Source organism: Ranitomeya variabilis, chromosome 1 (genome assembly GCF_051348905.1).
Source record: "Ranitomeya variabilis isolate aRanVar5 chromosome 1, aRanVar5.hap1, whole genome shotgun sequence".
Taxonomy (NCBI): domain Eukaryota; kingdom Metazoa; phylum Chordata; class Amphibia; order Anura; family Dendrobatidae; genus Ranitomeya; species Ranitomeya variabilis.
This window is the reverse complement of record NC_135232.1, coordinates 721,495,019-721,633,273: the sequence shown is the minus strand read 5'-3', so window position 1 is coordinate 721,633,273 and position 138,255 is coordinate 721,495,019. Positions and strand designations below refer to the sequence as shown.

Here is a 138,255-nt window from a genome sequence, read left to right as displayed (position 1 = left end):
GTTCCTGCTGCTAGACAACTCCCAGCTAAGTTGGACTTTTGTCCTTGTTTGTTTTTGCATTTTGTTCCAGTTCACAGCTGTAGTTTCGTTTCTGTGTCTGGAAAGCTCTTGTGATCTGAAATTGCCACTCTGATGTTATGAGTTAATACTAGAGTCTTAAAGTAATTTCAGGATGGAGTTTTGATAGGGTTTTCAGCTGACCATGAAAGTGCCCTTTCTGTCTTTCTGCTATCTAGTAAGCGGACCTCAATTTTGCTAAACCTATTTTCATACTACGTTTGTCATTTCATCTAAAATCACCGCCAATATTTGTGGGGGCCTCTGTCTGCCTTTCGGGGAAATTTCTCTAGAGGTGAGCCAGGACTATATTTTCCTCTGCCAGGATTAGTTAGTCCTCCGGCCGGCGCTGGGCGTCTAGGGATAAAACGCAGGCTACGCTACCCGGCTACTGTTAGTTGAGCGGCAGGTTTAGTTCATGGTCAGTTTAGTTTCCATCCTTCCAAGAGCTAGTTCTTATGTTTGCTGGGCTATGTTCTCTTGCCATTGAGAACCATAACAGTTTGACCGGCCCTAAAGGGTTAAATTAATTGACAGAGAAAGGAGAGTAAAGAGAAGTCTGCTGAAGATTTTTTTTTTTTTTTTTCCCTTCAGTTCTGAGTGTGCTAGTAATTGAATCTCTTGCAGGTCTGCCTATATTGCAGCCTTTCTCTCTCTCTCTCCTTCTAATCCTGGAATGGCTCTGTGTTCACCTGTTTAAAATGGATATTCAGAGTTTAGCTGCAGGTTTGAATAATCTCACCACGAAAGTTCAAAATTTACAAGATTTTGTTGTTCATGTTCCTATATCTGAACCTAGAATTCCTTTGCCTGAATTTTTCTCGGGGAATAGATCTTGCTTTCAAAATTTCAAAAATAATTGCAAGTTGTTTTTGTCCCTGAAATCTCGCTCTGCTGGAGATCCTGCTCAGCAGGTCAGGATTGTGATTTCCTTGCTCCGGGGCGACCCTCAGGATTGGGCTTTTGCATTGGCTCCAGGGGATCCTGCGTTGCTCAATGTGGATGCGTTTTTTCTGGCCTTGGGGTTGCTTTATGAGGAACCTCAGTTAGAACTTCAGGCGGAAAAGGCCTTGATGTCCCTATCTCAGGGGCAAGACGAAGCTGAAATATACTGCCAGAAATTCCGTAAAAGGGCTGTGCTTACTCAGTGGAATGAGTGCGCCCTGGCGGCGAATTTCAGAGAGGGTCTCTCTGATGCCATTAAGGATGTTATGGTGGGGTTCCCTGTGCCTGCGGGTCTGAATGAGTCCATGACAATGGCTATCCAGATCGATAGGCGTCTGCGGGAGCGCAAACCTGTGCACCATTTGGCGGTGTCTACTGAGAAGACGCCAGAGAATATGCAATGTGATAGAATTCTGTCCAGAAGTGAACGGCAGAATTTTAGACGAAAAAATGGGTTGTGCTTCTATTGTGGTGATTCAACTCATGTTATATCAGCATGCTCTAAGCGTACTAAGAAGCTTGATAAGTCTGTTTCAATTGGCACTTTACAGTCTAAGTTTATTCTATCTGTGACCCTGATTTGTTCTTTATCATCTATTACCGCGGATGCCTATGTCGACTCTGGCGCCGCTTTGAGTCTTATGGATTGGTCCTTTGCCAAACGCTGTGGGTATGATTTGGAGCCTCTTGAAACTCCTATACCCCTGAAGGGGATTGACTCCACCCCATTGGCTAGCAATAAACCACAATACTGGACACAAGTAACTATGCGGATTAATCCGGATCACCAGGAGATTATTCGCTTTCTTGTGCTGTATAACCTACATGATGTGTTGGTGCTTGGATTGCCATGGCTGCAATCTCATAACCCAGTCCTTGACTGGAAAGCTATGTCTGTGTTAAGCTGGGGATGTAAGGGGACGCATGGGGACGTACCTGTGGTTTCCATTTCATCATCTATTCCCACTGAGATTCCTGAATTCTTGACTGAATATCGTGACGTTTTTGAAGAACCTAAGCTTGGTTCATTACCTCCGCACCGGGAGTGCGATTGTGCCATAGATTTGATTCCGGGTAGTAAATACCCTAAGGGTCGTTTATTTAATCTGTCTGTGCCTGAACATGCTGCTATGCGAGAATATATAAAGGAGTCCTTGGAAAAGGGACATATTCGTCCTTCGTCATCTCCCTTAGGAGCCGGTTTTTTCTTTGTGGCTAAGAAAGATGGCTCTTTGAGGCCGTGCATTGATTATCGGCTTTTGAATAAAATCACGGTTAAATATCAATATCCGTTGCCACTGCTGACTGATTTGTTTGCTCGCATAAAGGGGGCCAAGTGGTTCTCTAAGATAGATCTCCGTGGGGCGTATAATTTGGTGCGAATTAAGCAGGGGGATGAGTGGAAAACCGCATTTAATACGCCCGAGGGCCACTTTGAGTATTTGGTGATGCCTTTTGGTCTTTCAAATGCCCCTTCAGTCTTTCAGTCCTTTATGCATGACATTTTCCGTGATTATTTGGATAAATTTATGATTGTGTATCTGGATGATATTTTGATTTTTTCGGATGACTGGGACTCTCATGTCCAGCAGGTCAGGAGGGTTTTTCAGGTTTTGCGGTCTAATTCCTTGTGTGTGAAGGGTTCTAAGTGCGTTTTTGGGGTTCAAAAGATTTCCTTTTTGGGATATATTTTTTCCCCCTCTTCCATCGAGATGGATCCTGTCAAGGTTCAGGCTATTTGTGATTGGACGCAACCCTCTTCTCTTAAGAGTCTTCAGAAATTTTTGGGCTTTGCTAACTTTTATCGTCGATTTATTGCTGGTTTTTCTGATGTTGTTAAACCATTGACTGATTTGACTAAGAAGGGTGCTGATGTTGCTGATTGGTCCCCTGCTGCTGTGGAGGCCTTTCGGGAGCTTAAGCGCCGCTTTTCTTCCGCCCCTGTGTTGCGTCAGCCTGATGTTGCTCTTCCTTTTCAGGTTGAGGTCGACGCTTCTGAAATCGGAGCTGGGGCGGTTTTGTCGCAGAGAAGTTCCGATTGCTCCGTGATGAGACCTTGTGCTTTTTTCTCGCGTAAATTTTCGCCCGCCGAGCGGAATTATGATGTTGGGAATCGGGAGCTTTTGGCCATGAAGTGGGCTTTTGAGGAGTGGCGTCATTGGCTTGAGGGGGCTAGACATCAGGTGGTGGTATTGACTGACCACAAAAATCTAATTTATCTTGAGTCCACCAGACGCCTGAATCCTAGACAGGCGCGCTGGTCGTTGTTTTTCTCTCGGTTTAATTTTGTGGTGTCCTACCTGCCGGGTTCTAAGAATGTTAAGGCGGATGCCCTTTCTAGGAGTTTTGAGCCTGACTCCCCTGGTAATTCTGAACCTACAGGTATCCTTAAGGATGGAGTGATATTGTCGGCCGTTTCTCCAGACCTGCGGCGGGCCTTGCAGGAGTTTCAGGCGGATAGACCTGATCGTTGCCCACCTGGTAGACTGTTTGTTCCTGATGATTGGACCAGTAAAGTCATTTCTGAGGTTCATTCTTCTGCGTTGGCAGGTCATCCTGGAATCTTTGGTACCAGGGATTTGGTGGCAAGGTCCTTCTGGTGGCCTTCCCTGTCTCGAGATGTGCGAGGCTTTGTGCAGTCTTGTGACGTTTGTGCTCGGGCCAAGCCTTGTTGTTCTCGGGCTAGTGGATTGTTGTTGCCCTTGCCTATCCCGAAGAGGCCCTGGACGCACATCTCGATGGATTTTATTTCGGATCTTCCTGTTTCTCAGAAGATGTCTGTCATCTGGGTGGTGTGTGATCGTTTCTCTAAGATGGTCCATTTGGTTCCCCTGCCTAAGTTGCCTTCTTCTTCCGAGTTGGTTCCTCTGTTTTTTCAAAATGTGGTCCGTTTGCATGGTATTCCGGAGAATATCGTTTCTGACAGAGGTACCCAATTCGTGTCTAGATTTTGGCGAGCATTCTGTGCTAGGATGGGCATAGATTTGTCTTTCTCGTCTGCTTTCCATCCTCAGACTAATGGCCAGACCGAGCGGACGAATCAGACCTTGGAGACATATTTGAGGTGTTTTGTGTCTGCAGATCAGGATGATTGGGTTGCTTTTTTGCCTTTAGCGGAGTTTGCCCTCAATAATCGGGCCAGCTCTGCCACCTTGGTGTCTCCCTTTTTCTGTAATTCGGGGTTTCATCCTCGATTTTCTTCTGGTCAGGTGGAATCTTCGGATTGTCCTGGAGTGGATGCTGTGGTGGAGAGGTTGCATCAGATTTGGGGGCAGGTAGTGGACAATTTGAAGTTGTCCCAGGAGAAGACTCAGCTTTTTGCCAACCGCCGGCGTCGGGTTGGTCCTCGGCTTTGTGTTGGGGACTTGGTGTGGTTGTCTTCTCGTTTTGTCCCTATGAGGGTTTCTTCTCCCAAGTTTAAGCCTCGGTTCATCGGCCCGTACAAGATATTGGAGATTCTTAACCCTGTGTCCTTCCGTTTGGACCTCCCTGCATCTTTTTCTATTCATAATGTTTTTCATCGGTCATTATTGCGCAGGTATGAGGTACCGGTTGTGCCTTCCGTTGAGCCTCCTGCTCCGGTGTTGGTTGAGGGCGAGTTGGAGTACGTTGTGGAAAAAATCTTGGACTCCCGTGTTTCCAGACGGAAACTCCAGTATCTGGTCAAATGGAAGGGATACGGTCAGGAGGATAATTCTTGGGTGACTGCCTCTGATGTTCATGCCTCCGATTTGGTCCGTGCCTTTCATAGGGCTCATCCTGATCGCCCTGGTGGTTCTGGTGAGGGTTCGGTGCCCCCTCCTTGAGGGGGGGGTACTGTTGTGAAATTGGATTTTGGGCTCCCCCGGTGGCCACTGGTGGAATTGAACTGGTGTGCATCATCCTCTCTGTTCACCTGTTTCCATCAGGATGTGGGAGTCGCTATTTAGCCTTGCTCCTCTGTCACTTCCATGCCGGTCAACATTGTAATCAGAAGCCTTTCTGTGCATGTTCCTGCTGCTAGACAACTCCCAGCTAAGTTGGACTTTTGTCCTTGTTTGTTTTTGCATTTTGTTCCAGTTCACAGCTGTAGTTTCGTTTCTGTGTCTGGAAAGCTCTTGTGATCTGAAATTGCCACTCTGATGTTATGAGTTAATACTAGAGTCTTAAAGTAATTTCAGGATGGAGTTTTGATAGGGTTTTCAGCTGACCATGAAAGTGCCCTTTCTGTCTTTCTGCTATCTAGTAAGCGGACCTCAATTTTGCTAAACCTATTTTCATACTACGTTTGTCATTTCATCTAAAATCACCGCCAATATTTGTGGGGGCCTCTGTCTGCCTTTCGGGGAAATTTCTCTAGAGGTGAGCCAGGACTATATTTTCCTCTGCCAGGATTAGTTAGTCCTCCGGCCGGCGCTGGGCGTCTAGGGATAAAACGCAGGCTACGCTACCCGGCTACTGTTAGTTGAGCGGCAGGTTTAGTTCATGGTCAGTTTAGTTTCCATCCTTCCAAGAGCTAGTTCTTATGTTTGCTGGGCTATGTTCTCTTGCCATTGAGAACCATAACACCACCCCCATGATTGCCCTCTTAACCATCTCCATCATTGCTTTCTCCCCAACACCCCATTATTGCCCATTCCAACATCTCCATCATTGCCTCCTCCCCACCACCCTCATCATTGTCCTTTCCACTGCCACCATCATTGCCTTCTCCCCACCACCCCATGATTACTCATTCCGCGACCTCCATAATTTCTTCCTACCCCACCATCCCCATGATTGCCCTTTCCACCACCACCATCGTCTTTTCCCCCACCGCCCCCATCATTACCCATTCCACCACCTCTGTAATTTCCTCCTCCCCCACCACCCCATCATTGTCATTTCCACATCCATCATCATTGTCTTCTCCCCATCACCCCATTACTCATTCCAAGACCTCCATCATTTCTTCCTACCCCACCATCCCCATGATTACCCTTTCCACCACCACCATCATTCTTTTCTCCCACCACCCAATCATTACCCATTCCACCACCTCCAGCATTGCCTCCTCCCCACCACCCCATCATTGTCCTTTCCACTGCCATCATCATTGTCTTTTCCCCAGCACCCCCATCATTACCCATTCTACGACCTCCATCATTTTCTCCTCCCCACCATCCCCATTATTGCCCATTCACCACCTCCATCATTTCCTCCTCCCCCACGACCCCCTTATTGCCCTTTCCACCACCCCCTCATTGCTTTCTCCCCACAACCCCTATCATTGCCCTCTCCGTCAATCCAATCATTGCCTTCTGCCCGTCATCCCCATCACTGCCCTCTCCTTCACCTACAAACACACAGACACACAGCACCATTCCCTCTCTGCATACACACACACCTCACCTCTGCACATGGTATCCTGAAGCCGCACCATCACCGGCAGCTTCCTGTCTCGCACAGCCACGGCGCTGAATGATGATGTCAAGATTCAGCCACTGCTGTGTGAGACAGGAAGCACGGGCAGGAAGCCGTTCTGATCCATTCCCTGCAGCTCTGCTCCACTGCCATTTATTCTTGCAGGCAGCGGAGCTGCAGGGATTGCTCCCTGCCAGCCGCACATGAGGGCAATCTGGCAAGGGGCCCCCTGCAGCTTCGGGGCCAGATAAACTGGCCAGATTGTCCTCATTATTAGCCGCACTGCAGGGGCCCCCATAGCCTCCTGGCCTCGATGCAGCCGCACCAGTTGAACAGGCGGTATGTCCGCCCATGCGCATGTCCCTGCGTACCCAATGTTAAGGATAGGTACACAGGACGCATGCGCAGCTGTGCGGATATGAAGGGAAAAAGTACGTGCAGCGCCCCAGAGTTCTGGTCGTTGCAGTACTGTGGATCCGCCACTATGGGGAGCCATGGTGCGTTCGATGGCACTGAAGGAGTTCATCTGACCAGGTATCACAGACACCAATATGTTTCACAGCAGGGCCTCCGGGGGGAGCTAAGGGTGCTATTCATTAGGCCACTCCCCACCATAGTGGGTAAACTGGGGGTCAGGCAGGAAGTTAGAGGAGAAAGCTGACTGGATTGAACGAAGCAACACCTTGTGGCAGAGGGTGTTGTGGAGGAAGAGACAGTAGGGTCTCTGTCAGGGGTGGGATCCTGACAGAGGCTTGGCATTGGAAAGAACGTAACGGGACCGTGCCTGCTCAGCATAGCGGCGGTGCCCAAGAAAGGACTAGAAGCGAGATAGATTGTGCTGAGTGAGAAACGAGATCAAGCAAAAAGGAGAATACCAGTAGGGGTCATGCTGTAGGACCGGAGCAACATCCTACTGAGGCGCATTACCGGTGGCCGGAACGCCGAGGGAGTGGAATAGCATACAGCTTCAAGCCATACTCCAAACAGCGGCAGGGCAGTCAGTTTAAGGCGGGCTGTCTACCACATATCACCTATGAAGTCTTGGGGGGCAATTGCGGGAGAGGGGCGTCTCTAGGGTCCCGGAAGAACTCCAGGCCTACCTGACAAACGGGTGCCGTTCCAACCTGAATAACAGGGAGGGATGGAATATGAGAAGAACATCAGTGAATCGAGTTGTGAGGGAACTTAAGAAACAGACACGACAGTTGTGGGGTACTTTCCGTGAGCACAGCAGGGAAGGACTACAACACATAGCGCTAAGAAGGAGGGCACTGATTTCCACCTGTGAGGAGAACTCTGGAGGTGCCATCGGACCGACCGGACTTGCGCAGCCTGGTGAACCGTATTCTGGACTGCGGACTGAGAGATCTCCAGTAAAGAGGTAAAGAGACTGCAACCTGGTGTCCTCGTTATTTACCGCGACCTGCACCCCACAACTGCACCGCTACACCACCGTTACTGCACCATCATCATCACTTATTGCACCGGACGTCCCCCACTGACGGACAGGGCCACGGACCGGGTCCAGCCACCATGACAACCCCAGGACTGAGACCCAGAGGCCCGGCTCCGGGTACCCCTAGGCCCTGCGGCGGTGTGGGGGCGCTCCAATTTGGCGTCACGAACAGGATCTACTTAAGCCTGAAGAATCAGGTCATGTGTGCCTAGAGACTGTGATTTATTGTGTTTGAACTGTACTTTATTGCAAAGACTGTGCTGTGCCAGTTGCCGCCAAAATCCGCCGCCATTGTAGCGCTGAGGAGAGCGCAGGAAGAGAAGAGGGGCGTGAAGTGGGCGTAGGCAAGCTGGAGAGCGCGAACAGCAATGGCCGCCCAGTCTAAGTATTTATGTGCCCTGAGGACGTGCCCGTCAACAGCCGAGGTCCTCCTCCTGATCCTGGTTGGAGGGTGGAGGCCATGGGGACGGGGCCGCCCACGAAAGAGACCGCGAAAAGAGGACATTGGAGGACAAATAAAGATGGCGACACCCGGAGCACCATGCGGAGCTGACCCGGTTCGGTCTGAAGCTGCACAGCCTGAAATAGCCCCAGAGACGCCAACACTGCGGGGTCTGACCCTCACAGGGCCGCCGATGGGTCGACCCCCTTTGCCGCTGTCCGAAGAGGGTGTGGCCGCAGCTGAGGCCCGACAGCTGGCCCGCCGGCTGAAGGCCAATGCCCGAGTGCTCACCCGGCTAGGTCAGCCCACGGAGATCCGTCTGACTCCAGTGTCTCCTGTTCCCTCCCAACTGGCCGTGGCTGGGAGCACGCTATCAACACCGGATCTAGAGATCATGCCGGACGCCGAGCATTTACGGTGTCTGATGACAGCATGGCGGAGCCGGCCCCAGCCTGCAGAGCAACTTGATCTGGTCAGTGTTCCGGAGATTCCGTCCTCACACTGGGGTGTAGTGGTGGCCTTTAACCCCCGGTATGGAAGAGGGGTGATTCAGGAAATTGGAGAGCCGCTGCAGGTCCGCGTGGATCGGGAGGAGGTGGAGCCTTGCAGCGGGAGGCTCGATCGTGACCTGGAGCCGGGAGATGCCGTCACCTACACGAGGTGGAGGAGGGACACTGGCGAGACGGGCTGGTTCGCCCGAGGTGTCCAACGATGCATTGCCCTCCAGGCTGCTGGAACACCAGAAGGGGATGATCCCGTTGGGAAGGCAGCGGGACCCAGCCTCGCGGAATCACGAGAAGCTCAGCCTCGCCGCGCCCCGGAGGGACGGGTGCACCTGCCGACAAGGAGGACCTCCCGGCGAGGGATTTTATCATTACTGGGACCGGAACGGCGTCCTGGCTCACCGGTGCGATCTGTTGGCCTGGTAAGGCCAGGAAAGAGGTCGCCTTCTGCAGAACCCCAGTAAGATTTTATTGTTTCTCAAGAATGTAAATAGTTTTCTAGTTAACTGTTTGAGTACTGTTTGCTGCTAAACCCGTCCAGGGTTAACTCTTTATGGATCCCTTAGTTGACCCGGGATCCCTATTGTTTGCTTTTCCTACCAGTTTTGCACAAGTTTTACAAACTGAGAAATCATGAACAGTGCATGATCCAAACTTTCTTGTAAATAGTTTGCACCTTATTAAAGGCGCTTCCTACTGGTTTTATTTAAAGACTCTTTGCGAAGATACCGTTCTGGAACCTTTGCTGAGCAAAGACTGGTAGGCTGAGAAGACGAGCTACCTCAGAAAGACTTGATTCTCTTTTAAAGGGGATGTCCAACAGCGTACTTATGAGAAGATACTGTTTTAGAACAGTAATGCAATGATAATGTTTGAACGAGAAAAGTTGTATGTGTTTTAACTAGTTACATGTGAAGAAATACTGATGATGCTCTGGAAAGAAATGTAACTGTTTTGCATGAAGAAAAGTTATGTGTGTTTAATTTGTTTAAAGTGAGAAATCTAGATAATGTTCTTTAAAAGGAAAGATGCAGAAAGCCCGTAGGGGTAGATTTAGAGTTCTGCTTAGTTGAAAGTAAAGAAAGTAGTAATGAAGGTGAGGATAGAAGGTAAACCCTGAGTCCCCATAGAAAGTTCGTTCGTTACTAAGGACAGAGAGTGAACCCGTAGGGGTTAGAAAGTGAGTCCTAATAGGAGCCAAATAGAGCTGGCTCAATGTTCTCTAATTGAAAGGAATGTTATGTCTATACCATGTATAGTAGCGAAAGGCAGTAGGCCCTGGCTGAACGGGGCGGTCCTGTAATAGAAAGGAGAGGCAGTAGGTCTGGTGCCGTTAGGACAGGCGGTCCTGCAGGTTCAAAGTAGGAGAATGCAAAGTTAAAATACCTTATAATGTGATTATAGGAAGGTCTTTAGCGGATTAAGAGTGTATATCCTTAAAGGCAAAGTTAAATTATTGGTCAATAATGTTTGCACCTAGTAGAATACCCGGTTGGGTAATGAGAGTTAATTGTAGCCTGTTGCTATGATATTTAATTATGTTTGTAACGTTAAAGTGTCCTCACCTCCCATAAAGGGAAGCTTGTTCAAGTATGCTTATTGTTTTGCACTCAACAAAATTGTATGTCTTTTTGCTAACCTGTATTGTTGTTTTCTTCCCAGTCCCGGAGTACTGTGTTTAACCAGGGGGGAGTGCAGCGCCCCAGAGTTCTGGTCGTTGCAGTACTGTGCATCCGCCACTATGGGGAGCCATGGTGCGTTCGATGGCACTGAAGGAGTTCATCTGACCAGGTATCACAGACACCAATATGTTTCACAGCAGGGCCTCCGGGGGGAGCTAAGGGTGCTATTCATTAGGCCACTCCCCACCATAGTGGGTAAACTGGGGGTCAGGCAGGAAGTTAGAGGAGAAAGCTGACTGGATTGAACGAAGCAACACCTTGTGGCAGAGGGTGTTGTGGAGGAAGAGACAGTAGGGTCTCTGTCAGGGGTGGGATCCTGACAGAGGCTTGGCATTGGAAAGAACGTAACGGGACCGTGCCTGCTCAGCATAGCGGCGGTGCCCAAGAAAGGACTAGAAGCGAGATAGATTGTGCTGAGTGAGAAACGAGATCAAGCAAAAAGGAGAATACCAGTAGGGGTCATGCTGTAGGACCGGAGCAACATCCTACTGAGGCGCATTACCGGTGGCCGGAACGCCGAGGGAGTGGAATAGCATACAGCTTCAAGCCATACTCCAAACAGCGGCAGGGCAGTCAGTTTAAGGCGGGCTGTCTACCACATATCACCTATGAAGTCTTGGGGGGCAATTGCGGGAGAGGGGCGTCTCTAGGGTCCCGGAAGAACTCCAGGCCTACCTGACAAACGGGTGCCGTTCCAACCTGAATAACAGGGAGGGATGGAATACGAGAAGAACATCAGTGAATCGAGTTGTGAGGGAACTTAAGAAACAGACACGACAGTTGTGGGGTACTTTCCGTGAGCACAGCAGGGAAGGACTACAACACATAGCGCTAAGAAGGAGGGCACTGATTTCCACCTGTGAGGAGAACTCTGGAGGTGCCATCGGACCGACCGGACTTGCGCAGCCTGGTGAACCGTATTCTGGACTGCGGACTGAGAGATCTCCAGTAAAGAGGTAAAGAGACTGCAACCTGGTGTCCTCGTTATTTACCGCGACCTGCACCCCACAACTGCACCGCTACACCACCGTTACTGCACCATCATCATCACTTATTGCACCGGACGTCCCCCACTGACGGACAGGGCCACGGACCGGGTCCAGCCACCGTGACAACCCCAGGACTGAGACCCAGAGGCCCGGCTCCGGGTACCCCTAGGCCCTGCGGCGGTGTGGGGGCGCTCCATACGCAGGGCTGCCGAACACAAATGTGAACTTAGCCTAAGAGACTCGCTTCATACAGGCGTCTTCTACCTGTCCCAGTCCTCACAGGTAACCTGAGACGGTCTGTGATCATCCTGGAGCCGATCATTGGCTGAGCCTTTGCCATTCTGGCTATTCTTCCATCCATTAGAATGGTTGTCTTCCATTTTCTTCCACGTCTCTCTGGTTTGGATTTCCATTGTAAAGTATTGGTGATGACTTTAGCTGAACAGCCGATCATTGTCTGCACTTCTTTACAAGTTTTACCCTTTCCAATCAACTTTTTAACCAAAGTACGCTGTTCTTTTGTACAATGTCTGGAACGACCCATATTTCTCAGGCTTTCAAGGAGAAATGCATGTACAACATGTCCTGGCTTCACCCTATGATAAGGGCCACCTGATTCACACCTGGTTCCTCACAGAATGATTGACCACACTAATTGATCTCACTGCTATTATTGTGAACACTTTCCCCTTCAATTCATTATTCTAATACACAAACTCAGAAACCTGCAGATCACCAACTGGTAAATTGTGTGACATGTGGTGATAAAATGTATACCAAAAACAGGGATTAACCTCGTTCATCATATTGGACGGCTAGTATTTTGAACACTACAGTAGTCTTTCCTGGGTTATCATGGTCTTGTGTATGGATAACGGGTTGTCAACTCCAATGGCCGCCCATATAGAGCCCATAGACTACTGTAATCTGTAATGCAGAGCTACATATTGGTTCTTGTAACCCCACCACTCCCCTCCCTGTAAAGCAGAACAAGCAGAATGCAATCACAGCACCTGCCGCTGGCGGAGACACAGCTTTTCCCCATTCTTGCCTTACATCTGCGCCTGCAGATTTATTGACCATTTTAAGGGGAGATGAATGCACATTTTACAGAACGGTATTGATTCCACACTATAAAGAGTTGTGCACAGCGCTGTCATAATGCACATTCTGTGTCCTTCACTGACACCATGCACCAGCCATTCCTCCAGATCCCCAGGGAGGGAGCGCAGAATCACGTTATAACATCACATTTACGGTTTATATCATGAGACAAGCTGATTTATTTCCAGACTGTCAGAAGGTCGCAGATTCTGCGTTGCAGTCTCGTCTCCAGAGCGCTGCTCACTCTGCACAGCTACAATGGCCGTGGACCGTGACCGAGCGGCCGCTAATCGCAGACATTCACTCTAAAAGCAAAAATTACTTTTTGCCCTTAAAATGCTGTAACACAAAAGCAAAATTTCATGTAAATTATGCAAAATAGATTCCCTAGTAAAAATGTAAATCTGCAACTTCACTGATACTCACAGGCTGATAACCCACTCTGGTCCGATGCAACTGAAGCAGAATCACAGCTGTGAGAGGTATCAGATCCAGAAACAATCCAGTGGTCTAAGATAATCAGGACTCCCAGACTGATACATTGTACAGTGCCTTGTGAAAGTATTCGCCCCCCTGGAACTTTTTAACCTTTTCCCACATATCATGCTTCAAACGTAAAGATACTAAATGTAAATTTTTGGTGAAGAATCAACAAGAAGTGGAACACAATTGTGAAGTTGAACAAAATGAATTGGTTATTTAAAATTTTTGTGGAAATTCAAAAACTGAAAAGTGGAGCGTGCAATATTATTCGGCCCCTTTACTTTCAGTGCAGCAAACTCACTCTGTAAGTTCATTGTGGATCTCTGAATGATCCAATGTTGTCCTAAATGCCTAATGATGATAAATATAATCCACCTGTGTGTAATCAAGTCTCCGTATAAATGCACCTGCTCTGTGATAGTCTCAGGGTTCTGTTTGAAGCACAGAGAGCATCATGAAGACCAAGGAACACATCAGCCAGGTCCGTGATACTGTTGTGGAGAAGTTTAAAGCCGGATTCGGATACAAAATGATTTCCAAAACTTTAAACATCCCAAGGAGCACTGTGCAAGCGATTATATTGAAATGGAAGGAGTATCGTACCACTGCAAATCTATCAAGACCCGGCCGTCCCTCTAAACTTTCATCTCAAACAAGGAGAAGACTGATCCGAGATGCAGCCAAGAAGCCCATGATCACTCTGGATGAACTGCAGAGATCTACAGCTGAGGTGGGACAGTCTGTCCATAGGACAACAATCAGTCGTACACTGCACAAATATTGCCTTTATGGAAGAGTGGCAAGAAGAAAGCCATTTCTCAAAGATATCCATAAAAAGTGTTGCTTAAAGTTTGAAACAAGCCACCCGGGAGACACACCAAACATGTGGAAGAAGGTGCTCTGGTCAGACGAAACCAAAATCGAACTTTTTGGCAACAATGCCAAACGATATGTCAAACATGGTGGTGACAGCATCATGGTTTGGACCTGCTTTTCTTCAGTAGGGACAGGGAAGATGGTTAAAATTGATGGGAAGATGGATGGAGCCAAATACAGGACCATTCTTGAAGAAAACCTGTTGGAGTCTGCAAAAGACCTGAGACTGGGAGGGAAATTTGTCTTCCAACAAGACAATGATCCCAAACATAAAGCAAAATCTACAATGGAATGGTTCACAAATAAACGTATCCAGGTGTTAGAATGGCCAAGTCAAAGTCCAGACCTCAATCCAATCGAGAATCTGTGGAAAGAGCTGAAAACTGCTGTTCACAAACGATCTCCATGAAACCTCACTGAGCTCGAGCTGCTTGTCAAGGAAGAATGGGTAAGGATTTCAGTCTCTCGATGTACAAAACTGATACATACCCCAAGCGACTTGCAGCTGTAATTGCAGCAAGAGGTGGCGCAACAAAGTATTAAGTTAAAGGGGCCGAATAATATTGCACGCCCCACTTTTCAGTTTTTTAATTTCCACAAAAAAATGGAAAATAACCAATAATTTTCGTTCAACTTCACAATTGTGTTCCACTTGTTGATTATTCACCAAAAATTTACATTTGGTATCTTTATGTTTGAAGCATGATATGTGGGAAAAGGTTGAAAAGTTCCAGGGGGCCGAATATATTCGCAAGGAACTGTAGCAAAGCAGCAGACAGGGGAGAGATTTGTGCCGTTTGTTTAGTTTTACACGGCTACGTTGAACCGAAATCCTTCACCTATAAGTAGACGGGAGATCTCGAATATGAACAACTAAAATATCAAAAGCACATTTTTTTACAATATATAGTTGTGTAAAAACACAAAATTTGGAGTTTTTCACAAGCTGCACCATTTTTCTTCATAAATGATTGGGGCTTGGTGGAAGGACGAGAGGTCTTACGCCAGCCAACAAGTGCACTCGAATTTATGCCACAGAAGGGCCTGCAGCACATTGTCGGTTGCTGGCACAGGCAGCTGAGAGATGTGCTCGCCTCTTAATGAATTTGGTGCATCTTACTCTGTGGATTAAGAGTGGTGTATAGACCACCAGTCCCTCAATGGTGCGTGTCACGGATCCCTTCTCCGTGGCATAACTAATTCGTCATGTGCCTGCTCTCAGCACGTGACTTGGGTTGTGCTTGCAAGGGTTAATCTGTCTCCCCACTCTCAGTCCAGCATTCAACCTCTGTCCTATGAGGACATAATGGGAGCATAAATCACACACCGACCCAGGCCACACACCCGCTCATACACGCTGCCACCACTCATCGAACACACGGGCGATGAGTCCCGGAAATATTAATACTAATAATGTCTACCACTCATAAGGCTCACACACCTTAGGCTATGGATTCTTTTAGAACATTCAGGCTGTGTGCACACGTTGTGTTTTTTCCGCGTTTTTTCGCTATAAAAACGAATAAAAAACACCTACATTATGCAGCCCATCATTTAGAATGCATTCCGCAATTTTTGTGCACATGAAAAACGCGGAAAAAAACGCATCACAGTAAAAATGCAGCATGGTCATTACTTTTGCAGATTTTTCGCGTTTTTCCCGCTATTTAGGCCATGTGCACACGTTCAGGATTTTTCGCGTTTTTTTCGCGTTTTTTCACTATAAAAACGTGATAAAAACGCGAAAAAAACGCTAACATATGCCTCCTATTATTTACCGTGTATTCCGCATTTTTTGTGCAAATGTTGCGATTTTTTCCGCGAAAAAATCGCATCGCGGAAAAAAAAGCAACATGTTCATTAAAAATGCGGAATTGCGGGGATTCCGCACACCTAGGAGTCCATTGATCTGCTTACTTCCCGCACGGGGCTGTGCCCACCATGCGGGAAGTAAGCAGATTATGTGCGGTTGGTACCCAGGGTGGAGGAGAGGAGACTCTCCTCCACGGACTGGGCACCATATAATTGGCCAAAAATAAAAGAATTAAAATAAAAAATAGTCCTATACTCACCTTCGATGTCCCCGGAGTGTTCCCGCCTCACCGCTGCATGCTGCCGCTTCGGTTCTCATAGCTGGTGTGCGGTGAAGGACCTGTGATGACGTCACTGTCTTGTGACCGCTCACGTGACCGCTCACATGACCACGACGTCATGGAAGGTCCTGCGCGCACACACCAGCTATAGGAAGAGGAACGGACGCCGCTGAAGAGATCGTCTGGGTGAGTATAAGCATTTTTTTTATTATTTTTAAACATTCTATCTTTTACTATTAATGCTGCATAGGCTGCATCTATAGTAAAAAGTTGGTCACACTTGTCAAACAGTATGTTTGACAAGTGTGACCAACCTGTCAGTCAGTTTTCCAAGCGATGCTACAGATCGCTTGGAAAACTTTAGCATTCTGCAAGCTAATTACGCTTGCAGAATGCTAAAAAAAATGCGGGTTTCTTGCAGAAAATTTCCGGTTTTCGTCAGGAAATTTCTGCAAGAAATCCGGACGTGTGCACATACCCTTAATGTATTGGGAAGCTCCGGGAAAAAAAGTGTAAAAAATGCATCAAAAGCGCAAAAAAAAAACGCATGCGGATTTCTTGCAGAAAATGTCCGGTTTTGCTCAGGAAATTTCTGCAAGAAATCCTGAACGTCTGCACATAGCCTCAAGGTTCAACTTGTTAAAGTTTTATACTTTAATACAAAAGGGTTCAGTGCTTACAGTAAGAAAAGTTATAAAATATGATAATAAAAAGACATACAACTTATGCAAAACAGTATAAAAATAAACAGGAGAAACTTACAGAAATCATCTAACTGGTAGTTTGCTTTCTGCTCCCTGAGGGTAGGATGAATGTAGATTTGATCACGCCAGCTCGGCCGCCCCCATTATGTGAACATGTTTTTTAGGTATCAGGTCTACTTTATAGCTTTGGTCTGGAGGTCAGGTTTCTAGACCAGCCCCTCAGGTTAATATCATAATTGCTTGTTTTTTGATTGGACCACGGCCGTGCCCCCCAATGAATATATTATTTTCTCTTGAGGTCCTTTGTGTAAAAGTTCTTACAGAGATCCTATCAGGCCGTAATTAACATCTCTCTTGCAAGAGCTAGGAGGTGTCAAATGTTACCTTTCTTCTTGGCTTCTAGCAGGACCCCTTGGTGAGATTGGAGACAGAATTCTACTTGTCCCAGGAAAACACATATTAACACCTGGTTGCGAACCTGCAGCCTTCAGGACAGATGTTACATTATTGCCAGTGACACAATAAATATATACATAGTCCACTGCACACACAAACACACATATATATATATATATATACACACATATTTCACCACAGTGCGTTTTACCGTTTTCTTATACAGTGATTAAACAAGTTCGGTAACTCCCTTTAAATTATTCAAATGGCAATGAAGTGCACGGATTGTGCAGCGGGTCCTCATCCAGGCGCATTCGCTTTCCCTGCACAATTGGACCTGCCATACAGCACACTTGCTGTCGCAGGACAGATAGTTTATGTAGCACTACCTGGTGTAAATCACCAGATTTTCCCTCTACTGCATGAATATAATCAAGGTTAAACAAATGCCATAAAACTAAAGACACCCCTGTATTGCACAATGCACCACCTCAGTGCTAAATTTCAAGAGGGCGGTGCTCAGGGTAATTATGCAGAGCAGACCTCAGAATATCCTGGGAACCACACCCCATTTATAAACAAAAATCTGTATTAGAAAAGGGCATTTTCTCTGGTACTATATGGCAAAAGAAAAACAAACACTGGAATACTCGGGAGCAGAGAGAATAAAAAGTGTGAAAACTGGACACTTAAGCAATTCAGGAGTAGTGGGTAACCTGCGCTACTGGAATTGTATCCAATAAAGGAGACCAAGCCAAGAGCGATCTCAACGCGTTTTGCAGTATTCTTCTCTGTGGTTCTCCTTAAGTAGTAATGAGTACTTTGAAATGCGTTGAATAAACTGCACGGATGTCCAGTTCAGGAGAGATCAGTGTGGTTTATTCTCGGTGTGTTTCTAAGCATCTTACTTCTTCAGGAAGACCACAGAGAAGAAGAGGTAAGAATACATCCAAACGCGTCGAGAATAGACCGCACTGATCTCTCTTGAATTGGACTCCAGTGTGGTTTAATTGATGTGTTTCCAAGTATTCTTATTTCTTCTTTGCGGTTCTTCTGAAGACTTAAGAATACTTCAAAACGCGTAGAGAAAATACATTTGCTGGGATCTCTCTTGAATTGGACTCATTTATTGGCTACTATACCTGCAGCGCCGATAACCTGCCGCTTCTGTATTGCTTCCATACATTGCTGGATCCACCAAGCTGTGGGATCCTCGTATGAAACCTTTTCAGTGTTGAGTGTCACTCAGCCGCATTAGGTGAGCGGTGCTGCCGTTAGTTTAACGCTATAACACCATATAGTGCGTTATTGTTCCCCCAGTCATTTCTTAACACTGAGCACGACATTCACTCATCATCCTAGAGAGCGCCATCTCATATGGGTGTATGGAGAGGTGTCGTCCATAGGGGAAAGCCTGTAAAGTCCCTCCTGTCCCCGAATGATGGAGGACTAGTATAGGGAGCACTCACTATGGGGCCCCTACAGAGGGCAGAGACGGACCAACGCGTTCTATTTACTATAGAAGTGGTGGAGACTGGTCTATGGATTACTACACATCGTGACATCATCACTGACGGAGCAGTAATACATCCATGTGCAGGATCCTGGGGGGCAGAACACATTTTAGCGGATGAGACGCCATCAGAAAAAAACGCCACTTTCCTTCCTTTTGGATTTTAAGTCTTTAGAAGTGACTTTTTCCAGGATCAGCATTGGGATTGCTGTCGGGCAGCCACTTATCTGCCTTCAATCTTATTGTACAGCTTTATGGAGGAGTCAGAGCTGATAACTCCCAGCTATGGCTGGTCTATGGGAAGAAGAGGGAGAGAAAGATAAAGAATGGTGAAAACAGGCAATGAGGAGGCTGGGGAGTGAATGAGAAGGCACTGCCATCCTCTGCAGAGGAGCCAGTGAGGAGCAGCTGAGCATTTTCTGGGTGGAGGGGCTCCGATTCCTCTCCTCTCCCCTCCTTTGTGCATTGGAGCCAGAGGAGCTGATGTCAGCCGGTAATCTGGAGCCCTGCTCCCCTGACAGGGGCATCACACCATCCTTCCCTGGTTACCTGGCAGGGGCGGGCTCCTCCACCTGCTCTGGGAATGCCCAGCTCTCACCCTTCTGCAGCCTCCTCCCTGGCACCTGGGGCATATAAACCGGCAGCAGCTGGTGCAGGGATGATGGGGCAGAGCGAGCTGTCAGCTGTGCAGGCTTTGTGCTGCCAGGGAAGCCCATGTGCAGCAGGCTGAGGGCTCTGCCATTGTCTGCTGCTTTGTGCTCTGCATCTGAATATGTATTGTGAGGAGCCAGCCTCTGCTGCAGGGAGTGCCCATGTATCTGCCATGTGCTGCTGACCATCCAAGCATAGCCCCAGCCAGGAAGGCCAGCCAGGAACACTGCGCTCCCCTCTCCCGGCCAGTAAGTACCAGTGGCATCACCATCACCATCATCCTCACCATCACCCCACTCTGCACTGCCATACAGTGTGTCATAAGGGAGGGGACCTCGTGTGTCCTCATCTTCTGGCCTCACCAGGAGGCAACTTCTCATCCTGACAAGGGGGGAGGGATGATGGGGGTCCTTCCCAGATCACACACTGCAGTCTTCTCCACCAACCATGACGTTATTTCAGATGCTCCTCATCCTCACCCTGCCTGGGTGTCTGTCAGCAGAGGTGGCCACCAGCGGCAACAACAGAAGCAGCAGCAGCATGTGTAATGCTGCAGTCACCGCTCCATCAGGCTATGCCAGGCTGCTCCAATCCAGAAGAGGGTCAGCCTCCAGCCTGGAGCTGATGTGATCGGAGGAAGGAAGGACCAGCTCACCCCTCTCCAGGACTGTCTCACCCCTCTCCAGGACTGTCTCACCCCTCTCCAGGACTGTCTCACCCCCTCTCCAGGACTGTCTCACCCCTCTCCAGGACTGTCTCACCCCCTCTCCAGGACTGTCTCACCCCCCTCCAGGACTGTCTCACCCCCCTCCAGGACTGTCTCACCCCTCTCCAGGACTGTCTCACCCCCTCTCCAGGACTGTCTCACCCCTCTCCAGGACTGTCTCACCCCTCTCCAGGACTGTCTCACCCCTCTCCAGGACTGTCTCACCCCCTCTCTAGGACTGTCTCACCCCTCTCCAGGACTGTCTCACCCCCTCTCTAGGACTGTCTCACCCCTCTCCAGGACTGTCTCACCTCTCCAGGACTGTCTCACCCCTCTCCAGGACTGTCTCACCCCTCTCTAGGACTGTCTCACCCCTCTCTAGGACTGTCTCACCCCTCTCTAGTACTGTCTCACCCCCTCTCCAGGACTGTCTCACCCCCTCTCCAGGACTGTCTCACCCCTCTCCAGGGCTGTCTCACCCCCCCTCCAGGACTGTGTCACCCCCTCTCCAGGACTGTCTCACCCCCTCTCCAGGACTGTCTCACCCCCTCTCCAGGACTGTCTCACCCTCTCCAGGACTGTCTCACCCCCTCTCCAGGACTGTCTCACCCCTCTCCAGGGCTGTCTCACCCCCTCTCCAGGGCTGTCTCACCCACCCTCCAGGACTGTCTCACCCCTCTCCAGGACTGTCTCACCCCCTCTCCAGGACTGTCTCACCCCCCTCCAGGACTGTCTCACCCCTCTCCAGGACTGTCTCACCCCCTCTCCAGGACTGTCTCACCCCTCTCCAGGACTGTCTCACCCCTCTCCAGGACTGTCTCACCCCTCTCCAGGACTGTCTCACCCCTCTCCAGGACTGTCTCACCCCCTCTCTAGGACTGTCTCACCCCTCTCCAGGACTGTCTCACCCCCTCTCTAGGACTGTCTCACCCCTCTCCGGGACTGTCTCACCTCTCCAGGACTGTCTCACCCCTCTCCAGGACTGTCTCACCCCTCTCTAGGACTGTCTCACCCCTCTCTAGTACTGTCTCACCCCCTCTCCAGGACTGTCTCACCCCCTCTCCAGGACTGTCTCACCCCTCTCCAGGGCTGTCTCACCCCCCCTCCAGGACTGTGTCACCCCCTCTCCAGGACTGTCTCACCCCCTCTCCAGGACTGTCTCACCCCCTCTCCAGGACTGTCTCACCCTCTCCAGGACTGTCTCACCCCCTCTCCAGGACTGTCTCACCCCTCTCCAGGGCTGTCTCACCCCCTCTCCAGGGCTGTCTCACCCACCCTCCAGGACTGTCTCACCCCTCTCCAGGACTGTCTCATCTGTAGGACTACCCATCCCTCCACATTCGTGGTGCAGTGACCGGACTAGCTGGGATTTGTGTCTGTCTTGGTTACTACTCATTTACAGGAGCCATGAAATTCCCCATAGAGAACCCGAGGAAGCAGGTGATCTGGGATCCCCAAGGTGGGTGCACACCGTCTTCGCACATGGGTGCAGGCTCTGCCGCAGAGCACAATGCCCTCTGCTTGCTAAACTGGTATCTGCACCAGGGCTGCTGTGGGTGGGTGGGTGCTGTTTGTCTCCTGCCCTTGTGCCACAAGCTGAGCCCCAGCTCTAGAAAGCTGCTCAAGGGCTGCTCCATCCTCGACTCAGACCCATTGATTCCAGAGTTGTGTGTGGTCCCCCCCAGCATGTGCACAACAATAAGACCCCACTGACTGCTGCAAACTTCCCTCCTGCCCATAGAAGTTATTGCTAGTGTCTGTGTGTATAGGCAGGTGTGGGGGCTGTTTTATAGGTCTGTATTCACACATCTGGGTGCAGTCACAAAATAGAGGCTTGGTGTTTGTACTTCATACTAATGTAGTTGTACTGGGGCTCATCCACATAATGAAGGTTCTTCATCAGTTTACCATCGTAAAGGGTTAAATTGGACATCAGCTGAGAATTGCATTGTTACTTTGTAGCTGTTAATGTTTGGATTGTATAAATATTAGTGATGATATTGATAAACATTATATATTGCACATCACGTACCATCTCTGAGACGCAATGTACCTACCTCCATCAGTATACATACATTGTGTCTCGGAGATGGTAAATGCACCAAACAATAGTGGCTCTCGGCTACACAGGGTGACCATATACCGAGGTCTCGTGTCCCTAAGACGCTGGATTTTTAAAAACTAATCAACATTAAATTACTGACAAAAAGTTGTGAAGATAAGTCCCCAATCATATACTCACTGATGTGCTGAGCATCTAGTATGTGGGGATCAGTATCAGTATTGGGGCTCCAGACTTCAGTCCCACTTATAAGAGACTCCCCATATAACCTATGTGAGCCCCGTGATTGCAGCGGCCACATACATGATGTGACCTCTGGAGACCCAGGCACTGGGCTGACTGCTTTGGTTTAGAGGCATCCCAATATTCGGGGTGGTGATTGCTCCCACCCTGTTTACTATGCTGCTGGACCATCCGCATGACGTCATTGTTTTTGTTCTTTGGGTCTGGCTGGTGTTTGGTGGAGAGATGGGAAAGGTGCCCACACTGCCCAGACATCACGTAATGCAGATTTCTACCTGCATGAAATAAACAGTGCAGTTGGGACATCGGGAAACTTCCTTACAAGATGGGGTGGGGTGGGGGGTCATACATCATGTATTGCTGCAACATGCAGTAAGGCAATTCACAAGGTGCCGCAGCACGTCGGGGATCACCAACTTGACTCAATACTTCATTATATTTCAATTAACATTGATCAGTTATAAATTAGCTGGTTGAAAAATGCAGCCAAGAGATGATGGTCACAGCTGAGCACAGAGTGCAGCCACAGCTGAGCCGCCACACTGGCACCATTGTGCTTTCTGCACATACAGTATGTGGCCAATGATCAAGGCCAGGATGGAGCTTGGAGTTTGTGACATGAGAAGGCTACGAGACAAGGCAGACATGAGAGATACTGCAGATGTGACTTGTATGGAGTACATGAGAACCCTTGTGAACAGGTCTGGTTCATGGGGTCACACTGGGTGTGGTCTGGACCCCGCATTCAGTTTTTGGCTTGTCAGTGACCATGTTAGAAAGATTATGTAAAGTTCAACAAGAAGGTGAGGGGCTCTACTGGTAAGGAAAAAGGGATAGTAAATGTCAGATCAAGGCCATAGAGACAATTACCCTAGGTGCAATGATGACCATGACTCTAGAGACCACACCTATAAAGACATTTACAGAGAACATGGCATTAAAACTGAGAGCACAGGTGAAGTGGTGAGGACCATACCATCAATGTAGAATCTATTATGGCAATTAGAACCATAACTGAAGGCTTTTTTCTTGTTTAGTCCAGGAGTACAGATTACCTAACCCATAGAAAAATCGAGGTTTTTAACTCAAAAGGCCATGAATTACTTCCTGTGTGTGGAATTTTTATCTTTCTTTCCCCATTGTCATGCACATTCCCTAGCATAAAGAAGAAGTTGTAGAAGGTTCTGCCACCGAATGCACTTGGACAAATAATCATGATCCGTTGCCGGCAGCTCCTTCGTGATCTCCGTTCAGTGACGTCCCTGATGTGCTCGATGGGAGACAAGTCTGGAGAAGCTGCAGCCACAGGAACAGGTTTAAGCCACACAGTCTGTTCACAATCGATCTGGCAACATGCAACCTGGAGTTGTGTAGGAACACTGGAGATGTGGTCTTACCACAATGTCACACTGAGTTGTTAATGCACCTGGGATGAAGGCTAGAGAGGTCCGGCTACTGTACATTATGCCATAGCGCACCAGAATCTTGAGAGTAGCGACATTCCATCCTCAAGGCCTCTTCATGGCGTTGCCCATGTGGTCTACAGACCAATCTCCAAGACAAAAACAGGACAGATCTCGATTGAAGCCCCCATCTAGAGACCATGTGTGTAATGCCACAAAGAGGCCTTGAGGATGAAACATCACACTGGTCTTACTCCAGGAGTATGGTGTGGGGGACATAATGTATGTGTCACAATCAGCTGCAGCCGCTGGTGCGGCCCAACCCATAGACGCCCCCACGCCGACCGACCACGAGGGCGTGGGGCACGAGTCCCCCAGGGACGCAATACAGACCCTTTATACCGCAGAGTGGGACCCGGGCCTACCCGAACTAGGGGAGGGCAGAGACCGGGGCTCTGTGGCAGCTGAGCATGTGGACAAGGAACTGAGGCTCAGGGCACCAGGCTGCAACTGCACGCACTGACACACGTGGAAAGTCATTCACCAGCTGCAAATGACCTCACAACCCGTGGACAGCTTCCACAGCAGCAACCAGGGACCGCACATGCGGATGGTCATGCAATAGAAAAGACCTAACCACCCATGTACGGCTGCGCAGTAGGGCAGGGAACTGAGAAGGCTCCATCCAGGTAACAGCCAACAGTATCCCAGCTCAAATTAGGGGGAAAAGAGTAAAGGGTTTAAGCAAACATATGCATTGTCACGCCGAAAACCAGATACAGACAGAACGGCGTGACAGTATGGTAGCCGGACCCCTCTGGCCTTCACTCCAGGTCACCAACAGCTCTACGTTGCATTGATCTGGTGGTAGAACCAGTGGTTTGGACATTTATCCAGTGTTCCAGGAGCAGTTTTTCATCCCGAAAATATCAGGCTGCATGTTCCTCTAACTATTGCAAATAGTCTGTGTGGCTTAAATGTGCTCTAATGGCTGCAGGGTCTCAGGACTTGTCTCCATTGAGCACATCGGGGATGTCATTGGTTGCTGCCGGAAGCCGATCATCAAGATTTGCCCAAGTGCAATTGGAGCAGAACCTTCCTTAGACGACCGTTAATAACCTCAGTGATGGCGGACGAGGTTGCAGGTGCCGGGATTTCTGCATTTGATTCTTATACGCAAGACAGAGAATTCATAAGGCTGCTTTTCACACATCAGGTTTGTGCCATCAGGCTCAATCAGGCGATTTTTGAAGAAAACGGATGATACCACCGGATCCGTTTTTTTCTCAGCAAAAATTGTTTGTCCGGCGTCTGGAAAAAACATACAAAGTTACGTTTTCTGTCTCCGGCGAAAAACCACACAGCGCCAGATCTGGCGCTTCCGGCTTTTTGCTAGAATGGAAGCCTATGGGCGCCGGAAGGCACCGGATCCGGCAAATGACGGATTCCGGCGCTGGATTCCTTTTTTTTTTTACTGAGCATGCTCCGATTTTTTTAGGATCTAATTAGCTGTATCAGCTAGTCAGATCCTTCAAAAAAAACGGATCCCTCGCATCAGTTTTTCACAGCCTGCCAATAACCTCCAGACATTACACGATATGTAACTGATATCATCCCCTCTTATAACGCTCCAGTACTAATATAACCCCCAGACATTACACCATATGTGACTGATATCAGCCCCTCTTATAACGCTCCAGTACTAATATAACCCCCAGACATTACACCATATGTGACTGATATCAGCACATCTTATAACGCTCCAGTACTGATATAACCTCCAGACATTACACCACATGTGACTGATATCAGCCCCTCTTATAACGCTCCAGTACTGATATAACCCCCAGACATTACACCATATGTGACTGATATCAGCTCCTCTTATAACGCTCCAGTACTGATATAACCCCCAGACATTACACCATATGTGACTGATATCAGCCCCTCTTATAACGCTCCAGTACTGATATAACCCCCAGACATTACACCATATGTGACTGATATCAGCCCCTCTTTATAACGCTCCAGTACTGATATAAACTCCAGACATTACAACATATGTGACTGATATCAGCCCCTCTTATAACGCTCCAGTACTGATATAACCTCCAGACATTACACCATATGTGACTGATATCAGCCCCTCTTATAACGCTCCAGTACTGATATAACCCCCAGACATTACACTATATGTGACTGATATCAGCCCCTCTTATAGCGCTCCAGTACTGATATAACCCCCAGACATTACACTATATGTGACTGATATCAGCCCCTCTTATAACGCTCCAGTACTAATATAACCTCCAGACATTACACCATATGTGACTGATATCAGCCCCTCTTATAACGCTCCAGTACTGATATAACCTCCAGACATTACACCATATGTGACTAATATCAGCTCCTCTTATAATGCTCCAGTACTGATATAAACCCCAGACGTTACATCATATGTGACTGATATCAGCCCCTCTTATAATGCTCCAGTACTGATATAACCCCCAGACATTACACCATATGTGACTGATATTAGCCTCTTATAACGCTCCAGTACTGATATATCCTCCAGACATTGAACCATATGTGACTGATATCAGCCCCTCTTATAACGCTCCAGTACTGATATAACCCCCAGACATTACACCATATGTGACTGCTATCAGCCCCTCTTATAATGCTCCAGTGCTGATATAACATTCAAACCGCAGAATATCTTCTTATGCAAATGATATGAAACAATTTACACAATAAAGGCTCCAACTCTATAATCTGGAGTTTGGTACTCTGCTTGCTTTTATTATTGGCTGCACAATTGTACAAAAACCTCTGGTGCATTTGTGGTAAATGTTTACAATTTGTCTCCTAAATTAAGAGCTATTGTAATTACACCCAGTCCAGAAATTAAATGTTTGTTCTACTTTCTGGGTAATTATCTGTTGTCTTCTAAATGAAAGCAGAAAATGTAGAGTTATGTGAGGCTTCTGCATAATGTGGTTTGAGGACATCAATCATAATGACATACTGCGTGATAACAGTGATACACAAGTATGATGGATTAACACTGCCCCTATATACAAGAAAATAACTACTATAATACTGCCCCTATGTACAAGAATAGAACTACTATAATACTGCCCCTATGTACAAGAATAGAACTACTATAATACTGCCCCTATACACAAGAATATAACTACTATAACACTGCCCCCTATGTACAAGAATATAACTACCGTACTATAATACTGCCCCTATGTACAAGAATATAACCACTATAATACTGCCCCCTATGTACAAGAATATAGCTACTATAATACTGCTCCTATGTACAAGAATATAACTACTATAATACGACCCCCTATGCACAAAAATATAACTACTATAATACTGCTCCTATGTACAAGAATATAATACTATAATACTGCCCCCTATGTACAAGAATATAACTACTATAATACTGCCTCTATGTACAAGAATATAACTACTATAATACTGCCCCTATGTACAAGAATATAACTACTATAATACTGCCCCTATGTACAAGAATATAACTACTATAATACTGCTCCTATGTACAAAAATATAACTACTATAATACTGCTCCTATGTACAAGAATATAACTACTATAATACTGCTCCTATGTATAATAATATAACTACTATAATACTGCTCCTACGTACAAGAATATAACTAATATAATACTGCTCCAATGGACCTGAATATAACTACTATAATACTGCCCCTATGTACAAGAATATAACGACTGTAATACTGCTCCTATGTGCAAGAACATACAGTAAATTCTATAATACTGACCCCTATGTACAAGAATATAACCACTATAATACTGTCCCCTATGTACAAGAATATAACTACTATAATACTGCCCCTATGTACAAGAATATAACTACTATAATACTGCTCCTATGTATAATAATATAACTACTATAATACTGCTCCTACGTACAAGAATATAACTAATATAATACTGCTCCAATGGACCTGAATATAACTACTATAATACTGCCCCCTATGTACAAGAATATAACGACTGTAATACTGCTCCTATGTGCAAGAACATACAGTAAATTCTATAATACTGACCCCTATGTACAAGAATATAACTACTATAATACTGGCTCTATGTACAAGAATATAACTACTATAATACTGGCTCTATGTACAAGAATATAATTACTATAATACTGCTCCTATGTATAATAATATAACTACTATAATACTGCTCCTACATACAAGAATATAACTACTATAATACCGCTCCAATGGACAAGAATATAACTACTATAATACTGTTCCTACGTACAAGAATATAACTACTATAATACTGCTCCAATGGACCTGAATATAACTACTATAATACTGCCCCCTATGTACAAGAATATAACGACTGTAATACTGCTCCTATGTACAAGAACATATTGTAACTTCTATAATACTGACCCCTATGTACAAGAATGTAACTACTATAATACTGGACCTATGTACAAGAATATAAATACTATAATACTGCCCCCTATGTGCAAGAATATAACTACTATAATACTGTCCCTATGTACAAGAATATAGCTACTATAATACTGCCCCTATGTACAAGAATATAACTACTATAATACTGCCCCTATGTACAAGAATATAACTACTATAATAATGCTCCTATGTACAAGAATTTAATTACTATAATACTGCTCCTATGTATAATAATATAACTACTATAATACTGCTCCTACGTACAAGAATATAACTACTATAATACTGCTCCAATGGACAAGAATATAACTACTATAATACTGCGCCAATGGATCTGAATATAACTACTATAATACTGCCCCCTATGTACAAGAATATAACGAATGTAATACTGCTCCTATGTACAAGAACATACAGTAACTTCTATAATACTGACCCCTATGTACAAGAATATAACTACTATAATACTGGCCCTATGTACAAGAATATAACTACTCCAGTACCACCTATATGTGGACGGCACTCAGATCTACCTCTCTGGCTCAGATGTCGCCTCTCTTCTGTCCAGAATCCCGGAGTGTCTATCAGCCATATCCTCCTTCTTCAACTCTCGCTTCCTAAAACTCAATGTAGACAAAACCGAACTCATCATCTTTCCCCCATCTCGCGTATCCCCCCTACCTGATCTATCTATTATGGTAAACGGCATCACGCTCTCTCTTGCACCTGAAATCCGCTGCCTCGGGGTAACTCTCGATTCTGCCCTGTCCTTCAAACCGCACGTCCAAACTCTTACCACCTCCAACTCAAAAATATTGCCAGAATCCGTCCCTTACTCAGCCCACAATTTACTAAAACTCTTGTGCATGCCCTCATCATCTCCCGCCTCGATTACTGCAACATCCTCCTCTGTGGCCTCCCCACTAACTCCCTTGCACCACTCCAGTCTGTCCTCAACTCTGCTGCTCGGCTAATCCACTTCTCTCCTCGCTACTCCCCTGCTTCTCCCCTCTGCAAATCCCTCCACTGGCTCCCAATTCCCCAACGAATCCAGTTCAAACTACTAACACTGATCTACAAAGCCATCCACAACCTGTCCCCTCCCTATATCTCTTGAGCTAATCTCCCACTATCTTCCCTCACGTAATCTTCGATCCTCCCAAGACCTCCTACTCTCCTCCACACTTATTCGTTCCTCATACAACCGCCTCCAAGATTTCTCCCGAATATCCCCCATCCTCTGGAATTCCACACCTCAACACGTACGATTATCCACCACCCTCGGAGTCTTCAGACAGAACCTGAAAACCCATCTCTTCAAGGAAAGCCTACAGCCTGCAATAACCATTCTGCCGCCTCACAAACCACCCGAGCTGCTGCCTCACCAACCACCCGAGCTGCCGCCTCACTAACCACCCGAGCTGCCGCCTCACCAACCACCTGAGCTGCCGTCTCATCACCACCAGAGCTGCCGCCTCACCACCACCAGTGCTGCTGCACACCGACCTCCTGTCTCTTCCCCATTATCCCGAAGAATGTAAGTCCGCAAGGACAGGGTCCTCTCACCTCTGTACCAGTCTGTCATCGTAAATTTGTTTACTGTTAACGATATCTATAACCCTGTATGTAACCCCTTTTCACATGTACAGCACCATGGAATTAATGGTGCTATATAAATAATAATAATAAATAATAATACTATAATACTGCCCCTATGTACAAGAATATAACTACTATAATACTGCTCCTATGTACAAGAATATAACTACTATAATACTGCTCCTATGTACAAGAATATAACTACTATAATACTGCTCCAATGGACAAGAATATAACTACTATAATACTGCTCCTACGTACAAGAATATAACTACTATAACACTGCTCCTACGTACAGGAATATAACTACTATAATACTGCTCCTATGTACAAGAATATAACTACTATAATACTGCCCCCTATGTTCAAGAATAAAACGACTGTAATACTGCTCCTATGTACAAGAACATACACTAACTTGTATAATACTGACCCCTATGTACAAGAATATAACTACTATAATACTGGCTCTATGTACAAGAATATAACTACTATAATACTGGCCCAATGTACAAGAATATAACTACTATAATACTGCCCCTATGTACAAGAATATAACTACCATAATACTGCTCCCTATGTACAAGAATATAACTACCATAATACTGCTCCTACATACAAGAATATAACTACTATAATACTGCTCCATATGTACAAGAATATATCTACTATAATACTGCCCCCTATGTACAAAAATATAACTACTATAATACTGCCCTTATGTACAAGAATATAACTACTATAATACTGCTCCTATGTACAAGAGTATCTACTGGTAAATGTGAGACAAAATACTTATGATTTTTTTTGTAAATACAAGTCTGCTCTTTATACGTGAGGATGTTATTGGTACAATGCATCAGTGGGTCAGATATTGTAGTGAATGCAGGGCCAGTGCTAGGGGCTGGCACGCCCCATTCTACTGTATCGACATTGTAGATGCCGATACAGTTGAAAGCAATGATGGAGGAGAGTCAGATGACACTACCTCTCCAATCATTTCCCCTCTGTGTCTGACGCAGTGGCCGCGATGACATCCCTTCATCGTGTGCAAACACTACTGAGGAAACGCGCTGAAGAGATCGGTGCAGCAGGGGAATGGCAAGAGGAGAGAATTTTTTTTTTTTTAATCAGCGATTACGTGGTAAACAGAATACAGGAGTAATATAGGGAGTGCAGTATACTGTATCTACTATATGGGGGCTGCATTATACTATGTGGAGTGCATTATACTGCAGGGAGGACTATGGGGTGCATTAAACTATGGGGAGTGCATTATACTATATGGAGGAGTATGGTTTGTGTATTATACAATATGGGGGACTATGGGAGCAATATACTATATGGAGGACTATGGGAGGTGTATTATGCTATATGGAGGACTGATGTGCACATTATAATATATGGAGGACTATGGGGTGTATTATGCTAAACAAGCAAAATGCTGCCTATTCATTGAGTGATTGGATTGTTTATGCCGGAACAGAAATCCTTGTTCTCAGCAGCACATCGCCGGTGTAAACTGTAGATGTGCTGCTGATAACGTGATACTGTATGGGGACAGATTGACCTAATAGTGATTGTTCTGTGCCATCATTCTTCCTCAGCCAGTGAAAAGAGGCCGGGAAACAATCACTGAAGGACTTAAATATTGTCGATTACGATCGTTTATCGACCTGAACTGACCTGAGCGCATGGAAATACAACCATATTTGTTTGTGATCTGGAAAATGAAGATTTGGGGCCCCACTTTGTCTAATATCATCCCCGAGCGGATGGTGAGGACTGATCAGGAGCGTCACTGACTGATGCTGGACTCCTTCTACCCTTTTTTTTAATTAGTCTTGTTTTTACTGGTCTTGGACAACATCTTGTTACTTTCTTACAGGTGAAGATGTCGGCATATTAGTCAGATTAGCCGCTGATCTTGGCCGCTGATCGCGGTGCCATTTGTCTTCTGCTGCCAATTCCAGATAATTAGCTTGTCTTCAGAATTAAATTATTTCTTGGCTGAGGATTCTGGGATCTGTAGTTTGGCAGCAGCTTGAGCAAGGTTCAATGTCTAAGGAGTGGAGAGATGCGATGAAGCAAGTCCGAGGAGAAGGCGGCCAATATTTACACCTGATAGGGACCACTGGATCTTATAATTGGGGTCCCATGTTTGCTACGTCTATTGGCTATGCTATTTGCTTTTTTAGATAGAAGAAATACAGTTATTATTCTTTTCTGCATGTATACATAAAGTGACCAGATGAGGGCGCTGTACAGCCAACTTCATCATAATGTGTCCGCCCCATGCCAGTATGAATATCCCATATCCACAACATTGCCTTTAAAAATGTCACCGAAGAGAAGCTCCGTCCTGAGCCAGGCGATACGTTTCATCACGGGAGATGTGTACGTCTAGTCTAACTGCAAAGGTTACCTACATTTAAAGGGACGGCGCAGAATTCATCATCGTAAAGGGGTTCTTCAATTGCTATAAAGCGTGATCTAAAATGTTAAGGAACCAAAACGCAAAGTAGGTTTATGGCATGGGAGTCCCCAGACAGCTTTGTATACAGAAGCACTTTCATGTATATGGGGGCTTTTAAAGTTGATTGAACCGGCCGATTTTAAAGAGACCATAATGTATGGGGCCTCCTAAATCTCCCCTAATGATATCAAGGGAGAAAAGGGTCAGCCATGGTGCATTTGAGTCGCCCCGCCAGGGCCGTGGGGTACTCGGTACCGGGTCCTGCGGTTCACAGGGGGATGTCACGTTGGCGACCGGTCCGTGGCCCTGGGCGCCCATTTAAAAGGGACCACCTGTGGTATTCGGTCAATGGGGACCGACACTGCTTTAAGGGGTCCTCTGGGGTGATGTTATGGCAGCTAGGTGAAGTATGTCCCCAGGGCTCCCGGTGTGTGCATGGAAGATGGTGAATGGCGTAGTAAAGAACGAGGACACAGGTTTACAATCTCTTTACCTTGTTTTCTGAAGACTTCAGGCAGCCACAGTCCAGGGCACCAGATCACAGGGCAGGCAGGGTCCGACTGGCTTGGAGGCAAGTTAGGAGTCCCCTTTTCCAGGTGGAAATCAAAGCCTTCCTCTAGCGCCGTGGTGGTGTAGTCCCTTACTGCCTAAGGCTTCACATAAGGTCCTCACAGTTGTTCTCTCTCTCTCTGTCCCCGGGATAATATATAACCCGTATGACTGGTGACTTGAGGTGGTTTATAGGGACTCTAGCATGCCCCAGCCTCTAAGGGTGTCACCGTGCCTCCTGGGTATTAGGTCGGACAGGTAACTTGGAGTTCAGCTGTCCTGCCGGTCTCTGATGTAAGTCATAGAGGTCCTTACAACCTCGGTGTTCAGGCTACTGGTCTCTGCGCCTCAGAAGGAGGCAGCCTGCTTGGGGCTGGTCTCCCCCTGATATCCTCTCCTGTGCTTTGCTCTCCTGCACGTTCACTGCAATCAATTCAGCTTTCTGAATGTCTCTTTCCAGGAACTGCTGCGCTGCGGCTACACAGCTCCGTAAACCCTCTTCTGCCTCAGACTGGTCCATTCAGTTTCCTGGCAAGAACTGACTGACTTTCCCTACAGACTACCAGTTGTATATATATGGGGAGTCACCTAGTAAATGGGATCAAAAGCTCCCCCTGGTGGCCTGGAGTGTGAATGTGTTGCATGTTTGTGGTACCTGGTTACAGTTATCCCTTCTTGCTTTCAAGCGTAACATCACTCTCCCCGTGAGGAAAGCAATGCTGCTGTGACGACCAGGACCCTGGGGCACCACACATTCAATGCCCAGTTGGTCTCCTCTAGGCTCCTGGCCCCTGAGAAGTGAAGGGGTGATCCAGGACAGGGGAGTCCGTAAGAAGAGGGGCGACAGGGGAGTCCAGCAGGAGCCTTCTCCTCTCTCCCCATATAGGATGCATGAAAGCTGGCTAGGAGTTGTCACCAGGTCATGCAAACCTCACTGCCGGCGATCACTGTGCGGGGAGGAAAGCGGTACATACGACACTACATGCTCTGCATTTACGGATCACGCAGAGAGGTGTATGTAATGAAACACCGCTCTGCTCCATCACCCAGGTTCTGGTCATCACAGTAGGTGCCAGCAGTGGGATCTGTGTCACCGGGTAGGAGAGCAGAGCTGTGCGTCATTACATGTTTGGGCAACATCATGCAAAGCAGAATTTGCTACCCAGGGGGGCAATCAGTATATAACGCTTACAAACTAATATTTCCATAATATAAATGAAAAACAACTCTGAAATCTTGCCATTTTTCAGACTAATCTTAATATTAGACTAGGGCTCCCTTTTCTGTATAAGTGACTTTTCAATGGTCTCATTATCATGTCAGATAGGATTACAATGAAAGTTAACTATGTATATAATAAATAAGACCTGATCCAGCGACCACAATGTGTTATGTCACAGCTCACCTCCTCCCTCTCTTCACAATGCCCTCTGCACAGGACACAGAGCATGCCCACAACATGCTAATATAAAAGTCAGATCATGTCTATTGCTCCCTATGGTGCACATTGCCGCTGTAAAGCAGATCTCTGAGTGCTGCAGATCAGCGCCTCCATATTCATGGAAGGAAACTCCGGTCATTCCAGATGAAGACAAGGGACTAGCACAGGGCTGACTAGAGGACCACAACGTACAATGGAAGTGTTCAGAACTTTGCATCTGGTTCCCTCAAATGCTGGTAATTGGGGTCCGGCAGAACACAATGAGATCCCACAGAGTTACGTAGAGCCGGGTTGTTACTCCGCTCCCTCACCCAGGTCGTGTCACCGGTGGCACAGGTGACCGTAGTGATGCTCCCCTGGTGGCTCTGTGGTTGGGATCGGCCATAGACGCTTCCCTGGTGTAGGGCAGTGAGCGGCAAAGGCCACGGGTTGTTACAGGCTCATTGTAAGTGTTTGTGTTCTCCAGAGCCATTGTACTCCATGTCCTGATAAAATATTCATCCCTGGGCTGGTCTTGCTATTTTAGTAGCCCAAATGCATTAATTAACCATGGCTAAATTCATACCCAGCAAAAGCTGTCGCTGCCCAGAAGCAAATCACATCCCGGTGCTGATGCCCGAGTGTGGATTACAACTCCTGTGAATCACTATGGTGCAGAGGACGCGCCCATAGACTGGATCCTTATTGACGGACCGCTATAGGATGCCTCTATTCGGGTGCCACTGTGAGTATGGGGGAGGGGATACGGATGACATCACAGGAACTTATATGGTCACGACTACTTGTAATGTGTGATCTCAAGAGGATCCAAAACTAAACCTGCGCAGAAGAAACAACAGGCATCTGCCAGGAAGAAGTGGTGTAATCATCTGCAGAACATCACTATGGGTCTGTCAGGGGGAGAGGAACGATGGTCTGCAGATCTCTATATAAAGCACCAGATATACCCTCTACATTGAGGAAGTGGTGAAAGATGGAAATCACAGGATGGAGATGTTACTGATCTGAAAATATTGAAAAACTTTCCAATTCCTCTGGATTTCTTCATTCTGAAGTCACAAGCAGAAATCTCGGCACCCCCAGCCTTGGCTGCTGTCACTGCGGTTATCAATGGTCGTCTAAGGAACGTTCTTCAGCTGATTGTACAAATCATCAGGATCCGCTGCCGGCAGCTACTGTGTAATCACCGATCAATGACATCCCCGATGGAGACAAGTCCAGTGACGCTGCCGGCAGCTCCTGTGTAATCAATGACCAGTGATGTCCCTGATGGAGACAAGTCCAGTGACGCTTCCAGCAGCTCCTGTATAATCACAGATCAATGACGTCCCCGATGGAGACAAGTCCAGTGACGCTGCTGGCAGCTCCTGTGTAATCAATGACCAGTGATGTCCCTGATGGAGACAAGTCCAGAGATGCTGCCGGCAGCTCCTGTGTAATCAATGACCAGTGATGTCCCTCATAGAGACAAGTCCAGTGATGCTGCCGGCAGCTCCTGTGTAATCACTGATCAATGACATCCCCGATGGAGACAAGTCCAGAGATGCTGCCAGCAGCTCCTGTGAAATCACCGACCAGCGACGTCCCTGATGGAGACAAGCCCAGAGACGCTGCAGACACGGGAGCAGGTTTAGGCCACGCAGGTGCTCACAGTAGTGCAATATGTGGGGTTGCAGTGTGAAAAAAATTAAACCTGTCCTTGGATACTTTGATTTGTACATGATGTGTCCATTTTTCCAATGTAGTGCCGAGTTGTTAGTGCACCGTACATTATGCCACTGAACCATAATCCAGGGAGTAGGACCAGTGTGATGCTCCCTCGTGATGGCCTCTTCATGGCATTGCCAGTGTGGTTTCCAGAGGGAAACTGGGAGGTCTGACCCACTTTTGTAATGGATGCAATGATGGCCAGAGATTGGTGTGGAGACTGCGTGGGCTCACTCCATGAAAAGGCGTCACAAAGGAATATCACCCCAACCCTAAATCCAGGATTTTGGTTGTGATGTACGGTACTCAGACCCCTCTCATCTTCATTCCAGGCGCACTAAGCTAGATATTACATTTATTTGGTGGTGGCGGTGAGGCCATTTCTTTTTCCACATGACAAACCCCAGCGTACCACTATGGCTTCAGCATCTCCAGAGTGGTCTCCATTGAGCATACCAAGGACGTCACTAGTTGGTGATTACACAGGAGCACACAGGAACTGCCGGCAGCAGATATGGATGCTTTCTACAATCAGCGGCAGAACCTTCCTCAGACTACCATTAATGACCCCAGTGACAGCTGCTGAGGCCGGAGGTGCCGGGATTTCTGTATGGGGATCAGACTCCGAAATGGAAAAAAACAGATGTCATGAAATTGTTCTTTTCATTTTTCCATCATTTGCAGATCAGAGACGTCTCCACGTTTCCATCGCTTCTTGCAATTTTGATGTTGAAGAATGTAACAAAGCTCAATAACAAGTCTGATATTTTGCATTCTTTCTGGTTTTGATTCTTACTTTTGTAGTTTGATTGTACTTCTCAGCGATGTGATTGAAGGGCTCTATAGATCGGTTATTAACTCCAATATCTGTCGGAGGGGAAATGGGCAGATGCTCAAAAGCTGCAGCTTTCTAGAAAAGTCTGGAGGAGTGAATGTATGGAAAACCAGAGAAGTAAGTTATCAGTCCCTGCCATCCTTGGTCATCAGTCCTCGAAAAAAGGGACCAAGAACAGGATAAAATGGAGCGCTGGATAATGCAGCATTTTGCCCTGGACTCATGTGGCAGTTAATCGTCAGATATTAACATTCAGGAAAAACGTTCTTGGATGGTTTTGGTTTTGTGGAGTTCACTTTTCTGTAGCGCGGCCAGTGTGTGAGGTTTTTAAAAGCTGCTGCACAAACTGAATTTACAGTTGAGGTTTATAAACTTATTATTGGATTGATTTTACCAGTAATGAGTTTCTGTGAGAGAATGAAGCTGAGTTATCTAGAATTTTCCTGCTTGTTCTGTGCATTTTCCAATCCAGAATTATCCATAATTTATGATGGAAGATGAAAGCCATATGGAAAAACTGCAGCATTTGCAAAAGATTAATACCATCCTTATGGTAAGACCGAAACTGCATTGCTGGAGACAGACTGCATCATATTCTTAGTCATGTCCTAGGGAAGATATATAACTACTATAATACTGCTCCCTATGTACATGAATATAACTACTATAATACTGCCTCTATGTACAAGAATATAACTACTATAATACTGCCCCTATGTACAAGAATATAACTACTATAATACTGCCCCCTATGTACAAGAATATAACTACTATAATACTGCCTCCTATGTACAAGAATATAGTTACTATAATACTGCCCCTATGTACAAGAATATCACTACTATAATACTGCCCTAGTGTACAAGAATATAACTACTATACTACTGCCACTATGTACAAGAATATAACTACTATAATGCTGCCCCCTATGTACAAGACTATAACTACTATAATACTGCCCCCTATGTACAGGAATATAACTACTATAATACTGCCTCCTATGTACAGGAATATAGCTACTATAATACTGATCCTATGTACAAGAATATAACTACTATAATACTACTCCTATGTACAAGAATATAACTACTATAATACTTCTCCCTATGTACAGGAATATAACTACCATAATACTGCTCCTATGTACAAGAATATAACTACTATAATACTGCTCCTATGTACCAGAATATAACTACTATAATACTGCCCCTATGTACAAGAATATAACTACTATAATACTGCCCCACATGTAAAAGAATATAACTACTATAATACTGCCTCCTATGTACAAGAATATAGTTACTATAATACTGCCCTTATGTACAAGAATATACCTACTATAATACTGCCCCTATGTACAAGAATATAACTACTATAATACTGCCACTATGCACAAGAATATAACTACTATAATGCTGCCCCCTATGTACAAGAATATAACTACTATAATACTGCCCCCTATGTACAGGAATATAACTACTATAATACTGCCTCCTATGTACAAGAATACAGCTACTATAATACTGATCCTATGTACAAGAATATAACTACTATAATACTACTCCTATGTACAAGAATATAACTACTATAATACTGCCCCCTATGTACAGGAATATAACTACCATAATACTGCTCCTATGTACAAGAATATAACTACTATAATACTGCCCCCTATGTATAGGAATAAAACTACTATAATACTGCTCCTATGTGCAAGAATATAACTCCTATAATACTGCCCCCTATGTACAAGAATATAACCACTATAATACTGCCCTTATGTATAAGAATATAACTACTATAATACTGCCCATTTGTACAAGAATATAACTACTATAATACTGCTCCTTTGTACAAGAATATAACTACTATAATACTGCCCCCTATGTACAGGAATATAATTACTATAATACTGCCTCCTATGTACAAGACTATAACTACTATAATACTGATCCTATGTACAAGAATATAACTACTATAATACTACTCCTATGTACAAGAATATAACTACTATAATACTGCCCCTATGTACAGGAATATAACTACCATAATACTGCTCCTATGTACAGGAATATAACTATTATAATACTGCCTTCTATGTACAAGACTATAACTACTATAATACTGATCCTATTTACAAGAATATAACTACTATAATACTACTCCTATGTACAAGAATATAACTACTATAATACTGCCCCTATGTACAGGAATATAACTACTATAATACTGCTCCTATGTACAAGAATATAACTCCTATAATACTGCCCCCTATGTACAAGAATATAACCACTATAATACTGCCCTTATGTATAAGAATATAACTACTATAATACTGCCCCTTTGTACAAGAATATAACTACTATAATACTGCCTCCTATGTACAAGAATATAACTACTATAATACTGCCCCTTTGTACAAGAATATAACCACTATAATACTGCCCTTATGTATAAGAATATAACTACTATAATACTGCCCCTTTGTACAAGAATATAACTACTATAATACTGCCTCCTATGTACAAGAATATAACTACTATAATACTGCCCTCTATACAAGGGTTTTGTCCTGGAGCTGCGGTATGATGCAGTCTGGTATCGTGCGGTTGTGTTTGTTGTGTATCCAGCAATGAGATCACGGTCTTGCTCCCTGCAGATCGTCGTCTGGTAACACTAGCGGGGTCCCTGGGGCTCTGAGGTTTGGTTCTGTGATGTAGACGAGTCCCGGAGCTCAGAGGCTTCATGTTGACATGTATTAGGTCAGGTGAATATACATAAGTTCAGTTCCAATCCTGCAGATTAACCCTCGCACATTTGCTACCCATATCTATAACTACAAGGCGGGGGCCACTGTGTGCAGGTAAGGGCTTTTATTTAGGGCTTTTTATCATGGTGGAATGACAGTTTGTTTTCTAGGAAAGTCTCCTAGGACAGATTATGGGTGGTAGAGACGGTCAGAGCAGGATGGCTATGTAGCGGTGGGCGGCTTGCCAGGGACATTATGATTGGCATAGTGCTCTTAGGACCGGAGGTCGCTACTTGTGAAGAAAGGGATGTGATCTGTTACAATGTGTCAGTCACCTTCTATATCATACAAGTTCGTCTTTAAAGGAGGGAGATCATTAAAAAGAAAACAAAAACACTGAATTGTCCGCAAGATTTCTTCTTCAATTAGAGATGTTAATGTGTGTGAGCGCTATACAGAGGTGAGATCTTAATGACTTAAGCACGGTGTGGAAAATGTTGCAAAGTAAGAATGCTTCCAAATTAGAAGTGCTTACATTTTTAAATAAATGAAGAAAAACCATGTAAGTCCAGATTTGGTGTGACCGCCCTAGTGTGTAAGTGTACCTGAAAACATTGATAAAGGAAGGTTATGGAGGATCTCGGCAGGAGGTTGTGCCAAACATCTTGGAGACCTGACCCCAGATTTCCTGTCTATGAGGCTTGTGCAGACCCTTCTATCACTTCATGTGATCCCAGACAGACGGGATGATGAGAGATCAGGGGTCTATTTGGCCAGATAATAGATTACCATTCTATTTTAATAATCACATTACTGACATTAGTAGAGCATGCACCGTACATATACAGGTGCTTTTCACAAAATTAGAATTTCAGCAGAAAAGTTAATTTATTTGAGTTCTTCAATACAAAAAGTGAAACTCATATATTATATAGAGTCATTACAAACAGAGTGATCTATTTCACGTGTTTATTTCTGTTAATGTTGATGATTATAGCTTACAGCAAGTGAAAACCCAAAAGTCATTATCTCAGTAAATTGGAGTACTTTATAACACCAGCTTAAAAAATGATTTTAAAATCCAAAATGTTGGCCTACTGAAATGCATGTTCAGTAAATGGGCTCAATACTTGGTCGGGGCTCCTTTTGCATCAATTACTGCATCAATGCGGCGTGGCATGGATGCCATCAGCCTGTGGCACTGCTGAGGTGTTATGGAAGCCCAGGTTGCTTTGATAGCAGCCTTCAGCTCGTCTGCATTGTTGGGTCTGGTATCTCTTATCTTCCTCTTGACAATACCCCATAGATTCTCTATAGGATTAAGGTCAGGCGAGTTTGCTGGCCAATCAAGCACAGTCATACTGTTGTTTGTAAACCAGGTATTGGTACTTTTGGCAGTGTGGACAGGTGCCAAGTCCTGCTGGAGAATGACATTTCCATATCCAAAAAGCTTGTTGGAAGAGGGAAGCATGAAGTGCTCTAAAATTTCCTGGTAGACGGCTGTGCTGACTTTGGTCCTTGATAAAACACAGTGGATCTACACCAGCAGATGACATGGCTGCCCAAACCACCAATGATTGTGGAAAATTCACATTAGACCTTGGAAATCAAGGTCCCAGAGTCTGGAGGAAGAGTGGAGAGGCCACAATCCAAGCTGCTTGAGGTCTAGTGTGAAGTTTCCACAATCAGTGATGGTTTGGGGAGCCATGTCGTCTGCTGGTGTAGGTCCACTGTGTTTTATCAAGACCAAAGTCAGTGCAGCCATCTACCAGGAAATGCAGAGGAGCTGAAGGCTGCTATCAAAGCAACCTGGGCTTCCATAACACCTCAGCAGTGATTGCCTCCATGCCACGCCACATTGATGCAGTAATTGATGTAAAAGGAGCCCAGACCAAGAATTGAGCACAGTTACGAAACATACATTTCAGTAGGCCAACATTTCAGATTTTAAAATCATTTTTCAAGCTGGTGTTATAAAGTATTCTAATTTACTGAGATAATGACTTTTGGGTTTTAATTGGCTGTAAGCCGTAATCATCAACATTAACAGAAATAAACACTTGAAATAGATCACTCTGTAATGACTCTATATAGTATGAGTTTCACTTTTTGTATTGAAGAACTGAAATAAATTAACTTTTTGATGATCTAATTTTGTGAGAAGCACCTGTATATCTCCATTATATAGCTATAGCTTGGACGCTGTCAGGTGAGAGTACTGACTGCTCTATGATCATCTCACCGGACGGTTGTGTACATCACGCCTGTGACTGATAAACATTTCATGAAGATCAGTAATGAGCAGGAAGAGACGAGAACATCATGTCCTGGATGTGGGAGCGATGAGCTCGTCTGTAGGGATCGGCAGCCGCATCTGCTGCACTGGTTTCTGTCTCTTTGCAGTCAAAGCCATGACTTGTTAAAGGAACACTACCCTTTCTGATGCTTATTTACGGGGAAAGTAAATACAACCTATTACTCCCTGTTATCAGCCATTACTGGGGTGAGGCTAAAGGCTCATTTATACTGGCAGATTTCAGCTTCTAAATAATCACCTGTCCACTAAATACAAGTGAGTGGATGGATGGACGCTCATTGTGATCATTTTCATACAAACCAGCAGGACCGTCTGGAGACAATAGGGGTTCGTGATTTTTCAGGTTACCTTGTGATGTGGGTCCTCATTTTATGTAATAGAGCAGGATCCGGATGAGGAGTCCACATCCCCAATAACCGTATCAGACTTCTGGAACAGTCGCCAATCATTCTTGTACTTTTCTTGCAGTGGCTGTGCCATCAACCGTGCCCACGCCTGCCCCTCTACCTGTGCCCCCATCTGATCCGAAGCCAAACGGGCATCACACTAGTCCCACGCCGACCCCTAGGATGTCAGTATGTTCCCGGACGACTATGGTGACTACGATGGACAACACCTCCAGAGGTCTACGCTCCGTCATGAAGTGGAAGACAGTCTTGGCGATCTTCGTGGTGGTGGTGGTTTATTTGGTCAGTGGCGGCCTCGTCTTCCGGGCTCTTGAACAGCCTTTCGAAAGCAGCCAAAAGAGCACGATAGCCCAAGAGAAGCTGGATTTCCTGCAGGCTCATTCATGTGTCACTCCACAGGAGCTGGACGCACTGATAAAGGTACCAATCTAAACTGTGCAATTATTAAAATGGTCACAATTGTTAAAAGAAGCTACAATGGGGAGGGCGGATGGCACCAGATCCGATCAGATGGTCAGACATTTCCATGTCTGCTCCTTCTTCCTCTCTCACAGCCTGTCAGAGCGATGCTGCAGCTGCATCTCCCTCCTCTCCCCCTCCTTGTTCATTAACAACTATGTTACTAGGAGTCAGACTTGATGAACTTTTATGATCTTGTTTAATGCAGAAGCATTATAGGGGCGTATACAGATCTTACACTTTGTATCCACCCCACGAGGACTCCATGGTCAGTAAGCGGCATGCTGGGTATTAGTTTCTGTAATTCAGATCTGGTGCTGTTGATGGATTCCTGTTTAATAGCATACTCAATGGATGATAAATTGCACCAGTGAGGAATTAAATGTATTTAACTTATATTTCATTCTCATCTATTGTATGGATAGAAAGTCAGAAGGATGGAATATTTTGTGGCAAAGATTTAAGATTTGGCTTCAGAATACACAACACAGACAGACAATGCCGCAGCTATAGGTTCTATGGAGCACTGCTCAGTATAGCCCTTTGTCATAGGAGCCCTGTAGACTTGTGAATGCTGGTCTGGAGTTTATTATGTTTTTTTTTTTACAATGGACATCTTTCTTTCATCTAAAGTAGAGGAATCTAACTGTCCCCTTGTATTGTAGAAGCACAGCCTAGAAAAAAAATGTGAGTCTGTACATAAAGTCTCCTTTATTGTAGGCTCCACCAGCAGAATAGTGAGTGCAGCTCTGCAGAATAATATAGGATGTAACTCAGGATCAGTAAAAATGACAAAATGCATACACTTGATTTCTGTATAATATGTTTCTCTATGGTAATTCTTGCACCGTGGCACAATTTTTAGATTGAGGACCATATGCACATTATACCCTTATATATTTAGATCACTGAGAATAATTAGTGGATGGGAAGACGGATGATCCCCAGGACGCCGCTTTGTTTTCCATGTCACTGACTCAGAATCAGTTACGGTACTTAATAACACGGTTTAATGTTTTCATACATTTGGGTTTCCCCTCCCTCTATGATATTACCCGTGGTTCATGGTGTCTATGCAGTTATTACATAGCGCTCTCCGAATCTGCTGGAAACCCTTCTGTCTGGTCGTGTAATTGATCTGTGAGTTGATTTACTGGCGATTAGCGGCTGAGCTCGACCATCTGCATGGAATGGATATATGTTTACTGCACTTAGTGTCACTCAGACAAGGAGTCCCATAAACCATCACTGATACTAACAATAAACATATTGTGCAGCTGGAAACTGTAAATGTTGTGTCACTCAGGGCTGTGGAATCCCCTGCCCTCACCGCCACGCATCCTGCCCACCACGTACTACGCAGCCCTAATAGGAGGGGTAAACCGGCACCAGATATTAAAGATGTTCTCTGGATATACTGTATATAAAGCAAAGATAAAGGTGTACTCCATTATTATAAAAGGGGTTGTCACGACTCTGTTGTCAGGTGTCCCGGTACCACTTCTCCGTCCCTAATGTTAGGGGGCACCCTATCTTGTCCTGTACCCCAGATTACTTCTGATGGTGAAGATGCCGGGGCCACATACCTTGCCTTAGGTCCTGAATCCGCCCTCAGTCTGTACCCTTCCCCCACCCAATACACCAACCAGACTTAACAAGGTAATACGAACATGGGAAACAAAAAATACCAAACATACAAATATACTCACACAAACAACAGAGGTATACACCAGGGAATGGAGGATGGGTAAAACCAAAGTACGAGAAGAAATGGAATTATCACACCCAAAATCTAGCAACAGTCACAGATAAATCCACCAAACGCCTTCTCCAATAACAACCACTAACAACCTCCAGCCATGCAGCATAAAATATCTCTGACAATGAGTGCCAGCCCTCCCCCCTCTACGAGGGACCTCAGAAAATGGCTTATCGGGGTTGCCACATGAAAAGACCAGATCAGCCTGGCCGTATGGATGTCAGATGATGGTACCCACATCCTCTCTTCCCTTTCAGTGTACTAGATACTGGAGCGACTGACGAACTAAGCGAGATGGTAGTAGTAGTGATGGTACAGAGGACGCAATGTTTTTTTTTGAGTAGAGATCGAGGAAACACTTTATGAATCCTAAAGCTGGGCAGCAAAGTAAGGCGGAATGCTACAGGATTGACAACGATCACAATCTTATAAGGACTGATGAACTTGGGACCCCTGTTCCAAGAGGGAACATCCAGCTTAATGTTCCTAGAGGACAACCAAACCAAGTCACCACCACACAGGTCCAGGCCCACCAAACGTCTCCAATCAGCCACACTCTTATATTTGGATCCCATCTTACTCAAATTATCAAGAACCCCTTGCCACACAGACTTAATTGATGATGAAAATCGTTCAGGTATTCCAGAAAAATGATTCCTATTAAATGAGCTGAACGGAGGAGGAAACCTGCAAGCCCCGAAAAACGGGGACTTACCAGTAGAGTTGAATGAATTTGTTTGGTTTCCCTCTTATTCGGTAAACCGACCAAAAATCGACCAATAAATAAGTCCAAGGTCTACTGGGAATTGCCAATGGTTGGAGAGACCCAGATGGACGAGTATCAGAGGTTTTAGAAAGCGCACAGGCACTGCGGGCAGCTACATACTCCTGGACATCCTGATGTACTCCTGACCACCAAAAACGCTGAGTAAAATGATCTGTGGTGGCTTTATTACCAGGATATCCGGCCAAGACCGAATCATGATGTTCACTAAGAACTCGCTCACAAGTACAAACAATTTCCCTAACGGACTGGCAGCAGGGTCGTCTCCCTGAGCCTCATCAACCTCTTTCTCAAGATCGGAGCATATAGACACAATAGCCACCCCTTTTTGTAGGATAGGACCCGGTTCACAATTATCTCCACCCCCAGGAAAACAACGAGATAAGGAATCCACCTTAATGTTCTTGTTCCCTCGCTTATATGTTTCAAACAAGTTAAACCTGATGGAAGACCAACGCCCATCTTGCCTGCCAAGGCGATAGACGTTTCAAAGATTCTAGATATACGAGATTCTTATGATCTGTGATTACCATAACTTGATGAACTGCCCCCTTAAGAAAATGACGCCACTCTTCAAAAGGCCCACTTGATTGCCAAGAGTTCCCTGTTACCAATGTCATAATTTCTTTCCAGAGATGGCAGAATAGTATGCACATGGATGCCATTTACCAGGAGATGTACCCTGCGACAATACAGCCCCCACCTCCACTTCAGGCGCGTCAACTTCTACAATAAAAGGCTGAGTGAAGTCAGGCTGTATGAGAATTGGCGCTGATGCAAAATACTCCTTCAAGGTATCAAATGACTTCCTAGTTGGATGGGACTACTTGGATATGACCAGGAAGGGGACAGACTTTTCCGTCAGATGTTTGGCCACTACTGAAAAGTTTTTGATGAACTCACGGTAGTATTTGGCGGAACTCAAAAACCTTTGTAATACCTACAAATCCTCAGGAGGATCCCAATCCAGTACTGCCTGGACTTTAGCCAGATCCATACGAAAACTGGTGGATGACAACACATATCCTAGAAAAAGGATCTCCTCAACCAGAACCATTCATTTCTCTGGTTGGACAAATAATTTATTGTCCCTAAGTATCTGTAAGACCTGCCTGACATGTACCTGATGTGACTCAAGGTCAGGTGAATAAATTAATATGTCATAAAGATAGATAACCACAAACCTACCTACCAGGTGACTAAAGATGTAATTTACAAAGTGCTGAAAGACAGTGGGAGCATTCGTCAACAAAAATGAAATCACAAGGTTCTCATAGTGTTCCTCAGGTGTTTTGAATGCTGTTTTCCCCACTAATTCCCCTCTTTAATGTGAATGAGATTATACGCCCCCTGAGGACCAGTCTTGAAAACTATTTTGCTCCTGCAAGCTGATTAAAGAGGTCCGGGATGAGAGGGAGCGGATATGGATCCTGGACCGTGTTCTGATGGAGTTCTTCGAAATCTAGGCAGGGGGTGTAACCCCTCATCTTTCTTTTTTACAAAGAAATACCCTGCAGCAATGGGGGATGAGGCTGGTCTGATATGACCCTTTGACAAACTTTCCGCGATATAGTCCTTCTTGGCATGCCTCTCCAAACCAGAGATATTATATAGTTTGCTCTGTTGCAGCTTTGCCCCAGGAACAAGATTAATGGCGCAGTCATAAGGATAATGGGGAGGAAGTTTTTGGCACCCCTCCTCCGAGAACACATCCCCAAAGTCAGGCAGCTATTTAGGCACAGACTGGGTATCCACCCTTGCAAGCTGTGTACCCAAGCAATGTTCTTGACAATACTCACTCTACTTTACCACTTATTGAGTCTGCCAATCTACCACAGGGTTGTGCAGAGAAAACCAAGGAAGTCCAAGAACCACAGGAGAGGGCAGACCCTCTAGCACATAACAGTCTATTACTTCAGAATGCATGGCCCCTACCTGAAGATGTAACCCTCGGACGACTTGAGTAAAATACCCCTGTTTCAAGGGTGTGGAGTCGATGGCGAATATAGGTATGGGTCTAGACAGTGTATGTAGTTTGAAGCCCTGGACGAACCCAGCGTTGATCAAATTAAACCCTGTCCAGAAAGGCAGAAATCACCACCTTATTTTTGCCCAGATGGATTTCAGCAGGCAGAAAAAATTGTGTCCTACCCAAGGAGGAGATATGTACACCCGGGTTGCTAATCTCCCAACAACCCAGGCCTCTTACTTTTCCAGCGGCTTTTTAGTGTGAGGTCCGGAAGGACACGTGCCCACGAAATGGCCCTTTCCACCACAGTAAAAAACACACTCCCCTTTATGCCAAACAACAGACTGCATTCCAGAACGAGTTGCCCATCCAACTGCATGGGTTCCTCAGATGACTCAGACCAGGTTTCCCTTGGCCCCGGACCTCCCACACATTGGGGTGTCTCTTTATGTCTCTTGTGAAGATGGCAATCCACCTAGACAGCCAGGGACATGGCTGCCTCAAGGGAAACTGGAGTCTCATACAAGGCTAGGGCATCCTTCACCCTTTCAGATTGTCCTTCACAGAACTGAGTGGGGGTCATTCCACTAAGTGCCAGTGGATCACCTCCAAAACTCAGAGCAATACTCCGCCGGTTGGTCTGCCTGTCGGAGCTGACACGTAGTGTGGACCTAGCCAGGGAGATGCGGTTGGGGTTGTCATATAAAAAACCCAGCGCCAGAAAAAATTCCTCTACCGTCTGGAGCGACTGGGAGTCAGACAGAAGAAAGAATGCCCATGTTGGGGGGGAAAGACGGGGGAGGGTTTCCCCGAAGTAGAGGGAACAAGTATGTAACCTAAAGTACAGTTTCCAGGCCTCCCTGAAAACAACAACTTGTCACGTTCCCCAGATAACCTGTCAGGCAAAGAGATCTCAGGCTCCACTAAGGGTTGCCTGGGTGTCACAGTCCCCAAACCTAATATGTTAGGGTGTTGCAAAATGACAGTCCAACCTGAGCTGCTTCAGATGCCCTGTCAGAGCAGGGATAGGAACCATAATGTATCAAAAAAGGGTTTCGATCAAAGCTAATATCATGATTCTTTTCGGATATCACGGGACCAGGGGCTACTTCTCTGTCCCCAATGCTAGGGGTGCCCTAGTTTGACCTGTTTCCTGGATTTCTTCTCATGGTTTAAATGTAGAGGCCACGCACCTTGCTTTTTCTCCTGAATCCGCCCTCAGTCTGTACCCTTCCCCCCACCCAAAGAAGAGGGGAGCAGTAGTGTAACATAATACACCGACCAGACTAACAAAGTAATACGAACAGGGATAAAGGAAAATACCAATCATACTCACACATGTAACAGAGGTAAATACCGAGGAGTGGAGGATAGGGTTAAACCAAAGTAGGAGAAGGGGAATTATCATACACCTAAAACCCAGCAACAGTCACAGATAAATCCACCAAATGCCTTCTCTAATAACAACCAACAACAATCTCCAGCCATGCAGCATAAGGTAGCTCTGAAAATGAGTGTTTGCCAGGGCACAGATTATATAGGGGATGGGAGTGGCTAACAGTACACAGCTGAGAGCCTTAATAAAGGAAAGCTTCAAGGAGCTCTCAACTGTGCAGATTAACCCCTGCAATGCTAAAAGAAACCTGTACGATTTAATAAGAAGGCGAAGTGCTGAGGAGCCCTAGCTCGCCCTGTTTCCTGGGATACTTCAGATGGCGAAGATCCTGGGGCCTTCGCCCTTGCCTTATCTCCTACAACAGCCCTTCGTCTGTCCCCTTCCCCCACCTGGGGAAGAGAGGCACTACTGTGTACCACAGTACACCAACCCGGCAGCCAGGGGGACACAGACAAGGGTAAAAAGAAAACTCCACACACACAAAATATACACTCACTTATTAATCAGGGTGTGTAGGGATGAGGAAGAAAGTAAAAGTAAAAGGATAAGGAATTTCCTAGTGTACAAACCAAGCAACAGTCGCTAATAAACTTCACCAGCTCTCCTTCACAACACCAGCTTCTCCAACTCCAGATCTGTGTAGCAAACATACCTCCCAACTTTTGAAGATGGGAAAGAGGGACAAAGTTTGTGGCGCGCTACGCGCGCCGCGGCAAATTTTAGGCAACGCCTCTGACCACACCCATTCATAATTAGTCACACCCATATCCACGTCCCAACCACACCCATTTAGCACTGCTGATCACACTGTTTCATATACAATAATTATAAACAAAAAAATTTGGCCACACAGTGCTCCATACTGTATAATGGCCACACATGATGCTCCATACTGTATGATGAACACACACGACGCTCCATACTGTATAATGACCCCACATGATGCTCCATACTGTATAATGGCCACACAGTGCTCCATACTGTATAATGACCGCACATGATGCTCCATACTGTATAATGGCCACACATGATGCTGTATAATGACCGCACATGATGCTCCATACTGTATAATGACTGCACATGATGCTCCATACTGTATAATGGCTGCACATGATGCTCCATACTGTATAATGACCGCACATGATGCTCCATACTGTGTAATGACCGCACATGATGCTACATACTGTATTATGACCGCACATGATGCTCCATACTGTATAATGGCCGCACATGATGCTCCATACTGTATAATGGCTGCACATGATGCTCCAAACTGTATAATGACCGCACATGATGCTCCATACTGTATAATGACTACACATGATGCTGCATCCTGTATAATGACCCTACATGATGCTCCATACTGCATAATGGCCACACATGATGCTCCATACTGTATAATGACCCCACATGATGCTCAATACTGTATAATGACCGCACATGATGCTCCATACTGTATACTGGCCACACAGTTCTCTATACTGTAAAATGATCCCACATGATGCTTAATACTGTATACTGGGGGGGGGTGCGGGGGCGGGTGGGAGGTGACCCAACTTTTATAAAAAAAAACAAAAAAAACCCAGCAACAAACCTTGCGTAGTGCGGGACAACTAATGTCCCGCCCGGGATCACGGGGCTGACTGTCAAAATCAGGACAGTCCCGCGGGATCCGGGACGGTTGGGAGGTATGGTAGCAAATGCTCAGACAAGGACTTGGTAATCGAGCCCAGCTTTTATAGGGAAGAGGAGTGGCTAGCCGAGCACAGCTGAATGCAGGAATTTCCAACATGGCCGAATAATCCATGTTCTGCTAAAAGAAACAAACAGGTTTAATACACTGGAGAAGTGCTTCTTCTCAGCGGTGGAGTAGGAGCCACCAGACGTTGCGGTCTTCTGGCTCCACTCTGTTGCGGTAACACCGTGACACAGCGTCTCTGTACACGGCTCGTCCCATCTCGGATGACCGGGGCACAGGTTCATCATTGTCTTTGCGCCTGTCTTTTGTTGGCACCCAATTCAGGATTCTATTTTTTGCCTTTTTTTAAGTCTTTGATATGTGCTCGGCTGTTTTCCTTCCCCCCCTCCACACTTTGTGGATGCAGGTTAGCGATGCCATATGTTGTCACCTTATTCATCAATTGCGCTACAATTTGACTTTAAAAAGCTGCAACTCCAGTCGCCCTTTAGTGCGTTTGAGGGTCATTTTTTTTGTGCTGTTTTTGCGCCATTTTATGAAATGAGCAGCTTTTAGCATCAAAAAGTCATAAAAACTACTTAGGACAGAAAAAAAAATGTGACCAGATTCATGAATCGCGTACGACATTTTGAAAATGATAGCATAAAGATTAGCAAATAATACTGGAAGTAAAAAAAGTTAAGGAACTAAACACCCCCCTCCCAAATTATGAAATTGGGATCATTGTATCCTATCCAGTGCAGACCATTCTCTGTGAACTAAACATCAGCAGCTGAAAAGTTTATGCTATTTCATTACAATGTATAAGGACATTTAGCTCACAGAGCATTGTCTACAACTCACACAACTTTACTTTATTGTGTGATCAATGAGCCCGAATAGAAAACTGCAAAATATTACTTCACTGTTATTAAGAAAAATGAAGAATGAGACATGGGCAAGAGGTAAAGAAAGGAAGAAAGAGCGAGTGGGTTGGGAGAAAAAGAATGAAGCAAGAACGAGTGGGGTGGGAGAAAAAGGAAGCAAGAGCAAGAGGGGGGTAAGAAAGAAAGCAAAAGCGAGAGGGGGAAGAAATGAAGCAAGAGCGAGTAGGGAGGAAAGAAATGAAGCAAGAGCGAGTGGGAGGAAAGAAAGGAAGCAAGAGCAAGTGAGGGGAGAAAAAGAAAGCAAGAGCGAGTGGGGGGAGAAAGGAAGCAAGAGCGAGTGGGGTGGGGGAGAGAAAAAGAAGGAAGCAAGATCGAGTGGGGGGGAAAGAAAGGAAGCAAGAGCGAGTGGGGGGAGAAAGGAAACAAGGGCGAGTGGGGGAGAAAGGAAGCAAGAGCGAGTTGGGGGGAGAAAGGGAGCAAGAGCGAGTGGGGGGAGAAAGTAAGCAAGAGTGAGTGGGGAGGGAGAAAAAGAAGGAAGCAAGAGCGAGTGGGGAGGGAAAAAAGGAAGCAAGAGCGAGTGGGAAGGGAAAGAAAGGAAACAAGAGCGAGTGGGGAGGGAGAAAAAGAAGGAAGCAAAAGCGAATGAGGGGAAGAAAGGAAGCAAGAACAAGTGGGGGGAAGTAAGGAAGCAAGAGCGAGTGGGGGAAGAAAGGAAGCAAGAGCGAGTGGGGAGGGAGAAAAGGAAGGAAGCAAAAGCGAGTGGGGCGGGAAGAAAGGAAACAAGCATGAGTGGGGGGAAAGAAAGGAAGCAAAAGCAAGTGGGGAGGGAGAAAAAGGAAGCAAGAGCGTGTGGGGGTTGAAAGGAAGCAAGAGTGGGGGGAAGAAAGGAAGCAAGAGCAAGTGGGGAGGGAGAAAAAGAAGGAAGCGAGCGAGTGGGGAGGGAAAGAAAGGAAACAAGAGCGAGTGGGGAGGGAGAAAAAGAAGGAAGCAAGAGCAAGTGAGGGGAAGAAAGGAAGCAAGAGCGAGTGGGGGGAAGTAAGGAAGCAAGAGCGAGTGGGGGAAGAAAGGAAGCAAGAGCGAGTGGGGAGGGAGAAAAGGAAGGAAGCAAAAGCGAGTGGGGCGGGAAGAAAGGAAACGAGCGAGTGGGGGGAAAGAAAGGAAGCAAGAGCAAGTGGGGAGGGAGAAAAAGAAGGAAGCAAGAGCATGTGGGGAGGGAAAAAAGGAAGCAAGAGCGAGTGGGGAGGGAGAAAAAGAAGGAAGCAAGAGCGAGTGGGGAGGGAAAAAAGGAAGCAAGAGCGAGTGGGGAGGGAAAGAAAGGAAACAAGAGTGAGTGGGGAGGGAGAAAAAGAAGGAAGCAAGAGCGAATGAGGGGAAGAAAGGAAGCAAGAGCGAGTGGGGGGAAGTAAGGAAGCAAGAGCGAGTGGGGAAGTAAGGAAGCAAGAGCGAGTGGGGAAGAAAGGAAGCAAGAGCGAGTGGGGAGGGAGAAAAGGAAGGAAGCAAAAGCGAGTGGGGTGGGAAGAAAGGAAACAAGAGCGAGTGGGGGAAAGAAAGGAAGAAAGAGCAAGTGGGGAGGGAGAAAAAGAAGGAAGCAAGAGCGTGTGGAGGTTGAAAGGGAGAAAGAGTGGGTGGGAGAAAGGAAGCAAGAGCAAATGAGGGAAGAAAGGAAGCAAGAGCGAGTGGGGGGGAGAAAGTAAGCAAGAGTGAGTGGGGGAAAGAAAGTAACCAAGAGCGAGTGGGGAGGGAGAAAAAGAAGGAAGCAAGAGCGAGTGGAGAGGGAAAGAAAGGAAACAAGAGCGAGTGGGGAGGGAGAAAAAGAAGGAAGCAAGAGCGAGTGAGGGGAAGAAAGAAAGCAAGAGTGAGTGGGGGGAATGTTGTGAATTTGGATTCTGGGCTCCCCCGGTGGCTACTGGTGGAATTGAACTGGTGTCTTCATTTTCTCTGTTCACCTGTTCCCATCAAGATGTGGGAGTCGCTATATAACCTTGCTGCTTTGTTAGTTGCTTGCCGGTCAACAATGTTATCAGAAGCCTCTCTGTGCTTGTTCCTGCTCCTAGACAACTACTAGATAAGTTGGACTCTTGTCCATGTTTGTTTTTGCATTTTTGTTCCAGTTCACAGCTGTAGTTTCGTTACTGTGTCTGGAAAGCTCTTGTGAACAGGAATTGCCACTCTGGTGTTATGAGTTAATGCCAGAGTTTTAAAGTAATTTCTGGATGGTGTTTTGATAGGGTTTTCAGCTGACCATGAAAGTGTTCTTTCTGTCTTCTGCTATGTAGTAAGTGGACCTCAAATTTGCTAAACCTATTTTCATACTACGTTTTGTTATTTCATCTTTATTCACCGCCAATACATGTGGGGGGCCTCTGTCTCCTTTCGGGGTATTTCTCTAGAGGTGAGCTAGGACTAATATTTTCCTCTGCTAGCATTATTTAGTCCTCCGGCTGGTGCTGGGCATCTAGAATCAACGTAGGCATGCTACCCGGCCACTGCTAGTTGTGTGTTAGGTTTAGTTCATGGTCAGCTCAGTTCCCATCTTCCAAGAGCTAGTTCCTATATATGCTGATGCTATGTTCTCTTGCCATTGAGATCATGACAGTTTGACCGGCCCACAAAGTGTTAATTGTTTGGGCTGAAGCAGGAGATAGAGAAGTGTTTAAGGGAAATTTTTTTTTTTTTTTTTTTTTTTTCCCTTCAGAGTTTTGCTGCCTAGCCCTTAATTGCTGTCTAGCTGCTTCTTACCTCCTCTTAACCCTTGAATGGCTCTGTGTCCACCTGTTTGTAATGGATCTTCAGAGTGTAACTGCAGGTTTGAATAATCTCGCCACGAAGGTACAAAATTTGCAAGATTTTGTTTGTTATGCACCTGTATCTGAGCCGAGAATTCCTTTGCCGGAATTTTTCTCGGGGAATAGATCTGGGTTTCAGAATTTTCGAAATAATTGCAAATTATTTTTGTCCCTGAAATCTCGCTCTGCCGGAGACCCTGCACAGCAGGTCAGGATTGTGATTTCCTTGCTCCGGGGCGACCCTCAAGACTGGGCTTTTTCATTGACACCAGGGGATCCTGCGTTGCTCAATGTGGATGCGTTTTTTCTGGCCTTGGGGTTGCTTTATGACGAACCTCATTTGGAGCTTCAGGCAGAAAAAACTTTGATGTCCCTATCTCAGGGGCAAGATGAAGCGGAAATTTACTGCCAAAGATTCCGTAAATGGTCCGTGCTTACTCAGTGGAATGAGTGCGCCCTGGCGGCGACTTTCAGAGAGGGTCTCTCTGATGCCATTAAGGATGTTATGGTGGGGTTCCCTGTGCCTGCGGGTCTGAATGAGTCCATGACAATGGCTATTCAGATCGATAGGCGTTTGCGGGAGCGCAAACCAGTGCACCATCTGGCGGTGTCCACTGAGAAGTCGCCAGAGAGTATGCAGTGTGATAGAATTCTGTCCCGAAGCGAGCGGCAGAATTTTAGACGGAAAAATGGGTTGTGTTTCTATTGTGGTGATTCTACTCATGTTATATCAGCATGCTCTAAACGCACTAAAAAGCTTGGTAAATCTGTTTCCATTTGCACCTCACCGTCTAAGTTTATTCTATCTGTGACCCTGATTTGCTCTTTGTCATCTATTACCACGGACGCCTATGTCGACTCTGGCGCCGCTTTGAGTCTTATGGATTGGTCCTTGGCCAAACGCTGTGGGTATGATTTAGAGCCTTTGGAGACTCCTATTCCTCTGAAGGGGATTGACTCCACCCCATTGGCTAATAATAAACCACAATACTGGACACAAGTAACTATGCGTACTAATCCGGATCACCAGGAGATTATTCGCTTTCTGGTGCTGTATAATCTACATGATGATTTGGTGCTAGGATTGCCTTGGCTGCAATCTCACAACCCAGTCCTCGACTGGAGAGCTATGTCTGTGTTGAGCTGGGGATGTAAGGGGGCTCATGGGGATGTACCTGTGGTTTCCATTTCATCATCTATTCCCTCTGAAATTCCTGAGTTCCTGTCTGACTATCGTGACGTCTTTGAAGAATCCAAGCTTGGTTCGTTACCTCCGCACCGAGAGTGCGATTGTGCCATAGATTTAATCCCGGGTAGTAAATACCCAAAGGGTCGTTTATTTAATCTGTCTGTGCCTGAACATGCTGCTATGCGAGAATATATAAAGGAGTCCTTGGAAAAGGGACATATTCGTCCATCGTCATCTCCCTTAGGAGCCGGTTTTTTCTTTGTGTCAAAAAAAGACGGCTCTTTGAGACCATGTGTTGATTATCGGCTTTTGAATAAAATCACTGTTAAATATCAATACCCATTGCCGTTGCTGACTGATTTGTTTGCTCGCATAAAGGGGGCCAAGTGGTTCTCTAAGATTGACCTTCGTGGGGCGTATAATTTGGTGCGAATCAGGCAGGGGGATGAGTGGAAAACCGCATTTAATACGCCCGAGGGCCACTTTGAGTATTTAGTGATGCCTTTTGGTCTTTCAAATGCTCCGTCAGTTTTCCAGTCCTTTATGCATGATATTTTTCGCGATTATTTGGATAAATTTATGATTGTGTATCTGGATGATATTCTGATTTTTTCGGATGACTGGGACTCTCATGTCCAGCAAGTCAGGAGGGTTTTTCAGGTTTTGCGGTCTAATTCTTTGTGTGTGAAGGGTTCTAAGTGTGTTTTTGGGGTACAGAGGATTTCCTTTTTGGGATATATTTTTTCCCCCTCTTCCATTGAAATGGATCCTGTCAAGGTTCAAGCTATTTGTGATTGGACGCAGCCCTCTTCTCTTAAGAGTCTTCAGAAATTTTTGGGCTTTGCTAACTTTTATCGTCGATTTATTGCTGGTTTTTCGGATATTGCTAAGCCATTGACCGATTTGACTAAGAAGGGTGCTGATGTTGCTGATTGGTCCCCTGATGCTGTGGAGGCCTTTCGGGAGCTTAAGCGCCGTTTTTCCTCTGCCCCTGTGTTGCGTCAGCCTGATGTTGCTCTACCTTTTCAGGTTGAGGTCGACGCTTCTGAGATCGGAGCTGGGGCAGTGTTGTCGCAGAAAAGTTCTGACTGCTCCGTGATGAGGCCTTGTGCCTTCTTTTCCCGTAAATTTTCGCCCGCTGAGCGGAATTATGATGTTGGGAATCGGGAGCTTTTGGCCATGAAGTGGGCTTTTGAGGAGTGGCGCCATTGGCTTGAGGGGGCCAGACATCAGGTGGTGGTATTGACGGACCACAAAAATTTGATTTATCTTGAGACCGCCAGGCGCCTGAATCCTAGACAGGCGCGCTGGTCATTATTTTTCTCTCGGTTTAATTTTGTGGTGTCATACCTACCGGGTTCTAAGAATGTTAAGGCGGATGCCCTTTCTAGGAGTTTTGAGCCTGACTCGCCTGGTAACTCTGAGCCCACAGGTATCCTTAAGGATGGAGTGGTATTGTCAGCCGTTTCTCCAGACCTGCGGCGGGCCTTGCAGGAGTTTCAGGCGGATAGACCTGATCGTTGCCCACCTGATAAACTGTTTGTTCCTGATGATTGGACCAGTAGAGTAATCTCTGAGGTTCATTCTTCTGCGTTGGCAGGTCATCCTGGCATTTTTGGTACCAGGGATTTGGTGGCAAGGTCCTTCTGGTGGCCTTCCCTGTCACGAGATGTGCGAGGCTTTGTGCAGTCTTGTGACGTTTGTGCTCGGGCTAAGCCTTGTTGTTCTCGGGCTAGTGGATTATTGTTGCCCTTGCCTATTCCTAAGAGGCCTTGGACGCACATCTCGATGGATTTTATTTCAGATCTGCCTGTTTCTCAGAAGATGTCTGTCATCTGGGTGGTGTGTGACCGTTTCTCTAAGATGGTCCATTTGGTTCCTCTGCCCAAGTTGCCTTCTTCTTCCGAGTTGGTTCCTCTGTTTTTTCAAAATGTTGTTCGTTTGCATGGTATTCCTGAGAATATCGTTTCTGACAGAGGGACTCAATTCGTGTCTAGATTTTGGCGGGCATTCTGTGCTAGGATGGGCATAGATTTATCTTTTTCGTCCGCTTTCCATCCTCAGACGAATGGCCAGACCGAGCGGATTAATCAGACCCTGGAGACATATCTGAGGTGTTTTGTGTCTGCTGACCAGGATGATTGGGTTGCTTTTTTGCCATTGGCGGAGTTCGCTCTCAATAATCGGGCCAGCTCTGCCACTTTGGTGTCCCCGTTTTTCTGTAATTCGGGGTTTCATCCTCGATTTTCCTCTGGTCAGGTGGAATCTTCGGATTGTCCTGGAGTGGATGCTGTGGTGGAGAGATTGCATCAGATCTGGGGGCAGGTGGTGGACAATTTGAGGTTGTCCCAGGAGAAGACTCAGCTTTTTGCCAACCGCCACCGTCGTGTTGGTCCTCGGCTTTGTGTTGGGGATTTGGTGTGGTTGTCTTCTCGTTTTGTTCCTATGAGGGTCTCTTCTCCTAAGTTTAAGCCTCGGTTCATCGGCCCGTATAAGATATTGGAGATTCTTAACCCTGTTTCCTTCCGTTTGGACCTCCCAGCATCCTTTTCTATTCATAACGTTTTTCATCGGTCATTGTTGCGCAGGTATGAGGTACCGGTTGTGCCTTCCGTTGAGCCTCCTGCTCCGGTGTTGGTTGAGGGTGAGTTGGAGTACGTTGTGGAGAAAATCTTAGACTCTCGTGTTTCCAGACGGAGACTCCAGTATCTGGTCAAGTGGAAGGGATACGGCCAGGAGGATAATTCTTGGGTGAATGCATCTGATGTTCATGCCTCTGATCTGGTTCGTGCCTTTCATAGGGCCCATCCTGATCGCCCTGGTGGTTCTGGTGAGGGTTCGGTGCCCCCTCCTTGAGGGGGGGGGTACTGTTGTGAATTTGGATTCTGGGCTCCCCCGGTGGCTACTGGTGGAATTGAACTGGTGTCTTCATTTTCTCTGTTCACCTGTTCCCATCAAGATGTGGGAGTCGCTATATAACCTTGCTGCTTTGTTAGTTGCTTGCCGGTCAACAATGTTATCAGAAGCCTCTCTGTGCTTGTTCCTGCTCCTAGACAACTACTAGATAAGTTGGACTCTTGTCCATGTTTGTTTTTGCATTTTTGTTCCAGTTCACAGCTGTAGTTTCGTTACTGTGTCTGGAAAGCTCTTGTGAACAGGAATTGCCACTCTGGTGTTATGAGTTAATGCCAGAGTTTTAAAGTAATTTCTGGATGGTGTTTTGATAGGGTTTTCAGCTGACCATGAAAGTGTTCTTTCTGTCTTCTGCTATGTAGTAAGTGGACCTCAAATTTGCTAAACCTATTTTCATACTACGTTTTGTTATTTCATCTTTATTCACCGCCAATACATGTGGGGGGCCTCTGTCTCCTTTCGGGGTATTTCTCTAGAGGTGAGCTAGGACTAATATTTTCCTCTGCTAGCATTATTTAGTCCTCCGGCTGGTGCTGGGCATCTAGAATCAACGTAGGCATGCTACCCGGCCACTGCTAGTTGTGTGTTAGGTTTAGTTCATGGTCAGCTCAGTTCCCATCTTCCAAGAGCTAGTTCCTATATATGCTGATGCTATGTTCTCTTGCCATTGAGATCATGACAGGGGAAGTAAGGAAGCAAGATCGAGTGGGGGAAGAAAGGAAGCAAGAGCGAGTTGGGGGAAGAAAGGAAGCAAGAGCGAGTGGGGGGAGAAAGTAAGCAAGAGCGAGTGGGAAGGGAGAAAAAGAAGGAAGCAAGAGCGATTGGGGAGGGAAAAAAGGAAGCAAGAGCGAGTGGGGAGGGAAAGAAAGGAAACAAGAGCGAGTGGGGAGGGAGAAAAAGGAAGCAAGAGCGAATGAGGGGAAGAAAGGAAGCAAGAGCGAGTGGGGGGGGGAAGTAAGGAAGCAAGAGTGAGTGGGGGAAAGAAAGTAAGCAAGAGTGAGTGGGGAGGGAGAAAAAGAAGGAAGCAAGAGCGAGTGGGGAGGGAAAAAAAGGAACAAGAGCGAGTGGGGAGGGAAAGAAAGGAAACAAGAGCGAGTGGGGTGGGAGAAAAAGAAGGAAGCAAGAGCGAGTGAGGGAAGAAAAGAAGCAAGAGCGAGTGGGGGAAGAAAGGAAGCAAGAGCGAGTGAGTGGGAGGAAGAAAGGAAGTAAGAGCGAGTAGGGGGAGGAAAGGAAGGAAGGAAGGCAGGCAAGAGTGAGCAGGGAGAAAATAAGGAAGAAGCAAGATAGAAAGAAAGAAGGGATGGTAGGAGAAATTAAAAGGAATAAGTGAACAGGAAATGAACAGAGTGAGCCAAGTTCGAATGTTCGTCATCAGATTTAGACTCCTTAAGTACTTGGTCTCCTCTGTGAAGCTTGAGGCTGGATTACTGCATCTGGATATAAACATTTAGCTAAGTGTCAATATTCCGCTGCTCTTTTGCAGGGACACATTTCGTATCTCGGCCTCCCGAGTGTCTGTGGCCCATCCTTCGCTCAGTCACACTGGCAGTGGGCTGATGTCGGAGCATCTGTGGCTTCCACTCTATACTGCATTGCAGCAGGATCCAGCACCAACACATGCAGAAAGGAGGCGACAGCTCGGGTTGGAAGTACACAGCAGGGATGACACATCCCTATGCCTGCAGCATGTCTGACTGCACCTCCGGAGCCTGCAGGATTTACAGCAAACAACATTGGGTGCGGCAGCAGAACTCCACTATATGCTGGGATTTACTATTAATGCAGCAATGGAGAACTTTTATACATGACTGCCCCTGCCTGGAATAACCTGCTGCCCAATTGATTTTATATTTCAGTTCCCTTTGACGAGATTTATTATTAAATTGGTGAAATACGTGGGATTTTATTTTCTCATCTGTCGGGTTCTTAGTTGAAGGACTTTTCTGCTCCCCAAAGAAAATATAAAAATACCCAGATTCTATAAAATACCCAAGCGGACACAGAGTCTCCAATTTGTAGAAAAGTTTAATCTGTGTATAAGTGAAAACTTCTACAATTTACTAAGATTTTTCAGGAGCTTTGTTTGCAGTTGATGAATGAGATCACTGGTATGCATCAGCAGTAATCCTGCACAAAGCTGAGAAGGGGATACATCCGACAATGTACATCAGCAGCACAAATGTCTGTTAGATTGTTACAATGGATCAGTCTGGTGTCCAGGCCGCTCTTCCTCTTTCTTTATCAACAATCTACTTAAAAAAAATGGCAAAAGCGGTGTGTGAATAAAGCAAAAAATGAGATCTTTCCACTTTTTTGGACCCCCTACTGATCGGGGTCAGCGAGGGTCTCATCCTTCCCTGGTGTAAAGAAAGATGTTTTCTTATTCTGTCTACACATCCATGCCGCTGCAGAATTTCTCTCCTTGATCCAGTGCTGAAGATCGAAAAGACATGAACCCTTAATATAACTAGTGATTAGGGTTGAGCGAAACGGATCGGACAAATTCAAAAATCGCCGACTTTCGGCCAAGTTGGGTTTCATGAAACCCGACCCGATCCCAGTGTGGGATCGGCCATGCGGTCGGCGATCTGCGCGCCAAAGTTGCATTTCGTATGACGCTTTCACTGCCATTTTTCAGCCAATGAAGGAGGACGCAGAGTGTGGGCAGCGTGATGACATAGGTCTCGGTCCCCACCATCTTAGAGAAGGGCATGACAGTGATTGGCTTGCTTTCTGCGGCGTCACAGGGGCTATAAAGGGGCGTGCACGCCGACCGCCATCTTACTTCTGCCGATCTTAGCATAGGGAGAGGTTGCTGCAGCTTCGTCAGAAGAAGGGATATAGTTAGGGAGGGAAGATTAACCCCCAAACTGCTTGTGCTGTAGCGATTTCCACTGTCCAACACCACCTTTGTTTTGCAGGAACACTGGAGGCTATATCTTTGTGCATCAGCTCTGTAGCTTATTAGGCTGCCTTATAAGGGTATGTGTCCACGTTCAGGATTGCATCAGGATTTGGTCAGGATTTTTCATCAGTATTTGTAAGCCAAAACCAGGAGTGGGTGATAAATGCAAAAGTGGAGCATATGTTTCTATTATACTTTTCCTCTAATTGTTCCACTCCTGGTTTTGGCTTACAAATACTGATGAAAAATCCTGAACAAATCCTGATGCAATTCCTGAACGTGGACACATACCCTAAGGCTCCCTGATAGCTGCATTGCTGTTTGCACCGCTGCTGTGCAAACCAACTTCTTTTTTAAAAGCAAAAATCCTGATGCTCCTTTCTGCAGTTATTGTCAGGACTCTGAACATTTTTATTACCTTTTGTGCATTACTGCCCTTTTCCAAGATGGCGTCTTTGGTCTCATGTGCACTGTGTCTTCCTGCTATAAAACTCCACCCCAGCATTCAGTCTGTGCTAGAGTATTCTGCCTTGCATCCAGCTCCTCACCTCTGATTACTCCCTGGCTATATACCTGCTCCTGTGAACCTGTGTGGTGATCCTGCTACTCTGCTCTGAGTTCCTGCTGCATACAGCAGTTTCCAGTAATCCTCCTTCATCTGCTGCTCATGTTTACTTCCATCTGCATTTGCTGGACATGTAAGCTGTTGCTGCTCTGCAAAAACCTGAGACTATTAACCAGGCCTCCCTGGTTGAGCTAATATATGATTTGAACGGCCTTATAAGCATATCTATCTGTGTTTGGACTAAGACAAGGATTTATTCGTGTCAAGTATCCTCAAGAATAATTGTGCTTCATAGACTTTCTGCTTGATTGCATTTTCCTCTGAAGTTTCCTATAGACTGCTAAGCTGCGTTTAATATTTACACCAAGTGTTGTGGACTTGAGTTTCTCTCTGCACCTGTTTGAATCACCGTGTGATAATATAGACTTTACCACTTATAAAACTGTGTCCTGTAGTTGTCTTGTTCTTGTCTCCTGAGTTATCCCCTATAATTATTACAGTTATCTTGTGTATTTGTCCACACTTTTGTGCAGCAGTCCTTTTTGTTGCTTCCATACTTGTCCTGAGATAATTGTAGGGAGATAGAAAATGTACTACAGTCCTTGGATTTTTTCAGATATCTTCCAGCCACTTGCTGCCACTCACATTGCGTTGTGTTACACACTGGGCCTGAGTTGTGGTGCTGTGTCCCCACAAAAAAGGGAGATTTAAATTGCCACTAAGTGGATCTACGTCAGTTCTGTTTGTCATATATCTGCCAGCCACGTTCTGCCACTTACATTGTGTAGTGTAATACACTGGCCCTGAGTTTGGGTGCAGTCTCACCCCCAAAAAAGGGAGATTTAAATTCTCAACAAGTTTAGATACACCTTGTACCTTGTTTTACAGTACCATATAATGGTTGTTATTTTGGTTACATTTTAGCATAAATGAGGAAGTCTGGTGGAAGAGGCCGTGGGCGGTCGTTGCCAGCTGGTACTGATGGTGGTGGTGGTGGTGGAGCATCTGGTGGTAGTGGGAAAAGCAAAATAGCACCTAAGGCTGGAGGTGTTGAGCCAGCGTCATCGTCTGGCTACACAAGGCCTCGAAGGCTCCCTTATCTGGGAGTTAGAAAACCGCTTTTAAAGCCGGAGCAGCAGGAAAAAGTTTTGGCTTTCCTTGCTGACTCAGCCTCTAGCTCTTTCGCCTCCTCTTCAGAAAGTTCCAAATTTAAAAGAAGCGAGTCGTCAGTGGATGCTCCCGGTCAGGAACAAGTCGCTTCCTTGTGTCCTTCACCCAAACCAAAAGTGAAAGATGCCTCAGGCTACACTACAGGTTACTCCATGCAGCTCTTTACACATACCGTGCCTGGGTTAGAAAGGGAAATTGTTAACAGCCCATTACAAGATGAATCGGACATGGAGTGCACTGAGGCACAGCCACAGCTAGATTATTATGCTGTTCCATTGACTCAGATCACTACATTGCCCTCGCAGTGTACTGAGCCAGAAACTGACCCTGATGAGACTATGGTGCCCCGTCCCGAACGCTATAGCACCTTACACGGTGACACAGAGAAAGGTGCACATGACATTGAAGAGGAGGTGATAGATGACCCAGTTGTTGACCCAGATTGGCAGCCATTGGAGGAAGAGGGTGCCGCTGACAGTAGCTCAGAAGCGGAGGAGGATGATCCGCAGCCATCAACATCACAACAGCTTTCATCTGGCAGGCTCGTCTCAGGCCAAAAACGTTTGTCAACCAAAAAAACACTTTTAGGACAGCATGGCCATCCGATGAAAGTAGCACAGCGTGCAATGCCTGAAAAGGTATTGCATAGTAGGAAGAGTGGAGTGTGGCAATTTTTTAACCAAGATCCGAATGATCAGTGCAAAGTTATCTGTAAGAAATGCTCAAAGACCTTTAGCAGAGGGAAGAATCCTCTAAATTTAAATACAACGTGCATGCGTAGACATTTAACCAGCATGCACTTGCAAGCCTGGACTAACTACCAAACGTCCCGTACTGTTGGTGCACCTGCTCAGAATGAAGGAAGTCAGCAACGCTACATTGCTTCCCTCACTGTAAGCCCACCAGTTAGGACACCACCAGCAGCAATTGTGGAGGTATCGTCGCAAGGCCAAAGCAGTCGGAATCACAAGGTTTTTGGTAGGAAACACTGTATGTAGGTCAACATCAAGAATAGCCTCACCAACTCTCTCTCAATCCGCCATGTCCACCACCACCACCACCACCACCGCTAGTTCCACCATATGCACCTCTCCAGTGCAGCTCACCCTACAAGAGACTCTCGTTAGGAAAATAAACTACTCATCCTCTCATCCGCGTACACAGGGTTAGAATGCCCACATTGCTAGACTAATCTCGTTAGAGATGGTGCCCTACCGGTTGGTTGAAAGCGAAGCTTTCAAAGCCCTGATGGCCTACGCAGTACCACGCTATGACCTACCCAGTCGACACTTCTTTGCGAGAAAAGCCATCCCAGCCCTCCACCAGCATGTCAAAGACCACATTGTCCATACACTGAGGCAATCAGTCAGTAGAAAGGTGCACCTCACAACAGATGCATGGATCAGTAGGCATGGCCAGGGACGTTACGTGTCCATCACGGCGCACTGGGTTAATGTGGTGGATGCAGGGTCCACTGGGGACAGCCATAGTGGGACAGTTCTGCCTAGCCCACGGTCTAGGAAACAATTGGCTGTAGGCGTTCCGTTCACCACCCCTCCTCTTCCTCCTCCTCCTCCAGCAGAAGTGAAATCTCGTCCACAGAGCGCAGTTGCACGACAACTCCATCCGCAGCTGCCAGTGTTGCACACGAGGTGTCCCATTATGGAACTGCTAGTGGTATGCGTCAGCAGGCTGTTTTGGAAATGAAGTGTTTGGGTGACAACAGACACACCGCGGAAGTTCTGGCCGAGTTCTTGCAGCAAGAAAATCAGTCATGGCTGTGCAGTGTACATCTTGAGGCAGGCAAGGTAGTCAGTGATAACCGAAGGAATTTTGGCTCACACCTTGAACCTGGCTCACACCTTGAACCTGGTGGTGCAGGGCTTCCTGAAAAATTATCCGGGGTTACCAGCCCTGCTCCTGCAGGTGTGAAGACTTTGCTCGCCCATCCGCCGGTCGCCCGTACACTCCAGCCGTATGCTGAACCATCAGCGATCGCTGAATCTTCCCCAGCACCGCCTAATAATCGACGTTGCAACAAGGTGGAACTCCACACTGCACATGCTTTAGAGGCTTTGCAAACAGAAGCGTGCTGTAATGTATTTGTGGGAGGATACACATACACGGGCAGGCAGTTGGATGGCAGACATGGAGTTGTCAGGTGTGCAGTGGTCGAATCTACAAGACCTCTGTCAAGTCCTTCAGTGTTTTGAGGAATGCACACGGCTGGTAAGTGCAGACGACGCCATCATAAGCATGAGCATCCCACTAATGCGTCTGCTGATGCAAAGTTTGACGCACATTAAGGAGCAGGCGTCTGCAGCCGAGGAGGAGGGAAGCCTTGATGACAGTCAGCCATTGTCTGCTCAGGGAACTCTCCTGGACGAGGTGGTGGATGAAGAGGAGGAGGATGATGGGGATGAATATTTATGGGAGGAGGATGCTTCTCAGGGGGCAATAGAAACTGGTGCCGTTGCAAGGTCAGGTACAGGGTTTTTGCGGGAGACAAGTGATGTTGATTTGCAAGACAGTGCTCCTCAACCCAGCACAAGCAGTGAATTGACACCTGGAACATTGGCCCACATGGCTGAGTATGCCTTGCGTATCCTAAAAAGGGACCCCCGCATTATCAAAATGATGACCGATGACGATTACTGGTTGGCCTGCCTCCTGGATCCACGATATAAAGGAAAACTACAAAATATCATGCCACATGAGAACCTTGAGCAAATATTGGCTACCAAACAAGCAACTCTTGTAGACCGTTTGGTTCAGGCATTCCCAGCACACAGCGGCGGTGATGGTTCTCACACGAGCCGTAGGGGGCAACATGGCAGAGGTGTTAGAGGTGCACAAATCAGAAGTGGCGTTGGACAGAGGGGTTTTATGACCAGGTTGTGGAGTGATTTTGCAATGACCGCAGACACGACAGGTACTGCTGCATCAATTCAAAAAGACAGGAGACTTCATTTGTCCAGTATGGTTACGAACTATTTTTCCTCCCTTATCGATGTTCTCCCTCACAGGTCATTCCCCTTTGTTTACTGGGCATCTAAAATAGACACCTGGCCTGAATTGGCTGAATATGCATTACAGGAACTCGCTTGCCCTGCTGCTAGTGTGCTATCAGAAAGAGTCTTCAGTGCTGCTGGTTCAATACTGACCGAAAAAAAGACTTGTCTGGCTACCCAAAATGTTGATGATCTAACCTTCATTAAAATGAACCAATCATGGATTTCAAATTATTTTGCCCCACCTTCCCCTGGTGACACGTAGCTTGCCTGGAAAATGTCTTGCTTTTGGCCTCCTCTTACTGACTGCTCCAATTCCTCCATTTGCAGCTGCTGAATGTCCACCATAGGCCATTTTTTTACCTTGAAAGAAGGAATATAAACCAGCTCACCCGTGATGCATAAACCAATCTTCGGGACCATGGACCCGCTGTGTTCAGGCGTATAGAGTCCAAAAAAGAAAAGAATGTCCAGCTTCACCGAATCCGTAAAAAAAGAGTTTTCTTTATTCACATACTATTAAGCATAGAGGATACAGACTTCAGCACAAGCCATATGGGTAAGAATCTCAACGCGTTTCTGGAGACTAAGCTCCCTTAATCATGACATGTCATGATTAAGGGAGCTTAGTCTCCAGAAACGCGTTGAGATTCTTACCCATTTTTTTACCTCCCTAAATGGGCTGACTCCCCCCACAGGGCCGTGGTCACCTCTTGGCGCAAGCACCCGTGCCATTTGCCTGGACAGGTGGGTGTGCCCACTCTTGGGTGACGGCACTGGCACAGGGTCCCTCATAGTACAAAGAAGTGTCTCTGACGGTGGTGGTGCACAACCAACGTCAGACACACCATCGTAATATGAGGGGCCCTGTGCCAGTACCGCCGCCCACAAGAGAGTGTTCCCCCCAGCTCAAACAGTGCTCTAACACTTGCAATACTTACCTCTCCCTGCTCCACCACTGTGTAGTCTGTGCTATTAAATCCTTCAATGGCACTGCCAATACAAATTTGTTGAAATTATAGATGATAGTTAAAATATACAGAGGCCCTGGCCTCCATTTAGACCAGTTAATACTTTGCGCCTACTACCACTGTCTGCTACTCAGCAGAGGAGCCCACCCCTGTACCTAGCTATGCCACCATTTTACTTATGAACAATTTTTTTGGCAGACATTTAGCCCACTTTATTATTTGGGCCTACTAACTTAGTCTGCTACTCATTACAATTTTCCTCCACTGAACAAAGCTATGCCACCTGTGTACTCCAGTTACCAATTTTGAACTGCATTTAGCCTACTTTTTTATTTTAGGCCTACTACCTGTGTCTGTCTGCGCCAATCAATCCAGCTGTCCTCCACTGAACAAAGCTATGCCGCCTGTGTACTCCAGTTACCAATTTTGAACTGCATTTAGCCTACTTTTTTATTTTAGGCCTACTACCTGTGTCTGTCTGCGCCAATCAATCCAGCTGTCCTCCACTGAACAAAGCTATGCCACCTGTGTACTCCAGTTACCAATTTTGAACTGCATTTAGCCTACTTTTTTATTTTAGGCCTACTAAGTCTGTCTGCGCCACTCCTTACAATTGTCCTCCGCTGAACAAAGCTGAGCCGCCAGTTTCATCCTGTGTCGAATATTAAACTGCATTTGGCCTACTTGTTTGGTTGGGCCTACTAAGGGTGTCTGCCCCTCCTTGCTTTTCTCCTCCACTGAACAAAGCTGAGCCTCAATTTTCATCCTGTGTCGAATATAAAACTGCATTTAGCCTACTTGTTTGGTTGGGCCTACAAACGGTGTCTGCCGCTCCTTGCTTTTCTCCTCCACTGAACAAAGCTGAGCCTCAATTTTCATCCTGTGTCGAATATTAAACTGCATTTGGCCTACTTGTTTGGTTGGGCCTACTATAGGTGTCTTTCGCTCCTTGCTTTTCTCCTCCACTGAACAAAGCTGAGCCTCAATTTTCATCCTGTGTCGAATATTAAACTGCATTTGGCCTACTTGTTTGGTTGGGCCTACTAACGGTGTCTGCCGCTCCTTGCTTTTCTCCTCCACTGAACAAAGCTGAGCCTCAATTTTCATCCTGTGTCGAATATTAAACTGCATTTGGCCTACTTGTTTGGTTGGGCCTACTAACGGTGTCGGCCGCTGCTTGTTGTTCTCCTCCACTGAACAAAGCTGATCCTCAATTTTCATCCTGGGTCGAATATTAAACTGCATTTGGCCAACTTGTTTGGTTGGGCCTACTATCGGTGTCTGCCGCTCCTTGCTTTTCTCCTCCACTGAACAAAGCAGTGCCGCCTGTTTACTCCTGTTACCAATTTTGAACTGCATTTGGCCCACTTTATAACTTGGGCCTACTAACTGTGTCTGCCACTCATTACAGTTTTCCTCCACTGAACAAAGCAATGCCGCCTGTTTAGTCCTGTTACCAATTTTGAACTGCATTTAGCCTACTTTATTATTTGGGCCTCTATCTCTGTTTTTCCTCCTCATCCTGCCCATTGCCCAGCCACTGCTAGATGAGTCTGCTGGTACATTGACCCAGACCACTACATTCCCCTTGCATTCTACACTGCCAGAATCAGACCCTGCTGAAAGTCAGGTTCCCCTTCCCTCATACTATACCACCTTACACGGGGACAAAGAGGAAGGTGCAGATGAAAGTGCAGGTTCCTTCATCAGGTGGGGAGGGCATACTCGTTGGCAACGTCACTGGCACAGGACCCCTCATAGTACGCAAAAGTGTCTCTGCCGGTGGGAGGTGCCCCCGCCGTCATACACACCGCCGTACTTTGAGAGGCCCTGTTCCAGTGCCAATGCGAACGAGTGGGCCCCCCTGCTTGCTCAGGATCACAGCACTTGCAAAGTTTAAATGCTTACCTCTCCCTGCTCCACCGCCGTGACATATTCCGCATTTCCTGGGCCAACGAAAAACTTGAGCCAGCCCTACCCCCCCACAAATTTAGCCAAATGACCCCCGTTTTCAATGCCTAACTATTATTATAAAGTAAATTAAGATTGACAAGCTTCAGTAATAAGAATTGATGTTTTTGGCATTAAAATGGCCACTGTAGGTATTTTCCTGTCCTGCACTCTCTGCCGACTTTGATTCCCCAATGACTTGCATTGGGTTTCGTGTTTCAGTCGGCCCCCGACTTTTCGCAATAATCGCAATAATCGCCGATTTCACCCTACCCGACTTTTGAGAAAGTCGGGTTTCGCGAAACCCGACTTGATCCTAAAAAAGTAAAAGTCGCTCAACTCTACTAGTGATCAATGGCTGGTCAGGTATAATATACAGTGGGTACAGAAAAGTATTCAGATCCGTTTAAATTTTTCACTCTTTATTTATTTTTTTTTAATTAGTTTATTAATTTCAGAATAAATCGAATAATACACACATTTGCATTTGTGTCCATCATTAACAGTGAGAGCATGAAGTACGAATAATTACATTGCTTTAACACATCAGAAATATTGCAAGGATAACAAATGGTGTATGTCAATCACTAATGCCTTATAAAACACCTATTAAATAAAATAACTATTATTCCACAGTGGCATTTCAGCTACTATATCTACAAATTTAGTGACATTTTTAATTTGTCTCCATATTAAGCGTGCCAGCCGGACGGAGCAAAGGTAACAACCGAGGGGCATTGACTTTCTCTAGCTCCAGAAACCCCAATAGACAATCAGCCCGGACAGAGTGTAGCAGATGGCTCTCAGAGTTAGGTAAAAAACTATTGGGCATCTGTTGTGAATTAGACTTTTTTGGCTCCCTCTAGTGGTTACTAGTGATATGACTCTGGGATTTCCTTCCCTCTGTTTGCACCCAGCTGGGTCGTTACTTCAGGGGTGTTGCTATATAAACCTCCTGGAACCTTAGTCCAGTGCCTGGCATCGGTGTTATCAGACTCATTCTGTTTGCTCCTGTTTGCTGGTCCTGGTTCGTGCTAAATTAAGCTAAGTCTTGCTTCTTTGTTTTTTGGGTTATTTGTTTGCTATCATTTTTGTCCAGCTTGTACTAAATGTGATTCCTTACCTTGCTGGAAGCTCTAGGGGGCTGGTGTTCTCCCCCCGGGCCGTTAGACGGTTCGGGGGTTCTTGAATTTCCAGTGTGGATATTTTTGATAGGACTTTTTGCTGACCATATAAGTTATCTTTCTATATTCTGCTATTAGCTAGTGGGCCTCTCTTTGCTAAATTCCTAGCTCATTCTTATGTTTGTCTTTTCCTCTTACCTCACCGTTATTATTTGTGGGGGGCTTCTATCCAACTTTTTGGGGTATTTCCTCTGGAGGCAAGAAAGGTCTTTCTTTTCCCTTCTAGGGGTAGTTAGCTCTCCGGCTGGCGCGAGACGTCTAGGATCAACGTAGGAACGTTCCCCGGCTGCTGGTATTTGTGGTGCTAGGATTAGTTATATGGTCAGCCCAGTTACCACTGCCCTATGAGCTGGTTTTCAGTATTTACTGACTTAGCATTATTCCTGAGACCCTCTGCCATTGGGGTCACAACAGTATGCCAGGCCAATATTGATTGTTTAAAGCATTGCAGAAGTGGGATAATAAGAAAGGAAATTCTGAGTTTTTTTTTTTTTTCCTTCCTTCTCTTCCTCCCCTTTACCTTTGAGTGGCGTGTGCTTGCTGCAGACATGAAGGTGCAGACCTTGATTACAAGTGTTGACCAGCTGGCAGCTCGTGTGCAGGGTATACAAGATTTTGTTACCAGTAGTCCTATGTCTGAACCTAAAATACCTATTCCGGAATTGTTTGCTGGAGACCGATTTAGGTTTAGGAATTTCAAGAATAATTGTAAATTGTTTCTTTCTCTGAGACCCCGTTCATCTGGAGATTCAGCTCAGCAAGTTAAAATTGTTATTTCTTTTTTGCGGGGCGACCCTCAGGATTGGGCTTTCTCGCTAGCGCCAGGAGATCCGGCATTGGTGAATATTGATGCGTTTTTTCTGGCGCTCGGATTGCTTTACGAGGAACCCAATCTTGAAATTCAGGCAGAAAAAGCCTTGCTGGCTATTTCTCAGGGTCAGGATGAAGCTGAAGTGTATTGCCAAAAATTTCGGAAATGGTCCGTGCTTACTCAGTGGAATGAGTGTGCTCTGGCCGCAAATTTCAGAAATGGGCTTTCTGAAGCCATTAAGAATGTGATGGTGGGTTTCCCCATTCCTACAAGTCTGAATGATTCTATGGCGCTTGCTATTCAAATTGACCGGCGTTTGCGGGAGCGCAAAACCGCTAATCCTCTGGTGGTGTTGTCTGAACAAACACCTGATTTAATGCAATGTGATAGAATTCAGACTAGAAATGAACGGAAAAATCATAGACGTCAGAATGGGTTGTGTTTTTACTGTGGTGATTCTACACATGTTATATCAGCATGCTCTAAACGCCTAACAAGGGTTGTTAGTCCTGTCGCCATTGGTAATTTGCAACCTAAATTTATTTTGTCTGTGACTTTAATTTGCTCTTTGTCTTCTTACCCTGTTATGGCGTTTGTGGATTCAGGTGCCGCCCTGAGTCTTATGGATCTGTCATTTGCCAAGCGCTGTGGTTTTGTTCTTGAACCGTTAGTAAATCCTATTCCTCTTAGAGGTATTGATGCTACGCCATTGGCGGAAAATAAACCGCAGTTTTGGACGCAGGTGACCATGTGCATGACTCCTGAACATCGGGAGGTGATTCGTTTTCTTGTTCTGCATAAAATGCATGATTTGGTCGTTTTGGGTCTGCCATGGTTACAGACCCACAATCCAGTCCTGGATTGGAAGGCAATGTCTGTGTCAAGTTGGGGCTGTCAGGGAATTCATGCTGATTCCCCGCCAGTGTCTATTGCTTCCTCTACTCCTTCGGAAGTTCCTGAGTATTTGTCTGATTATCAGGATGTATTCAGTGAGTCCAGATCCAGTGCTCTGCCTCCTCATAGGGACTGTGACTGCGCCATAGATTTGATTCCAGGTAGTAAATTTCCTAAGGGAAGATTATTTAATCTGTCAGTACCTGAGCATGCCGCAATGCGTTCATATATCAAGGAGTCCCTGGAGAAGGGGCATATCCGTCCATCCTCTTCCCCTCTTGGTGCGGGATTCTTTTTTGTGGCTAAGAAGGACGGATCTTTGAGACCTTGTATTGACTATCGGCTACTGAATAAAATCACTGTAAAATTTCAGTATCCTTTGCCTCTCTTGTCGGACTTGTTTGCCCGGATTAAGGGTGCCAAGTGGTTCACCAAGATAGATCTTCGTGGTGCATACAACCTTGTGCGCATTAAGCAAGGTGATGAATGGAAGACTGCATTTAATACGCCCGAAGGTCATTTTGAGTACTTGGTGATGCCTTTTGGGCTTTCTAATGCTCCCTCAGTATTTCAGTCCTTTATGCATGATATTTTCCGGAAGTATCTGGATAAATTTATGATTGTTTATCTGGACGATATTCTGGTTTTCTCTGAAGATTGGGACTCACATGTGGAGCAGGTCAGGATGGTGTTTCAGGTTTTGCGTGAGAATGCCTTGTTTGTTAAAGGCTCAAAGTGTCTCTTTGGAGTACAGAAAGTTCCCTTTTTGGGGTTTATTTTTTCCCCTTCTGCTGTGGAGATGGACCCAGTCAAGGTCCGAGCTATTCATGAGTGGACTCAACCCACGTCAGTTAAGAGTCTTCAGAAGTTCTTGGGTTTTGCTAACTTCTACCGTCGTTTTATCGCTAATTTTTCTAGCGTTGTTAAACCTTTGACGGATATGACCAAGAAAGGTTCTGATGTTGCTAACTGGGCTCCTGCAGCCGTGGAGGCGTTCCAGGAGTTGAAGCGCCGGTTTACTTCGGCGCCTGTTTTGTGCCAGCCTGATGTCTCACTTCCCTTTCAGGTCGAGGTGGATGCTTCTGAGATTGGGGCAGGGGCCGTTTTGTCACAGAGAGGCCCTGGTTGCTCGGTAATGAGACCATGTGCTTTCTTCTCTAGGAAGTTTTCGCCTGCTGAGCGGAATTATGATGTGGGCAATCGGGAATTACTGGCCATGAAGTGGGCATTTGAGGAGTGGCGTCATTGGCTCGAGGGTGCTAAGCATCGTGTGGTGGTCTTGACTGATCACAAAAATTTGATGTATCTCGAGTCTGCTAAACGCTTGAATCCTAGACAGGCCCGCTGGTCATTGTTTTTCTCCCGTTTCGACTTTGTGGTCTCGTATTTACCAGGTTCAAAGAATGTGAAAGCTGATGCTCTTTCAAGGAGCTTTGTGCCTGACTCTCCTGGAGTCACAGAACCTGTTGGTATTCTTAAAGAAGGAGTTATTTTGTCAGCCATTTCTCCTGATTTGCGACGTGTGTTGCAGAGATTTCAAGCTGGTAGACCTGACTCTTGTCCACCTGACAGACTTTTTGTTCCTGATAAATGGACCAGCAGAGTCATTTCCGAGGTTCATTCCTCGGTGTTGGCAGGTCATCCGGGAATTTTTGGCACCAGAGATCTGGTGGCTAGGTCATTTTGGTGGCCTTCCTTGTCACGGGATGTACGGTCATTTGTGCAGTCCTGTGGGACTTGTGCTCGAGCTAAGCCTTGCTGTTCCCGTGCCAGCGGGTTGCTCTTGCCCTTGCCTGTCCCGAAGAGGCCTTGGACACATATTTCCATGGATTTCATTTCTGATCTCCCAGTGTCTCGGGGTATGTCTGTCATCTGGGTGGTATGTGATCGCTTTTCAAATATGGTCCATTTGGTGCCTTTGCCTAAGCTGCCTTCCTCTTCCGATCTGGTTCCTGTGTTCCTTCAGAATGTGGTTCGTTTACACGGCATTCCTGAGAATATTGTGTCTGACAGAGGATCCCAGTTTGTTTCCAGGTTCTGGCGATCCTTTTGTGCTAGGATGGGCATTGATTTATCGTTCTCGTCTGCCTTTCATCCTCAGACTAATGGACAAACTGAGCGAACTAATCAGACTCTGGAAGCTTACTTGAGGTGTTTTGTTTCGGCAGATCAGGATGATTGGGTGACCTTCTTGCCGTTGGCTGAGTTTGCCCTAAATAATCGGGCTAGTTCCGCTACTTTGGTTTCACCATTTTTCTGCAACTCTGGTTTCCATCCTCGTTTTTCCTCGGGACATATGGAGCCTTCTGACTGTCCTGGAGTAGATTCTGTGGTGGATAGGTTGCAGCAGATCTGGAATCATGTGGTGGACAACTTAAAATTGTCACAGGAGAAGGCTCAGTGTTTTGCCAACCGCCGCCGCGGTGTGGGTCCCCGACTTCGTGTTGGGGATTTGGTGTGGCTGTCTTCTCGATTTGTTCCTATGAAGGTCTCCTCTCCTAAATTTAAGCCTCGCTTCATCGGTCCTTACAAGATATTGGAAATCCTTAATCCTGTGTCCTTTCGCTTGGATCTTCCGGTTTCGTTTGCCATTCACAACGTGTTCCATAGGTCTTTGTTACAACGCTACGTTGTGCCTGTGGTTCCTTCTGCTGAGCTTCCTGCTCCGGTGTTGGTTGAGGGCGAGTTGGAGTACGTGGTGGAGAAGATCTTGGATTCTTGTCTCTCCAGGCGGAGGCTTCAGTATTTGGTCAAGTGGAAGGGTTATGGTCAGGAGGATAATTCCTGGGTGGTTGCCTCTGATGTGCATGCGGCCGATTTAGTTCGTGCCTTTCACGCTGCTCATCCTGATCGCCCTGGTGGTCTTGGTGAGGGTTCGGTGACCCCTCCTTAAGGGGGGGGGGGTACTGTTGTGAATTAGACTTTTTTGGCTCCCTCTAGTGGTTACTAGTGATATGACTCTGGGATTTTCTTCCCTCTGTTTGCACCCAGCTGGGTCGTTACTTCAGGGGTGTTGCTATATAAACCTCCTGGAACCTTAGTCCAGTGCCTGGCATCGGTGTTATCAGACTCATTCTGTTTGCTCCTGTTTGCTGGTCCTGGTTCGTGCTAAATTAAGCTAAGTCTTGCTTCTTTGTTTTTTGGGTTATTTGTTTGCTATCATTTTTGTCCAGCTTGTACTAAATGTGATTCCTTACCTTGCTGGAAGCTCTAGGGGGCTGGTGTTCTCCCCCCGGGCCGTTAGACGGTTCGGGGGTTCTTGAATTTCCAGTGTGGATATTTTTGATAGGATTTTTTGCTGACCATATAAGTTATCTTTCTATATTCTGCTATTAGCTAGTGGGCCTCTCTTTGCTAAATTCCTAGCTCATTCTTATGTTTGTCTTTTCCTCTTACCTCACCGTTATTATTTGTGGGGGGCTTCTATCCAACTTTTTGGGGTATTTCCTCTGGAGGCAAGAAAGGTCTTTATTTTCCCTTCTAGGGGTAGTTAGCTCTCCGGCTGGCGCGAGACGTCTAGGATCAACGTAGGAACGTTCCCCGGCTGCTGGTATTTGTGGTGCTAGGATTAGTTATATGGTCAGCCCAGTTACCACTGCCCTATGAGCTGGTTTTCGGTATTTACTGACTTAGCATTATTCCTGAGACCCTCTGCCATTGGGGTCACAACAGGCATCCATTTATTTATCGCCTTTGCTTGCCCGGCGAGATAATATAGGTAAAATTCCGGCAGAGCCGCCCCACCCCCCTGCTTCGGTCTCTGCAGAGTAGATAGCTTAAGTTTAGGCCTAGCCTTCCCCCATATAAAGGACGTAGTTAAGGAGTTCAAAGTTGCAAAGAGGGATTTAGGTATTGGCACAGCACTATGTTGAAAGCAATAGCTTAACTTGGGGCGTAATATCATTTTGATTAGATTAATACGACCGGCAACAGAGAGTGGGAGTTTGTCCCAGGTTGCAAATTTAGATTTGACCAGATCCAATAATGGGTAAATATTAAGTTGCAAATCCAACTGACTATACTGAGACATGTGGATACCTAGATATTTAAAGTTAGAGACAATGGGCAGCGGCGAGAGAGTTTCAAGACATGACATTGGGGTATGAGAGAGAGGCATCAGAGCAGATTTATCCCAGTTTATATAAAGACCGGAGAATTTACTAAATTTATCTATAGTCGTTATTACTTGCGGCAGCGTTTCCTCTGTTTTATCCATGAATATCACCATATCATCAGCGTAAAGACCAATAATGTCCACTCGATCCGCGATATGTATACCCTTAATATTAATGGAAGATCGTATACGTATTGCCAAAGCCTCTATCGCTAAGGCAAATAGAGCCGGGGATAGAGGACATCCCTGACGAGTTCCCCTGTGCAAGGAAAAAGGCTCAGAAATAGAATTATTCACAACCATACGTGCCCTGGGTTTCGTATATAATATATCTATCCCTCTCAGAAATTTTCCCCCAAAACCGTATTTCCGCAAACATGCAGAGAGAAAGGGCCACTCAAGAGAATCAAAAGCCTTAGCCGCGTCCAGCGATGCCAGTGCCCAATTATTATCTGGTTCTAGAGAACTGCATTGAATGACTGACTGAACCCGCCTGATATTGATGGAAGTACTTTTTCCAGGCATTAAACCCATTTGGTCTGGATGTATAAGGTCCAGTATAATCGTATTCAGCCTAGTAGCCAGAATTTTAGTAAAAATTTTACAATCTACGTTTACTAGAGATATGGGACGATATGATCCACAGTCCAAAGGGTCCTTCCCCTCTTTCCTAAGCACAATAATGTTTGCATCATAGAATGTTTCAGGTATGGACCCTCCCTCCCATATTCCTTTAAGTACCTTCAATAAAAGTGATGCCAGCTTATCTCGATATTTCCTATACAGCTCAATAGGAAACCCATCAGGTCCCGGGGCCTTCCCAGTAGCCATATCCGCTATAGCATGTTCTACTTCCTCCAAAGTAAACTCGGCATCCATAAAGGCCCGCTGGGTTGGGGTTAATGAGGGAAACACTATATCCGATAAGTAATCTAAATATTCAGAAACATCAAGACCACTACTAGATTCATATAATGATTTATAGTAATCATGAAAACACCGAAGTATCCCATCAGTGGAAGATACCAATGAGCCATCCGGTGCACGAATCTGCAGTATTGTGTTAGAGGCATTATGTTGGCGTACTAAGAAAGCCAGAAGCGTGCTGGCCTCATTCCCCAGTTCAAAGTAGGATTGACGGGTAAAAAATAATTTGCGTTTCGACTTAACGTCTGCGTGCTGAGTATACAACCTCTGGGAAGTAAGCCATTCAACCCTGTTACTGCTAGTTTGATTAGCTATATATGCGGCTTCCGAGTTTTTAAATTGCTGCTCTATCTCGTCATCCTCCCTCGCCGTTATCCTTTTGATATAAGAGATTGTGGAGGACAAGCATCCTCTTAAATATGCCTTTAGGGTATCCCAGAACAGGCCAAGATTTTGGGGTTCCGGATGAGCTGAAATGAAAGTTTAACTGGTCGACCGTCCTGTCACTGGAATCTATTAATTTCAACCAGAAAGGGTTCAATTTCCAGGATATATTATTATTGGATTGACCATATTTAAGTTTAAGAATAACCGGACTGTGATCTGAAATCCCCCTATTGCCATGTTCAACGCTATCCACCCCCAACGCCAAGCCACTAGACCCAAATATATAGTCTATACGGGATAGAGATCGCCTAGTAGACGAGTGGCAAGTATATCCCCTAGCCTCAGGGTGACTCATTCTCCATAGGTCCAGCCATCCGCTACCACCCATAAACAGCGCCAATTGGGAAGGGGGCTGAGGCGGGGGTTCCCCAGATATTGTGTCATCCAGTCTCAATCTATCTAGGGAATTATCCATAACTAAATTAAAATCACCCATACAGATAACATTAGCATCAGGATAATATAGGGAAAAACCCATTGCCATACAGGGAACCGACATGTTAGCGGGGGGGGGGGAGGGGTTATAGACACATAATATCACATGTTCACGCGAATTGATGAATGCATGCACAAAGACAAAGCGACCCTCAGGATCTCGCCGTCCCTCCCTGGCCTCCCATCTAACGTCCCTGTGTATTAGCAAGGAGACCCCTCTTGAGTAGCTGGTATGAAACGCATGGAGAGACCACTGTACCCACAGTTTTTGTGTACATCGAGCCGTATCTCTAGTTAAATGCGTCTCCACCAGTGCCACAACATGAGGGCGGTAACGCCTAATCTGCGAAAATACCTTGAATTTCTTCCGGGGAGTCTTAATACCCCGTATATTCCAGGTCAAACATATAATCTCAGACCCCATGTTTATATGTGAAAGAAAGAATAATGTGCAGCACAATTCGGGTTAGGCTCAGAAACATCACACAGAGTGCAAAGATAGTATTGGCGGCGACTATGTACATCAAACAATCAAAACTGGTAGAGAAACTAAACAAAACTTGAACAATGGAGGAGTAAGGTCCTATACTCCTGTAGTCAAATATAGAAGGGGATACCCTCACTGAATCCAGAGTCCGGTATTGTTGATAACCTCAGCACCTACATAAGGAGCTCCATTTATATTGCCATTAGACAAAAAGGCACAAATTAGGAGTCTTTCACATTAGAAACCATGCGAGACCGCAACCATTCGGCTACCTCCGCCGGGTCTGTAAAGAATAAAGAGGAACCATCATGGACAATGCGGAGCCGGGCTGGATAGAGCATGGAGTAGATAATATTCTTATCTCTAAGTTGTTTCTAAGGGTACCGTCACACAGTGCCATTTTCATCGCTACGACGGCACGATTCGTGACGTTCTAGCGATATCGTTACGATATCGTTGTGTCTGACACGCTACTGCGATCAGACATCACGCTGAGAATCGTACGTCGTAGCAGATCGTTTGGAACTTTCTTTCGTCGCTTGATCACCCGCTGACATCGCTGGATCGTTGTGTGTGACACCGATCCAGCGATGTGTTCGCTTGTAACCAGGGTAAACATCGGGTAACTAAGCGCAGGGCCGCGCTTAGTAACCCGATGTTTACCCTGGTTACCAGCGTAAACGTAAAAAAACCAAACAGTACATACTTACATTCCGGTGTCTGTCCTCCGGCGTCTCAGCTTCTCTGCACTGTGAGCGCCTGCCGGCCGGAAAGAAAGCACAGCGGTGACGTCACCGCTCTGCTTTCCGGCTCTGGTGCTTACACAGTGCAGAGAAGCAGAACGCCGGGGGACAGACACCGGAATGTGAGTATGTACTGTTTGTTTTTTTTACGTTTACGCTGGTAACCAGGGTAAACATCGGGTTACTAAGCGAGGCCCTGCGCTTAGTAACCCAATGTTTACCCTGGTTACCCGGGGACTTCGGCATCGCTCCAGCGCCGTGATTGCAAAGTGTGACCGCAGTCTACGACGCTGGAGCGATAATCATACGACGCTGCGACGTCACGGATCGTGCCGTCGTAGCGATGAAAATGGCACTGTGTGACGGTACCCTTAGGGTATGTGCACACGCCCGGATTTCTTGCAGAAATTTCCTGAAGAAAACCGGAAATTTTCTGCAAGAAATCCGCATTTTTTTTTTTGCGTTTTTTTTCCGTTTTTTTCACGTTTTTTAGCATTCTGCAAGCGTAATTAGCTTGCAGAATGCTAAAGTTTTCCAAGCGATCTGTAGCATCACTTGGAAAACTGACTGACAGGTTGGTCACACTTGTCAAACATAGCGTTTGACAAGTGTGACCATCTTTTTACTATAGATGCTGCCTATGCAGCATCTATAGTAAAAAATAGAATGTTTAAAAATAATAAAAAAAATAAAAAAAATTGTTATACTCACCTGCAGGCGTCCGTTCCTATAAATGCCGGTGTGGTTCAGGACCTTCCATGACGTCGCGGTCACGTGAGCGGTCACATGACCGGTCTCGACCAATCACAACACCGTGACGTCATCGCAGGTCCTTCACCGCACACCAGCTATAGAAACCGAAGCGGCAGCATGCAGCTGAGAGGCGGGAAGACATCGAAGGTGAGTATATGACTATTTTTTATTTTAATTCTTTTTTTTTGACCAATTATATGGTGCCCAGTCCGTGGAGGAGAGTCTCCTCTCCTCCACCCTGGGTACCAACCGCACATAATCTGCTTACTTCCCGCATGGTGTGCACAGCCCCGTGCGGGAAGTAAGCAGATCAATGCACTCCTAGGTGTGCGGAATCCCCTGCAATTCCGCATTTTAATGAACATGTTGCTTTTTTTTCCGCGATGCGATTTTTTCGCGGAAAAAAAGGCTACATTTGCACAAAAAATGCGGAATACACTGAAAATAATGGGAGGCATATGTTAGCGTTTTTTTTGCATTTTTATCACGTTTTTATAGCGAAAAAACGCGAAAAAAACGCGAAAAATACTGAACGTGTGCACATGGCCTTAATGTCCATGAACCGTGCCCGCTGCTTTTGGAGTTCCATGGAGAAATCCTGGAAAATCGATATGGTAGCATTGTTGAATTTAATAGGGCCCTTTTGCCGCCCCAAACGAAGAACAGCATCTCTGTCCCTACAGTTGAGCAGACGTGCCAGGAAAGGTCGAGGCGGGGTTCCAGGGGGAAGAGGTCTTGTTGGGACCCTATGGGCCCTCTCCACTGCGAATGTTGCAGAGAATATATCCCCCAGGGAGGTCTTAAGCCAGTCTTCCAGAAATTGTTCGGGTTGCTGACCCTCCAACCGCTCCGGCAGTCCGATTTTCACTCTTTATTTTATTGCAGCCATTTGGTAAATTCAAAAAAGTTACGGTAATTTTTTTCCTCGTTAAATAATGTATACTCTGCACCCTATCTTGACTAAAAAAAAACAGAAATGTAGTAATTTTTGCATATTTATTAAAAAAAAAAACTGAAATATCACATGCTCATAAGTATTCAGACCAGAGGCGTAGCTAGGGTTTTGGTTCAGGGGGGCGAAACTTCTGAGTCGGCCCCTAACCAGGTAACCTTGATTACAACTGGGTGACGCACCCTAATAGTGGAGGAGAACCTCAGCAGATGACCGCGCTGTTACTGAAGATAATCTCTATATAAAGACCAATATTGATATTACCTCCATATGGTCAGTGGTAGATACCAGCCCTACAGAACATATAAGAGATCACAGCACAGTTACAGATGGTGACTTACCGTTGACGTTCTTTCTGATGGAGTCGTCACTTTTCACATCTTTTCCATCTGGCCCAGACCGACATGACAATTTCTTCCAGCCACGACTTGTCTGCAGAGAATACAACACAGACACATTTCAAATCTCACATTCCAGCCATCACCATCAATTCCCAACCTGCACAAACTCCTCCTCCTGCTGATACCCCAATACTGAGCCGCTGCTGCCGTATGTATCCCTATTACTGCACCTGATACCCCAATAGTGAGCCGCTGCTGCCGTATGTGTCCTTATTACTGCACCTGATCCCCAAATACTGAGCCGCTGCTGCTGTATGTGTCCCTATTACTGCACCTAATTCCCTAATACTGAGCCGCTGCTACCATATGTGTCCTTATTACTGCAGCCGCTGCTACCGTATGTGTCCTTATTACTGCACCTGATACCCAAAGACTGAGCCGCTGCTGCCGTATGTGTCCCTATTACTGCCCCTGAAACCCCAACACTGAGTCGCTGCTGCCATATGTGTCCTTATTACTGCACCTGATACCCAATACTGAGCCACTGCTGCCGTATGTGTCCCTTATACTGCACCTGATACCCCAATACTGAGCCACTGCTGTTGTATGTGTAATTATTACTGCACCTGATACCCAATACTGAGCCGCTGCTGCCGTATGTGTCCCTATTACTGCACCTGATACCCCGATACTGAGCCGCTGCTTCCGTATGTGTCCCTATTACTGCACCTGATACCCAGATACTGAGCTGCTGCTGCCATATGTGTCCCTATTACTGCACCTGCTGTGTGGTTCTCTGTGCCTTCTAAATTCTAAAGCAACCCTCTAGAATACAGTAATGCCGGGTGCAAGTGCCCTAGAAAACAGTGCCCACATTTTGTCCTCTAAAGAGTAATATTGTCCTGTGTTTGCCCCTTTGACAGTCACAGTAACCTGAGTTCCCCTATAACAATAAGTGCCCACTTAACATTGAATAATGTCCAGAGTATCCCCCTTACAGCTCCCCTATACACGGTATGATGCTCTTTTATACACAGTATAATGCCCCCTTACTGTATAGTACCACCCACACAGTATAGTGGCCCCTTAGTAGCCCCCAAACTGTAAGATGGCTCCAACACTGTAAGATGACCCCCTCACTATAATCTCCACACTGTATGATGGCCCCCTAGATAGCCTCCATATAGTATAATGCACTCCCCATAGGCCTACTCTATATTGTGACACAAATACCAGATACCCACATTGTCTAAATACCTTGCATAAAATTATGCAAAACAAAGCCTCAAAAAAGAGGACAGCATGGGAAACCAACTCCATATACTATCTAGAGAGATTAGGAGGAAAAAGGAGTACTTAGGTTAAAAGAGTATTTTATTGTGAGAATATAATAAAGTGTAACACACAGTAAAAATTACAACAGGATGACATGAAAGATCATGAGTGCCATATACCCCACGTAGCTGCCAGTGTCACATAAATCAGGAAGGCATACCATAATGAAAGTGCTAATATAGTTCAATAATGTGGTCTCATTAAATAAATCCTTATACAGTAGCACTTCCCTGCAGCCAGCACCAAACGAAGTGAGTAGCACTACAAAATGAAGTGCTAACCCAATGTAACCATATAATCATCAAAGCAAATAGAAATTCAAAAAAAGAGGCAGCACTCCATTCCTTCACTGAAAAATGTGGAAGGTTTAATCAACCCACATGTCTGGGCGACGTTTCGGCTCCATATGAGCCTTTCTCAAAGGAAATAGCTGTAAAATGGCGCTTACCAGCAGCTAACACCAAAATGGGATGGATGGCACAATAGGAATCCAACAGAGCCCCAACGTACGTTTCGCTTGTTTGTTTGTTGCTTTCTCAAGGAGATATATTGTATAATGCACCCCCATAGGCAGACTCTATAGCATAAGGCAGCTCCCATAGGCAGACCCTGTAGTATAAGGCAGCACCCCATAGGCAGATCCTCTAGTATAAGGCAGCACCCCAAAGGCAGACTCTGTAGTATAAGGCAGCATCCCATAGGCAGACCCTGTAGTATAAGACAGCACCCCATAGGCAGACTCTGTAGTATAAGACACCACCCTATAGGCAGACTCTGCAATATAAGGCAGCACCCCATAGGCAGACTCTGCAGTATAAGTTAGCCCTCCATAGGCAGACCTTGCAGTATAAGACAGCACCCCATAGTCAGACCCTGTAGTATAAGACAGCACCCCATAGGCAGACTCTGTAGTATAAGACAGCACCCCATAGGCAGACCCTGTAGTATAAGGCAGCACCCCATAGACAGACCCTGTAGTATAAGACAGCACCCCATAGGCAGACCCTCTAGTATAAGGCAGCTCCCATAAGCAGACCCTGTAGTATAAGACAGCACCCCATAGGCAGACCCTGGAGTTTAAGACAGCACCCCATAGGTAGACCCTGTAGTATAAGACAGCACCCCATAGGCAGACCCTGTAGTATAAGACAGCACCCCATAGGCAGACCCTGTAGTATAAGGTAGCACCCCCACAGGCAGACTCTGTAATATAAGGCAGCCCCCCACAGGTAGACTGTAGTATAAGGCAGCACACCCCTCACAGGCAGGCTCTGCAGTATAAGGCAGCACCCCCCACAAGCAGATTCTGTAGTATAAGGCAGCACCCCCCACAGGCAGACACTGTAGTATAAGGCAGCACCCCCCACAGGCAGACTCTATAGTATAAAGCAGCACCCCACACACACACGTCACATAAATCAGGAAGGCATACCATAATAAAAGTGCTAATATAGTGCAATAATGTGGTCTCATTAAATAAATCCTTATACAGTAGCACTTCCCTGCAGCCAGCACCAAACAAAGTGAGTAGCACTACAAAATGAAGTGCTAACCCAATGTAACCATATAATCATCAAAGCCAATAGCTGTAAAATGGCACTTACCAGCAGCTGACACCAAAATGGGGTGGATGGCACAATAGAAATCCAACAGAGCCCCAATGTATGTTTCGCTTGTTTGTTGCTTTCTCAAGGGGATATATTGTATAATGCACCCCCATAGGCAGACTCTATAGCATAAGGCAGCTCCCATAGGCAGACCCTGTAGTATAAGGCAGCACCCCATATGCAGATCCTCTAGTATAAGGCAGCACCCCATAGGCAGACTCTGTAGTATAAGGCAGCATCCCATAGGCAGACCCTGTAGTATAACACAGCACCCCATAGGCAGACTCTGTAGTATAAGGCACCACCCCATAGGCAGACTTTGTAATAGAAGGCAACACCCCATAGGCAGACTCTGCAGTATAAGTTAGCCCTCCATAGGCAGACCCTGTAGTATGACAGCACCCCATAGGCAGACCCTGTAGTATAAGGCAGCACCCCATAGGCAGACCCTGTAGTATAAGACAGCACCCCATAGGCAGACCCTGTAGTATAAGGCAGCACCCCATAGGCAGACCCTGTAGTATAAGGTAGCACCCCCCCACAGACAGACTCTGTAGTATAAGGCAGCCCCCCCACAGATAGACTCTGCAGTATAAGGCAGCACACACCCCCACAGGCAGGCTCTGCAGTATAAGGCAGCACCCCCCACAGGCAGATTCTGTAGTATAAGGCAGCAACCCCCCACAGGCAGACACTGTAGTATAAGGCAGCACCCCCCACAGGCAGACTCTATAGTAGAAAGCAGCACCCCCAACACAGGCAGACTCTGTAAAATAAGGCAGCACCCCCTCCCCACACAGGCAGACTCTGCAGTTTAAGGCAGCACCCCCCCACACACACAGGCAGACTCTGTAGTATAAGGCAGCACTCCCCCCCACAGGCAGACTCTGTAGTATAAGGCAGCACCCCCCCCATAGGCAGACTTTGCAGTTTATGGCAGCACCCCCCACTGGCAGACTCTGCAGTGTAAGGCAGAACCCCCCCACAGGCAGACTCTGTAATATAAGGCAACACCCCCACACACACAGGCAGGCTTTGTAGTTTAAGGCAGCACACACACCCACACAGGCAGACCCTGTAATATAAGGCCGCCCCCATAAAGAAAAACAATAAATAAATACTCATCTCTCTTCTTCCTGGTTCCTGTGCTGCTCCCTGTTCCCGCTCACCTCCCAACCGCGGGCGCCGGGCAGTGACATCATCACGCCCCCTGTAAGTGTCGGTGATGTCAGACGCTGACAGGGGGATGATGGGAGAAGGAGCGTAGCACTCCTTCCCTCATCAGTGCGGTCAGCTACATCGGCTAGATGCCGATACAGCTGACCCTGCGATGACAGGCGGGGGCCCACTGCTGGCACCACCCCCCGTCTGCTCAGGGGCCCATAGCGGCCGGGAGGCAGAGCAGGGAGATCGATACAGTTACAGTAGCGTAGCTCCGGGTGGGCCCCCTCAGAGTGCGGGGCCCTGGGCGACCGCCCCCTCTGCCTTCCCGGTAGCTACGCTACTGATTCAGACCCTTTGCTCACTATTGAGTAGAAGCACCCTTTTGAGCTAGTACAGCCATGAGTCGTCTTGGGAATGATGCAACAAGTTTTTCACACCTGGATTTGGGGATCCTCTGTTATTCTAACTTGCAGATCCTCTCCAGTTCCATCAGGTTGGATGGTGAACGTTGGTGGACAGCCATTTTCAGGTTTCTCCAGAGATGCTCAATTGGGTTTAGGTAAAAAAATAAAAAAAAATTATATCATATATAATAAAAATTATATGATTTATTATAATATTTAATTTTTTTCTTGCCTAAAATACAAAGATAACACATTTCAACTTCAGCACTTTTAGAGATCATTTCAGCTTCAACCTTCCTAACCATTCACAGTAACAGTAATTTTGACCAGGGGTGTCTAAACTTGTACATGCATACACACTGCCTCCTCTCTGCCATACACACTGCCTCATCTCTGCCAGGCAGCCAGACACCAATGACTGGCACAAAAGGGCAGATGTGTGTCTAATGGACAGGGATGTAATCACACTTGGCACATGTCAGGCTCCTCGATGTGGAAGGAGATTTCAATGACTCGTTAGAGGTTTAGTTGAATTGAAAAACAAAAAACGCAAAAAAAAAAAAAATCCTGTGTTGAACAAGACAATGACAAAGATGAGACAGACAGAGGGTGAAAAGTGGCTAGTGACGAATGTATGAACAAATCGTGTGTTAGAACAAAAGCGTGAGGAGGCAGCAGAGAAAACTCACTGGGCAAGCAGGCACTGGATCTCCATGTAAGAGTGTCAGCAGATAACCCGACCAACACCATCTCACACTCTGACTGTCATGACTGTAGTTGGGTGTCCCAGGACCAGAGGCTCCTTCTCTGTCCCTAACACCAGAGGGCACCCTAGCTTGCCCTGTTCCCTGGCTTACTTCTGATGGTAAAGATGCCGGGCAACGTACCTTGCCTTAACTCCTGAATCCACCCTCAGTCTGTACCCCTCCCCCACCCAGGGAAGAAAGGAGTAGTAGTGTACCGTAATACATTAACCATACTAACAAGGTAATACGAACAGTGGAAATGGAAAATACTAAACATACAAATATACCCACACATATAACAGAGGAATGTACAGGGGAGTGGAGGATGGGGTAAAAACCAAGTAGGAAAATAAAGGGAATCACACTCACTAAATGTAGCAACAGTCACAGATAAATCCACCAAAAGCCTTCTCCAATAACAACCAACAACAACCTCCAGCCATGCAGCATAAGCTACTCTGACAATGAGTGCTAGCCAGGACCCAGAGAATATAGGAGATGGGAGTGGCTAACAGTGCACAGCTGAGAGCCTTAATGCAGGAAAGCTTCCATGAGCTCTCAACTGAGCAGATTAACCCCTGCATTGCTAAAACAAATTTACACCATTTAATAAGAAGGTGAACTGTATCTAATCAGTACAGGAGTAGGAGAAATCAGACGCTGCGGTCTTCTAGCTACTCTGTCACGGTAAACCCATGACATTGACATTATGCTGAGCAGCTCATATGAAAGAAGAAGCTGCTTCCCCAACTCCTTTTCCCTGAAGTGATAGATCTAACTCTAAACATTACCATTAATGCAATCTATTTCCTTCCCCATTCCCAGATTCTGAAAAGAGTAATTGTCTGGAGTCTACAACTATAAACGATAAAATCTTCCCTGTACATAGGTGCAGTATTATAGTAGTTATATTCTTGTACATAGGGGGCAGTATTATAGTAGTTATATTCCTGTACATAGGAGCAGTATTATAGTAGATATATTCTTGTACATAGGGGCAGTATTATAGTAGTTATATTCTTGTACATAGGGGCAGTATTATAGTAGTTATATTCTTGTACATAGAGGCAGTATTATAGTAGTTATATTCTTGTACATAGGGGGCAGTATTATAGTAGTTATATTCTTGTACATAGGAGGCAGTATTATAGTAGTTATATTCTTGTACATAGGGGCAGTATTAAAGTAGTTATATTTTTGTACATTGGGGCAGTATTATATTAGTTATATTCTTGTACATAGGGGCAGTATTAAAGTAGTTATATTCTTGTACATTGGGGCAGTATTATAGTAGTTATATTCTTGTACATAGGGGCCAGTATTATAGTAGTTATATTCTTGTACATAGGGATAGTATTATAGTAGTTATATTCTTGCACATAGGAGCAGTATTATAGTAGTTATATTCTTGTACATAGGGATAGTATTATAGTAGTTATATTCTTGTACATAGGGGCAGTATTCGTTATATTACAGTACAACAATTTGTAGGTTTATTACTAACATTCCTTCCCTCCTCTCTCTCTCTCCCTCTCTCTTTTTTTTTAGAAAGCCATTGAAGCAGATAATGCTGGAGTTAATCCCATTGGGAACTACTCAAATAGCAGCAGCCACTGGGACCTTGGCAGCGCCTTCTTTTTTGCTGGGACAGTAATAACCACGATAGGTGAGTTTTAATTGCCAGATTCTCAGATGGCTTCCATCTTGCCCTTCACATTTCCCAGACCCCCACCCTTCACTCTATTACTTTCTGCTTTTTAGAAGATCTGCTTTTCAGGACAGTTCATTGCCTTCTATGATTTTTTAGTTATACATGACCAAAAGCATTTACAGAATATAGAGAAAAAAAGAATCAATATTACTACATAATTGTACACAGGGTGTAAAGTACAGTGTCATGGAGCAAATATAGGCAGCGCAAACCGCAGCAACTGTCTCTCAATGTTGCAGACTTGAGAAATTTTTGGTTTTCCTCTCGTGCCCTATAGTGCGATCTGCAGACCCCCGAATGTTTCAAATGTGACGATTCACCTTCTGTCTCCAGGTTATGGGAACATTGCCCCCAGTACAGAAGGAGGGAAGATTTTCTGCATCCTGTACGCAATTTTCGGAATCCCTCTCTTTGGCTTCTTGTTGGCTGGAATTGGGGACCAACTGGGCACAATTTTTGGAAAAAGCATTGCGAGGGTGGAGAAAGTCTTTAGGGTAAGTATTTCAGAAGAGCAGTTACTTTGTGCATCTTGTAGGTGAAAGTTGATTATTCAGGGATCTTTAGAAAGCCCAGGCACAATGTATTAGATGATAATTGGGGTGGGTTAACCCACGCCTGGTGTTGTTCTCTCCCTATTAAAAAGGATGTGCATGCTGCCCACCCAGAGGCGACGCCCCCAGAGCCCCTTATTAGTCAGAACCAGCCTCTGTGCTGCTGTGGAGCCCCCTAATTCTTGCTGAGCCCATTACCCTAATGAGCAGATAGCTATAAAATGCTGTATATATATTTAATGAGCCTCATTGTGAAAGTCTCAGAGGACGCGGCGCAGTGAAGAGCGTGTAAATTGGGCTCATGGTGGGTAAACCCCAGACACAGTGACTTTATAGACAGGTCTCCAAGAAAAAAGTAGAAAGTCAAAGTTACAAGTAATTACATAAAGTGCTCGATACAGTGGTCTGACACTGCATGAGGTGAATGGCGAGAATAAAGGCAGGCCAGGGATAATACCCACACATTGGGCTAATCCATTATTCACCCAGCATCACGTGTACAAAGCAGCCTTTATACCCCAGTCGTTACTGCTCATCAGCCCTAATGGCGGCACATTTCTGTTGTAGATGGTGACATCAGGTCTTGTGTGATGTCACTTTGGGCAGATCAGAGAAATGGAGGTGATTAGTGCAGAGCGATTGAGGTGTCCATCTCTGCTGCCAGGTAAAATTAGGGAGGAGACCTTTCCTTTAGTTCATAGTTTGCTACTCCAGTCACAGCCAAAGCTGCTTTCAAAATGATGCTGGTGTCCATCAACTGGGAGGTAGTAGAGTGAGAGAGAAAAAAAAATGGGAAAAAATAACAGAGAGCGCGCCCCACTGTGGTGGAGAGCAAACAAGAGCGAGCCAGAGAATGAAGAGGAAGAAAGAGCGCCCCGCTATGGTGGAAAGCAAGCCAGAGAATGAGAAGAAAGAAAGAGCGCCCCACCGTGGTGGAGAGCAAACAAGAGCGAGCCAGAGAACGAGAAGCAAGAAAGAGTGCCCCACTGTGGTAGAGAGCAAACAAGAGGGAGCCAGAGAACGAGAAGGAAGAAAGAGCGCCCCACCGTGGTGGAGAGCAAACAAGAGCGAGCCAGAGAACGAGAAGGAAGAAAGAGTGCCCCACTATGGTGGAGAGCAAGCCAGAGAATGAGAAGGAAGAAAGAGTGCCCCACTGTGGTGGAGCGCAAGCCGGAGAATGAGAAGGAAGAAAGAGCGCCCCACTGTGGTGGAGAGCAAACAAGAGCGAGCCAGAAAACGAGAAGGAAGAAAGAGCACCCCACTGTGGTGGAGAGCAAACAAGAGCGAGCCAGAGAACAAGAAGGAAGAAAGAGCGCCCCACTGTGGTGGAGAGCAAACAAGAGTGAGCCAGAAAACGAGAAGGAAGAAAGAGCACCCCACTGTGGTGGAGAGCAAACAAGAGTGAGCCAGAGAATGAGAAGGAAGAAAGAGCGACCCACTGTGGTGGAGAGCAAACAGGAGCGAGCCAGAAAACGAGAAGGAAGAAAGAGCGCCCCACTGTGGTGGAGAGCAAACAAGAGCGAGCCAGAGAATGAGAAGGAAGAAAGAGCGACCCACTGGGGTGGAGAGCAAACAAGAGTGAGCCAGAAAACGAGAAGGAAGAAAGAGCGCCCCACTGTGGTGGAGAGCAAACAAGAGCGAGCCAGAGAATGAGAAGGAAGAAAGAGCGCCCCACTGTGGTGGAGAGCAAACAAGAGCGAGCCAGAGAATGAGAAGGAAGAAAGAGCGCCCCACTGTGGTGGAGAGCAAACAAGAGCGAGCCAGAAAACGAGAAGGAAGAAAGAGCACCCCACTGTGGTGGAGAGCAAACAAGAGCGAGCCAGAGAATGAGAAGGAAGAAAGAGCGACCCACTGTGGTGGAGAGCAAACAAGAGCGAGCCAGAGAATGAGAAGGAAGAAAGAGCGACCCACTGTGGTGGAGAGCAAACAACAGCGAGCCAGAAAACGAGAAGGAAGAAAGAGCGCCCCACTGTGGTGGAGAGCAAACAAGAGCGAGCCAGGGAACGAGAAGGAAGAGGAAGTGTCCCACAGTGGTGGAGAGCAAACAAGAGCAAGTCAGAGAGAACGAGAAGGAATAAGAGAGAGCGCCCACCGTGGTTGCCGGTAATAGACAGCGAGCTCCAGTGTGATGGATGATCGTAAACACATTATAGAATCTCGACATGATCAAGTCTTCTCACTAATGGGAGCAGTAGTAGCTTTGTGATTGCAGCTCTGCAACTGACTAGAATACAGTAGATGCCCTCTTCTCCCTCCATTGCTGAGGGCAGACCGGTCACCAACCTCTCCGTTAGGGCTTGTTTCCACATGCGAGAAACACGTCTGTGTCTCGCATGTAGAAACCAAGCTCTGGCGCCGGCACTCAGGAGCGGAGCTGTGCGGCTCCATGTGTTCCTATGCGGCCGCACGCTCTGCTCCGGAGTGCAGACACCAGAGCTTGGTTTCTACATGCGAGACACGGACGTGTTTCTCGCATGTGGAAACAAGCCCTTACAGTGAGGGCATTGCCAGATCTCCACAAGTGCACTGAAATTAAGGGTCCGTGTCCCAAACTTGCCATTATGAGACCCCTGGAGCCTCAGGGTCCCAGCCCTACTTCACTGGAATCACCTACTTTAATGGGTAGATAGAATCTGAATCAACCTCCTTCCTCCTAATACTTTGTATCATTTCCCAGCTCCGGTTATGGAGGAGGATGCGCTGCTGATTCATTGTCAGGGGCATTACCACTTCTTTAGGCAGAGGAAACCCCTGACTGTTACCATGGAAACAGTAATAAAATATAACGCCCCCGACATATCAGATCAGCAGGATTCTGCGCTCGTCGCCTCTGGGTCCTTTACTTTCCCAGGAGGCTCCTCTGAGGCCGAGCATGATGGCATCCCGTCCCTTCCCGGGTACATTAGCGCCTCATTTGCATACAAGCTCATTTACATGTTTTTTATCTTAAAAGAAAAAAAATTAAATATAAAACCAGGAAAATGCAACAAAGGAGCAAATGTAGAGAACTATTCGGCTCCTATGTTCATAGATCTAGTACATGTCCGATGGCAGCGTACTCAGCTCTAACCCCTAGTATCTGTATTTGACTTTCCCCGTATCCGGTGCCCTCCATTATACACGTGCAGTAACAATGTATCTAACCAGGAGTCTTTGTTCCAGAAGAAGCAGGTGAGCCAGACCAAGATCCGCGTCATCTCCACCATCTTGTTCATCGTGGCCGGGTGTCTGGTGTTCGTCACCATCCCGGCCGTCATCTTCAAACAGATCGAGGGATGGACGGAGCTGGAGTCCATTTACTTTGTGGTGGTTACACTCACAACTGTCGGCTTTGGGGACTATGTGGCAGGTAGGCGACTGCAGGAACTGGTGCATGTATCTAATCCGGTCATGTGCAATACGTTTGCAGCACTGTGCATCTAATCCTTATATTGGGTGATCATGTCTGAGCTGTGTATCTCATCATGTGTGAGACAGTCTCTGAGGACCACAAAGCACTACTCCCCCTATCATGTACTGCTGAGCCCCCTCTGTATACACATGTTCTGCACAGTGCCCCTCCCCCCGCTATAATAATCCGATGAGCCCATCCCGACATGAATTATGCATGAGGCACATGTCAAGGTTAATAATTGGGCAGCTACCACTGGGGGCAGGGGGGTCTATCTTTTTTTTCGAATTAGGTTTTGTTTTTTTCCTAGGAAAAAAACAATTATATTATAATATATAAAATTCTTTATTTAACATTTTATTACTTTTATATTATTTTGTGAATTTTATTTCATTTTTATCCCATATCAGGTTCTCTTGTATATTTTATATTCGTGTTTATTTTAGGAAAATATATAGTTGATCCTTGTTTTTCCATAGTGACATTTATTTTTGCTCTTTCGCATTATATTTTGTAACTTTTATCCCATGTTTTGCATTATTGTGTTACTTTTTATACCATAGATACAAATGTTTTGGATTTTGCATTTATGGGTTTACGGAGAGGAATCAGATGCCATCTTCAGAGTCATTAGATGTTATCTCATCCAATTAAAGCAGCTTTAAATTAATTATGTTCATTCCAATTAGAGTAAGCAGCGAGGGCTTTGAATAAAGGTCTGCGGAGTGATGGAGGCCGGGTACAGCTCTGAGGCATCGCCCTCGTGCTGCGCACAACATTATTACTGGAGAAGGAGGTTCTGCTTCTTTGCAGTGTCCGGATTTACTTTAAGAATGAGACATCGCAGACTTAGAGGTGCTCAGATCCATCTGTATTATTAGGTTATAACTATTCTGGTTGATCCTACCCCCAAAAAAAAACCCCACACACAAATGATGCAGCAGAGGAGAGGCGATAATGAGGCAGTCGGCAGACCCAGGAGGAGACGCGACAATGTGGCAACCGGCAGACCCAGGAGGAGAAGCGACAATGAGGCAGCCGGCAGACCCAGGAGGAGACGCGACAATGAGGCAGCCGGCAGACCCAGGAGGAGGCGCGACATGGAGGCAGCCGGCAGACCCAGGAGGAGAAGCGACAATGAGGCAGCCGGCAGACCCAGGAGGAGACGCGACAATGAGGCAGCCGGCAGACCCAGGAGGAGGCGCGACATGGAGGCAGCCGGCAGAGACAGGAGGAGGCACGACAATGAGGCAGCCGGCAGACACAGGAGGAGGCACGACAATGAGGCAGCCGGCAGGCTCAGGAGGAGGTGCGACAATGAGGCAGCCTGCAGACCCAGGAGGAGGCGTGACAATGAGGCAACTGGCAGACAGAGGAGGAGACGCGACAATGAGGCAGTCGGCAGACACGGGAGGAGGCACGACAATGAGGCAGGCGGCAGACACAGGAGGAGGTACAACAATGAGGCAGCCGGCAGACTCAGGAGGAGGTGCGACAATGAGGCAGCTGGCAGACCCAGGAGGAGGGGTGACATCGAGGCTGCCAGCAGACCCAGGAGGAGATGCGACAATGACGCAGCCGGCAGACACAGGAGGAGGTGTGACATGGAGGCAGCCGGCAGACATAGGAGGAGACGCGACAATGAGGTAGCCGGCAGACCCAGGAGGAGGCGCGACATCGAGGCAGCCGGCAGACCCAGGAGGAGACACGACAATGAGGCAGCCGGCAGACCCAGGAGGAGGCGCGACAATGAGGCAGCCGGCAGACCCAGGAGGAGGTGCAACAATGAAACAGCCGACATACCCAGGAGGAGGCGCGACAATAAGGTAGCTGGCAGACCCAGGAGAAGGTGTGACAATGGGGCAGCTGGCAGACCCAGGAGGAGATGCGACAATTAGGCAGCCGGCAGATACAGGAGGAGGTGTGGCAATGAGGCAGCCGGCAGACCCAGGAGAAGGTGTGACAATGAGGCAGCTGACAGACCTAGGAGGAGGCATGACATCGAGGCTGCCGGCAGACCCAGGAGGAGATGCGACAATGAGGCAGCCGGCAGACTCAGGAGGAGGTGTGACAATGAGGCAGCCGGTAGACACAGGAGGAAATGCGACAATGAGGCAGCCGGCAGACCCAGGAGGAGGCGCGACAATGAGGCAGCCAGCAGACCCAGGAGGAGGTGCAACAATGAGGCAGCCACCATACCCAGGAGGAGGCGCGACAATGAGGTAGCTGGCAGACCCAGGAGAAGGTGTGACAATGAGGTAGCTGGCAGACCCAGGAGGAGGAGTGACATCGAGGCTGCTGGCAGACCCAAGAGTAGATGCGACAATGAGGCAGCCGGCAGACACAGGAGGAGGTGTGACAATGAGGCAGCCAGCAGACCCAGGAGAAGGTGTGACAATGAGGCAGCTGGCAAACCCAGGAGGAGGCGTGACATCGAGGCTGCCGGCAGACCCAGGAGGAGACACGACAATGAGGCAGCCGGCAGACACAGGAGTAGACGCGACAATTTGGCAGCCGGCAGACCCAGGAGGAGACGCGACAATGAGGCAGCCGGCAGACCCAGGAGGAGGTGCGACAATGAGGCAGCCGGCAGACCCAGGAGGAGGAGTGACATCGAGGCTGCCGGCAGATCCAGGAGGAGATGCGACAATGAGGCAGCCGGAAGATACAGGAGGAGGTGTGACAATGAGGCAGCCGGTAGACACAGGAGGAAATGCGACAATGAGGCAGCCGGCAGACCCAGGAGGAGGCGCAACAATGAGGCAGCCGCCATACCCAGGAGAAGGCGCGACAATGAGGTAGCTGGCAGACCCAGGAGAAGGTGTGACAATGAGGCAGCAGGCAGACCCAGGAGGAGGAGTGACATCGAGGCTGCCGGCAGATCCAGGAGGAGATGCGACAATGAGGCAGCCGGAAGATACAGGAGGAGGTGTGACAATGAGGCAGCCGGTAGACACAGGAGGAAATGCGACAATGAGGCAGCCGGCAGACCCAGGAGGAGGCGCAACAATGAGGCAGCCGCCATACCCAGGAGGAGGCGCGACAATGAGGTAGCTGGCAGACCCAGGAGAAGGTGTGACAATGAGGTAGCTGGCAGACCCAGGAGGAGGAGTGACATCGAGGCTGCTGGCAGACCCAGGAGGAGATGCGACAATGAGGCAGCCGGCAGACACAGGAGGAGGTGTGACAATGAGGCAGCCGGCAGACCCAGGAGAAGGTGTGACAATGAGGCAGCTGGCAAACCCAGGAGGAGGCGTGACATCGAGGCTGTCGGCAGACCCAGGAAGAGATGCGACAGTGAGGCAGCCGGCAGTCTCAGGAGGAGGTGTGACAATGAGGCAGCCGGCAGACACAGGAGGAGACGCGACAATGAGGTAGCCGGCAAACCCAGGAGGAGGCACAACAATGAGGCAGCCGGCAGACACAGGAGGAGATGCGAAAATGAGGCAGCCGGCAGACCCAGGAGGAGGCGCGACAATGAGGCAGCCGGCAGACCCAGGAGGAGGTACAACAATGAGGCAGCCAGCAGATCCAGGAGGAGGCGCGACAATGAGGTAGCTGGCAGACCCAAGAGGAGGTGTGACAATGAGGCAGCCGGCAGACCCAGGACGAGTCGCGACAATGAGGCAGCCGGCAGACCCAGGACGAGGCGCGACAATGAGGCAACTGGCAGAACAAGGAGGAGGTGCAACAAAGAGGCAGCCACCAGACCCAGGAGGAGGTGCGACAATGAGGCAGCCGGCACACCCAGGAGGAAGTGTGACATCGAGGCAGCCGCCAGACCCAGAAGGAGGTGCAACAATGAGGCAGCTGGTAGACCCAGGAGGAGGTGTGACAATGAGGCAGCCGGCAGACCTAGGAGGAGGCGCAACAATGAGACAGCCGACAGACTCAGGAGGAGGTGCAACAATGAGGCAGCTGGCAGACCCAGGAGGAGGTGCGACAATGAGGCAACCGACAGACCCAGGAGGAGACACGACAATGAGGCAGCCGGCAGACCCAGGAGGAGACGCAACAATGAGGCAGCCAGCAGACCCAGGAGGAGGCGCGACAATGAGGCAGCCGACAGACAGACACAGGAGGAGGCACGACAATGAGGCAGCCGGCAGGCCAGGAGGAGAAGCGACAATGAGGCATCCGGCAGAACCAGGAGGAGGTGCAACAATGAGGCAGCCGCCAGACCCAGGAGGAGGTGTGACAATGAGGCAGCCGACAGACCCAGGAGGAGACACGACAATGAGGCAGCCGGCAGACAGAGGAGTAGACGCGACAATTTGGCAGCCGGCAGACCCAGGAGGAGACGCGACAATGAGGCAGCCGGCAGACCCAGGAGGAGGTGTGACAATGAGGTAGCCAGCAGACCCAGGAGGAGGTGCGACAATGAGGCAGCCGCCAGACCCAGGAGAAGGTGTGACAATGAGGCAGCCGGCAGACCCAGGAGGAGGCCTGACAATGAGGCAGCCGGGAGACTCAGGAGGAGGTGTGACAATGAGGCAGCCGGTAGACACAGGATGAGGCGCGACAATGAGGCAGCCAGCAGACCCAGGAGGAGGTGCAACAATGAGGCAGCCGCCATACCCAGGAGGAGGCGCGACAATGAGGTAGCTGGCAGACCCAGGAGAAGGTGTGACAATGAGGCAGCCGGCAGACCCAGGAGAAGGTGTGACAATGAGGCAGCCAGCAGACACAGGAGGAGACGCGACAATGAGGCAGCCGGCAAACCCAGGAGGAGGCACGACAATGAGGCAGCCGGCAGACACAGGTGGAGATGCGACAATGAGGCAGCCGGCAGACCCAGGACGAGGCGCGACAATGAGGCAGCTGGCAGACCAAGGAGGAGGTGCAACAATGAGGCAGCCACCAGACCCAGGAGGAGGTGCAACAATGAAGCAGCTGGTAGACCCAGGAGGAGGTGTGACAATGAGGCAGCCGGCAGACCCAGGAGGAGGTGCGACAATGAGGCAGCCGCCAGACACAGGAGGAGGTGTGACAATGAGGCAGCCGACAGACCTAGGAGGAGACGCGACAATGAGGCAGCCGGCAGACACAGGAGGAGACGCGACAATGAGGCAGCCGGCAGACCCAGGAGGAGGTGCGACAATGAGGCAGCCGCCAGACACAGGAGGAGGTGTGACAATGAGGCAGCCGACAGACCTAGGAGGAGACGCGACAATTTGGCAGCTGGCAGACCCAGGAGGAGACGCGACAATGAGGCAGCCGGCAGACCCAGGAGGAGGTGCGACAATGAGGCAGCCGCCAGACACAGGAGGAGGTGTGACAATGAGGCAGCCGACAGACCTAGGAGGAGACGCGACAATGAGGCAGCCGGCAGACACAGGAGGAGACGCGACAATTTGGCAGCTGGCAGACCCAGGAGGAGACGCGACAATGAGGCAGCCTGCAGACCCAGGAGGAGGTGCGACAGTGAGGTAGCCAGCAGATCCAGGAGGAGGTGCGACAATGAGGCAGCCGCCAGACCCAGGAGAAGCCGCGACAATGAGGCAGCCGGCAGACCCAGGAGGATGCGCGACATCGAGGCAGCCGGCAGACCCAGGAGGAGGCACCACAATGAGGCAGCCGTCAGGCACAGGAGGAGACGAGAAAATGAGGCAGCCGGCAGACCCAGGAGGAGGCGCGACAATGAGGCAGCTGGCAGACCCAGCAGGAGGTGCAGCAATGAGGCAGCCGCCATACCCAGGAGGAGGCATGACAATGAGGTAGCTTGCAGACCCAGGAGGAGGTGTGACAATGAGGCAGCCAGCAGACCCAGGAGGAGGCACGACAGTGAGGCAGCTGGCAGACCAAGGAGGAGGTGCAACAATGAGGCAGCCACCAGACCCAGGAGGAGGTGCGACAATGAGGCATCTGGCAGATGCAGGAGGAGGTGTGACAATGAGGCAGCCGGCAGACCTAGGAGGAGGTGCGACAATGAGGCACCCGACAGACTCAGAAGGAGGTGCAACAATGAGGCAGCTGGCAGACCCAGGAGGAGACGCAACAATGAGGCAGTCAGCAGACCAAGGAGGAGGCGCGACAATGAGGCAGCCGGCAGACAGACACAGGAGGAGGCGCAACAATGAGGCAGCCGGCAGACCAGGAGGAGAAGCCACAATGAGGCAGCTGGTAGACCCAGGAGGAGGTGCAACAATGAGGCAGCCGCCAGACCAAGGAGGAGGTGCAACAATGAGGCTGCTGGCAGACCCAGGAGGAGGTGTGACAATGAGGCAGCCGGCAGACCTAGGAGGAGGCGCGACAATGAGGCAGCCGACAGACCCAGGAGGAGACGCGACAATGAGGCAGCCGGCAGACCCAGGAGGAGGCGCGATATCGAGGCAGCCGGCAAACCCAGGAGGAGGCACGACTATGAGGCAGCAGGCAGACACTGGAGGAGACGCGAAAATGAGGCAGGCGGCAGACCCAGGAGGAGGCGCGACAATGAGGCAGCTGGCAGACCCAGGAGGAGGTGCAACAATGAGGCAGCCACCAGACCCAGGAGGAGGTGCGACAATGAGGCATCTGGCAGATGCAGGAGGAGGTGTGACAATGAGGCAGCTGGCAGACCTAGAAGGAGGTGCGACAATGAGGCACCCGACAGACTCAGAAGGAGGAGGTGCAACAATGAGGCAGCTGGCAGACCCAGGAGGAGACGCAACAATGAGGCAGTCAGCAGACCAAGGAGGAGGCGCGACAATGAGGCAGCCGGCAGACAGACACAGGAGGAGGCACGACAATGAGGCAGCCGGCAGACCAGGAGGAGAAGCCACAATGAGGCAGCCGGTAGACCCAGGAGGAGGTGCAACAATGAGGCAGCCGCCAGACCCAGGAGGAGGTGCAACAATGAGGCTGCTGGCAGACCCAGGAGGAGGTGTGACAATGAGGCAGCCGGCAGACCTAGGAGGAGGCGCGACAATGAAGCAGCCGACAGACCCAGGAGGAGACGCGACAATGAGGCAGCCGGCAGACACAGGAGGAGGCGCGATATCGAGGCAGCCGGCAAACCCAGGAGGAGGCACGACTATGAGGCAGCAGGCAGACACAGGAGGAGACGCGAAAATGAGGCAGGCGGCAGACCCAGGAGGAGGCGCGACAATGAGGCAGCTGGCAGACCCAGGAGGAGGTGCAACAATAAGGCAGCCACCAGACCCAGGAGGAGGTGCGACAATGAGGCAGCTGGCAGACCCAGGAGGAGGTGCAACAATGGGGCAGCTGGCAGATCCAGGAGGAGGCGCGACAATGAGGTAGACAGCAGACCCAGGAGGAGATGCGACAATGAGGCAGCCACCAGACCCAGGAGGAGGTGCAACAATGAGGCAGCTGGTAGATCCAGGAGGAGGTGTGACAATGAGGCAGCCGGCAGACCTAGGAGGAGGTGCGACAATGTACAATGAGGCAGCCGGCAGACCCTGGAGGAGACGCGACAATGAGGTAGACAGCAGACCCAGGAGGAGATGCGACAATGAGGCAGCCGCCAGACCCAGGAGAAGGCGCGACAATGAGGCATCCGGCAGACCCAGGAGGAGGTGCGACAATGAGGCAGCCAGCAGATCCAGGAGGAGGCGCGACAATGAAGCAACCGGCAGACAGACACAGGAGGAGGCGCGATAATGAGGCAGCCGGCAGACCCAGGAGGAGGCGTGACAATGAGGCAGCCGGCAGACCCAGGAGGAGCCGTGACAATGAGGCAGCCGGCAGACAGACCCAGGAGGAGATGCGACAATGAGGCAGCCGGTAGACCCAGGAGGATACGCGACAATGAGGCAGCCGGCAGACCCAGGAGGAGGCACGACAATGAGGCAGCCGGCAAACCCAGGAGGAGAAGTGACAATGAAGCAGCTGGCAGACCCAGGAGAAGGCGTGACAATGAGGCAGCCGTCAGACCCGGGAGGAGAGTCAGCGAGAGCTAATGTATTCCCTGATCAATGGAAAGTGGTGCAGCCGTCATCTGGAGCGCAATGTGCAAAATCTGCAGCAGTTCCCCTGCTACAAGATGCCATTTATTATACACCGATCATATCACTATTTCCCAGATATACTGCAACTTATATTATTCATGCGGTAACATCACCCCTCTACTGATATCAGTTATATTTATTGTTATAAATGGATTAAAACCTGAGATATGTACGCTTCATAGTAAATCTCCGGTGAGGCGGGGAGTATCAGCCTCTCTTGGTACATCATCGTTCTCCAGACATCAGTTATATTATGCAGGAGGTGACATCATTAAAGGGAGTCTGTCAGAAAGTGTTTGCCCCCACATCATGCTGCTCAGATTAAATGGCAGATACCCCAATTCCAGGGGTATTAGGCTACTTTCACACTTCCGTCTTTAGAGCTCCGTCGCAATCTGTCGTTTTGGAAAAAAAACGGATCCTGCAAATGTGCATGCAGGATGCGTTTTTTTCCCCATACACTAGTATTAGCGTCAATCACGACGGATTGCCAAACGTCGCATCCATCGTGCGACGGATGCGTCGTGTTTTGGCGGACCGTCGGCACAAAAAAAGTTCCATGTAACGTTTTTTTGTGCGTCGCGTCTGCCATTTTCGACCGTGCATGCGCGGCCGAAACTCCGCCCCCTCCTCCCCGGACTGCAGAATGGACAGCGGATGCGTTGTAAAACTGCATCCGCTGCCCACGTCGTGCAGTTATTTCACAACGTCCGTCGGTACATCGGCCCGATGCATTGCGACGGGCCCGTACCGACAGAAATGTGAAAGTAGCCTTACTAGGCTGTGTGCTGTAGTTTCAATACAATCAGTGTTTTTTTGAGCAGAATATTATCATTAGAGGAGACTAGGTCTCCAGTGTACAGCAGTCCAGTTAATCTGTGTAACCCTGCCTCCATCACTGATTGCTGGTCACTTCTTGTGTGCATTGTCAGCACCCTGCTAGTGTAGTGGGCGGAGTTCTACAACGTTCAGCATTCTGAGCACTGATAATTCTGCAGCAGAGAAAAATGAGGTTGTTATCTATATATATAAGAGGCATCGTGATTACTCGCTAATCCCGCCCCCTGCACAGTAGCTCCACCCCCACCACATCACCACACACAGTCCCGCCCCCCACCCCATTACCACACACAATCCGCACCACATCACCACACACAATCCCGCCCCCCACCACATTACCACACACAATCCCGCCCCCACCACATTACAACACACAATCCCGCCACCCACCACATCACCACACACAATCCCGCCCCCCACCACATCACCACACATAATCCCGCCCCCCCACATCACCACACATAATCCCGCCCCCGCAACACATCACCACACATAATCCCACCTCCCACCACATTACCACAGATAATCCCGCCCCCACCACATTACCACACATAATCCCGCCCCCCACCACATTACCACACACAATCCCGCTCCCACCACATTACAACACACAATCCCGCCACCCACCACATCACCAAACACAATCCCGCCCCCCCACCACATCTCCACACATAATCCCGCCCGCCCACCACATCAACACACATAATCCCGCCCCCCCACATCACCACACATAATCCCGCCCCCGCAACACATCACCACACATAATCCCACCACATTACCACAGATAATCCCGCCCCCACCACATTACCACACATAATCCCGCCCCCACCACATTACCACACATAACCTGCCCCCCACCACTTCACCACAGATAATCCCGCTCCCCCACCACATTACCACAGATAATCCCACCCCCCACCTCATTACTACACATAATCCTGCCCCCACCACATTACCACAGATAATCCCGCCCCCACCACATTACCACACATAATCCCGCCCCCCACATTACCACACATAATCCCACCCCCACCACATTACCACAGATAATCCCGCCCCCACCACATTACCACACATAATCCCACCCCCCCACCACATCACCACACATAATCCCGCCCCCCACCACATTACCACAGATAATCCCGCCCCCCCACCACATTACCACACATAATCCCGCCCCCACCACATCACCACACATAATCCCACCCCCCACCACATTACCACACATAATCCCGCCCCCACCACATTACCACACATAATCCCGCCCCCCACCACATTACCACAGATAACCCCACCACATCACCACACATAATCCTGCCCCCCACCACATTACCACAGATAATCCCACCCCCCACCACATTACCACACATAATCCCGCCCCACCACATTACCACAGATAATCCCGCCCCCCACCACAATACCACACATAATCCCGCCCCCCACCACATTACCAAACATAATCCCGCCCCCCCACATCACCAAACATAATCCCACCCCCCCACCACATTACCACAGATAATCCCGCCCCACCACATTATCACACATAATCCCGCCCCCCACCACATTGCCACACATAATCCCGCCCCCCACACATTACCACACGAGGCTCTGTCCCTACACATTACCACATGAGGCTCCGTCCCCACACATTACCATACGAGGCTCCGTCCCCACAGATTGCCACACGAGGCTCCATCCCCCCACATTACCACACGAGGCTCCGTCCCCACACATTACCACACGAGGCTCCGTCCTCACACATTACCACATGAGGCTGCATCCCCCACACATTACCACACGAGGCTGTGCCCACACATTACCATACGATGCTCTGTCCCCACACATTACCATACGAGGCTCCGTTCTCACACATTACCATACGAGGCTCTGTCCCCACACATTACCATATGAGGCTCCGTCCCCACACATTACCACACGAGGCTCCGTCCCCACACATTACCACACGAGGCTCCGTCTCCCCACATTACCACATGAGGCTCCGTCCCCACACATTACCACACGAGGCTCCGTCCTCACACATTACCACACGAGGCTGCGTCCCCACACATTACCACACGAGGCTCCGTCCTCACACATTACCACACGAGGCTGCGTCCCCACACATTACCACACGAGGCTCTGTCCCCACACATTACTATATGAGGCTCCATCCTCACACATTACCACACGCAGGGGTGGATTAAGGGTAGCCAGGGCCCCGGGCTGTTCAGACACTGTGGGCCCCCCCGGTCATGTGACGGGGGTCATGTGACGGGGGTCATGTGATACCAGAACCAGATTATTCCAGAAAAATGGCCGGGCCCTACTCTACTGTAACCTATTAAGTATTTGTTAAAATATCCAATACAATTTAGGTATATTTGGATTTATTTTTAAATTTTTAAAATGACCAATATCACATACAAGGAACAAATACCACCGCACCATGACCAGACCACAAATTACAACCACAGTGATCGAATAATATCACATACAAGGAACAAATACCACCGCACCATGTCAAGACCACATATTACCACCACTTGGTGACCAAATAGCACATACAAAGGACAAATACCGCAACACCATTTCCAGACCACATATTACCACCACATAGTGACTGAATACTACAATACTGATCAGTAATAAAAAAAACAACACAATACTATCACCATAAGTGCCAGTATTCACAGGAGGTCTGTACTTAGTATGCAGTGTCTGTGTAGAGGTAATACAGAGATCACTGGTGGTATTATACACAGGAGCTCTGTATATAATGTATAGGTAATACAGTGATCACTGGTGACATTGTACACAGGACCTCTGTATATAATGTACAGTGTATAGTGTCAGTGTATAGGTAACACTGACTCACCAGTGACGTCTCTAGGTGAAGTCCTTTCATCCAGCACAGACCGCCATCATTTCTTCTAGCCAGGACTCGTTTCTGCAGGAAATAACACAGTTATCTCGAGCTCCGCTTGTAGAACCAATTACTTAATTTTTCCCAACTTCTACATTACACCACATGAAGAAAAAAAGTGTCACTCTGCACAGTAACAGGACCGCCCCCCCATTTAAAACAGTATACTCAAAAAATAAAATAAATACATCACTGCAGTAATAATATCCCTTAATTAGCCCCTATGTCCAGCATTGCCCCCAGACAATGTGTTCAACAATCTGCCCCAGTATGTCCAGCATATTGCCCCCAGTGTGTCCAGCATATTACCCCCAGTGTGTCCAACAATCTTTCCCAGTGTCTCCAGCATTGCCCCAGTGTGTCCAGCAATCATCTGCCCCAGTGTGTCCTCCAGCATTGCCCCCAGTGTGTCCAGCAATCTGCCCCAGTGTCTCCAGCATTGCCCCAGTGTCTCCAGCATTGCCCCCAGTATGTCCAGCAATCATCTGCCCCAGTGTGTCCTCCAGCATTGCCCCCAGTGTGTCCAGCAATCTGCCCCAGTGTCTCCAGCATTGCCCCAGTGTCTCCAGCATTGCCCCCAGTGTCTCCAGCATTGCCCCCAGTGTCTCCAGCAATCATCTGCCCCAGTGTGTCCTCCAGCATTGCCCCCAGTATGTCCAGCAATCAAACAAAAAAAGAGAAAAAAAGCCAGCTCACCGATAGATGCAAGAGGTGTCTCTAGCATTGCCCCAGTATGTCCAACAATCTGCCCCAGTGTCTCCAGCATTGCCCCCAGTGTCCAGCAATCTGCCCTAGTGTCTCCAGCATTGCCCCAGTGTCTCCAGCAATCATCTGCCACAGTGTGTCCTCCAGCATTGCCCCCAGTGTCTCCAGCAGTCATCTGCCCCAGTGTGTCCTCCAGCATTGCCCCCAGTGTGTCCTCCAGCATTGCCCCCAGTGTCTCCAGCATTGCCCCCAGTGTCTCCAGCAATCATCTGCCCCAGTGTGTCCTCCAGCATTGCCCCCAGTGTGTCCAGCAATCTGCCCAGTGTCTCCAGCATTGCCCCCAGTGTCTCCAGCATTGCCCCCAGTATGTCCAGCAATCATCTGCCCCAGTGTGTCCTCCAGCATTGCCCCCAGTGTGTCCAGCAATCTGCCCCAGTGTCTCCAGCATTGCCCCAGTGTCTCCAGCATTGCCCCCAGTGTCTCCAGCATTGCCCCCAGTGTCTCCAGCAATCATCTGCCCCAGTGTGTCCTCCAGCATTGCCCCCAGTATGTCCAGCAATCAAACAAAAAAGAGAAAAAAAGCCAGCTCACCGATAGATGCAAGAGGCACGGAACTTCGTCCTGACACGACGTAGTGGAATCCCAACAACAAAGAAAAATTGTTCCAGCTGCTTCATAAAATTTGATACTTTAATCCAACATATTAAAATAGGGCCCTGTGATATGCCTTGCGGGGACGCTGCGTCCCCGCAAGGTGTACGGAAATGCTGCGATCTGAAAAGACGCGCAGCATGTCCGGAGTCGCAGGGCCGCCGCGTGCGGGTTTCCACGCATAGTGGAGACGGGATTTCATAAAATCCCCTCCACTATGCTGGAACATCTGGATGCTGCTTGTTTGACGCTGCAGCTCTGCGCAGCGTCAAACAAGCAGCGTTTCCTGACCGTGGAAACATACCCTTAGGGTATGTGTCCACGTTCAGGCTTGCTTCAGGCTTTGGTCAGGATTTTATGCAGGTAAAATCCTGACCAAAACTGCACCTGAGGTCACTGGCAGGTCACCTGCGGTGTACCTGCGTGTTTTGCTCATTGTAGCAACATGCTGCGTTTTGAAAAAACGCACCGCGCATGCGTTTTCGCGGCAAAAACGCATGCGTTTTTTAACGCATAGTGGAGTCAGGATTTCATGAAATCCCCTCCACTATGCTGTAACATCTGGACGCTGTGTTTTTGACGCAGCGGAAAAACGCAGCGTCAAAAACGCAGCGTTTCCTGAACGTGGAAACATACCCTAACAGGTATTGAAAAAATAAAAAAAATCTCCACGAGGATGTGATATGCATAGGGCTTTGCTCACACGGGAAGCCTTTTGGATTTTCAATTTAGGCACAAGATTTCCGTTGGGTCTTAATAAAAAAAGTGAACTCATGTTTCACTATTAACATAGATAATAGCAGGATTTTGGTGTATATAATAACTATTGACATGGATAACAGCAGTATTTTGATGTATATATTTATATATATTTTTATGGGTTTTTTTTGTTTGTTTATTTTTCGTTTATTTCTGTCTGTTTATGAATTCTTTGGATTTTATTGAATTTTTTCGATTGTATGCACATAGCAATTTAATAATATTTTATATTTTGTATTGCATAGAACCTTTGGGTCAGGTGACTTTTTCTCACCTTTCCATTGGTGTAGTAGTCCTTCTTATACCGGATGGGCTACCTAATAGATCAGCTGTGACAAAGACCGCAAGGTCGAAACGCGTAGCTCTCTTCACATGTGCTATGGCATTGTCCCAGGAGTGTGTCCTTTTCTATTTTAATATGTTGGATTAAAGTATCAAATTTTATGAAGAAGCTGGAACAATTTTTCTTTGTTGTTGGGATGTCCAGCAATCATCTGCCCCAGTGTGTCCTCCAGCTTTGCCCCCAGTGTGTCCAGCAATCTGCCCCAGTGTCTCCAGCATTGCCCCCAGTGTCTCCAGCATTGCCGCCAGTATGTCCAGCAATCATCTGCCCCAGTGTGTCCTCCAGCATTGCCCCCAGTGTGTCCAGCAATCTGCCCCAGTGTCTCCAGCATTGCCCCAGTGTCTCTAGCATTGCCCCAGTGTGTCCAGCAATCTGCCCCAGTGTCTCCAGCATTGCCCCAGTGTCTCCAGCATTGCCCCCAGTGTCTCCAGCATTGCCCCCAGTGTCTCCAGCAATCATCTGCCCCAGTGTGTCCTCCAGCATTGCCCCCAGTATGTCCAGCAATCATCTGCCCCAGTGTGTCCTCCAGCATTGCCCCAGTGTGTCCAGCAATCTGCCCCAGTGTCTCCAGCATTGCCCCAGTGTCTCCAGCATTGCCCCCAGTGTCTCCAGCAATCATCTGCCCCAGTGTGTCCTCCAGCATTGCCCCCACTGTCTCCAGCATTGCCCCCAGTGTCTCCAGCATTGCCCCCAGTGTCTCCAGCATTTCCCCAGTGTGTCCAGCAATCATCTGCCCTAGTGTGTCCAGCAATCTGCCCCAGTGTCTCCAGCATTGCCCCCAGTGTCTCCAGCATATTTCCCCGGGCCCCCCGGATTGCCGTTCGCAAAAAAAAAACGAGTTCTCCTCACCTGTCCATGCTCCAGCGGCGAGCTCCCTCCAGCAGCATGGACTCGCCGGCGACTGACAATGACGTCAGACGCCGGCGACGTGTGCGCTGCGCCTGCGGCCGACTTCAGCTGCCAGCCTCCAATTGGCTGGCGGCTGTTGTTAACTATTGACGTGCGGGCGTGCGCCCGCACGTCAATAGGAAACCGCCGCAGCGCCGGTAGGGGCCCGGTGAGCAGATGAGACGGGGCCCGATGCGGGCCCCCTCTCTCTGCCCACCGGGTCCGGGCCCATAAATGACACATACGCCAGTCAATCAGGGGGGCACGTGCAGTATATGCCCTGATGGCGGTGGCCGGCGGGCAATCTGTGCGGTAGCCCAGGGCCCCCCCACACCACTGGGCCCTGGGCTACCGCCCAGATTGACCCTCTTATAATCCGCCCCTGACCACACGAGGCTCCGTTCCCACACATTACCACACGAGGCTCTGTCCCCACACATTACCATACGAGGCTCCTGCCTCACACATTAACACACGAGGCTCCGTCTCTCCACATTACCACACGAGGTTTTGTCCCCACACATTACCAACACGAGGCTCCGTCCTCACACATTACCACATGAGGCTGCGTCCCCACACATTACCACACGAGGCTCTGTTCCCCCAAATTACCACACGAGGCTCCGTCCCCCCACATTACCACACGAGGCTCCATCACCACACATTACCACACGAGGCTCCGTCCCCACACATTACCACACGAGGCTCCATCCCCACACATTACCACACGAGGCTCCGCCCCCCCACATTACCACACGCAGCACTTCCTTTCTATGTAATTCAACCACTTCAGCCAAGGTAAACGTACATTTAATTGCATCCGCATTCTCCCAAACAAAATGAGCCAAGAAGAGTCGCCAGGTCCATCTCACAGGCCGCAGGAAATTTTTTAATGATTATTATTGTTATTAACTTCATTTTAAGTTAATTTACCACCTGCGTTAGCGCTATTGAATGTTGTCATTATTTACTTTAGTTTAATCACTAGCAGCGTAATTAGATAGCAATGAGCGTGCCGAGCGTTAGCTGGCTGGAAACAGCTAATTTTTATTATAACTGCTGCACCCAGTAAATTAAGTGACATCACTGGAATCAGGGTCTCTTCCCCTACATCATGCGGGTCTCAGATTACATTGCATACACCTGTGTATGTATTGTATATATTGATATATTCCTTGTCCGTTCTACCCACATAACATGGAGGCTTTGCTCTTACAGGTGGGAATACAGGTATAAAGTACCGGGAGTGGTACAAGCCGCTCGTTTGGTTCTGGATCCTGGTGGGTCTCGCATATTTTGCCGCAGTCCTGAGCATGATCGGTGACTGGCTCCGAGTCATATCAAAGAAAACGAAAGAGGAGGTAAAGTAGTCGCTGACTAAATTGGCTGATTGTTCTGTAACACTACACAGATGTAGTAGAGCCGCAGAGGTGACCCCACAACACACTACACTTGTGACCCCCTCTGTGGTGGCTTACAGATCATGACCAGCTATCTGTATAGCCTGAAGCGTCAGCACCTTGGACAGCGGATGCAATAACCCGTGCACACTGTGTCTGCGGCCTCAGGATAATCAGATATTAATGCTCCAGAAACATTAAGTGCTGACTGAAGTGAACCCCACAAATCTAATCACCAGGGGCCAAAAGACCCTGAGCGTAGGAGTGAGAAACACCCTGTACATACAGTCCATGAAGGAACATGGAGGGAGGAGAGGTGGAGGCTTATCAGGCAGTCTACTGATGCTGAGGTTGAGGGAATTCTCTGGGCAATGCCCAATGGTGAGTGTGAGAGAACCTGTGTGACCTGTTTTTTTTTTGCTCTAGGTTGGAGAAATCAAGGCCCACGCAGCAGAGTGGAAAGCCAACGTGACCGCCGAATTCAGAGAGACGAGAAGGCGCCTGAGCGTGGAGATCCATGACAAGCTCCAGAGGGCGGCCACCATCAGGAGCATGGAGCGCAGGCGGCTCGGCCTCGACCAGAGAGCTCACTCCCTCGACATGCTCTCCCCTGAAAAGCGCTCAGTGTTTGCAGAGCTGGAGAATGGGCGATTCAAGGCCTCGTCCCAAGAAAGTATTAACAACAGACCCAACAATCTAAGACTTAAGGGGACCGAGCAGTTCAACAGTCTGCATGGTCAGGGCCTCTCGGAAGACAATATCATCAATAAGTTCGGCTCCAGCTCAGCCAAGTTGACCAAAAGGAAAAACAAAGATCTGAAGAAGAACCTTCCGGAGGACGTACGGAAGATTTACGAGAACTTTCGAAAGTATTCAGCAGACGAAGAGAAGAAGGATGGGAGTGAGGGCGATAGGATGTCCACCTCCGACACGGCGACCCTCTCAGACTTCATCCAGCACTCCATCATAGAGAACGGCTCAGTCCCCTGCGAAACCAAAGATGAGGAGCACGAGAACAAAGCATTACTTGAAGAACGAAACTAACGGGGCAAAGCGGTGGATCATTGCTCGGTCATGGCACAACCAAGCTGTGGGCTGCAATGTGGGACGGACTGGTGACTTTTCACTGCCATACTGGAGCCCAGAGTTACTTTGTACTTTGACTCAGCAGTAACCTTTGACCCCTTCTGTGTTGGAGGAGGCAGCGACCCGGTGTGTGGACTGCCCCCTCCAACACAGAAGGGGTTAAAACCAAATCGCCCTGGAGTGTAAACCAGAACTCGTTGACTTCGAAGGAGTTCGAGACATGTGCCTTATGTAGACTTTCCGATTAACCCAAGCTCCGTAATCTGCATTGGTGGTAACGTTTACTGTGCCATAACTGACTGCCAAAAAAAGCTCCCCACCCCCTCGTGAGTACAAACAACGATACCATGAAATAGCAGACAGAATGTGGAAAACTGCACTGTGTTACCCGAGCAGGAATCAATCTTTACAGGCGATACTGAGATGGAACGGAAGAGTTTCCCATACTGGCGAAAGAGCAAACAAAATATATTACGACTGCAACGCGTTTCACTCCATGGTTCCATACAACGTCTGAGCTTACAATAGGGTGTACAAGGAAAGATGGAGACAGCGACGTGTTTCACTCAAAAAGCTGTAAATCCTGCAAGTCAGTTATGTAAGGAAATATGGAGGTGGCAACGCGTTTCAGGCCGATTCAGATGTGATCCCATACAACGTCTGAGTCTACAGAGGGGTAAACAAGGAAAGCAATGAGTCTCTCGCCGATTCATATCTAGTTGGGTACAGCATCTGAGCCTACATTGTAACAGAATGCTTCATACTAGATGGAGATAATGCGTTTGGATGCATTGGATACAATGTCTGAGCTTATCATAGGCTTACAATAGAAAGATATCATCGCATTCACTCTCCAACTCACAAGACAAGGAGCAACTGCAAAGCCTGCAGGTCCAGAATACAAGGAAATGTGGTGACAGCAACGCGTTTCACTGTCTAACTTCAAACGTGGTAGTAAGCATTCTTAAGCTTGCAAATAAATATATGCATTGTGTGGCACACAACTAGGAGAAGGAATAGTAAAGTGACTCTAATGTTTTTAACCTCTTAAATGAGCGGGATCCTTTCCTGGCCAGTGATGACATCAGCAAACCCTACAGCAAACCCTGCGTCAGCTTTTTAACCCTTAAGCACTGTGGCAGCAACCATTACCAATGAAAACAGCAGAGACGACAGCGCCCCTAGCTGTAGATGTGGGCACAGCCAGCGCCTAGAGGAACATAAAGAGGTCAGTTCTAACAATGAAGAACGGATCATGTGAGATCTTTTTATATTGAAAACACTTTATATTTGCTGAAAATAACGTCATGTCCCAATGCTGTATAACAAGGAGGCAGCGGAGCGTCTTGCATGTGGTTCAAAGCCGCCCCGCGCTATTAGACTTCAACAGCCCCAGGACCTACAGACACAACCATGGGGATGTAATGTGCAAATCTCAGGGCTCGTTCCCTTCTTTGAAAAATGAAGGATTTCATGGGCACCCAAAAGAAAAAAACAAACAAAAACACACACCATAACATGAGTGTCCCTCCGTGTAGTCCGGCTGGCGAGGGATGAGAAGTGCTCACCGCTTTGTGCCATCTTATTTTGTAACTTTTTAAGAGTATTTTCAATAATTAGTTGTTTTTTGCATTGCTCGGTTCTGCTGTCAGTGTTCTTCTATTGCTCATCCTGCAACTTTAATGGGATTAGAGGGTTTTATACCCAGAACAATAAATCAGTAGGAGATGGAGGATAAAGCGGCTCATACACGGTGCCACGTGGCGCCATGCGAAGGCAGAGGTGCAGATTCTGGGCCCTTGTGCAGACTCTATACTTGCTCCTCTGCCAATAAAGTGCAGTCAGGATAGTCGCCCCGTCCGCCTCGCCCTCTTCTGCTTCCAGTGGACCCTAGTAGTAATGATACTTCGGCCCATCATCTGTCACCCTGTACATCATTGCTCATCAGTAACTTATGTCATAATGCCTCAATATACAAGGACTGAAAGACGAAATTAGCAAAATCTGCAATTGCCCTATGGGTCGAACCATCGCTGCGCCCCGATCTTGTATCATAGTTCATGATGAGAATTGAGGCCACATAGTGTCTATGTCAGCACCATAGAGCGCTGGTATTGTGGCACTATATGGCAGTGGTGCTCATCAGTCGCAGACTAAAAGTGGTGCTTTCTAGAAAGGTCCAGCTGCAATTTCACCTCCGCTACCCCTATAGCGCCACCACTGTCCCGAGATTAGAAGTGCAATCAGGACGGGGGCGTACGATTTACGATTTCACTGGTTTAGAAGTATAAGGAATCTCCACTGTCTTACTGTGTGCTGAAGGCCTCGGACTTCCCAGCACATCCCCCATTACATGGACGCATTTAAAGCGCTGTAAATACACATGGGAGGATTTTGTATTAAACTCTCCCTCCGCGGTTTACCATTAAATCTTATGCATTTCTTAAATAGTTTGAAGAATAGCAATATAATCGTCTGCACCAGGTCTGCTTTGGAGATAAACCTGGGAGGGATACACAAAGGTAACAATGTATCAAATTAGCATTAAGTCCTCAGTGTATACAGGGTCCGCATTCAGCACATCATCCCCACAGCCTTATATATGTTGGTGACGAAACAGGAAATCATGAAAAAAGCAGAACAAAAGATAAATGTACCCAGCCCCAACCAACGATAACAGAATGTAAGAGGTGCAGATCCTTCGTCCCGTCATTGGCTGTGCATGAACGGGGGCGGCTGCCGCGTCGCTGCTGTAGGCCTCGTTCACACACAACTCATGAGGGCTGGAGGATTCAATTTATTGTAGGTTTTTGGGATCTGTCTGAATCTTAGATAACCTTTATAAATCAGACTTACCCTCTGCACTGGTGCTCATCACTGTACCGCAGATCTGCAGACTGGACGCTCACGTGCTGCACAGGATCAGGGGCTGCCGAGCAAATAAGAACATTATAAGGCAGTGCGAAGGGTCCGTTATCAGGCAGACATCCTTATTAGTGATGAGCGAGTGTACTCGTTGCTTGGGTTTTCCTGCGCATGCTCGGGTTGTCTCAGAGTATTTCGGCATGCTTGGAGATTTAGTTGCTGTCGACGCAGCTGCATGATTTACGCCTGCTGGACAGCCTGAATACATGTGAGGAATGCCTGTTTGTTAGGTAATCCCCACATGTATTTAGGCTGTCCAGCAACCGTAAATCATGCAGCTGCGTCGACAGAAACTAAATCTCCGATCACGCCAAAATACTCGGAGGACACCTGAGCATGCTCAGGAAAACCCAAGCAACGAGTACACTCGCTCATCACTAATCCTTATATATTAGGGCGATATCGAGGGCAGATCGTGCTGACAATGGAGGCTTTATTATTTTTTTAAATGGAACCAAAAATTGTGAAAAAGAAAACAGAAACTGATGCATTCTCCCATTACAGGTTTAGTTTTATCCTTTCTTCAGCTCCTTGATGGGAAGAATTTGGAGAAGCTGCACATTTGTATATGATTGTGTGATGTCCAGCAATAGTATAGTGGCAGTGGGAGAGGGGAGCTTAGCATGGACGCTTTCCGGTAGGGTGGCAGAGAGCTCAGACCTTACTGGTCTGGACTCAGCGTGACTCATCTCATGAGTCAGCAGATGGCCGCTCCATTATTCACCATCAGTGATGCTTCCAGTAGACGCGGGCCTCAGCTCCTACATTATTAAGGTTTCCATCTGACTTTATGAAATTAATGATATCACAAGTCCATTATCATACACTCATTTTCCTGTTGCACTCTGAGACATGAAAGCTGTGAGATATCAGATACCCTAGGGGTTGAGGCCCATCAGTTGCAGTATTGGGGATTGTCACCCCCATACAGCTTAGCTTCTATCATACTTAACACAGAGACGTCCTATTAGTATGGGGTCAGATTGTAGCAGAACAGAGGAAGGTGGATCCTCGACTAAAGAGCTTACAATCTACATGTATTACAGGAGCGAATCAATGGGTATGTGCAATTCTGTTCTGATATGTAATAGATCAGTCCAGTCATCTAGATACATCTCAATGTCCATCCACACAACATCCATCTACTGCTTTACCCAACCAAGCCTCCAATATCCCAACAATCCACATCAAGATCCACCTAAAAATGGGAATTCACTCAGACATCCATCCATCCATCCAAGGACCCATCAGACTGCCTGTCCATCACGACATTCTCCAATCCAATGCATCCATTTACCCAAGCATTCACCAGTGTGAGCTCCTGTCCATCCAACACATTAATTTAACAGATCATCCTCCAATCCAATCAAGCAGCGAAGCCACGCCATACTAATCCTCAACGAAGACATTCACCTAAATGACAACCAGGCTATACCACCATCTACCAAGCCATTCTACCATACAACAAATCCATCAAGCCATCCTATAGTCCAAAAACATATTCAGCTATGCAAGCATCCACCAAACTGTCCATTAAATCATTCATAGATCCAACTGTTCACCAAGTCATGATACTTTCCACTTAACACATCCATGCTTCCACAAAGACATTTATGGATGGTAATCAAACAAGAATCCACAAAACCTTGGTGCCATCTGTCCATTCATCCAGCCATCATTCACCATTACTACCAGCAAACACAACCATCCAAGCATGCTACCATTGAAAACAGTCATCTAGTCAGGTATCCATCAAACCATCCACCAATCTATGATACCATCCAAGCATCTGCCAAGCCATGCAACCAGCGGTCTGGTCATCTTTCCAGTCCACCAAGCTACGCTACCATCCACATTTACCTACTGCAGCCATGCAACCATCTGTCCTCCATCTAGTCATACACTAAGCTAAGCTACCCTCCATATATCCCAACATCCACCAGTCTATGCTGCCAACTAACCTAAGAGCTTCCCAGACATTTATCCACCCATCACGAAAGAGGATCATTAAGGGCAGGATGGTTTACATGGAGGTCTCTGCTATGGTTCCACTGTTATTTTTGAACATTTTATGAAATGCTTGAGAATATCCAGATCTCAGCTGATCATATTAAGGGCCTCATACAGACAACGGTTTGGTCGGCAGCTCTCCCCCTGTCCTCCAGCTCTGCCAAGCTCCTGTGTTCTCTACGAGAGTCACTGACCGACTCCTCTAGTGCCGGATTATGTCTAGAGAACAAGAGATCGGCAGTCTGATATCAGACACGAGAGCCTCATCTCCCGACATCAGAGGAAAGTTGTGAGGCCCCATACACATTAGACTGTCGCTTTGTCACCAGAATGTTGGATTTGACTGATATTAGGGACTGTAAGAGCCCATACACATTAGACTATCGGCAGCCAGGGTCAGTCACGTTTATACCAGGGGATACATTCATGTACTTTTCTTGGTTCACATGACTTGTAACAAAGAAAAGGATGGAATGATTGAGCTCACTCCAAACCCTAAGGGGACTTTTTAGGTGGAGGTGACAATTCTGCTCATTGATTTTGCAGGATGGAAATTTACTATGCAAAGCTTGTGCTTGTGTCCCTTGTCCATGTGCAGCGAGCAGCGATGGGTCTCCTGCAGACCACCCATCATGTCCTCACCTGTTGTCTCTGGAGCCCCACAGATGATCCGGACTCTCAATCCGTTCATGTTGGCGTCTCACTTTTTAAAGACTTTTTCGTAATCAGCAGCGAATGTCATTTCTTGCTCTAGGACACCAAATCCAGCTGATTTTTTTATGCATTTCACCAAGGACCTTGAATAAATTGACTCTGTCCTGCCCAGTCCGGTTTAACCCATTCAGAAGACATGCAGTGGTGGTGGTGGTGGTGGGGTCCTCTGCTGGGCCGGACCTCGCTCTCTGCTATGACTTGATAACTTGTCTGTTGAGATTTTCCCAGCTCATCTGTAAAACAGGACACAATGTACTGTGAAGACGATTACCTGGAAGGCGCGTCATGTTGCACTAATTTGCTCTGTCTGCAGCTTTGTAAATGGGCACAAAGTACGCGGGGAACAAGTATCAGATGGTGAAAGCCGAAACAATACAGTACAATGTAACTAAGCAGAGTCTGTGTCTTCTCTCCGCACCTCACAGTCCAGGCGGCGGCGACCTGACAACACGTCATCCACCGTCATCACCGGGCAGCGGTGTAATATAGGGTACGTCACCATACAGGGGGAGTAATGTACACAGTGACTGCACCAGCAGAATAGTGAGTGCAGCTCTGGAGTATAATACATGATGTAACTCAGGATCAGTAATGTAATGTACAGTATGTACACAGTGACAGCACCAGCAGAATAGTGAGTGCAGGTCTGGAGTATAATAAAGGATGTAACTCAGGATCAATAATGTAATGTATGTACACAGTGACTGCACCAGCAGAACAGTGAGTGCAGCTCTGGGGTATAATACAGGAGGTAACTCAGGATCAATAATGTAATGTATGTACACAGTGACTGCACCAGCAGAACAGTGAGTGCAGCTCTGGGGTATAATACAGGATGTAACTAAAGATCAGTAATGTAATGTATGTACACAGTGACTGCACCAGCAGAATAGTGAGTGCAGCTCTGGAGTATAATACAGGATGTAACTCAGGATCAGTAATGTAATGTATGTACACAGTGACTGCACCAGCAGAATAGTGAGTGCAGGTCTGGAGTATAACACAGGATATAACTCAGGATCAGTAATGTAATGTATGTACACAGTGACAGCACCAGCAGAATAGTGAGTGCAGCTCTGGAGTATAATAAAGGATGTAACTCAGGATCAGTAATGTAATGTATGTACACAGTGACTGCACCAGCAGAATAGTGACTGCAGCTCTGGAGTATAATACAGGAGGTAACTCAGGATCAATAATGTAATGTATGTACACAGAGACTGCATCAGCAGAACAGTGAGTGCTGCTCTGGAGTATAATACAGGATGTAACTCAGGATCAGTAATGTAATGTATGTACACAGTGACTGCACCACCAGAATAGTGAGTGTTTTGCTCTGGAGGATAATACAGATCCTTAGTTACGTCATGCACTGTATGTGTCCTGCTGAGAGTTGTGGTACAGCAGTGACAGATTTATGACACCTTGTTACTCACAGCCCTGTGAAGCGCATCATTCAGGTCTGCGGTACAATAATGGGAGTCTTGGTACAATGAATGATGGAGGTGTAGTGACCTTTTCTTTACTGCAGAGTTTATTGTGCAAGAACATCCTGAATATTAAGATTTTCATATCCTCTGGATTATTGATTCTGCAGATCAGAGAAGGGACCAAACTACAGCAGGTAACACACAGGCCACATCTATACATCTGTATTAGAACATGTGACAGTCATAGCGGGGCCTCCCTGCTCTATTCTGGGGTGCGAGTAAACATCGGGCAGTCCGAAGGTCCCAGGTTATCCTCTCTATGCTCCATAGTTGTACACGAGCTAATTCCAGGGCAGACACAGGCAGTGCCGGGCCCCTGTGCAGGAACATGACATGGACCCTTGCAGCCCAATATTTCTCCTATGACAGAAGCTCCTTGCTGTTTTGGAGGTAGCAGAAATGCCCCCCACATTACCTTTGGCCACCCAAGTAATATTCACTAAACCCAGAACCTCCTGATTCATGACTAGAGCAGAGAAAACGGACACTTGTACGGATAGCAGATGTGTGGCCCTGGGAGGAATGGGCCCAGAAGTTCTCATCCCCTTACATAGCATGAGAGATGGGTGATATGATCCATCCAGTATCATGTCCTTGGTGGCAAATTCCGGCATTATAATGGGGATGGGGGGGACTGATTTTGGTTATTGGCACCAGTGTCCCTCTCTTCCATGTTCACGATTACTGCCGACAGCAGTGGTTGTCAGACAGAATGTGACCAGGTTGGCCAAGACTTAGTAGCAGGACTATACATTTGTGGAGATGCCCCCAGAGGAGCCGTCGCTAGAGATTTTTATTTCTTGCTGCTTCCAATAAATAATCAGAGGACGTGCGGAGGCCAAGGAGCGCTTCCTGCTCCGGACGAGTCAGCAATTCAGGGAAGAGAAATCAATTACTATAATTTTACACTTAAGAGGTTGGAGGGTCTCGTGGGGGTTGAATCGCGTCTATATGAAGACATTTCCCAGAAATCCCTGCTCAATGGTGGGGGAGAGATCTCCAGCCGACAGCTCCTGTGACAGCGGAGGAGGGTCAAACCAGGTGGAGGGGGATCAGTGAGGACTAACTGGTGACAGCAGAGGAGGGTCACACCTGGTGGAGGGGGGATCAGTGATGACTAACTGGTGACAGCGGAGGAGGGTCACACCTGGTGGAGGTAGGTCAGTGAGGACTAACTAATGACAGTGGAGCGCCCCCAGACGCAGGGCCTCGGTACTCGGTACCAGGCCTCTCGGTCTCAGTTCTGGGGTTGTCACGGTGGCTAGACCCGGTCCGTGACCCTGCTAAGGGGCGTCCAATGAAAGGTGTGATGATGGTGCGTGGTGCAGGTCGCGATGAATAACGAGGACACAGGGTTGCAGTCTCTTTACCTCTTTACTGAAGGCTTCAGGATCCTCAATCCAGAGTACTGCTAACAGGGCTGGCTGAGACCGGCCGGTCCGAAGGCAGATCCAGAGTTCCCTTTGCAGGTGGAAATCAGTGCCTACCTTCTAGCGCCTGTGTGTTGTAGTACCTCCCTGCTGAGCACCACGGGATAGTCCTCACAACTGTTGTGTCTGTTTCTGATGTTCTTCTCTCACAACTCGTATCTGTTCTGATGTTCTTCTCCGTCCCCCAGATGAAATGGATAGGACGCACCCGTATGCCTGGCCTACGTAGGCCTGGAGTCCTGGCGTAGGCCTGGAGTTCTTCCGGGACCCTAGCGTCGCCCCTCTCCCACAATTGCCCCCTATGTCTGCTTAGGTGATTTAGGTGAGACAGCCAACCTAAAATTAACTGTCCTGCCGCTGTTTGAAGTATTGCTTGGAGCCTAATACTTCCTCTGCGTTCCGGCCACCGGCTACGCGCCTCAGTAGGATGTTGCCTCGATCTTACGGCACGACTCCTACTGGCTTTATCTCCTTTTTGCTGCGATCTCGTTTCTCACTTCTCCACAGTAAACCTCGCTTCTTTTCCTTTCTTAGGATGCCACCGCATTCGAGTGCAGGCGCGGCTCCGTAACGTTCTGTTCTGTTCACTAGGCCACTGTCAGGATCCCACCCCTGACAGAGACCCCCCTGAATCTTCCCCCCCGCAACACCCTCTGCCACAGGATGTTGCCTGGTTCCAACCCAGTCAGCTTCTCACTAACTTCTTATCCAGCCCCCAGTTTTACCAGATTGTGAGGAGTGGCCTAATGCATAGAACCCTTTGCTCCCCCTGGTGGCCAGAATGTGAAGTGTAAAGTGTGACTGTGATACCTGGTCAGGTGAACTCCTTAAGTGCCATCAGACGTACCATCACTCCCCTTAGCGGCGGAGCGTCAGTACTGCAACGACCAGGACTCTGGGGCGCTGCAACAGCGAAGGAGGGTCATACCTGGTGGGGGTAGATCAGTGAGGACTTACTAGTGACAGCGAAGGAGGGTCACACCTGTTGGAGGGGAAGGGAATCAGTGAGGACTAACTGGTGATAGCGGAAGAGGGTCACAGCTGGTGGAGGGGGAGGGAATCCGTGAGGACTAACTGGTGACAGCGAAGGAGGGTCACACCTGGTGGAGGGTGATCAGTGAGGACTAACTCGTTACAGCGGAGGAGGGTCACACCTGTTGGAGGGGAAGGGAATCAGTGAGGACCTACTGGTGATAGCGTAAGAGGGTCACAGCTGGTGGAGAGGGAGGGAATCCGTGAGGACTAACTGGTGACAGCGAAGGAGGGTCACACCTGGTGGAGGGTGATCAGTGAGGACTAACTCGTTACAGCGGAGGAGGGTAACACCTGGTGGAGGGGGAGGGAACCAGTGAGGACTAACTGGTGATAGCGGAAGAGGGTCACAGCTGGTGGAGGGTGATCAGTGAGGACTAACTAGTGACAGCGAAGGAGGGTCACACCTTGTGGAGGGTGATCAGTGAGGACTTACTAGTGACAGCGAAGGAGGGTCACACCTGTTGGAGGGGAAGGGAATCAGTGAGGACTAACTGGTGATAGCGGAAGAGGGTCACAGCTGGTGGAGGGGGAGGGAATCCGTGAGGACTAACTGGTGACAGTGAAGGAGGGTCACACCTGGTGGAGGGTGATCAGTGAGGACTAACTCGTTACAGCGGAGGAGGGTAACACCTGGTGGAGGGGGAGGCAACCAGTGAGGACTAACTGGTGATAGCGGAAGAGGGTCACAGCTGGTGGAGGGAATCCGTGAGGACTGACTGGTGACAGCGGAGGAGGGTCACACCTGGTGGAGGGGGAGGGAATCAGTGAGGACTAACTGGTGATAGCAGAAGAGGGTCACACCTGGTGGAGGGGGGAATCAGTGATGACTAACTGGTGACAGCGGAGGAGGGTCACACCTGGTGGAGGAGCATCAGTGAGGACTAACTAGTGACAGCGAAGGAGGGTCACACCTGGTGGAGGGGGAGGGAATCAGTGACGACTAACTGATGATAGCGGAAGAGGGTCACACCTGGTGGAGGGGGTGGGAATCAGTGAGGACTAACTGGTGATAGCGGAGGAGGGTCACACCTGGTGGAGGTAGATAAGTGAGGACTAACTAGTGACAGTGAAGGAGGGTCACACCTGGTGGAGGTGGATCAATGAGGACTAACTTGTTACAGCGGAGGAGGGTAACACCTGTTGGAGGGGGAGGGAATCAGTGAGGACTAACTGGTGATAGCAGAAGAGGGTCACACCTGGTGGAGGGGGAATCAGTGATGACTAACTGGTGACAGCGGAGGAGGGTCACACCTGGTGGAGGAGCATCAGTGAGGACTAACTAGTGACAGCGGAGGAGGGTAACACCTGGTGGAGGGGGAGGGAATCAGTGAGGACTAACTGGTGATAGCAGAAGAAGGTCACACCTGGTGGAGGGGGAAATCAGTGATGACTAACTGGTGACAGCAGAGGAGGGTCACACCTGGTGGAGGGGGATCAGTGAGGACTAACTAGTGACAGCGAAGGAGGGTCACACCTGGTGGAGGGGGAGGGAATCAGTGAGGACTAACTGGTGATAACAGAAGAGGGTCACACCTGGTGGAGGGGGTGGGAATCAGTGAGGACTAACTGGTGATAGCGGAGGAAGGTCACACCTGGTGGAGGTAGATCAGTGAGGACTAACTAGTGACAGCAAAGGAGGTTCACACCTGGTGGAGGTGGATCAGTGAGTACTAACTCGTTACAGCGGAAGAGGGTAACACCTGGTGGAGGGGGAGGGAATCAGTGAGGACCAACTGGTGATAGCAGAAGAGGGTCACACCTGGTGGAGGGGGAGGGAATCAGTGAGGACTAACTGGTGACAGCCGAAGAGGGTCACACCTGGTGGAGAGGGGAATTAGTGAGGACTAACTGGTGACAGCAGAGGTGTGACCCTCTGCTGGTGACAGCAGAGGAGGGTCACACCTGGTGGAGGGGGAGGGAATCAGTGAGGATTAACTGGTGATAGCAGATGAGGGTCACAAATGGGGGGAATCAGTGAGGACTAACTGGTACCATCTTCCATATGCAGAATTAAAGGGGGCACCACCATTATTCACCCAAATGGAATTGACACGGCCCAGTGACTGCCTGGGACCCTCCCTTGGTGTGGCCCCATCTCAAGGACACTCCCTTGTTATGAGTGGTCTAGGACCCTCTCCTTGTGGAAGGCTATTGCTGGTCCAGGATTTTTTCTGGGCGCCTTTCAGTTTGCCTGGCATGTAATAGGCTGATTCTCCTCTCCACGCATCATGGCCTCTTAGTCCTGGAGATCAGTGGAGGTTCCCACTCTTAAAACATCACCCAGATGTTATAGGATACTGGTACATGAATTGATGGGATTCTATCACTTTCGGGCCCTGTCCCAACAGTGGAGACTACAACAACAAAGCTATAGACTGATCGATCTACTTGTTGTCTCCTCTACGGCCGCTCGCTGACTGGTGGTCTACAACAATGATGGAAGACCATTAAACATGATGGAATCCATTTCCCACCTCTCCTGTGACCATTACCTGCTCTCAGAGCCGCCTTTCTGGACGGTCAGCACTGGCCATCAACGACTGGCAGGATGAAATATGACCATGGTGATGAGCCGAACAAGACACTGGAGATCCTCCAGCTATAGATCCCTCCATCCTTCCGCAACAGCATTTGTAAAAACTTTGCCCTCTTCGACCCAAACCCTTAGCCAATCTGGAGACCCTCTAGACCCTGTGGGCATTCAGGACAAATTAAAGCACAGGTGGAGTACACCAGGTCCTTGCCCGCAATTTCTCACCCTGGGGTCCTGTGACCACCAGAGACTTCAGGGATAGATACAATTTATGTCAGAACCAGCTCCTGGACGCCATCACAATTAGTGGCCCCGGGACAGGAGCCGCCCGTCATGGGTAGAGCTACTGGCCACCCACAACGCACCAACTACTATCCAAGCCATAGCAATCTGCTTCATTGCATCCCCTGACATAGGAGATCGGCTCCAGGATTCTTGGATATAAAAATAATTATTTGCATTTTTAATTTTTCTGCTTGCTGTCAGTGGATGAGAATGTGCAGCATGTTGTATCCAAGCACAGAACTGGATCACATCCAAGGAACTGATACATTGTAACAAGGCTTTAGTGGGAAAATGGAGGCACATGGCATGGAAGGAAAATGCCCCCCCCAAATTATATGGTACGATGTAGGGACAGACAAAAGCGGCCTTGGTGCAGGTGGAGCGCCCCCACACCGCCGCAGGGCCGAGGGGTACCCGGAGCCGGGCCTCTAGGTCTCAGTCCTGGGGTTGTCACGGTGGCTAGACCCGGTCCGTGGCCCTGTCTGTCAGTGGGGGACGTCCGGTGCAATAAGTGATGTTGTAGCGGTGCAGTTGTGGGGTGCAGGTCGCGGTAAATAACGAGGACACCAGGTTGCAGTCTCTTTACCTCTTTACTGAAGCTCTCTGGGTCCTCAGTCCGGAATACGGCTCACCAGGCTGCGCAAGTCCGGCCGGTCCAATGGCACTTCCAGAGCTCTCCTTGCAGGTGGAAATCGGTGCCTTCCTTCTAGCGCTATGTGTTGCAGTCCTTCCCTGCTGTGCTTACGGAAAGTACCCCACAACTGTTGTGTCTGTTTCTCGTGTTCCCTCACAACAACTTAATTCGCAATGATCTTCCTCGTCCCTCCAGATACTATGGTAGGAACGCACCCGTATGACGGGGAGGCTCGGAGATCTTCCGGGACTCTATCTGCGCCCCTCTCCTGTTGGTACCCCCCTTTTGCCTTCCTGGGTGATGCGTGAGACAGTCCGCCTCAAGCTAACTGCCCTGCCGTAGGTCTGAGGTATAGAATAACTTGGCACACACGTGATCTGATGCTTGGTGTAATTTAATAGGAAGAGAGTACATACAGACGTTTCGGTCATAGACCTTCTTCAATGTACCTCAGTACAGTGTCACTAAGGACGAGCGGTGGATACCGCGTCCGGAGGGGATCAACTTAGTGTCAGACTGATTCACAGCCCGTATGTGGGTTCATTTATCCCATTAATTTGCTTATCAGACAGTTTATCCAGAGAGAGGTACATTGAAGAAGGTCTATGACCGAAACGTCTGTATGTACTCTCTTCCTATTAAATTACACCAAGCATCAGATCACGTGTGTGCCAAGTTATTCTATAAGATTATATGGTTTGGGCACCTACTTGCGCACCACCCCTAAATAGTAGTGCCTACGGTAAATTTCTCGTAGGTCTGAGGTATGGCTTGAAACTCTTTACCTCCTCGGCGTTCCGGCCACCGGTAGTGCGCCTCAGTAAGGTGCTGCCTCTTTCAGCACAACCCTCACTGGTATCTCCTTTCGCTTGATTTCGTTTCTCACTCAGCACAATCTATCTCGCTTCTTAGTCCTTCCTTGGGCACCGCCGCTATGCTGAGCAGGCACGGTCCCTTTACGTTCTTTCCATGCCAAGCCTCTGCCAGGATCCCACCCCTGGCAGAGACCCTACAGTCTCTCCCTTCACAACACCCTCTGCCACCAGGTGTTGCTCCGTTCAATCCCGTCAGCGTTCTCTCTAACTTCCTGCCTGACCCCCAGTTTACCCACTATGGTGGGGAGTGGCCTAATGAATAGCACCCTTAGCTCCCCCCGGAGGCCCAGCTGTGAAATGTATTGGTGACTGTGATACCTGCTCAGAGAACTCCTTCCGTGCCATCGAACGCAGCATGGCCCCCCTTAGTGGCTGAACCATGCTACTGCAACGACCAGGACTCTGGGGCGCTGCACTCCCCCCTGGTTAAACACAGTACTCCGGGACTGGGAAGAAAAACAACAATACAGGTTAGCAAAAAGACATACAATTTTGTTGAGTGCAAATAACAATAAGTATACTTAAGTAGGCTTCCCTTTATGGGAGGTGAGGACACTTGTAACGTTACAAACATAATTAACCTTATAATTTACAGAGTATAAATAACTTCTGTTACCCAACCGGGTATTCTATTTAGTGCAATTTTTGAAATAATAACTTAACATTGCCTTTAAGAAACTCACACTCTTAGTCTATCAAAGGCCTTCCTATAATCACATTATAAGGCATTTCAACTTTACATTCTCCTTCTTGTGAACCTGCAGGACCGCCTGTCCCTACGGCACCAGACCTACTGCCTCTCCTTTCTTCTACAGGACCGCCCTGTTCAGCCAGGGCCTACTGCCTTTCGCTACTATACACAGTATAGACATAACATTCCTTTCGGTTGAAGAACTCTGAGCCAGCTCTACTCGGCTCCTTTAAGGACTCACTCTCTAACCCCTACGGGTTCACTCTCTGTCCTTAGCAATAAAGTAACTTTTCAATGGGGACGCAGGGTTTACCTTCTATCCTCACCCTCATTATTACTTCTCTTACTTTCAACTATGCAGACCTCTACTTCTACCCCTACGGGCTCTCTGCATCTTTCCTGTCTTCAAAACATTATTCAAATTTCACATTTTAACAAATTCAACACATATAACTCGGCATGTAAAACAGTTACATTTTCTTTTTAAGGCATCATTACCACATTACTGTTCTGTAACAGTATCGCTTTCAAGTACAATTCTTCACATCCCCTTTAAGAGGGGACCAGGTCTCTCTGAGGTAGCTCGTCTTCTCAGCCTACCAGTCTCATGCAAAGTTCCGGTCCGGTATCTTCACAAAGTGTCTTTAACTAGGACCAGTAGGAACGGTTTCTTCGCAAAGTGTCTTTTGACTAAAACCAGTAGGGAGCACCTTTAAGGAAGTGCAAACTATTTACAAGGGAAAGTTTGAATCATGCGCAGTTCATGATTTCTGCAGTTCTCTTTTTTTTTTTTTTTTTTAAACTGTATAAACTTCAGGAAAACAACAGTGACCCCCGGGTCAACAAAGGGGTCACCTTTAACCCTAGACGGGTTTAGCAGCAAACAGGAACAGTTAAAGGAATGAACAGTTAACTATTTACATTTTCATGGTATCGAGGTTTATTCTCCTTCCGGTGGCTTTGGTTCCTGGACCCCGGTCACTACAGCGCCAGTGTCCTCGGTTCGAACATGCAGATGGACTCGACTGGCCAACTCCGGGGCTGCCACTAGGCGTACCGTCGCGATAGTGACAAGTTCAGGCGCTCCCGGGACCAGATCTGGGGCTGCAGGTGCCGCAGGCCCAGACATACACCGCCGAACATTTCGTGCATACCACCCGAGTGGGTTCAAGTGGCGGCTGTAGGTCACTGGATCCCCCTTTTGTAACGGTTCTCCACTTCGGCCACAACAGGGAGCCCTCACGTTACAGTGCGCCACAAAAACATCAGTATCCAGTCCCGGCTCGTGTATGAGGCCCCACCCCCTTTTTACATGGTAGGCTAACACAGTGCCCCGCCTTACCGCGTCTCTGTCATCCCATGCCGGGGGGGGTTGTTGTACTTTCGTTGGGCCCATCGACTCAGCTCCTTTCCGTCCTTTCCACTGCAGAATCAAGCACTGTCTATATTGTTCCCATGTAAGCACCGCAAGAGTGGACCCGTTCTCCCGGGATCCATCTGCTCTAAACCAGGGGGTGTCCCACCGAAGAACTACTCCATCTAAGCTCACATCCACAGGCTCCCCCACTCCAGTTGACAGCGGTGGCACCATCCTCCCCAGGTCATCGGGGGATAGCACCATTAGCCCTGCCGAGATAAGTCGCTCCCTACTGCGATAGAGGTGGGTCATGGAAGTGGGCTCGCGGAGGGGAGAAGGGACGTCGGCCATACCTGCGCCTAATATGGTTCCATCGGTGTCGCTCCGGTCCGTTAACGAGGACGCTGGAATTTGCTGCAGCCCGAACCGGGGCTCCTCCAATGGGATGCTCGGATTCGGCCCCGCTGGCCGTGGTTCCCCCTCCTCCAACTCCGAGGTCGGGATTGGTGGACGTAGCTCTGCTGTCGGGTCCGCGGCCTTCCGGTCCATCTCCGGTGAAGAAAGGCAGGCCTGAACCGCTTCTTCCTCGCTCAGGCACTCGCCGTTCATCATCGCCGCCTGATAGTCGCTGGCAGTGCATGCACCTAACTCCGCCATTTCTCCGAGGTCGGGCTTCTCCGTCACCAGCCTCTCGCCGTTGCATATCAAGGGGTGTTTCTCTTCTGCTTTGGGGCAGGTCATTCCTCTGCAGCCAGAAGTGCAGGGGGCGGTAGCCATTTCTCGCGCCACACTGGGAGTCTCCGCCCATAACATGCCCTCCTTCCCCTTGGGTGTAGCAATGGCGGCGCCTTTTGGCGGGAACTTTTGGCGGCTAATGGCGCAGCACAGTCTTTCCAATAAAGTACGGTTTAAGTACAGTAAATCACAGTCTCTAGGCACACATGACCTGATTCTTCAGGCTTAAGTAGATCCTGTTCGTGACGCCAAGTTGGAGCGCCCCCACACCGCCGCAGGGCCGAGGGGTACCCGGAGCCGGGCCTCTAGGTCTCAGTCCTGGGGTTGTCACGGTGGCTAGACCCGGTCCGTGGCCCTGTCTGTCAGTGGGGGACGTCCGGTGCAATAAGTGATGTTGTAGCGGTGCAGTTGTGGGGTGCAGGTCGCGGTAAATAACGAGGACACCAGGTTGCAGTCTCTTTACCTCTTTACTGAAGCTCTCTGGGTCCTCAGTCCGGAATACGGCTCACCAGGCTGCGCAAGTCCGGCCGGTCCAATGGCACTTCCAGAGCTCTCCTTGCAGGTGGAAATCGGTGCCTTCCTTCTAGCGCTATGTGTTGCAGTCCTTCCCTGCTGTGCTTACGGAAAGTACCCCACAACTGTTGTGTCTGTTTCTCGTGTTCCCTCACAACAACTTAATTCGCAATGATCTTCCTCGTCCCTCCAGATACTATGGTAGGAACGCACCCGTATGACGGGGAGGCTCGGAGATCTTCCGGGACTCTATCTGCGCCCCTCTCCTGTTGGTACCCCCCTTTTGCCTTCCTGGGTGATGCGTGAGACAGTCCGCCTCAAGCTAACTGCCCTGCCGTAGGTCTGAGGTATGGCTTGAAACTCTTTACCTCCTCGGCGTTCCGGCCACCGGTAGTGCGCCTCAGTAAGGTGCTGCCTCTTTCAGCACAACCCTCACTGGTATCTCCTTTCGCTTGATTTCGTTTCTCACTCAGCACAATCTATCTCGCTTCTTAGTCCTTCCTTGGGCACCGCCGCTATGCTGAGCAGGCACGGTCCCTTTACATTCTTTCCATGCCAAGCCTCTGCCAGGATCCCACCCCTGGCAGAGACCCTACAGTCTCTCCCTTCACAACACCCTCTGCCACCAGGTGTTGCTCCGTTCAATCCCGTCAGCGTTCTCTCTAACTTCCTGCCTGACCCCCAGTTTACCCACTATGGTGGGGAGTGGCCTAATGAATAGCACCCTTAGCTCCCCCCGGAGGCCCAGCTGTGAAATGTATTGGTGACTGTGATACCTGCTCAGAGAACTCCTTCCGTGCCATCGAACGCAGCATGGCCCCCCTTAGTGGCTGAACCATGCTACTGCAACGACCAGGACTCTGGGGCGCTGCACAGGAACATTATGTGAGCCCGGTGCAGGAACATTATGTGAGCCCCGTGCAGACCCAGAGCTGATCATGACGCACAACTCCACATGCTTTGGAGGTGGTAGTGGCCCTCTGACCTCTTGGGCCCCTGTGCGGCTGCATCGATGACCTGCACCTTTGCACACCTGCCCTGTGTTACACCCTCAGTGCTTGAACCTGCAGCTGTGTGCACAGGACTAGTCACATTGCTTGTAAGCTGGAAATCCCAAGTATAGTGGAATCCTGCCCGAGGTGAACGCTAAACTCTATTCTGCTCATCATCATCTGCTGGTCAGTGAGGGTACTGCAATTTTTAGGAAAAATTACCGCTTTTGCTATATTTTGCTTTGGCTTCTTGGTATCTATTCTGCCGTCACTATGTGATGCATAAGAAAGTCCTGAGAAGCGTTTTATAATCTGCGTCTCACAAGTGCAAAATCCACCGTCTCACAGCAAAAGTCCTCGGCACGTTGTCTACTGTGACCTTGCACCAGGATGCTGCGAAAACTGAAAACAGAGCATTATCTGCTGTTACCATCACCACCAGACCACTAGTAATCTACCGGGGGGGGGGGGGGGGGGGGGGGGGCTGTGGAGTGGAAAAGCTGGTGAGAGCCATTGTCAGGATCACATCTGACAGAAGACAACAAGACAATCAGCGACACATTGTAAAGACATCAGCAGCGAGACATCAAGGAACATTACAATGACAACATGGAAATAGAGAGGTCGCATCTGACTCCAGAACTGGAGAGACAACGGAAAAACAGTGAGCCAGATAATGGAGGAGGCAAAGAGGAGGTTCCTGCCATAAGAAAGTGGTTATATGCTGCTACCTGGACCCTCCATATATGGTAGGATCTGTGCTGTTACATAGGACTGCAAGTGACATTATCTGTGTGGTTACATACAGGTGCTTCTCACAAAATTAAAATATCATCAAAAAGTTAATTTATTTCAGTTCTTCAATACAAAAAGTGAAACTCATATATTGTATGGAGTCATTACAGAGTGATCTATTTCACGTGTTTATTTCTGTTAATGTTGATGATTATGGCTTACAGCCAATGAAAACCCAAAAGTCATTATCTCAGTAAATTAGAATACTTTATAACACCAATTTGAAAAATGATTTTATAATCCGAAATGTTGGCCTACTGAAATGTATGTTCAGTAAATGCACTCAATACTTTGTCGGGGCTCCTTTTGCATCAATTACTGCATCAACGCGGTGTGGCATGGAGGTGATCAGCCTGTGGCACTGCTGAGGTGTTATGGAAGCCCAGGTTGCTTTGATAGCAGCCTTCAGCTCGTCTGCATTATTGGGTCTGGTGTCTCTCATCTTCCTCTTGACAATTCCCCATAGATTCTCTATGGGGTTAAGGTCAGGTGAGTTTGCTGCCAATCAAGCACAGTGATACTGTTGTTTGTAAACCAGGTGTTGGTACTTTTGGCAGTGTTGACAGGTGCCAAGTCCTGCTGGAAATTTCCATCTTCAAAAATCTTGTCGGTAGAGAGAAGCATGAAGTGCTCTAAAATGTCCTGGTAGACGGCTGTGCTGACTTTGGTCTTGATAAAACACAATGGACCTACACCAGCAGATGACATGGCTCCCCAAACCATCACTGATTGTGGAAACTTCACACTAGACCTCCAGCAGCTTGGATTGTATGCCTCTCCACTCTCCTCCAGACTCTGGGACCTTGATTTCCAAATGAAATGCAAAATTTACTTTCCTTGTGGAGTGTGTCAATGACTGCCTTCTGGACATATGCAAAGTCAGCAGTCTTCCCCATGATTGTCGAGCTACTGACACAGACTAAGGGACCTTTTTAAACACTTAGGAAGCCTTTGCAGGTGTATTTTGTTAATTATTCTAATTTACTGAGATAATGGCTTTTGGGTTTTAATTGGCTGTGAACCATAATCATCAACATTAATAGAAATAAGCACGTGAAATAGATCACTCTGTTTGTAATGACTCTATATAATATGAGTTTCACTTTTTGTATTGAAGAACTGAAATATATTAACTTTTTGATGATATTCTAATTTTGTGAGACGCACCTGTAAGACTGCAGGTATATGTCAGATCCTTCACTTGGCTCAGTTCTAATTCCTCACAGGAAAAATTTCTCAGGCTCACATTTTGCTCTCCGGATTATTGAATGGTCATTGATTGGCTTCAAGTCCTGACACCGAAGCAGCTGTGATTTATGGAGGGCGAGAGAGGAAGCTGGAAATCAGGAGCAGCCGAAGATTAACCATCTCCCAGCAATGGATCTCACTGTAGCGGTCAGAGGGTGAAAGGCAAACGGTGAAGCAAGCAGCGGACAGAGGACATCATGTAGGAAAGACGAGACTACAAGTTAATACTCCCTGTTATCAGCCATCACTGGAGGAGGTGACTGTAGGACAGGAGACTACAATCTATTTCTCCCTGTTATCAGGACAGAATGGTGGCTCAGTGGTTTGCGCTGGAGTCCTGGGTTCAAATCCCAACAAGGACAACATCTGCAAGGAGTTTGTATGTTCTCCCTGTGGTTGCATGGGTTTCCTCCGGGTACTCCGGTTTCCTCCCACATTCCAAACACATACTGATAGGGAATTTAGATTGTGAGCCCCAACGGGGACAGTGACGATAATGTGTGCAAACTGTAAAGCGCTGTGGAATATGTTTGCGCTATATAAAAATAAAGATTATTATTATTTCATGCTAGGTCACTTTAAAACAGCCATGTTTCCTGTTGTGTCCTGTCTGTGCACAGCAGACGGTCGATATCTGATGGATGAGAGGTCAGGAGGAGATTGGACATTTTCTTGAGTATTATGGCAATGCATCCCACCTTCTGGAGGAGGGTCTGGGGGTTCGATTCCCATCTTGGAGCCGTCAGTTTCATCGCTGTTATAATCGGTGACATCTAATTAAATAAATCCACCTGTTCTGAGAGATCGCACAATATATAAATCACGGGGGGAAGGAGCCGTGTCTCAAATCTCCACAACTAGAGGATAAAGGTTTTGTCAGTAACTAGAAAGAATTTGAATGATGAAACATGGAGACACGAATATAACGGGAGACTCACACAATGCAGATTATAGAAAACTGATGATAATCACAAATACATTGACAAGGTGCAAAAAAAAAGCCACAAATAAAATCTCTTCCTCCTATTTCTGTATTCTAACCCTGCAGCAAGAGGGTCAGGTACACCTGAAAGTGAGGGAAATGCAAACAGGAATTCATGTAGTCAGGATTTCTGTATACAGGGAGCTCCCCCTAGTGGTGGCTGCAGATAGAATCTTACCATGTATCTCTGTATACAGGGAGCTCCCCCTAGTGGTGGCTGCAGACAGGATCTTATCATGTATCTCTGTATACAGGGAGCTCCCCCTAGTGGTGGCTGCAGATAGAATCTTATCATGTATCTCTGTATACAGGGAGCTCCCCCTAGTGGTGGCTGCAGATAGAATCTTATCATATATCTCTGTATACAGGGAGCTCCCCCTATTTGTAGCTTCAGACAGAATCTTATCATGTATCCCTGTATACATGGAGTTCCCCCCTAGTGGTGGCTGCAGACAGAATCTTATCATGTATATATGTATACAGGGAGCTCACCCTAGTGGTGACTGCAGACAGAATCTTATCAAGTATCTCTGCATACAGGGAGCTCCCCCTAGTGGTGGCTGCAGACAGAATCTTATCAAGTATCTCTATATACAGGGAGCTCCCCCTAGTGGTAACTGCAAACAGAATCTTATGTATCTCTGTATACAGGGAGCTCCTCCTATTGGTGGCTGCAGATAGAATCTTTTCATATATGTATCTCTGTGTAGAGGGAGCTCCTCCTAGTGGTGGCTGCAGACAGAATCTTATCGTGTATCTCTGTATACAGGGAGTTCCCCCTAGTGGTAGCTGCAGACAGGATCTTATCATGTATCTCTGTATACAGGGAGCTCCCCCTAGTGGTGGCTGCAGATAGAATCTTATCATGTATCTCTGTATACAGGGAGCTCCCCCTAGTGGTGGCTGCAGATAGAATCTTATCATGTATCTCTGTATACAGGGAGCTCCTCCTAGTAGTGGCTGCAGACAGGATCTTATCATGTATCTCTGTATACAGGGAGCTCCCCCTAGTGGTGGCTGCAGATAGAATCTTATCATGTATCTCTGTATACAGGGAGCTCCCCCTAGTGGTGGCTGCAGATAGAATCTTATCATGTATCTCTGTATACAGGGAGCTCCCACTAGTGGTGGCTGCAGACAGAATCTTATCATGTATCTCTGTATACAGGGAGCTCCTCCTAGTAGTGGCTGCAGACAGAATCTTATCATGTATCTCTGTATACATGGAGCTCCTCCTAGTGGTGGCTGCAGACAGGATCTTATCATGTATCTCTGTGTACAGGGAGCTCCCCCTAGTGGTGGCTGCAGATAGAATCTTATCATGTATCTCTGTATACAGGGAGCTCCCCCTAGTGGTGGCTGCAGATAGAATCTTACCATGTATCTCTGTATACAGGGAGGTCCCCCTATTTGTAGCTTCAGACAGAATCTTATCATGTATCTCTGTATACATGGAGCTCCCCCCTAGTGGTGGCTGCAGACAGAATCTTATCATGTATATATGTATACAGGGAGCTCACCCTAGTGGTGACTGCAGACAGAATCTTATCAAGTATCTCTATATACAGTGAGCTCCCCCTAGTGGTGTCTGTAGACAGAATCTTATCAAGTATCTCTATATACAGGGAGCTCCCCCTAGTGGTAACTGCAAACAGAATCTTATGTATCTCTGTATACAGGGAGCTCCTCCTATTGGTGGCTGCAGATAGAATCTTTTCATATATGTATCTCTGTGTAGAGGGAACTCCTCCTAGTGGTGGCTGCAGACAGAATCTTATCGTGTATCTCTGTATACAGGGAGCTTCCCCTAGTGGTGGCTGCAGACAGGATCTTATCATGTATCTCTGTATACAGGGAGCTCCCCCTAGTGGTGGCTGCAGACAGGATCTTATCATGTATCTCTATATACAGGGAGCTCCTCCTAGTAGTGGCTGCAGACAGAATCTTATCATGTATCTCTGTATACAGGGAGCTCCTCCTAGTGGTGGCTGCAGACTGAATCTTATCATGTATCTCTGTATACAGGGAGCTCCCCTAGTGGTGACTGCAGACAGGATCTTATGTATCTCTGTATACAGGGAGCTCCTCCTAGTGGTGGCTGCAGACAGAATCTTATTATGTATCTCTGTATACAGGGAGCTCCCCCTAGTGGTGGCTGTAAGTACATGCAAGACTATATTGTAACCGTCTATGCTGAAGATGTGGAGCTTTGTAGCAGAAAAGTAGAGCTTGGACTGCAATAAAATTAAATTGTATAATTAATCCGTGCCGTGCAGAATTTTGGACCCACCAGGCAAATCTGTGGAGAAGTGTATATAGGAGTATAAGATATCTGATCTTGCTATGAAGCATTCCCCCCCCAATAAGCCCCCATGCATTTAGTATATGGCTCCATGTAGAGCCTCATCCTCGGCTCAGATTATCTTGTGGTTCTGAATCTTGTTCCCGAGAGACTAGAAGTGAAAATGAGAATTTATTAGAGATAAGCGGTTGCACCAAACCTCACCTTGGGTCATAAATCAGCTGTATGGAAATATGGCATTTCCTTGAGGACAAGATGGAACAGTAACAGTGGATAATTATCAAGTTAGATTATAATGGAGTCAAAATGACTGAAGCCTCCGGCTAATCGTGGAGCGTGAGAGTTCATGTCTGACCCAAGAGTGCCCCTTAGTGTGGAAGAAGAGGTGGTGCATGTCTGACCCAAGAGTGCCCCCTAGTGCGCAGGAAGAGGTAGTGCACCTAGTGTTACATGTCTGGTCCGAATACACTAAGTTACTGCATTCGGAAACAACAGAGGTCTTCTGTATATAAGGGAGGGAGAGGGGTGAGGGGCAAGGCGCCCACCGACATGGACCACCTGGGGCGCCAATGTAATTCAGGTAGAAGAGGAGCCATGGTCTCTGATCTAAACACAGTTTTGTAGGCTGCTTGAGGGAACCATTACCTTTTTGTGGAATTTATAACTTAGGAGTTCAGGGGGCATTTCTCCTATCAATAAGGAGGTATTACTCTTTGGTGGTAGCATTAATTGGCACTCTGGACAATAATTGACGAGTGGGCATGTAAGAGTCACGTTTACCTTTACAGGGGACATACTCCGGGCATTGCAAAAAGAGGTCACTGTTATTGTCTGGCACAAATAATATACAAAAAAGGTTACACTCTATCATGCTAAAGCATGTCAATGTGGAATATGTGAAATTGGAATAGCAATATGGCTTTGGAGTATTAGGAAAAAATATGAGACACTTAGCATAAAATTTGGCCAAAAATTATCTGCCCGTCAACCATTGTCAAGGTGGTATCAGTCTGATGGGTCCCTGACCTGCGTGAATACCTCTCTAAGGCTGGAGACACACTAGTGATTTAAAAATCGATCCAATTTTGATGTAGGAGAGTCAGACGTGTGCAATGCAATTGTCATGAGAGTGTCATGCGTTTTTTGTGCGAGTACAATCCGATTTTTTACACCTAGCATCCGCTTTACAACCGAATGCAGTGCGATTGCTATCAGACTCCAATGCGATCTTAACATGAGCATTTACATAGAGAAATTCTTTAAGTCATTTACACATCATTTTAAACCAAAATATTCATCATAACATATATATATATATATATATATATATATATATATATATATATATATATATATATATATATATATACACTCACCGGCCACTTTATTAGGTACACCTGTCCAACTTCTTGTTAACACTTAATTTCTAATCAGCCAATCACATGGCGGCAACTCAGTGCATTTAGGCATGTAGACATGGTCAAGACAATCTCCTGCAGTTCAAACCGAGCATCAGTATGGGGAAGAAAGGTGATTTGAGTGCCTTTGAACGTGGCATGGTTGTTGGTGCCAGAAGGGCTGGTCTGAGTATTTCAGAAACTGCTGATCTACTGGGATTTTCACACACAACCATCTCTAGGGTTTACAGAGAATGGTCCGAAAAAGAAAAAAAATCCAGTGAGCGGCAGTTCTGTGGGCGGAAATGCCTTGTTGATGCCAGAGGTCAGAGGAGAATGGGCAGACTGGTTCGAGCTGATAGAAAGGCAACAGTGAGTCAAATCGCCACCCGTTACAACCAAGGTAGGCCTAAGAGCATCTCTGAACGCACAGTGCGTCGAACTTTGAGGCAGATGGGCTGCAGCAGCAGAAGACCACACCGGGTACCACTCCTTTCAGCTAAGAACAGGAAACTGAGGCTACAATTTGTACAAGCTCATCGAAATTGGACAGTAGAAGATTGGAAAAACGTTGCTTGGTCTGATGAGTCTCGATTTCTGCTGCGACATTCGGATGGTAGGGTCAGAATTTGGCGTAAACAACATGAAAGCATGGATCCATCCTGCCTTGTATGGAGCATCTTTGGGATGTGCAGCCGACAAATCTGCGGCAACTGTGTGATGCCATCATGTCAATATGGACCAAAATCTCTGAGGAATGCTTCCAGCACCTTGTTGAATCTATGCCACGAAGAATTGAGGCAGTTCTGAAGGCAAAAGGGGGTCCAACCCGTTACTAGCATGGTGTACCTAATAAAGTGGCCGGTGAGTGTATATATATATATAGTAAGATAGCACTTACTGCATGTGTTGGGGGACACTCACTTAGCAACGGGATTCAGTCACACAGGCATGATTTTCTCCATTAAACAGCCCATGCAGTTTATTTACATGTCATAAACCGCCATGTTACACATCACACACATAGTTCATAGTACATTCATTTGACAGACACTACACCCACCAATCCTCCTCTGACTAGTTCCCGGGGTTGTCCATGTGCCGTATCAATGCCTCTACTCACTTAGCATTACACGACATTAGGTTGCAGTCTCTAAACATGCTGGACCATACTCCATCCAGTTACCATGGGCGACTGCAGCGTTCATTAACTTCCATGGAACACCATAGGCACTGACAGTCTGTTCCACTGGCAGATACTTGTCTGCCCATAACCCCCTTTATCTGGAGTTACTTTACAGAAGCTCCTGCTCCACACCCTGCCTCCTCATCAGTCCTCTCTCCCGGGGAAACTGCCTAACTGGGATCACTGTCCCAGACTATGCCTTGCTCGCCAGGCCACCCGACAGTTCCAGACCCACAGAAGGATGGTAGCTTCCCCAACACAGTAGCCGTCACAGGCTCTGCAGGACCATGGCCTCACCCTGTGCTCTTCAGGAATCCTGTCCTGCTCCCAGGACATTTCAACACACAGGCCTTCAGGACCTTGCACACTCTGACAATGTGACCAGACCTCAGTCACATTATATCACAGTAGCCACTCCCATAAGTGGGAGGTGTGTGTGGTTAGCCAGACCTGCCCAGCTCTCCGACTAACCCTGTAAGCCTCTCTTATTATAAACTACACAAACACTTGTGGGACTACAGGTCCCAGAAGAACAACATTACTGCCTTACAGCGCAGAGATTCTCCTCTGCGACACATACTGGCCATACCCAATGACGACAGAAACCCTTTCATTATCACAGTTACGCCTGCGACTGCCATGCACTCCCATGGCCTCAATACACCTCCGTGCGTATTCTGAGGAGAGCATACAGCATCCCCTAGCTGTAATGGGTCACTGCGTCAATATATATATTTATTAGATAGATAGATGAACAGATAGATTAAAAGCCGGCAAATGATCTGCCGCGTACAGTATAGAATAGGTTAGAATAGATAGAATAGATATATACACATAGAATAGGTGTATATATGTGTGAGTGACACACATATACAGTATATATGTATCTTTATATTTCATAGACAGATAGATAGGAGAATAGCTGTTAAATAATTTGTTGGCTTCTGTAATATCAGTGCAGACGCCGACAGGATAAGAGACAAGGATTACATATAGTTAATCCATGCAGAATAGTTATATAGATCTCAGTGACCAATACAATTAGTATAGTGTGTGTGCAAATTAGGGGACATATATGTATTTAATAAAATAATCTTTTCGGGGAAAAATTGGCGTGGGCTCCCGCACAATTTTTTTTGCGCCAAAGAGGGAGAGCCGGCAACCGGGGGACCAATGTTTGTAGCCTAGGAAGGAGTTAATACAAGACAAGACCTCACATGACTCTGTGGACCAAAATATGGAAAAATTATAGCTCTCAAAATGTGTAGTCGCAAAAACTATTTTTTGCAATAAAAAGCGTCTTTTAGTGTGTGACAGCTGCCTGTTATGATCCTAGTGGCAAGGATCGCAGGTCGGACTAGCTAAGTAACTGAACAGACTACTAGCTCTGGGGAAGCGGTAACTAGATTGACCGCAACCTGATCCTATCCGCAAACAACTATAGGCAGCCGTGGAACGTTACCTAAAAATCCTAGACGTCTCGTCACGGCCTGAGAAACTGACTATTCCTGGAGGGAGAGTAAGTTCTCACTTGCCTCAGTGGAATGACCCCAAAGAAATAGAATAGCCCCCCACAAATATTAACGGTGAGTTAAGGGGAAAGCACAAACGCAGAGATGAAATCAGAATTAGCAAATGAGGCCTGCTAATACTAGATAGCAGAAAATAGGAAGGAAACTGTGCGGTCAATAAAAAACCCTATTCAAAATATCCACGCAGAGATTGCTCGAGCCCCCGCACCAACTAACGGTGCGGGGGAAGCAACTCCGTACCCCAGAGTTTACCAGCAAAAAGAAATCACATGTTAGCAAGCTGGACTAGACTCATCATACACAAAAATCATATTGCAGGCAGATGAGCAAAAAATATTCAAACAGAACTTAGCTTATCCTGAAGAGGCAGAAAACGAGATAATCAGGAGTAATCAGAATAGCACTGAATACATTGACAGCCGGCAACAAGTGGAAGTGAAGCTGAGCTAAATAGGAGCATCCCTGGTGAATAACGAGGCAGCTGATCCAGCAGACCCGCAGGATAATAAACCAAACCACCAGGGGGAGCCAAAAAACCAAAGTCACACAATACCATCTGTGACCACAAGAGGGAGCCTGAAAACGGAGTTCACAACAGCTGCCAATCATAAAAATCCGCTAAAAACCCCGCTATAAATAGTAAATCAATCCCCCCTTTATGGCTCCCTTAGTTAGGGAAAAATAATAAAATTAAAAAAAGTATTTATTTCCATTTTCCCATTAGGGTTAGGGTTAGGGATAGGGTTAGGGCTAGGATTAGGGCTAGGGTTAGGGCAAGGGCTAGGGTTAGGATTAGGGCTAGGGTTAGGGCTAGGGTTGGGGCTAGGGTTAGGGTTGGGGCTAGGGTTAGGGCTAGGGTTGGGGCTAGTGTTAGGGCTACAGTTAGGGTTGGGGCTAAAGTTAGGGTTAGGGCTAAAGTTAGGATTAGGGTTGGGGATAAAGTTAGGGTTAGGGCTAAAGTTAGGGTTAGGGCTACAGTTAGGGTTGGGGCTAAAGTTAGGGATAGGGTTGGGGCTAAAGTTAGGGTTAGGGTTGGGGCTAAAGTTAGGGTTGGGGCCAAAGTTAGCGTTAGGGCTACAGGTAGGGTTGGGGCTAAAGTTAGGGTTAGGGTTTGGATTACATTTAGATATACGGCGCTCCTTCCCTTCCAAGCTCTGCCATGCGCCCAAACACTGGTTTACCCTGGCATATGGGGTATCGGCGTACTCAGGACAAATTGTACAACAACTTTTGGGGTCCAATTTCTTCTCTTACCTTTGGAACAATAAATAATTGGGGGCGAAAAGATAATTTTTGTGAAAAATTTTTGTGATTTTTTATTTTTACGGCTCTGCATTATAAACTTCTGTGAAGCACTTGTTGGGTAAAAATGCTCACCACACATCTAGATAAGTTC

General features: G+C 47.6%; 1 protein-coding gene across 3 annotated transcripts; it reads left to right on the top strand.

Annotated features, from left to right (window-relative positions):
* Nucleotides 1–19,098: 19,098 nt before the first annotated feature.
* On the top strand, nucleotides 19,099–115,210 carry KCNK10 (potassium two pore domain channel subfamily K member 10). 3 transcript variants are annotated; one of them, XM_077267575.1, is made up of 7 exons: nucleotides 19,099–19,524; nucleotides 42,324–42,682; nucleotides 87,547–87,664; nucleotides 88,043–88,203; nucleotides 91,423–91,609; nucleotides 107,931–108,073; nucleotides 108,539–115,210. In XM_077267575.1, coding segments are annotated over exons 1-7 (1,587 nt in total). In that variant the 5' UTR covers nucleotides 19,099–19,523; the 3' UTR covers nucleotides 109,157–115,210. The 3 variants fall into 3 exon arrangements, with proteins under 3 accessions (XP_077123690.1, XP_077123689.1, XP_077123688.1); XM_077267574.1 differs by lacking the exon at nucleotides 19,099–19,524 and adding an exon at nucleotides 21,213–21,441 and having other exon boundaries at nucleotides 91,426–91,609; XM_077267573.1 differs by lacking the exon at nucleotides 19,099–19,524 and adding an exon at nucleotides 21,215–21,441.
* The last annotated feature ends 23,045 nt before the right edge of the window (nucleotides 115,211–138,255 follow it).

Bases quoted from the DNA above. Each gene is read 5' to 3' on its own strand.
- KCNK10 (XM_077267573.1), top strand. From the start codon at position 21,390: ATGAAATTCCCCATAGAGAACCCGAGGAAGCAGGTGATCTGGGATCCC. The intron at 87,665-88,042 runs GTGAGTTTTAAT...TTCTGTCTCCAG, and splicing joins GACAGTAATAACCACGATAG to GTTATGGGAACATTGCCCCC. The intron at 91,610-107,930 runs GTAGGCGACTGC...TTGCTCTTACAG, and splicing joins CTTTGGGGACTATGTGGCAG to GTGGGAATACAGGTATAAAG.